General features: G+C 29.7%; 1 protein-coding gene across 2 annotated transcripts; it reads right to left on the bottom strand.

Moving 5' to 3' along the window:
- Positions 1 to 19792: 19792 nt before the first annotated feature.
- LOC129960650 (kyphoscoliosis peptidase-like) lies at positions 19793 to 116374 on the bottom strand. 2 transcript variants are annotated; one of them, XM_056074198.1, is made up of 13 exons: positions 116238 to 116374; positions 80997 to 81152; positions 71760 to 71930; positions 59671 to 59817; positions 56694 to 56981; positions 48005 to 48268; positions 46781 to 46896; positions 42826 to 42930; positions 41444 to 41601; positions 26942 to 27062; positions 25328 to 25451; positions 23535 to 23714; positions 19793 to 20575 (listed from the first exon to the last, which is right to left on the bottom strand). In XM_056074198.1, exons 1-13 carry the CDS (start codon positions 116241 to 116243, stop codon positions 20000 to 20002), a joined length of 2412 nt encoding a protein of 803 aa, XP_055930173.1. In that variant the 5' UTR covers positions 116244 to 116374; the 3' UTR covers positions 19793 to 19999. The 2 variants fall into 2 exon arrangements, with proteins under 2 accessions (XP_055930173.1, XP_055930174.1); XM_056074199.1 differs by having other exon boundaries at positions 56694 to 56957.
- Positions 116375 to 122145: the final 5771 nt, after the last annotated feature.

Below are 122145 nucleotides of genomic sequence, written 5' to 3'. Positions count from 1 at the left end.
CGATGTTCAGTTCCTGACAGACAGTCTCGAATGAACAAGAATGTAGAATGTAGGGAATGATTACAATTTTGATTCTAGAATTTCTTAAACATCATACTAAAGATCGCATGGCCTATTTATCATATCATATTAGGAGGAGACTACTAATATCCTGGCTAAAGAGAAGTTCTCTTTTCCTTCAATTCCCAATGAACCAGGAATACCAGGATTATTGGAAATCACCTCTTGTGCATAACTGGTATTCTTGAACGTACTCTTTCCATCAAGGATGCTAAAAATATGCAGCACACCATTTATAGATTTTTCAGTTTGTCTTATTTGACGAAGAACGGTTATTATGTCCTACAGGGTATCCCGAAGTGTCATTTGCAAATATTTTACAGACAAAACAAACCAAGTGAAATAAAAGTATTTAAAAATTAATTCTGAATCCATTTCAATTCATGCCTCAAATGCGAATGATTATTTACTTTATGAAACAGTTATTTGTGATTAGAAAGAAAGTCGCATAAAATCCTGCAAATAATGAATTAAAATACTTCGCTATTCAGTGTATTTAATTCCCTGTATAAAACTCTCAAATGAAATTAAGATTTGTATACAGGATGTTTCTAAAATCCTGGAAGAATCGTAAAGAGTAGGTCAGGCAATCAGAAACCATTTATTTTTTCAGGACGTAATGCCAGTGAATTAAGTATAAAAAATATTATATCAGATAATATGTGAAGCACAGATTTAATGAAATACAGATTTATAATAGTGAAAAAATTATGTTGTATTAACTGACAAAGAGATTCCTTTCGAAGTGACCCCCTCCTTACGTTTTTAAAACCCATGTTCAATTATTTCAAAAAGGTCTTTCTTCTGTATGAATGATCAAGTTTAAAGTTGCATATGTCTTTTCGGGATGTCCTTTATGTACTCGAGATGCAATACTGAGAAAGTCAATCCTGACTTTCTTTTAAATTGTATGGGGCGAGTAAAGGACGACATTTATCAAATCTATGACTTTATTGAGAGTTGTAAACTAAGCGGAGGCAATCACACACATAAGCGTTTATAAATAATCTCAAGTCTAATTTCAAGTATCTACTCAATTTTAAGTTAAGAAAATGGAAAAGGTTAATAAAATAGAATGGATGAATGAACTGAAATTATATAAAAATGAATTAAAAGTATTTTTTCAAAGCACACTTTTGTGTGAGAACTTAACTACGCATTATTTTTATTTCAATTTTTTAATCTTGAGATTTCTTGTTTATAAAATTTACTTCAAATGTGGATACTGTTGGGAATGAAAATGTAGTTTAATTAATTATTTTTTGGTAGATCAAATCTAAAATAATTAAAATATGTATTGCCATTGAAAACATATAAATGTAAAAAATGTAAATGCTCTATTACATTAGGAAGTAAATGGAATATTGATTACAAAATTGTATTTTTTCAAACTTAGAAAATTCAAAATTCTTTATAAACATAAAAGAAGGCTAGTTACATAAATACTCACTATACTTGAATTTAGTAAAAGATTTTTGTTATTGAAATTAATAAATGACCAAAATGAATAAGCAAAGTTGCATTGGAGTCAATACCTGCTCATATGTTCACAAGAAAAATGTATGAATAAAGTTTTTTGAAAAGTTCTCTTCGCATTTGGCCATAGGAGAAAGAAAGAGACGTCACAGTAGAACATGACAACGTAAATTTAGCCGCTGGATGATATGCTAGTAACGTTTCTCATAAAAATCAGCTCCATTAATTAAATTTGGAAAAATATTGTGTGGTAAGTTGTGTATAACTTGGTCTACCAATTAAAATAATATATCCTGCGTAATAAGAAGTAATGAAATTATAGTAAACAATGTTACAAAAAAGCGAAGTTTCAAAAATACTTCTCTACAGGTGATATAATTTTTTATTCCAGCGCCATTTTCTCTATCCATTCTTAATTCAGTTAGCTTGTCCACATAAAAATCTATCAAATATGCTTGCAGTTGGATTCATAAAAAACAAACAAACAAAGGGAGTGCAGATACCTGATTCAGGAGTTTGCAGTTCCTCAGGGCTACTTTATAGAATTACATTGTATCAAAATGAATAGAAATAATGTTTTAAGTCACTGATTTTAAAACATAAAATATGGATCAATATCTCCTTATTTTACCCTTTTCATTGTATCATAAACAAATTATTTCTTTTCTTGCATTTAATTAATTTTTTTATGATACATGTTCAAATTTCGATTTTCTTTAAATATATCGAAAGATTTTTTTGAAATTTGAATTATTTCTAGAATTATATAAGGAATACTTTCCTTTCCCTCACTTTATTGTTGTGTTCCAATAATTTATTTTTTATTTTTGTGATTTTTAAAAATTTTTTTTCTCGAAAACATAATTTTAAACATTGACAAAAGTAAAACAAATATTAAAATTGAATCACAAAGTGTAATGAAATAGCAATTTTGAATTTGAATATAAAAAAGTTGAATCCCACCAAACTTTTTCATGATATTCCTTGAATTTTATTTTCTGCAGAACTGTTGAAAAATCTTTTAATTTTCTCAAGATGTATTAAATACCTAATAAGAAATGAAATTGAATTTATTACCATAGCGAAACAAAGCTGCCTTGGCGATTAGTTTTTCAGGAATATAAAAGCAGACACTATTTATCAGAATTACATTTGATTCCAAAGTGAACGAATATCCTATAGGTCATCATTATAGTAAACAATATTCTCAATTTTGTCAGAAAGAAATATTTCCTTGATGCCTGTGCCGTGAAAAAAAATTGAGATTTATTTAAGAAAAAAATTGAGATTTTAAAGAATCTCGACAATACCAAATTTTATTATTAATTCGATCTGAAACCTTACATTTTCAAAAAAAAAAAAAAAAAAAAAAAAATCGGATGTATTGTAATTTTGCAAAGACTTTCCATGTAACCAGAATGCAAAAATTCGTAGGATATATTCAAAAACATTTCCACTACTTTTTAATTACAAATCTGGGCTTTGATGCGTTAAATATTTTTTTTAAAATTTGGAAATTTATTAATGAGCATATTAATGGACATTAGTCTGAAAATTATAACTGAACAGATAAATTTTTCATTTGAAGTTTGTTTTGTACTCATAATAAAAATTTAGAGCAAAATATCAAATTTGCATAATTTGATGGCATAAATGTATAAATATATTTACTGGTAGATTATATTGAGAAATTAAAGTAAACCTTTTATTTGATAGAAATTTCTCCGTGAAACATTAAATCTATATATTTCATTGTTAATTAAAGATTTAATAATCGAATTTAATCCAACATGCGTCAGTTAGTTCACAACTTCTGATTTGATTATTACAACACAAGGATTTCTTAGCATTGTGTATATAATAAACAGCAAGATAAATAAAATAAGAGAAATCTGCTGATATAATAAGCTAGAATATTCTAGACTTTTCTTGTATAATTAAGAAAGTAAAGAAAATCCAGTGTGAATTTTGTATCTCTTCCTTTGAACAGACTGCGTACAAAATGTAATTCACATATACAAATTGGTCGCCAAGACTAAATTACGCTTAGTTCGGTTAACGTCCCTTCGAGGTCAATATTAATGCTTTTTAAGAGCGAAACACGCAAATTTGAACTCCGAAGCTGGCGTCAGCTCCCAAAACAAATAGAGGACGCTTGCCCCTTGACACGGCTGGCAGAGCCGCATGTTTAGTGAATCGTTAACAGAATCCGATTTCGAACATGGGGCTCTTAGGCTATCACCCGAGATCTTACCACTAGATCCCTGTGATTCTGTCCACAGACTGCTTTTTTATTGAAATAAATTGCTGACACGAACCAACAAATAATCAAATAGTATGCGGATTCAGTTCAAAATTTGACATAGATAAAAATTTAGCTGTGAAGAAACATACCGAATTCATTGTATTTCTGAGTTATTGTGCCCACATGTCATAGATTTCAGGTTAGAGCTGTTTTGATCGCATATATCCTCTGAATGGAGGATTTTTAATACTTTTCGTAAAAAATATTTGCAAGATTGTATTCGTACCTTAAAAACTTTGATTAAAAAAATCAAAATGTTTTTATTTATAACAGACATACAATTTAAAAGTATAAAAATTAATCCTTAATGAAAAATTATCTAAAAAGATAAGTGCTTTGTATTAAAAATAGAATTCTCCATAAAAAATATAATTCGTTAACATAAAATTTTAAATAAACTTCAATAATGACTTATACATGTGTTGTATAGCTCTTTAAAAATATTTTTCTTGTAAATAACAGTATTTAGCAAAATTTGCTTTGGGAATGCTATATTTCAAATTATGTTTTGCAATACAATTCGTTTGCACAAAGAGCATTACCACAAGATTCGGGTAAGTTCTAATTTCTTTTCTCGGTCTTTTTACAGTCAAGTTTAATATTGTACTACATACCTAAAAATAAAAGTTTTATAGATAATATTTGAAAGAACCGTGATTTTATACCATATATAGCTTTATATCTAATTTAAACAGAACAGGAGTACGAGAATCTTTCGGGGTTAGGTTCGCTTTACCGAAAACAGCAACCTTCGTGACACTTGGGCTTAGACTTTGAAGTACCAATAGAAGGGCGCAGAGACAAAATTTCAATTGACAAATTTTGTCCAAAATTTCAAAAGAATCTAAAATTTTCGTTTTAAATCGACAAGTTTTATCCCTCTTGCTTGCAATGTTGGTCAGTTAGAGTGCTTATTGGCACATCTACAGATCGATAGACAAACATAATTTTACAAATTATGTTTTTCGTACTCAGGAAGATCTAATAAATGTAGATTCTTCGAAAATCCTGGGTCAAAATTTTTTAAGGATTTGCTTTGATTTAATCATAGCACAAGGGGTATCTAACTTGCTTTTTGTAATATTTATTATTATAATAATATATTTCTTTTCATATAAATCTTTTTGCCAACATTTATTCTTAAAAAAAAATTACAAATTTCTATTTTTACTAGAGGTTTAATGATGCTCTTCTGTGCAGCAAGTTTTAAAAATAAATATGTAATTTATACTTTAGATTTTTATTCTTAATTAGTAATTTAAACAAAATTAAGTTGCAACTGTGAATCATGAAAAAGAAGATAACTGATTGTAATGCTTTCTCTTTGATATTTCCTTGTATAATAGAACAAAATTATGATGTATGAACTATCGAATCGAATTGGAAATCATGAGACTCTAAGAAACATATATGCTGCTTTTAAGAAAGTACATCGCCAATAAATAAATAAAATGTATTTTTACTTTCTCGTATACGAAGTATATAGGAAGAATCGTCAAAACATTCGAATTCGAGATTTTGACATATTTCCATGTTTCAGATTTTCTTGAGTTCGAAAAGCACATATTTGTCATTTTTTTTCTGTCTGTCTGGAAACACGATAACTCTAAAACGTATTGAGTTAGACAGATGAAAGATTTCTATATAATTTTTGAACGAAATTCCTTCATAAGGTGTTTTTCTGGCTGTTCGATCGCAAGTGAACTCATTAACTTCAAAATGCAAAGTGTTAGGTAAATAGAATTTGATACACAGGTTTCGCATTTAAAATATAGATTTTTATCAAATTTTGAATCCAAATCTGTCAAAGGGTCGATTGTCTGTTCATCTGTGCTTTAGCATTCATGTAAACAATAACTCTTAAATGGAATGACTTAAAACTAGTGAAATTCTACTTGCGATTTTGTGACTACAACTGTTCTGCGTTAAATTTTAGTTTCTTTCAGTTGGCAAAAACGCGTTTAAAATACATATTCACACCATCGATCCAGTAAAAATGCCAAATTCAAGCTAAATATCTATATTTCGTAACTATTGTTTCTAATCCCATGCAAAGCATTTACGATTTTATCTAAAGTCCATAGTTTTGTCCGGGGGGGGGATCAAGTAGAGAGTATGTGAGAAAGTTTAAGAGATCCCACTACCGTTGGCTATCCCATATTTTCACGACTTTGAAGGAAACTTACAATAATGAACGTATAACAATTTCCTCTCAGAAATCTCATAAAGTGACTATTTTCATCCTTTTCCGACTGTATGAGAATGGAAAGAATCTAATTATACTAATCCTGACACAAAGAAGACAAATTCTGCAAACGCAGGAAATGACATAAAAGGTCGACCGACCTAAATATTTCTTGAGAATAAGAGATATACAAAGAGAAAGCATTGCATTTATTAAAAAGCTTTGTCTGGAGGTCTATGACTCTCTTAGTCCAAAATAAATAAATCAGTTCTGGAACTATGTCTGCCTTTCTATAAACATGGCAGCTAAATATTGTAGCACGTTATTTGCATGAAGGCCATGTAAAATGTTAATTTAAAAGCGCAAGGTGTTTGATGATTGAAGTTTGGCATTTGATTTTATTACCAAATTCGAAAATCTGTGTCAAATATCACGGTAGGGCTAACTATGTCTCGACCTGTTCTTTCATATGTATATGAATTCAAAATGCGCAGGCTAAATAAATGTAATTCGGTATGCTCTCTTGGGCTGAAAATGGTAGATCTGCTTTAAATTTTGAACCTAATTAATTAGCTGGAAGAAATACGAAATATGTAGTCGAATTTATTCTATGCACTACGTAACTTAAAACAAAATGAATCATATAATATAAATATACAAGAAACTCCTGTGAAAAAAACTACAGCTGGCTATTATGATTAAGTCTATAGCATTATCATTATTCAAAGATATTCTTCATTCTGAAATAATATTAGCAAAATAATTTATATCTGAAAAATGCGTTTGCTCTGAATAGATTTTGAGAAATATTATGAGTCATGCAAATATTTCTAACTTTGAGAAGGGGAAAAAAATTTAGAAATTTTGACTCGATCCGACCACCATCATCTTTGACTATATTTTCCGGCAGTTATTTTTGACGGAAAAATAATTTCTTCTTATTCAATACAATGAATTTCAGAAGCATGAAGGGTCTATTACTAAGCTACAATGCGAGATTTTAATTTAGAATAGTCTGCTTAATTAGATTGCTTTTATGACAAATGAACAAAAAATGCTTTTAAAGTCAATGTTTTATTGATCCGGAATTAGTTTAAATGAGATAACTGTTAACTCTCTTCTGAATAGATTTGGGGTTTTAAGAGCAAAAATTGCGATATAATGGGTGTTTCAAAGAGGTAGAGACATGCTTCTACATTTTCCATTCTACTACTATGGAAGATAAGTAGGCACCATAAATTTGAAAAAGGCTCTAAGAGTATAGGAAATCCATTTATGTTAAATGAATTGCCCTGCTATTAAGTGTAAAGTGTTATCATTTTGAAATTTTATACGATCCACCTAGAAAAATTTCCTTTAACTACTATTCCTTCATTATAAAAAACTGCACACCTGTAAAATTGATTGAGCTATGCCTAATTGGAAGAGCGTGGTCCAAATATTTAATTAGAAATCTCAATAACTAGAAACAGAGCAAAAATATACCAGGAAAGTTTTATGAGTTCTGTCCAAGCTCACAGTGCATTTTTGGACTTTCGCTTTGAAGCATGCCATTTTTTGATTGAAAGAAAGAAAAGAAGCAAAAAACGTGATTCATTTATTGGCTTATTATTTATCACCTTGATTTATTTATTTTGCCTACTTTTTATTTTTATTTCCTTCGAGTAGAGGGCGCCCCAACAGCTGTACGAAGGTTGCGTACTTTTCGGCATCGGGTCAACAATGTAGCGATTTGGCGACAGCGAGGACCGAACTTGCAATGTTTGGTTTTTTTCTTCATTGTGCGTATAGAAGTTCGAGGCTTTACTGAGATGAGTCATTTGAAGGTTGATGCTTCTCATTATAGAAAAGCTGAGAACCAGTCACTTGACATTCTTTCGCATTCATTCCAGCCCAGTGGGGGTTTTATTTGCATACTCTAATGCATTTGTTTCCTCTGTAGTAAGGTCATAATATAATTTCAAAGAGCTGTCTTTGAATGGATGAAACTCCTTCGCCTGCCCATCTGAGAACACCCGCCAAAATTTTTTATAGACAACACTAGACGCCGTTGATGCTGAATCTGAAACAAAAAATATGCTAATGTAATTTGTATGCAATATCTTGAAACAATATTTTTAAAAATTAACATTTCTACGAATAAAAGTCAATCTTTAAGGAATTAAAACTTTAATTAACTTTAAAGTGGTTGAAATTATAAAATGAAATGAATTAAAATTACAAATGACCAGTATTAGCAGTTCTTTTTCTGCTGCAAAGTTTCTAGAGTCTAATGAAATTGATTTTACATTTATTACTAGCTGCAAGTAGATATACTACAACAAGTGGTCCTTTGGAGCGTCATTTCATATCTTGATACTTGTGAGGTGTAGAGTACATTTGTATAGAAAATTTAACAATGATATCGCTTACCTGAATTCTAGGCTTTCTGGAGGTATTAACCTTGTACAAGGGTTATGTTCCAGGGTTCAGATGCAAATAAAAAAGAAAAATGTAAGAAGATTACTAATTACAAGAGTCATAGGATGCTACTACAACATTTTTTTTTGTTCCTAACAGCAAGTAGTGCAATTATCATTACGGAAGTTACACTAATAAGAGTAACCATGGAGTGTGTTTTAATCGACGGTCAATTTAAAATAAATTGAAACCCTATATAACGTCTAACCTTGACCTTCCTTGTACTTACTTTTTTTCGAGTTTCTTCTAAAGGGATACAGTATGAAGCAAATAAAAGTTGGTATATTTTAATTTCTAGATAAAAATTATCATCCAGAATCTAATTTCAGCCTTTAACATCGAAAGCGTTGAAGAAAACAATTACTTACGAAAAAATATCTCTCAAGTTTGATAGATTAATGCTACTTATGCTTGTAATTAGAGTGTAAAAAGTAAATAGTATATATAGCTGTCGTTTAATGTGATCACTTCAGGACAACAGACTTTTAATAACATTAAACAATTGATAATAATAACCGAATTGCATAAAATTAATTGTATTGTTATGAAATCAAGGGAAAAGAGTGAAAACACCCTGGGCTATCTATAATGCATTTAAAAAATGACAATTAAAAACTTTATTGATCGTTTTTTGTTGACAATTATTCCTTAGCAGTTTCCTTATTTATATTATTCGTGCTGCATTGTTTTTTAAAATTTGCTGAATGACTTTGCACCCTGCATTTCAAAATCTCAAAATATGGGCAAATTTTTGCATATGTTGGAGGGTTTTCTTCAACATTTACGTTCCTGTTAAAATCATCAATATTTATTACTTGATTTTGCTCACAAAAAGTTAACAATTTTCCCAAAATTTTCCAAAAAAGAGGCTGTAAAGTTTCCATTTGTGCCAAGGTGTTGTATTGATTCATTTTATGCAAATTTTCATGCCTGTTAAAAATTTAAATTCTGTCTTTAAGACTTAAACCACTATTCTTTTTTAAATACATTTTGTTCAATTCGCAATAAATCACAAGTAACAACATTTTATGTTTCTTCAAATTTCAACTGAAATAACTAACAGTTTAACTATTCTTTTAAATTAATCCAGGCCACTATAACTCAGGCAAAAAAAAAAAAAAAAATATAAACCTCTCTCTAATCTGGAAACTTACTCCTAGATGTTTCCTTACAATTGGAGCATGAAATTTAGTGAATGTTAATTGTTAACACTGTTTGAAAAGAAAAAAATCAGTCAGAAAATAATGTATCTTATTGATGCAGCCATCAAAAGGTAAACAGATTCTCCTTGGAGCAAGATGCATATATTACATCAAAAATTTGATTCACAGCTTTCTTCTATATCTTCATTGATTTTCCAAATGAAGGGAGCCTCTACTTTTATGTTGAATTTAACACCTTCTTGTTTCATACAGTCCATAAGTATTTTAAGAACTTTGTCTCTGGACAAAAAATATGGTAGTGCATTTTTTTATTTGCTCTTCAGGGTAGATGAGTTCATTTTCAGATGTTTTTGATCTTAAATGTTTAGTTATTATTAAGTTATTTCGTCACTGGTTTCTTAGCTGTACAATATGGCGATCTTAAAAAGTCAGTTGAATTTCCATAGAAAATGGAAGGAACTGAGAAATTCATCCATTGGCTACTGCCTCTGAGACAGCAGTATCCTCTTTAGATGATGAACCTTAATCAATGCAAAATGTTTTTTTCAGATTTGTTTTCAGGTCTTATTCCATCAAAGAAGTCATATACTGAAGATGATTTTTCTCAATAGAGATGGGAAAGCATTTTTTTTTCACTTCTGACTTCGCACTAGTTGGGACCTGGTCGGTCATTACAGCTGGAGATATAAAGTTTTCGCCGAGAAAAGGATTTATTGCATACTTTAATTTGAAACTTCCCTCCTTTGTGTATGAAGGAAAGTTCCCATCGTCCAATACAACATCTTTACAGCCTAACAGGACAATATATTCCTCGGTTAGTAATTTTCCGATTTCTTCAAATAGCCTTTCTAGATCGCCCATTTTTCTAGTTGAGTTCAAATCATTTTCTTTTATACATACAATAGAACCCCTCTTTAGATTTTTTGACAGCTGGGAATATTTATTCCTTTTTAATAAAGTTTATTTATAACATCTTTTCAAGTAGTTGGAGCCATCTGTTTGGAAACTGCACATTAGTATATTTACTCACTCACCCATCTTACACACTCACACAAGCACAAGCTCAGGCAAGACCCTTTTTACTGTTCTTCTGCTTTTCATGATTTGTAATCATTGCAAAAGATTCGATGACCATATCTTGCACATCTGTTGGGGACACCATTGTGAGACCTGTCAATTTGTCCAATGACCGCCCATTGATCACGCATCGGTTTCAAAGGATATCCATAGTTTTCAAATTCGAAAGACTTCATGCTGCTTTTATTGCTTCTCCACTGTCCTTTTCTTTTCTCATTTTAGTGATTGGGAATGACAGCCGCTTTTTCTTTTGAATAAAGTTTATTGACATTCAAAGCTGGGATATTTTTCCAATTGACATCTCTACAACTTTTTTTAGAATAGGCAAAGAACTGAAACTATTCATAGTTATCAGATCTGAAAAAAGGATATTTAGCAGAATCTTCTAGAAGAGCCCAGAAATTTTTTTTGAGTTGCTAGTTGTGCATTTCCCTTCCCCTTTTAATCAATAAAAATTATAGACTTCATTTAATTTTGAGAAATATATCATACTGAGCCCGAATAAAAGGTTGAAACCTGAAAAACATTAGAAGCAATGTTTTTCAAATCGTTAAAATTGTTTTATTCTGTATTTATCAATTAGAATAAAAGAATGTTGTAAACACAAAATTCTTTTTTTAAATGTCATAAAAACTATTTCATCATGAATTTTATTGAAAAAAATTATTGTATTTTACTGAAAAAAAGAATCCTTTCGCATAAAATTAAAATGACCGAACACTGCTTTCTTTTAAAACTAACATTTAAAATTATATCAACTTATTACAAATTCAATTCAGCTAGTGTATTTAAAACGTTTAATGTTTCCAAATAGCATCTTCAAAGAATTTTCACAAAGGAATAGTTTCGGAATTTTTTTTAAAAATTGCTTTCAATGCATACTTTTAGGAATGAGAAAAGAAGAAAAGAAAGGAAACACGATGTACTGACAAAACAATTTGTTTCTTGTTGGTATAGGATCAGTAGATACACACATTTCTTTTTCATTTTCAATAAGATTTAACATATTTAAATTTGAGATAAATGTATGATTTACGTAATTGATGAAATGGTTTGGAGAGATTTCAGACTTATTTTAACTAGAGGCTCATTGAGAGAATCGGAATGATTGGCATACTGTGACCATCCTCCGGGACCTATTAAATGACGGACTAAGAAATGAAGTTTCTTGGAGTAACTGCGAATAGTCGAATTAAAACATAGTCACATATGCCGCTCTACAATATAATCTCCTTTACATTTCTTCCAGCCTCTCATTAACTAAAAGTGAATCCTAAATTCGAGCTTTCACTATATAGTTGGAAAAAATTTAAAGTTGCAATGTAAATCTTACACGATATAAATAGTAAAGAATGTCATTTTGTTTGAAAATCCGTTTCATGCTCGTTTCAGTTGTCTTTGATTTAGTTATATGTTCAGAAAAAGTTAGTGTCATTGAAAAAAAGAGCATGGTTGCGTAGATACAGTCGAAACAATTACGAATAAAGGTTTTAATAATTTGCTTAAAGCATGAAACTATCAGAAGATTTTTTTTATGTCCTTATAGTTTTTTTAAAAAAACGTCATATTTCAAATGATATGAAAGATTTAAAATTGTTTAAAGTTCTTTCAGTTTATCGGAATTCTTTTAATTTCTTTTCTAATTCTTTAAAAATGGGTTTGAAATGCATTTAAGTTATGCCTGGGATTGTGAAAGGCAGGTGTTCTTTTACACGATTTATTAAATTTGATTTGTTTCATTTTTGTAAGGATGGGATTTGGTAGTCAAGTTTTATTTCAGTTCTTAATGTATTAGAATATTTAAATGTTGCATAGGTGAGTGTTTCCGATTTAATATCAATTTAAATATTTATTAATCTATTAGTTTCAATTAATTTTTTCTATAATCGTGGTGCTATCTTATAATGTATTTCACCAAAAATGATTTTAAGAAATATCAAATAAGTTAAAGACTAACAAGTAAAAAAATAATAAAAAATAAGAAGTATACGTAAAAGTAGAAAACATTCCTAAAAGAAATTTAGCCTAAAGAAATATAAAAAAGAGAAAAAGAAAAATATATTATGAATAATAAATATTATGAATAAGATAGAAATTCAAGTCTGCTTAGAGTTAGAGTTGCTCTACCAGAGCATAACGCTTTTACTGTTTTGTATGCGTATGCATACATTTGATGAAAAAGTCATTTCCCAATTTTTAGCACGCTACTGAAAAAGATGGTCCTCGAATATAATAAAAATTACAAAATATATAAAATAATGAAGATACATATTAACAAATTATTATGAATAAATTAAATAATAAGAATACATAATTATAAATTATTAAGAATAAATTAAATGAATAAATAGAAAAATCAGTAATTCTTCACTAGAGGAGGGTGGTTCAACATAAAACTTGTCATACATTTGGAAAGCCGAGAGTTAACATTCTACATGAATTGCAGAGTTGCATTTGTTTAGCGACAAGACTCAAATGTGAAAATTGAAGGAATTTCTGTGGAACAACTCATATATATAAAAACAATTCACTTGAAAAATTATGTAATATAAATGCATATAAATCATTTTTAATAAATAAATAAAAAAAAAAAAACCTTATGAATCGTGGTCTGATGTTCCACTCAAAATTACGACTATGCGTTTTGAGAACCTTTGCTACCTCATGAACTTATACTTTTACATTTCCTTGGTTTAGGGGAGGGGATACAATGGTCAGCATAACGTTCTGTTCTTGGACCTTTAAATTTTAAATTTTTTCGTATCAAGGAAAGCAAAATACATAAATAATTTTTTATAGTAATTTCTGCACATTTGCACCATAAAAATGTTTTAATATTTAAAAGCAAAAAGAAAACACACACTTTTATACTGAGGCAATGTTTTTATTCAGTTTCATTCTACAAAAGATAAACTGTACATTCTTTAATTATTTAAACAAACCTTATCCATAGCTGAAAATCTGTACTTCCTATGCATTTTTTTTTATAAAACACAGTTATGTACACAATAAAGCCACAAGAGCTCGAGGTATCAAGTTGAAACCGACTAACTTAAGAGCTTTCCTTAAAGAAAAGAGAAAAAGACATCAAAAGTGGCACTTTTTATAAACTATAAAAGAAATGACACATTTTATTGAAATTCATTTCTTTTGTATAAAAAAATAGACAATCAACTTATAGACGGCAAAGAAAGAATAACTTAAAAGCTCTTGAGGAGAATATGTTAACTAACATTATGTGCATTTTTAAGTGCATACATCAAAAAGTTTTTGCTGGAATCCTACACGGTATGATTAATAAGATTCATTCAAGATTTTGCTACAAAATTATAGCGGATTGAAATTTTGAGAGTTATTCATATTTAACATAATCTAACCCTAAAAAAATCGTAAACTGAAGATTTAAAGGGGAAAGAAAAGAAATTTTCTGCTTGGAAAATAGAGTACATATTTTAAAATTTCTTCAAAAATGATTTTGTGACATATTTTTTAGTAAACGTCTACTAAACTCTTTATACGGAAATTATATGACTGTATGAATTTATACAATTATTCTTGTAACTTTAGAATGCCATGTCTTTATTTTGTAATTTATAAAGGGGGAAAAAGTGAGTTTACCAGTTATGAAAATCTATGCATATAATTATTTTTACAAAATATTTCTTTCGATATTCTCTATATTTGTAGACAGGAGTAAGAATACAGTATTAACATTTCATTTATAATAGGAGATATTTAGCTATTTTATATCATTTTTATTATAATGTAAATGTCTATTTACAATTTAATATATGCATAAGGAATATAAATTACTTTTAGTTACCAAAATGAATGTTTGAAACTAAGAAAAATAGTCCATTTTTAAAAAGGCACATTATAAAGTAACTATAAATTAAAACTATGAAGGCGATGTGATTGTCAGTATCATGAAGAATTTTCTAAATTTGAAAATCTTAATCTGGACGGTTATTAAATACTCTTATTTTTCCCTAATAAGATTGTCTACTTATTTAATATGGAAATAATAAAATGTTTTGCATCACACGCAGCAATTTTTTTGATATTTTGCTTGTATACTAATTTGAAATGAATGGAAATATGGAAATGAATGGAAATATTGGCTACTATCAACAGTTTTTGTAAATGCGAACCGAATTTGCAAACTAATAAAATAAAGCCAGGTGTTCCCTTTTGTATAACGTTCTGGGCTTAGTTTTTAATCACTATTAAGGAAATAATATTCTACAGATTTAGAAAAAAGTTTTAGAATAGGGAACATTGTCATACTTTCGAATTCTAGAATGTAAGTTTGATATAAGACAACTTTCATACGAATTAAATTTCTAAACTTCTGAATTTCGAATGACTTAACATGCATTTGCTCATATGTTTGCAACTGAGAGCAAAAGCTTTTACTTATAAATTGCATTTAAAAGGACACACATACTGAAGATGACGTAACGAGAAAGTGGAAAACAAATCAGATAGAATATTCTGATTCTTCTATCTTTTAATGAAACTCGGTGCGAGGAAAATAAGCACCCTTATCCCGCCAGAATAACGTTTATTTTCGCATTAAAATTTTGATAGATCTTCCAAATTTTTTTTTCGAATTTACAAAGTTTAATATGCTGATATTGATAGGAGGTTATATTTAAATGGAAAAAACTGTTTGGAAAAACAACTTATTTTAATTAGAAAATTATTACCGAAGGCGTCTGCTCTAAAACAATTGCTGAAGAAGAAAATGATTTAGTTTTATTGCAGATAAATACAAAAAATAGCTTTATTCCCTATACTTCAGCTAATTTTAATTTTGAAAAACGGTTGTCTGATATTTATGTGATTATATCAATAAGATTGCTTAGTGATAATTTTCCTGATGACAGTTAATGCATTGAGAGGACTAGGTTTATTCGATCTAGGCAATTTGAGCTTGTTTAAAAAAATTTCTATTGAGAAGTTTGAATAAGATAGCAAGCACGCATTTAAAATTTTATTCGTTTGGATGATAAAATTTTCCGAAATTATTTTTATTTTACAATTTTTTAATTATTAATTTGTTGACTATTTGCAGTTGTAAATTTTCTAAGTGTGATGCAAAAGTTTCTTCGATTATTATATACTATTTCTTTAAAGTTTCAAGTGTATAGATTTGGATATAAAAGGCATTATCACAGAAACTACTTAAATGGTTATTGACAAATAAATTGAATGGCATAATATGCATGCCGTTTATTCATCTAACTAATACTGCATCATAGAGTCGATACAAATCTTTCCAAAATCTAATGACGCATACTAGACTATTCATTTTATATACAGAGGTTTCATGCTTTTCTTGTTTGAATAATTCTTGCAATATAAACCAACTGCCTCAAGTCTTTTGTGCTGTAGCTGTTTTATAACAGCGGCAATACATTTACGATTTTAATGTCAAAGAACTATGATTAGCAAAATGATATTAGGATAAGATGTTACTAGGATAGATATTTACGCTCTTTAGTTTCAATACAATAAATATGCACAGTAAATGTTCAGATACATCTAGAGTTTTGCTTCACAATTCTCAAAGGGTAACTTAACATGTAATGATAAATAGTGTTTGTTGATGAAATACTAGAAATTTGATAAAATAACAGTACTTGAAGAAATATTCATATCAAATCTCAACGGTGAAAGGCGAAAGAAATATACTTTGATCTAAAATAAATTAAAGGGAGCAATGATAAAGATTCAATGAGATGTATAATAAAAGAAATCGATACAGTTTTCCCAAGTAGGATATTATGGTTTCTATGTAAAGATGTCATTCGGAGTTTGTAAAGGGCTGACTTTTAAATTTTACTTCTTTAATGAGAAAAAGCGAATTTTCTATTAAAACTAAAAGCAAGCGAGCAATTAAACATGAAACAATTCGAAGTTATTTATGTATTTTCCTACTTAATAAAACAATAAAAAATATAAATTATAATATCGAATAATTTTTTTCTGGGTAAATGAATCAGCAAAACTAAATTCGAGTTAAGAAAAAAAAAATGGAATTTTCCAAATACACAGAAAGAATTTTGTTTCTGTTTACAATAAATTGCATGTCTCAGAATTTAGAAACCTCCAATATATAAGATGAATAGTCTATACTAAATTGTGACAATAAGGCTATGGTAGTATACAAGGCTACGCAATTCTCAGAGTTTTAATTATAAATTTATATTATATCTCATTATTCTTTAACTTAATAAAACTTTGGATAATTAGTAAGTAGCTTGGTATGTCGTTTTCTGTATGATTGTTATGAGTATCTTTATTCATTTGATTTTGAAAAGATTCTGGTTATTACACTGAAAATGAAGTTTTAATATCAAATTGAACTAATAAAAATTGTGCAAAAATATAAAATTTTGTATAAAACATCTTTTTTACAGTCAAAATAAATTGTCATAAATGATATCATAAGTATAAGTATATATATCATGTACAAACGCTATTCTTTTAAAAAAGAAAAAAGAGGAACACAGGTAAAATTGGATATTTCATTATTTGAAACTGTAAATATTTTACATTATCTTTAATTTTTTTATTAGTGAATTGTGTCTTTGTTATATCAGTTAGAACGCTCATACTACTAATCAAAGGTTTAAGATTTTAAAGTAATATTGTAGAAGTTGGCTAATTCGAGGTCACAGAACTACAACAAAATATGATTTATCCAAAAATTTGAATTAAGAAAAACTGGATCTAATTATGAGTATGTCATTTTTTTATTCTAAAAATGACAGTAAAATTTTATTTTTACTTTTTTTTATTTAACAGTTGTTATAAATAATATACAATTAATAAAAAAATCAATAGGAAATTTTAATAAATAAAGCGATTAAAAATACAATTTTTAAAATTAAAAGTAATAATTTAATTAATTAAGAAAGAAATTTTGATACGTAAACAATCTAACTCATTTTATATAAGGTGCAATAATATAAACTGTGCAATAAAACTTCAAGATAACACACATTTCCCAATTCAAATGTTCGAAGTTTACTTTCTCTTAAAGTACGAAATCTATAATTGCATTTTGATTGAACCTATCATGTAGCAGTGAGAGCAGGATATATTTGATTAAACAAATCAATTTGGAAATTTAATTGTTTAAGAATTTTAATTTTGTCCTTTAATCTCTTTTTTTTCATTTCTTTATAATAACCAAAATATATTTGAACTGTACGGGATATTTTAACTTTAGGTCAATATGTAAATCAAGGCAAAATGAAAGAATTCAAATTACAACCGAATTATTTTATTTTAAAATGATTGAACTAGCCAAGTTCTACTGAATATATTTTAAATTGTTCATTTAGAAAGGAAAATCGGAAATGAAAGTAGATTGCTACTTTGCAGGTTCAGATAGAGGAAAAATTAGTGATAGAACTAACTGTAAAACAAAGGTTTGTATGAAAAAATTGAGAAATAACTGAAATCAATATAAAAATTGTGCTATTTTTACATAGGAATATTTCACATGGAATTACAAACGAATATTTCAAACGAAAATCTTGTTACAATCAAATACTCTGAAAACAGAAAAAAAAATAAAGTGTTATTTTCCAAAGTAATTGAAGAAAGGAATTAAAATTATTAAAAATGTTATAAAGTAAGAAATAGGTGCATATTTTCGTGTTTCAATTTTGACATGATTGAAAAGAACAACGAAGAAGTTATATATATATATATATATATATATATATATATATATATATATATATATATATATATATATATATATATACACATACATACAACATCTGTTTTCCTCTATGAATGCTGAATATCAACCATTTTTAATAATAGTGATGATTAATTTTAATTCGATGATTAATCGAGGCTTTAACGATGATTTTTTTCATCAAAAGAAAAAACAGAGATGTTTTATAAGGGAGAGGGAAAGAAGGTCTTTTCTGCATAAAAATTAAAAAACTTTAAAAACTACTCAAGTTATATTAAATTAATTTCAAAAGAAATAAGAGCAGATACGTAGAGTTTTTTTAGAACTTCAGTAAATTGAGAAGATTCCTTAATGTTAGCCTCATAATACTTGATGTTTTTAATTGAAAGCTGCCTATGAATAAAGTAATTAGACTTTTTCAAAGTCTCTTCGGAATTTAATATTTGTGATCAGTACTTTGTAATATTAAACAATAAGAGAAAAGCTCATTTTTATTTCACAAACTGATGACTAACTCAGTATTAAAGTGGTACCATGAATATCAATGTCGCTTAATGAAATCTATGTCTGTTATTAATCAAAAATAAGAAGGAAAAAAAACTCTCTGACACAGCATTCATTAATATTGATTGTGAGAGTACTTGTTGCGTGTTTTCGGAATTTCGTTTCTTTTCATTACGGATTAAATACATACAGTGAGGTTCATTTTGTTTGAAATGAGAGATTACATCGACAGTATTCACGTGATATTACACTAAAATCAGCCAGGAGATCTGTCACGGAACTGAGACGCAAGATATGGCACGGAAATATGTCACGAAAGAATGCACTGAGTAGATATTTTGATATAAGGCAGAAGAAAAAGTAGCTCCAATAAAGTTTTTGAAAACAAACCAAATCAACCAGCTACAAGCCTTTTAACAATAAATCAGCAACTGGAATAAATATTCTGTTATATATGTATATAAGAAACTTTTCAGCCGTATTATAAGATAAAGCACATATAAAAGGCTTTTTGTGGTTTCGATAGATTTTTCTTTAAAGAACATTTTTGGAAACAGATGCGTTACACGAACTCCTCGTCATATCCTACATTGTTTTATAGTTTCATCCAAGAATTCTTTTTCATTAGGTGGCTTTATTTTCTTTATTCAGTTCCACAAAACTATTAATTTATACATTCGAACTTTTATTTAACAATGTCACGAAACAAGTTTTGTATTTGGACAAATATATTTTTAAATTGTCATTTGTATTCTTTGAAACTCATATAAAACCTCAAAAATTTATGATTTTTCTTATTTAAATAGAAGTTCAATGAAATTTTTGCAAATTTTCATGCTGTTTAAAATGTAAAATAAGACGAGGAGTTTGATCCTATCTAGTTAAACGATGTAAAACGATCTTTGAGTAAAAACTATAAATTTTTTAGAAATTATTAGTCCCTTCAAGGATTTACAGAAAGAGGGAATGATGATACTGCTAATGATTTGTTGATGAAATGAAATATGTAATAAAAATATAAATATTCGCCATTCGTGTCTACATTCTTTTCATCTGAGGAAAGCAATCTTGATCTTCTTCTTTTCTTTCTTGGGGGGGTCCGGTTTCTGTTCTTCTTTTTCGGGAACCTTGACTTGCGGGGGAGGAAAGTCTTCATCGTACAGTTGTCTTGTGAATTTACAGTCTATGAGGTATGAAGCTAAGAGGGGCAAGCGCCATTTACCCTTTTGTTTGGGTTTGGGCATGCCAAACAGAAGGAACTTGTACATACCAACGCGTTGAGGTGTGAAGGTGAAATTAACTCGGTTTTCTTTGTCCTCCCGGCGTACAGTATCTTTAGGATCCATTTCGATCCCTTCAACGTCCAGGAGTTGGTAAGTAATGAGCATAACATCTTTCACTTCCAGAATGAGTTTGCGCTTGCCACCCCAAGTGACTATCATGGGTCCACTTTGGTTTATCATTTTCATTTTGTAATCATAGAAACACTGGGTGGGACCCCAGGGCACTTCGTTGTGTGGATAAGGCTGAATGTACTTCTTGGCTACCAAGCAGTCGAGTAGAAATATTACTACATTGTGCAAATTGGTTTCTTCTTTCATCTCGTGCTCCGGCTTTGCATACACCTGCAATGGAAGCAAATAGCGTTTTAGAATAGTGCAACAATAACATTGATCACTTGTTTGCTGAACAAAGGTAAGTACTAATTCTTGATGTCCTGACATATTGTATCTTTGTTCATTGTTGCAATGCTCTCAATATGTGTTTCTAAAACGTGAAGTTTTCACCAAATCCTCTAGACAGAATTTTTTTTCAAGATTATAATATTCCCCCCTTTTGAAATTCGTAAATGAGAAATTAAATAGGTGTAAATCGATAAGGTGAGCTATAATGACCGCTTTAAGACTTCGCACATTATGAATGAACTCGTACTAATTAATATAATAATAGGGTGTTCAACGTATTACATTTAGATAGATGAAAATAAGATCTTATTTCGATTGTATAATTAAGAATGTCTAAATTTTGAAATGTACATATGCTTATTTTAATACTGAAATTATATACAGTTGGTCAAAAAAGCATCCAAACACTGCTCATCATTTCAAAATTAATGACTGCACAATAAAACTGTAAATCTCTCTGGCTATAGAAATATCTTCTTTATAAATGTACAGAATATTTCTTCACGGGACGTCTCTATATTTAGATTTACTCAAACTTAATTTTTTTCAAGTATCAACATCCAATATTGCATATGTTTCTAAAATCCAGATTAAAATAGTTCAAATGCATATAATAGTTTGTAATTTTGAGGTTAATATTTATAATGATCAATTATCTTTAATTAATGAAAAAACACATAAATAAAATGCCGTACTGAGTACAAAATATATATAGCGGTAAATAAATATTCAATGAATTATTGAATAAGGTACAAAAACCACTCCTTGTGGGTACTTAATACTGGTAGCCAGACTTTCACAAAATACCTTTGTTTTAATATATATATATATATATATATATATATATATATATATACATTTTTCTTTCAACAATCATATTAAAGTATGAAATGAAAACTAGAATAAAGGAAAGTATTAATAGAGTGACCTATTTGGTATATTTGCATATTTGGAAACAGCCCCTAAATCTTTCTTCTCAGATATTTCCGGTTATTTTGATCCGATTTGTCTAAAATTTTATATCTCGGAATGCCTCCTTAAGCAGAATCAATTAAAAGATGAAAAATTAGGGTTACTAGATTACTATTGGAGAATTTGAAGATAATGCAAAAATGAATATTTAGCTAGTCTAGTATGAGAGTGCCCTTTTCACATTATTAAAGAGAACATTCTGACATATGGAATGACATTTTTACCTTGTATTTGATTTTTACAGACAACGAGCAATAACAAGTGTCCGGATGCTTTTTTGAAGTTCCCTATTATTCAATAAGAATATGAATTTAATAAGTAATTGTTCATATTTATTAATAATCAGAACAAAATAATATCTGACAAATCATAAATTGTTTAAGAATAATACAGTATTTTTTAAAAAATTCTAAACTTTGAAGAGTTTTGGTTGTTTTTATGCCTACCTCAACATTTTATACATAATTATCCACGAAATATGAAGGCTAATGAGCGTTTTCTAGAACATTAGAAATCCAAATACGAAAATAATTTTTCCAGATTTTCTTCTTTAAGTAACAATGCTATTAGGTAGGCATAAAAAATTTGAAGATGGAGCTGATAATGGAATCCAGAAAATAGACTTTAAAACACTTACTTTAATTTTCCAATATTTGTTAAGAGCATCATATAATTAATGTTGGATTTTTCCACATTAATTATCTTTTCTAAATTTTCTTATTTAAATAACAGCGTTGTTAAGTAGACATAAAGGATTTGAAGTTGAAGCACCATTCAGAAAACAGACTTAAATTTTTTTTTTACTATAATTTTCTAATATTTGTTCATTATATAATTAATGCATGTAATTTTAAATTACCTATAAAATAATTCATAGCATTATTAACCTGAAAATACTTCGAAATGAAAGTATAAATTTATCTACAACTTCGCATTTTATTATGAAATAATATTTCAAGGAAAAGAAAGTCACAAATCATTTAAATTATTGTTTTTAGAATTCTAATAATAAAAAGTTATTTATTTTTAAAAATAAATGTTAAATTTATAGAAGAAACTGCACAAAATATGCATTTATTACCTTAATCGAAAAAATAATTTTATTCAGTCGGTTGCATATGAAATAAATGAAGAGTTAAATTTTGAGCAACAACTAAGATTGCAAGATATCATTGAACCTTCCAACTACTTTCTCACAGATTTTCTTTGACCAAGTGTTTTCCATTGAAAAAGAATGAACCATAAAAACACACATAAATTGTTACGCTGCGTTTTGCTTCCTTGTCAAAATGAAATGGTATAATGAAACACAATCTGTTTATAAGTCTAAGCGAAGTCTCTGGTTTCTTTCATCCATTTTCTACTAATCAAATTGTCTAAAGCCCAGGTTCAATAGGAAAAAGTCATGTGTTAAATCATTGGAGAACTGAAAATTAAAACAGAAAAAACAATTTTCTAGTATCAAATTGACTTCATTCAAAACTCATTTCTACTTTATTTATCTAGAATGAGTTAATGACTGAACCATTAGAATGATGAAAAGGAAAACAATGGGAAAAAAATCCCCTTACTCACAAGGAACAAATCTGACTAATATATAAAAATAATAAAACAATTTAAAATATTTTGATCCTTTGCTTCATACCCAATCTCTCACTATACACAAAAATAATAACTTTCGTCCAAATATTTTGGGGTGCGTTATAAGTTTGCGTCGTTAAGAGAAGAATATTCATTCAATAAACATTTTTCTGTTTCACATTTTATCTATCTTTGGCTCTTTTTCTGTGTTAACACCGCTTCTAAACTTACAGTTTTGTAGTTATTTTAAGCAAAAGATTTCTTTGTAGTCATCTTTTCGTAGGTTTATAAGTTATTCATTGGAACATTGCGAATTCAAAATCAAATGAACGTTAAGCAAACTTACTTTGAAATAATAACGACCTTCTACAGGAGGCGTTACTGCAAATGAACCAACTAAACGATCTTCTTTTAGTTGACAGAAGACGTAGTTGTTCAATGAAGCATTTTCAATTTCATCCGCTGCGTAAAGTTTGTATTTCCAGCGCATGGGTTCATGGGCTGCAATCTTCACTTCCTTGTGCACCTAAGAGAAACACAATTCAAAGACACAAACTTTCAATTATAGAATTCAAAAATTCTGGGAAGTTGCGGTTTTGGTACATACGTATTACTTACGAAATGCAATCACTTCATAGGGAAGTAATAAAACTGATTAATGTTCAAGTTGCAAATTTGGAAAGTTAGAAGATTTAAATCAACGAAAAAGTTAGAAAGAAACGAATAATAATAATTAGATTCTAAACGATTATTAAGAGGAAGAAGAGAAAATGATTAAAATTCAACATTTTCTATCAATTCAGAAGATTTTAATAAAATTCTGATCATTTTTTGAATTTTTAAAATTAAAGCGGTTACCTCAAGAAAGCTATTGCTGCATTAGAAAATGAGACAATACTCGTCAATCTTGATGAAAGCGTTTAGTATGATATACTTGAAAGATAATTATTAAAACTACAGATATTAAAACTACAGAAAGATAATTATTAAACCTGATTTCGTATGTAATAGGCTTAATATCATTTTCCTAATTTCTCTGGTAAGTAAATTTTTCTTGATTTCTTTGGTAACTTTTGTTACAGTTTGGCATAATCAAGAAATATATATAGAAATGAATGACATGATGTTGATTTTTTTTATCTGCCAATTTATTTTGCGTAAATAAATATTTCATCTAATGCAAAGCACAGACATTCATTGATTTATGGATTTTAAAATAACCGTTCAATATATGTGTTTGTTAACATTTGTGTAAGAGGTGAGGACTGGTCATATTTTGTTCATTGATAATAACCGTAGACACATTCCTAATTCAAATGAATAGCCACTGAATTTTATTTTTAAGATTAAAGTAAATGGACAAATGATATATTTCGACCTTAAATTTCAAGAGACATAGCAAAATTATTTAAAAACCTATTCATAAAGTTAGAAATGATTTAAAAGTAATTAATAAAAGTATTTATATTTTATCTATTGTACTCGAAGAGCTTTGTACATGCTTGGTAGAAATTAAGATACGCGAAAATTATGTAGTGATAAAAAAAAGTAAGCTACCTTTAGAATAAGCAAATATACAAAGCACAATAAGTTTAATTTGAGTGAGTGTCGATAATTTTATATTAATAATTTCGCATGAATTGACTCCATTACTTTAATTACCATTAACTGCTCATATTAAACCAAATTATTAATTTTTACTAAAGAAAATTAAATATTGAAAAAATATTTAAAATAAGTAATTTCATATAAAATGATAACGAATCAGTTTCCTTAATTAATTAATTAGTAAATTCCATCCAGATTAGATAACCAATATTGTTTATTCATTATTTATTTGAATTGAGATCATATTGCCATTTAAGAACAATGAATGTTATATGATTGAATGTCGATGCAATATTCCCTTATCATGCTGGAAAAGGATAAATCATGTAAAACATTATAAAAAGTAAGCTCCCCTTAAAGCATTTGTATAAGATGGAATGATATCAAGTAATAATGAGTGTGAAAGTAATGATGAATGAGAATGGAAGGAAGTAATGGAGAATGGGAATGGTAATGTAATGATATAATGATGACTTTAAAGAAACCAAGTTGCTTCTTTTAAGTATAATAATAAACTGCTTCAAAATATACCTTGAACACAACGGGATTTTGTGGTCTGGATCTGATTTTCATATTGTAATCGAAGAAGTATGGAGTTACTTTTGGCAAAGCGTTAAATTCCTCCAAACTCACTGTCACATCTAGCAACTGCCATCTGAAAAAAAGTAAAGAAAGAAAAACAATAAAAGATAACTTATATAGATATTTAATTTGAAAAATGGCTTTCGGATGTCAATAATGTATTTTAATTTTCAATGAATGTTTAAAAAATTCCAGTTGTTTCTTTTCTTTAATCTACTAATTTTGGCTTAATTTTTCAAGAATTTTATGATTTTTGTTTTGATTTCCAAATTTTTTTATACTACCAAATATTTTTCTGTATTTTAGTACAGCAATAAATAGGACGCTTTTAAAACATTTCAATTTTTTATTATTTTCTATTTTTTTGTTATAATATTTTTTACAATTCATTTTTTAATTATTATCTGTTCTTGTCATAAATGAAATTTCAAATTCATTTACAGATTCCACAAATTCATTTCAGACGGATTCGAAATAAAATAAATTTAAGTGAAGAGTTGATAAATAAATAGCTAAAATATTGCACACTAACTATAAAACGCAACAAAATAGATTAATGAACTTTGGTAAATAGCATAGTACCTCGAAGCAAAGCATAAAAGCCTCAATTTGTATTAACTATATAAGAAAATCATGGTACATTCTCACTAGTTTTATTTTTTTCAAGTTCCAATGAATGTTCATACATTGCGCAGTCATGAATTTCATATTTTAAAATGCCGACAAATAGTATTCAAATATTATACATTCATGCATTTTGCAAAATATGAAACCAATAAAAACATATATGCATTGAAGATGAAAGAAAAAAATATAAGGTACACGGTTCAACGAAAATTGTAAATTCAAATGGTATCAAATTTGAGATCTAGATTATTAAAAAATAATGTCTATGTATAGTGAAATAGAAGTCGAATAAATTCGATAACGGATAACTATACTTTAGTACACAAGCAAACAGGAAGCAAAGGTAACGAAAACACATACAAGGTTATAGAAAGAACATCACGAGTGGAAGTTCATAGCACAAACAGAGAGAAAATTGCAAGCAGAAGACAGCAATAGCACTCAGAGTGCAGAGTTAAAGAGCTTGCACTGCGATCAACATGCCAGAGAGAGAATAAATTGAGTCGTTTCAGTCAATCACACTTATATATGCTTTCTAACGTCATGGAATTTTCCAGAAGAATCTCTAGCTCTTGGTTTCTAATACAGATAGGGTTAAAAATAGCTTGCAATTTTCAGAACCTTCATTTTTCAAAATCACCAAATAATTGACAAGTTTGCCGCTAAGGTGTGGAAGAGGGGAACTGATCAGATATTCATTAAAAATATCTGGAAATATATTTTCTTTACTATGAATCTAACTATGCAGGGAAACAGTGTTAAAGATTCATAACATTATGTTTGAGGTTATAAATGAAACTTTCGTAAGGCAAGTAGATTAGAAAAAAATAGTTGCCTGATAAAAAAGGGGGGGGGGGGGGAAATGCGCCAGAGCTTTAAGTTTTATTGCATAGAATTTTTCCAAAACATGAATGATCATTCATGGACAAAAATTACCTGCTATAGTTATTTTCCATCTCATCGTAAGGATAATGAGTCCAGATCATTGTATCTGGATCCGTGAGAAAGAAATGTTCGTTTAGTTTCTGTTGGAACTTTCCAGTGTGGTCTGTGAAACCTGCAAATACAAAATGAATACAATGAAAATGTAGGAAATTTATAATGTAATGATCAGCGTTTTAGTTGAAAATTATAGGTTGAATTATGTAAGACGATCGGGAATAAACTCAGAAAAAGAAGGAAAAAAATGATTATTGTTATATTTTATAATTACATGTAATAGCAAGTAGCTTAGGCATTTTCCCATTTTTTAAATAGTTTCAACGAACATTTCGAATAACTTTTTAGTAATGCAGTGAATTCGCAGAGGTACTACTAATACTTAAATCGTTTGAGAAACTATATTTTTTATTAGTAGTTTTTACTTGAATTGCTTTATATTTGTAAAGATGGAATTTTTAAATCGGTATTTCAGTCTTTTCCGGTTTATTAAAGTTTTGAAATTTTGAAAAACTGTGACTTTCCATGACATTATAATATTTAAATGCTTTCAAAGCATTATTATCAGTAAATGAATTCATTTTACGTTAATAGGAAAAGACCCAGAGGGTGGTGAATTTAAGGAGAAATTGGTTTTAAGATTCCATAATATTCATCATAATGAATTATGAAACAAACATATTAAAGACTAAAAAGTAGGAAGAAACAATGATAGAATAAGCTTTTAAGACAAGCTTTTATTAATGAATTAAAATGTAGAATTTTTAAAAAATAAAAAATATGGACGTAAAAAAATTATAAGAGCGTATAAGTGCTTAATACAATCCCAAACTGAAACTTATCTACGATGAATATAAAATGTTAGAAATTTCTTCATCATTCGTTATTATAGTTATCACATATATATAATAATTATTATTAAAACTTCTTTTTATTTAGAGTATTTCTGTCAATGCCTGAGTCTTTTATTATTTTGCTTCGACCTCCATATTTTTTATGAAAATATTAAGCTAAGAGTATAAATCTTTTAATGTTTTTAAATAGATACTATATACTGGTAATGACTGGGTATTTTTTCACTTAGCATAATCACGTTCTTGAAGAGATAGGATATTTTCACTAACCATATATTACCTGATTAAGAACAGTTCTGAAGGTATCCTACGGCAGATAATTTGAAAGAGCACATTTGTTTTGGAAATATTTGGTCGAGCGTTTGGTGAATAGAACGCAGAGTAGAGGTAAGATGCCGATAGAGATGCACTGAGAGTGAGGAAGCCGAAATATGAAGTCAATTTCGGGGTTAAAGTTAATTTTTCCTTTCTAATTCTGAGAATCTGAGGAGCTTCGATATATTAGCTCTGATTAATAAAAAGTTTAGAAAGAGCGGCTTAGAGAGCGGTACTTTTGCTTTAATTTTATTTTTTGTCTTAATTGGATTTGCAGATATATTTTTAAATATATAGCGGAATTTGACAAATTTCTTAGGTGACGAGAACACAGTAAAATTAGAGTATTCTAAAAATTCGAATAGTAAAAACTGGTTTTAAAAATACAGAAAATAAAAAAAACTAGTAGTAACATGCAAAGCAATTGAACGCGATTATTTTCAAACTGAAGACAACAGCTAAGATTTATTTTTAAAATTTAACTATGTTAGTAAATAATGCATAACAAATTAACAGGAAGTAATTTTAATATATAAAATAATACAAATTATAATGACAAATAGTTTGAAATAATCTTAAAAAATAAAATTTCGACAAATAAATTCAATTTTCAATAAATAAGTAAGCTTAAAAGAAGTAACAGCATACCCCTCTCTGTACAACAAATGTACAGTTAAACGTTAAAAAAAGAAATAAAGCTCGTATTTAATGGGCTCTATATCTAAAGTTTTTTCCTTTAAAAGTTAAATGTTTTGGCAGCTTTTTTGAATGAACAGTTCAGCAATAAATCAGAAGCTTTAAAAATTATTCATTTAAGATAACAGAAAATACAATAACAAAAACAATCCGGATTTTTTTTTTTTCAAATTTTTGGTTTCGCCTGAGGATTAATCAAAATTTAAGTAACAGAAATATTTCAAATATTAAAAAACTTATCTTATTTTACAGTTTTTGATTTTGAGTTCGTATTTATCAAGATAAATTCTAATTATCAAAGCTATTTTGTGTTATTATAATAGGGAATTCAAAAGAAAAAAATTCTAGTCACCGATGAATTTAAATTAATAACATTAAAAATAAATCTAAATTACAATCATTATTTTTTGAACGTTATTATTATTATGTTGCGATATGAAATTTATGGGAGAAAAATGCTAATTAGCTCTGACAAATCCATATTAAAAACATCTGGATTAAGCAGGTTTCATATTAATAATAAATGACACAAATATTTGTTTAAATTATTTTTTTATCTTCTTTTTCTTTTTATTATTCATTTCATAGAGCATCTATGATGTAAAATCGACACTGAAATCTTTTCTTACAATAATTATCTTCTTAAAATATATAAATCAGACATTAATTATGTATGTGAAGGTTACTTCTTTGCTACTCGTTTAAATAAAGAAATATGCTTATTCAAGTGTCGCGTGATTATTAAGTAAGGAATTAAACAGATACTTAGTAGCCTCTGGAGTCCAATAATTCTTTCAGGAAAGACTATTTTCTGTTATTACAGAAAAATACTTCCTGCCACAGATTTTTCGTTAGGTATAAAAGCACGTGGAATCGTATGGGAACACGCAATAAAGTTTGGTACTCATTGTAGCTCCCAAGGGGAATCCTAGAAATTATTCTCGGTGCAATTAGTAATATCCGAGACATAAAAATCTATTTATACTAGAAACGAAGAAGTTAAAAATACCTTTTACTGATGTTCTAGAAAGAAAAGGACGTTTTTATTTAAATTATTTTCTACTTTGTTATGTTTTTAATTTATAAATAATTATTCTAAATTTTATGAAATATTTAAATCATTTTTTCTACTATTCATCACCAGATGGCGCCACATACTCTAAATAAAAAAATTAATTTAATTAATTACGTAAATAATAATTAAGTTTTGAAAATGTTAAATTATTGGGAAAGCATAGAATTAGAAATTTTTTTTTTGAACTGCCACACCAGAAAATGAATGAAAAATCGGTAATAAAAAAATTCTAATTTTAGAAGCTGAAACAAGTAATAACAGTGAGATGAAAAGAATAATAGTGAGGCAAAAAAAATACCTCATTATTATCATCAAATTTTTGGAAACCGCGACGGCAGATTGAAGGTAAAAAAAAACTTGATAAACACGAATCAGGTACCTAAAAATTTTGATGAATGATTTATTAAGCGATTAAAAGGAAAAAACAATAAAGAATAAGGCACTTCAAAATAATCGCTCGTTTCTATACAGTAAATTATATCAAACTCGGAGCAACGCCAAAAATCGATCATTTGTAAACGAATGAATAATGAAAGATACCATTTTCAACGAAGGAATACAAATAAAGCTAGATTTCTTTTCATCACAAAACCATAGCTGAATGCATAAGTTGCAATGAAACTGTCTTCTAGTTCTGTAGTTGTGAGAGTGATGCTTTGTACTGTATAAAACAATGAGTAGAATAATTCCTTGAGAATGTTCATTGGGTCATCTTCTGTTCACGAGCTCATCTATCAGGGCAAATATGTTTTTTTTTCAAAGTATAAGTGACATTTCTGTTGCTCACATTCTATAGTATCATCAGAAGTAGTAATGGATCATCAGAAGAGTATTGGAACTGTTTTAGAAATTGAACTTCATTCTTGTCACTTACTAAGGGCTAAAAATTAGGTCCAGTCTTTTCAACCAATGTTTAGCCTACGTCAAAAACGGTGCTAATTCAACAAATTACAAATTGTACTTCAGATTGTCTGAATCTCATTCTTTCACAAGGCATTAGTTTGCTTAAGAATCGAATATTAAGTTAAAAAATTATTTCTATGCGATGAACTTATTTTTTGATAAATTTCACAGAAACGGCAGACGTTTTCTTGTTTTGTTTTAATCACATAAAATGCTTTAAAAAAGAAAGTGCAGTTTCATATGCTATCATATGCCTGTACTTATATTTTCTCTATATCAGTTTTATTAAAGCATTGATTATTTATTTGAGCATTCATAAATAAATCAATTAAATGAATTTGCCTTCATTCTTCCAAACTAGAAAGGATATTTATGCCTTTAAAAACAGGACTTCCGGAGATGAAAGTGTAAATAAATATTTTGTGCTTAGTTTTATATTGGAGTAAATTATTAAATGTTGGAAAAATTTTGAAAGTCTTTAACAAATACAATTCTATCTTTATACCTCTATAGTATCTACTTCTTATTTGTACGGTGCTAATGTATCTGTACATTTCAATTTCTTGCCGTTGATTGTATACAATTCTATTAAAATGTAATTTAAACATTACAAAATACATATTTTTGTTGTATACATATCGTCGTTTGTTTGTATACATATTCTTACACACATAAAAAACCATTTTCCTTTTAAATGTATAAATTCTATATTTATACGAAGGATGGTTGGACTGATTGCCATTAAACTGATGTTTACGTGTCAGAATTAAATACTGTTTTCAAACAAATAAATAAAAAAAATGTTTTTTAAAAATATTCTTTTATTTGAGCATTAAAAATCATAATTTTTTAAATCAAAAATTTGATAGTCAAGGTTGAAATTGCAAATGTGTGAGGTGCTGATATAAATATTCCAAATAAATTGGAATTTCAATCATCTTCACAATATATTTAATTTTTGGCAAATGTTTCATTTTTTTGACAGTTATAACGATTTAATTTCTTTATCGTAATGTTTTCCTACCTAATTTTGATGAAAAATTAATTTTACAACTTAGTATTTAACTCGTGCATTTTAACTTGTTCTTCGGCTTGTTAAATATCTGCGGCCCTGGTCTACTTAATCCAGTACTTAAATATCGTATAGGAAACATCATTAGCATTAATCGTATGCAAGATGCCATGAAATTCAGAACTGTTTAACTTCTAATGGGGCATAATTGTCGGATGTCATAGAAATGTTAGATCCTTGAGGGACATATCTAGAGAGTTAAAAATTCCTAAATTGACAGTGGCTTTTGTGATTAAGAAGTGGAAGGTAAGTGGCGATTGTCGGAATGTGCTTCGACCCGGCAGACACACGGAACTGAGGGATACAGACCGACGAGTGCTGTCCAAAGAAATTCGAAAAAACTTGTGACCAACATACTCCAGGAGTTCCAACAAGCACCCAGGACTGTTATTTCGACAAATACTATCCGCAAATAAGCCCATTTGCTTGGTTTTCATGGTCGCGCTTCCGCCCATAAGCCTTTGATTACAAAATCCAACCATGCTGCTCGGTTGAAGTGGTGCAAGGCATGTCTCAATTGAACCATTAGTGGAAACAGGTACTCTGGAGTGATGAATCAAGATTCAATCTCTACCAATAGGCGGCAAAGTCTGAATTTACGTATGCATGGAAAATGCCTTTTGCCAGAGAGAATGGAGAATTTTTTTGGAGAATGCCTATGTAGCGTCTTCTCTGTGTCCTTTTCTTCTTATTATTAATTTCTTGAAGTAAACAGTGGAATTACGAGACGACGGAAGAAATGCCAGAAGACATTGTTATCATCCAATACAATGCAACCTCATGGGAAAGCAACGAATCAGTTGAAAGAGCTTCAAGCGCTGCACGACACAGAAAATCTGAAACTTGCAAGAAAAATAATCGTGTCATCTAATTTTTGTTCATTTTCAAAGAGTTAAAAGTTTGTTACAAAAAAAAAAGGATTAACATAAAATATCCACTTCAACTACAGTAAAATTTGGTGGAAGTGGAATTATGGTCTGAGAATGTTTCTCCTGGATGGATTGGGACCTTTGATCCAATTCATGATAAGACCAACGCCGACTCCTTATCCACTATTTTAGATAAAAATATGTTTTCTGCGCTGTGGCAGTTTTACGGGTTGCATCATTGTTATCTCCAGGATGACAACGCCACTTGTCATGTTGCGAGGCCCACCATGGATTCGTCTGATGACAATGGAGTGAACCGACTGGACTGGCCTACTCAGAGTCCAGACTTGATTCCTGTAGGAAACCTTTGGAATCGCCGAATTAAGGAGTGCAGCAACCGTCCAAAATCTGTGAAAGGACATACATGTCTTCTCCAAGGGGAGTGGAAGAAAGCCACAGTCCATTATCCAAACACTTGTGGATTGATTGATTGGATTTTAATGGCGCAAAAGCCAGACATGGCTATGCTGCGCCAAGCGTAAAACACGTGTGGAAAGCATGCCCGGTAGCGTTAAGTCTGTTACTGGCTCAGTTGGAAGTTCTACCAATTGCTGAATATGAATAAATTGTGTTTATCTCTTTTATCACAGGTGCACAATTACTTATTGGTAGATAGTGTATAATCATGAATTATTATAAATATTACGGAATCTTAAAACGAATTTTTCTCAAATTAGCTACCAGATGGCGTAATTCATATAGATTCAAATTTTCATAGAAACTATTTGGTTATTTGATGAAAATATTCCACGAATATTTAAGCATTGTACTATCATGAGGAAAAGAACAAGCAGTACAATGTTTCATAACTCTAGCAATTAAAAGACTAGTTGAATAGTGATTAAAAAATTCAATTTTCCAAACATGAAATAAATGAAAAGCAAAGCTCATGAAATAAAGACTACTGTGACAAAATACAGAAAAAAAATATTTCACCTAAAAAATTAATTCTGCATTCCGAATTTCAAATATAAACTTTCCTTCCTTTCAGAAGATGCACGTTTTTTAAAACGCTCTTTGTAATTGACCAATGTAAAATTTCATGATTATTACATGCAGTAATTTAGCCACGTTAAATAATTATCTATAAATTACGTAAAATACAAAAAAAAAAGCTTTTAGAAAAAAAAGTAAATATTTATTTTAAAGCTATGATCAATCAATAAAATGATTAATCAACAATGGCGCAAAGGCTGCGAAGTTGTGTTGTCAGTATTATCCTTAATGACAAGCTCCATCTTACTTTTATAGGAATTGTGCACGTAACATATATTTTTTGTCAAATATCTTCAGTTAGAGGAAAATTGGACATGGGGGCGCTGACTTAGGTATTGTCCTCATCATTTTGCCCCGGTTTAAAATTTCCGGGCTCTTCTCAGTATACTGGTACTCAGTGTAACTGGGTATTTGGAGTATTGAATAAGTAAGACGATATATCATTATTTAACAATTTATCGGTTAAATTATTTGAATATAGATCAAATATCGGAAGAGAGTTTCCTATTTTGATCAAATCTTCATTTCTAGATCATTTTTGATAGCTGAAGCTCATAAATATTTTCTATTACTTAAAGCTATTTCTTTTTGAATGTTTTCATTTAAATTATGAAGAGCTTAGACTTTTTCTGTTTTTATTCTTGCTTTTCTAATCTTATACCATTTCATTTTCTTTACAAGATACCTGAACTTTCCGATTTATTTGTATAAATGTCACACGTTTTAAAAACTTGAATAAGGGTTTATGAATCGAGAAGGAAAACATAACTTGATACCTTCCCGTACTAACTTTGCTCTTTCGAAAATTCTCTAATATAGGAAACATTCTATGGAATTCAGTGAATTGCAACAAATCTGATGGAATTACAGAAGACTTTTGCTAATACATATTTGACTAGACTACAGTAAAATAAATTTTTGATTTTAAAATTAAAACCAGTTTTAGATAATCAAAACTAAATCTAAAAATGTTACTTAATGAAAGGCAGTAAAGATTTATTTTTAGCCCCTAATGATTTTGATAAGGATTTCGTAGCTTATATGTAACTTTAATGAATATTCCAAAATAATAATTATGTAACGTTTAGGAGCTTTAATATAATTTCACTCAAGAAAATAATTATAATAAATATTTAATATTGTTACAAAATATTTTTTCTACTACAAATACCGCCACTCAATTGTAATAAGGCAGCTCATTTAATCGCTAGTTCAGCAGTTTGCTTGCTGTCTCATCCTCTAATTTTCTGTTACTTGTCGGCGACTCCGACTCCTCTCACACACAACTTCTGACGATACACACAACTTCTCCAACTTCAGAGTGCCTGTCTTTTATAATTTCGGGAGGCGGGGCTAGAATCTTCCAGACCAATCAAGGCGTACCTGGCTGTATCTCGGGCCTTAGTGGATGGATCGTGAAAGTTCTCGAACTTTCCAGCATTATCCATTTAGTCGCCAAATTTGCCAAATTCGTCGCCAAGTCGCCAAGCTTAGCATTCACAGAACAGATCTTACAACGGTCTTTCTTACGATAACATTAGTCTTGCCGGGTAGCAAAATTACAGATTTGTAACAATATATAGCGCTTTGAATAAAAGAATCGTACAATAAAACAAAATAAAAAGGCAGCTCATATTTATCTTCTTCAGAGGCTTTTAAAAGGGGGGGGGGATGTCTTTTTTATGGGATACATAGTAAAAAAGGAAAACTTTTGAGTGAATGAAAGATCTTGAGACTTCTTCATCGACTAGTATTGAGAACTCAAGCTGGGATGCAATTAACTAATGGAAACAACTAAAAAATAATTATTATTTGAAACTAAGAGCTTTTGACTTCGAGTTTTCCAAAATATGTTCAAACTGCAGAGGGAATTTTAACATAATTTTAATAGAAAATTCAAAGGGTCTAGAAAGAAAAGTGAATTATTATGGAATTTGAATTTACGAAGTAATTCGAAACAACTTCTATTTCCAAAGCAGGGGGAGTGGTTTCCACGAAATTTTCTAGCTTATTCTACAATAATTGAACTGGTATATTATTAATTCTATGTCATTAATAAACAGTAATTACGGAAGAATCTTTTAAAGTGCCATCTTTGGCGATTGTTTTGATGACTATGTAATCCCTGGGATGTGGTTAAAAGAACAGAGCGAATAAACAGAAACAGAACGTCGAAAGCTTCCAAACAGAAAGTCGAATGCGTATTTTGGACGCCTTTTCCCTGCCTGATTAAAATCAAAATTTGACCCAGAACTATAATTGCAGTCATAAGATCACATCCCAAATGGAATATATTTAAATCATTTCGTTTTTGAGTCATCACGTTCACATGCTTTTGAAAGTGCAAATCGATAGACAGCCAACCCCTTGAATGAATTTGGTTCAAAATTTTTATATATCTAGACTTTAGGTGTAGATTTGAGCTCTAAAACTTATCCATTTGCCTTTTTTCTTTTTCTAGTTATCGTGTTTTTAGCTGTCCTTCTTTTAGGGCATCCGAACAGACAGACTTCTTCTAGATAGGTTTAGTTCAAAATTTGGAAGAAATCTACAAATATGACTATTTACCACATTTCGACAGTCTCGCTCAAAGCGCTTTTGAGTTGTGTTCACAAACAGACAGACAGAATTCTAAAAATGTATTTTTCTAACTCAGGGAATTCTGAAAAGTGGAAACTCGTCTAAATCTCGAGTAAGAATTTTTTTGGCAATACTTTCTCTTTATTTGCTTTGTATTTAATAAAGTAAAAATGCTTGAGATTGAAAAGTTATTTTTGTAGATACCTTCCAAAACTAGTTTTCAAAAAGATCAGTTCTCTATCGTCACTCTTTTGAGCCCTCTTTGATTTCATGCAAACTTATTCATTACCGAACTAATTGAGATTCAAACCAACCGCTGTCGAAGTATTTTTCGATTAGGCAATGGGAACAGTTAAATATATCCAAAAGCATCGAGACGTAACTAATATGAAATGTAAAAAAAAGGGCGCTCTTGGAGAAGAAAAAAAAAGTATTCCTGATTCAGGCGAATAATTTAATTATACTAAAAGGTTAAAAATTAAAAATGCAAAAAAAAAAAAAAAAAAAAAACGTGCTAAAAACTACTAGAACGAATTTATTCCTTCGACATTTTTGTAGAGTATGGTATGATGCGTGGTTATCTTCCACATAAAGGAAAGATAATTGAGATTAAAGTTTGGACATATTCACTTTGATTAATTGTGTCCAAATTTTGACACTCAGGCACAGTTTCGATGCCAAAAAGCATACCAAATTTCATTGATCACTCTTTTTCGTTTTCTGAGTATTGAGTTTATTTCCTCTGGACAGATCTGAATGATTGATTTGATTCAAAATTTGACACAAGTCTACAATTCCATTGACAGTTATTTATTAAGTTTTATTTATCTAACAATGCGTTATTATTTTCTCGTATACGAAGTAATTTATTAAACTCGAGATTTTAATGAATCTCCACATTTCAAACCTCACCGATTTCGAAAAACATATTTTTGGACCTATGTCTGTTTCTCTATGTATAATATAGCTAAAAAGGTATTTTAGCTAGACGAGTAAAATTTAGCATATGAATGACAACCCAATTTGTTGACACCTAATAAATTTTGGACAAAATCCTATCTCAGACCAAGTTTGAGTACATGTGAACTCGATCATTTCACAATGCAAGGAGCTAGGAAAATAAAACTTGTTACACAGTTTTAATAGCTGAAATTTAGAATCTTAATAAATTTTGAACCAAGCCTGTCAAAGGGTGAATCGCCCGTCTATCTGCCATTTCACGTGCTTGTAAATGGAATAATTCATAAACGCAGTGACTTAAATCAATGAAATTCAATATGTTATATTGTGAATATAATTCCTTGACAAATCTTGGTTTCAATCGGTCAGCAAGAAGTGGTCCAAAATACAAATTCGCCGGATAGTTTCAGTAAAAATGCTAGATTTACACCCAAAACCTATATTTAGCAACTATTGTTAGACAAGATATTCGCAGCCTTACCCAAGGTCAACAATTTTCGCCGGGGGAGGGGAGTAGCACCTTAATTCGAGAGTATAGAAGGAAGTTTCCATGAGACCTCTGGTTGAGGTTTGATGTTGATCTACTTTAGGACGGATATGCAATCAGATCCCTTGTCGTCAAAATCTGGGCAAAATCGGATAGAAATCAACAATTTTGAGGTAAAGATTATCAACCAAATTTTGTCTCTTTATTATTTTTTTTTTGAGTTCCTGTGTTTACTGATAGTCAGACACAGTTTCAAAGACGTTTGATAATACCTGTAGATTATCAGTCATTGAAGATTCCTTAAAATCTTTAGTTCGATCATTTTAAAGATTACAATATTTTCTTATTGAATACTTTATGTACCAGAACGAGTCATTAAAATCAAGAAATGTAACTACTGGTTCACAATTTAGACATTATGATGGGAATATATAGTAAAAACAAATGAATTCATTTCACATACGTAAAAGTAATAAAGATTTAATTTACTTTATTTTTCTGCGTTCTTGTGAATCATAGAAGCGCAAATAATTATCAAAAATTTATAAATAAATTTTTAAGTTCATTTAACAAGTAAAATTTTAACTTATTTGTTACCGTTTTAAACGATAAAACTCATAATAATTAAGCCAGAAATGTTTTCACAAATTAAAAATATTTTTCTCTAATTAATTTTTATCAAAAACGCTATTATCATTTAAAAATGAAAGGGTTTCCTTTGTGATATATTCTTGGGAGTTTCAACTTTGAAAATGTTTCATTTTGAAATTGCATAATATTTAATTCTTTACTGAAAGTTTGGATAAAAGATAGGAACACATTTTCTCATTCTTTTAACAAAGTACGTGAAAAAAAACTTATATTTCTTTGCAATTTGGTTTCTACATGATTTTGTTTAATTTTAGCTATTTAATGATTGTATAAATTCTGCATCCAAATGCTACATTCTCCTTATGTATTAAATGATTTTTGAAATTTTGCATAGCTGTGTACTTCACTGAAAAATGCAATATTTCAATAAATTCATAATTAATCTTCCGTAATTTCAGATAAATTATTTATAAAATTTCAAGAAATTCACGGTAACTTGTCATGAAATATATTAAAGTCTAAAAAGTAGAAAATAATAAAAATAAAAATATTTTTATGTTGTTTTACTAAAAATTGGAAAACAATGATTTATTATAAATATTTAGGTAGGGAAACAAAATCGCGAAAGCTTGAGTTGCTGAAAGTAATACTATAAAGAAATCAAATCTCAATGAATGTCACAAAATAAATTCCCAAACATTCATAAAAATAAAATGTACTATCAATGTGACAAATATTCCCATTTACTTCGAATATTTCTATCTGCTGTTTGCACTTTTACAATTTTATATTTGTGGTTGAATATTTTGTACTTTTTAGTGCACTTATGAAAGCATATTAATTTTTTTTTACTTTGTTATTTGTAAGTTTTATTATCTATCATTTCTTTAGTCCATGCATCTAGCTTCGAGTTACAAAATTTCATTTATCTTGATTATAATTTTGGAAATTACTTTTCTTGGAGACAACTGGTTTTAATTTAATTCAGAATAAATAATCTATGGATCGTTAAAAAAACCGTTAGTTCCTAAAACCCAGCATCCAAACAAATATCCATTTGACATTTATTACCGAAACACAAGCAGAGATTAATATTTCTGAATTAATTATCCATTAATATTCCTTGTAGATTTTTTTTGTGGGTGGGGAATGAAAACTGGGAAGAGAAACACGATGAACAGAGTAATTGGGACACAGGAGCGGGAATTCTTCAACTGCAATTGATCGGTTTGGGAAACGTTTTTGTTCTCTTAGTCGCCGTCCATGAACTGAAAAAGTGTTTCAATAAAAGTTTGGTGAAATCGGTAGTTATTGATTTCGAAGGAGAGAGTGGGGAGGTGGTAAATGGTTAAACATTGATTTCGTAGTGGTCATGACGACCGTAACAACATCGAGACATTTATTCAAGCGATCTCATGCTGATTCAAAGACATCTCCTCTGGCACCGCATAGTTGTGAAAACACAAATCTGTTGGCAGGGGTTCCAGATAATGGATCCCATGACACTCCCATCCGTTGAGTTTTCAAACTGAAACTTAAGTGACGTTCCACTATGTAAGTTAGGGAATTTTCCACTTCCTAATGAATGGTAAAATCACTTAGAGAAATAATCGAAGAAGAGTAATGATTGTTTTTGAAAACAGATTTTTATAAATATACTAAAAAAAAACTTTTATATTATTAACTACCTTTTAGACTTTCATTTCATTACTGTGAATATTATCGAATCTCATCATTAATTTTTTTCAAATTTATCACCAGATGACGCCACTAGAACGGAATTAAAATTTAATTAAGTAAATTGTTAGTTATAATTAAGTAGTTAATAGTTAAGTAATAGTTAGGTTCTGAAAGCATTTTAGTTTAGGTTCTGAAAGAAAGAGTTTTGCATTCGAGAACACACAAGAGTGTGAAATCTCAAAAAATGTAGCACATCATAAAGGCAGTGAAATATTGAAACTATATTCCATTTCCACGAACACAATCAAATAAAGTTAAATAAAAATGTGTAAAATATAGAATCTGAAGACATAATAAAACATGAAGATTAAAAGAGAGTCTCTTTCAATGTTTCGGAGCAAAAAAATTAATTAAGAGTTAAAAATTATTTGCAACGGAGCAATTAGCATTAGCTTTACCGTGACATTTACAAATGCATTAATTGTTTAAAAATGATTAAATTTGATGCAAGATAAAAATAATTCTCCTGAGCAGAAATCAAAGCTTGAGGAGAGCTATTTTGAAAACAACAATAAGAATTTGAACCTGAGCCAGATGACAATGATGACACCTGGGCTAACGCATATTTCTCGAAAATTGTACATCACTCCAGTTGAAGAATATATGACCCCCTTGATATTTAACTTAAATCAGGGTCTCACTTTCATCTGTTTTTCTATTGAAACAAGTATCGAACTCGTAACCATTTTGTATCGATATCGTGACTGCTCAATTTAGCAATGTTTTAAGACATATGACTCCTTATATCTACTACCTTGTCGTCGATATTATTTTTTTTACGAATAAACTGAGGTAATGTAATTTGTTGTTAAGATCTCAGATTTAGAAAGTTCAAACTTAAAAACTTATTTCCATCCAAGAGTTGGTGTGCGTGAGCCTGTGCCTATTAAATTAAATTAAATTGTCTTATAATCTTTTTTGGTGTGGCGTGGAAGTTTCTTGATTAATATTCCTTAACTAGTTCATACTTTAACCCATTAGGCCACTGCTGAGCTTATATAAGATGTTGTAGATTGGAATGTTTTGTAAAAACATAGGAATATTTAATGAAATCTCTTAAAATGAAATATAAGTATTGAACACCGATTTAAAAATATGGATACTCCTTTTTTAATATAAATACGTTAATATGCCTTCCATAAAATAAACTCTTCTCACAAAAGGCAGTACCAGATACGCGGGAATGTTTTACTTATTCTCTCAAATTATATCCCTGATCGATCTACAACCGGATCTTCCACCTTTAGACTTCCTGTGCACTCAAAAGACGGGCGTGCATTAGAATTACAGAAACAAGTTACCTGTTCCCCATGTCGTGTCGATAAAACGCCATGCTCCATAAATGAAAACAGCATTCCATGCATGCGTCACATCTTCTCCAGGCACAAACTGGTGTCCAGGACGATAATCATATCCCTTAGCAAAACCATTTAGAGTTTTAACACGGATGCCAGATAACCTAAGATGAAATATCTGTTTTGTTATTCCAACAATTACCAATTCCTATGCACGGATAAGAGTTGGCAAAAACTATTCAGAATTTTAACAGGGATATTATTACAGAAGTATTATTGCTGAAGAAAAAGAATGCATCCACTTTAGTAGAGAAATCAGGTTGATTTCCTATGTGTATATAAGAATTAGAGAAATCGTTCACAATTTTAACACAAATGCTAGCTAATCTAAGAAATCCTATCTATTAGGGTATATTAGATTTGTTATTCAAAATCAAATATACTTCCTATGGGTCATTATATTTATGAAACTATCGATAACGTATACTACGGAATATTAAAGATGTTGTATTGGCAACTTTTCTTTCAATGTAATTCTGTGGCTGAAGGATCAAGGTGTTATTGCGGAATTTTTTTGAAAGCCGAGATGAATAGAAATCTACACTATCATTTTAAAAATGAATAGCTAGAAGTATTATTAGTAGTAAGTATTCAGCTATTAGTTGCCGAATAACTTTTTATTTTTGAGCTAGCATTGGTTGAATCACTATAAATTATTAAAAAAACACACGAGAAATTGAATTTAAAAATCATTTTTGATTTTAAACGTTTAAAACTTTAATCAAAATGTTTGAAGTAAATATTGAAAATATTTAATTAAAATTTGTTTCTTTAAAACTTTTTTAGTTCAATACGAAAGAACACTTAGTAAATAATGTTAATATTTTATAATTTAACTATATAAAATTCATTTAAAGAAAGAAAAAATGTAAATGCTGCAAATGTAAATCAAATCATTCACAATGAAAAGAAATGATTTTTAAAACATTTTGAATTAAGAATTTAGGGAAGTCTTTTTATATTTACAGTAAATTATCATGATTTAAAACTATAAAGGGGGTCGTTATAAACAAGAAATTAATTACAAATTTAAGAGCTTTGTTGAGTCACATAAGAAAACGTAGAAAGCCTATTATAAAACTTAAATTTTTCTTTAAAAATTGGTTAAACAGTAACTGAAAACGTAAAATTATAGAGCTATTTATTTCATTTTATGTACATAGTTTTTTCCTTACAAATCTGTATGCACTACAAATGTATGCTATGTATACTGTGATCCGAAACGATTTTGTAAAAATCTTAATTCATACTAAAAATTCCCTTGATATTGCGGAAAAATAACGAAAAAACTCACACCATCAATTTTGTGAAGAATTTTATTTAATTACCTGCACATTTCAGAAAACAGTTTGCAGTAATCCTTGCAAACACCTTCACGTCTTTGGAAAACTTCTTCCGCTGAAAGCTTTATATCCATATACCTCCAGTCATATCTGAAATTAGGATCATATGTTCCAGTTTGTAAAAAAAATATTTTGTAAAAGTAGGATCTTAAAGAAATTAAAACTGGATTTACATATATAAATAGCATAAACTTCTCGTGTAAACCATTGCCAAGATTAGATGGCGCAGTTCGGTTCAAATCCCCAAATCCAGAATGTTTATTATTCGACGATTTCAACACTGAATAATAAAGACAACTGAGTCCCTAGGAGTTTCAAATGCATTTCAATTTGCAATTTTCAGATTTTATGCGAAACCTAAAGAAATCACTTTCGGATTTGCAAATATAAGTAAAATAACTTTCTCATATTCATGTTTAAGGTATATTAAAGCCAAACATATAGGACTTATTTAAATTGAACCCCAAAAAATCTATGAATCTTTTTTCTCCTAAAATAATAAACGCAATGCAATTCATGGCTAATTCAGCAGGTCTGTTCTATTAAATCGTTTTCAACTGGATGGTTTTAATGTGAAACCACCTTTAAATTTGTCCTTTTCATGTGGCCCAGTGATTTGTACTTAAAACTGCCAATGCTTCTTGTATACCACTTCTATATGGCGTGGATATTTGAAATGTATTGCCATTTTAACTGTTTCTTCGAGATATGGCTATTTTGTGTGTGGCAAAAAGTTTTTCCAAAAAAAAATTCGGAAGTTTCAATGCTTTTGTTATAAAACAATCCAAATGTTATCAATTTTTAAAATGTTTGGCACTTAAGCGTCTTGTAACAGTAATGCGATTTGTTACTCAGATAAATTACTAGAATTCTAAACTCATTTTATCTGCTGGCTCCCAAACGGTTAATTATCTCCAATTTCTTGAACATTTAATGAAGCTTTTAGTAATGACAGGGATATTTAAGGGCGGAGGATACCTAATTCTAATTATATGTAATTGAAATGACTAATTTTAGTTATGTGATTGGTATGCAAATACTCAGAATTGCTTCATTTCATCCTTATTGAAAATACAATTTCAAGGATAAGTGTCAATAATTTTAGGATATTATTTTAACAGTAAATTAATCAAACTTTTCAACACGTATTTCAAAAACTGCACAGTTTTAGTTCATGAAACTCCCACGAAGATGATTGAAATAAATCTCCTACATTCCATTTTTTAGTACTCAGTAATCTACAGAGTGATTAGCAAAAAATGTAAAAGGCTTTAATAATGTCTAGTGCTTCAACAAGCCAGGTAATTTTCATTATAGTGTGTCGGTTTGTATTGAGAAATAAAGGCGCTACTGACAATTTGCTCTTTCTGAGCCGTTCTATTGCCTTTAAAGGCTTATTCTTTTCTGGTAAAAGTTGAAATTCGGGAATTTCAAATTCATTTAGAAAATAATTATTTGGAGAATTTTTGTGCTATTTGGAATGAAAAATAGCTTTTATTTGGATGTTATTCTCTGGTCGATGTATTGGCCAGAGTAGATCCAAGGTGTCTCCATTGATCTCACTTTGGTCGTAACCAGTTAATATTTCCTTTAATGGAGTATCTAAAATGTTCAATCAATGACATTTTCTTTGAATATGAAAAGCAACTTTTCATCAGAATTTCGTCTGTTGTTAGAGCAGAAGCATTCTAAATGCCTGGTGTGTTCAAGAGAGTTCGCTGTTACTACAGTGAGAGATGCCATAGAACGACCGTTGTTCATTTGAGCCATTACTGAAATGATTGATTATTACATGCGTTTTTATAACTTCTTAGTTATTCTTAATTTTTACTACATCTGAACGGGCCGGGATAGCCTGGTTGGTAGAGCTTTGGATTCACATCCCTTGAGTTATGATTTCGAGCACCGTCAGCCGAAGACTCCCCTTGCATGTGGTGGCTGATGCACGCATAAATCTGTCGTGGTCACAAAGTCCTCCGAATCAAGACAATACCACTGGGGGTACTGGCTCATAGGTGATCGTTCTCTGACTCAAATCTAAATTACGATCTGTGGATGAGTGAATGAAATGAACGTAGAAAGTCAGCCCGTAAAAAGAGCTGTGACGCGTGAATAGCTAAGACGTACTCTTGGCCCTAGTTGGCCCTACTGAAATAAGAAACGCTCTCTCGGCTTAAAATCGCTGAGTTAGTCATGCTATGACTAACTTGTCTTGGCAAGAGCCTTGACAAGAGCCAAGGGCTTGTCTATGACAAGAGCCTTTAGAAACAACAACTACATTTTATCAGTTTGACCATTAACTGTTCATTAGTACACCCACGTTAAATTTTCATGATTAAATTGTTTGATTTGGTATGTACCATGTTACTACAAGTATGATCCATCTTTTCTTAATCACCCTATATCAATATTTCATCGTTTGTGGTTATAGTTATTCATAAAATATAGAGAACATATTTTCTTCATTTATACAATAACGTTTGCTAACATTTCTGTCAATTTCATTAACATACTCATGAATCAGTTATTTTCAATTATTTGATGATGAAAGAAAGCGAAAAGTTTTCTTCTTTTTATTTCTATTTAAATTTACATAATCTATAGCAATCCAGTGCTAATATTTAAGGAAGCCATATCGTAAATCTTTTGATAAAAGTTTTAGCTCTCTCATCTCATAGAAGGAGTATTAATTTCAGGCTAACAACAAATTAATGAAAATTTTCTACAAAACATTTCAAATAGGAAAAATTTTGGCATATTTCACGAACTATACTGATATTTGCATTGTTTCTAAGGGAAACACAATGCAGTCAACTTAATTATATTTACAATCCTGTACAGTCTTTTAAATAATGTCTCCGTAAATCAATAACAAACACAGAACAACTAATCTCTCCATTGCTGTATTAACAATATGTTCAGTACGGACTTTCTTGATGATTTATGAAGATTTATGTTTCGAAGTTCAAGTTAAATAGCTATAAATGTGATAAATTGTAGCTACGTAGATAATTGTTTTCTGTATAATGATCATAGAATGTCGCAGATAATTAATGATGTCTGATAATTTTCGTATTCTAATTAATTTAAATCAATTTATATAATTAATGTAGAAACCAACATATTTCAATAGTGAAACCAGTAAAACCCTTATGAATTATAAAACTTATTTTCAAAATTTTGTTTTCTTTAGCAATGAGTACTCGAATGATAAAATCACCAGTAAAATATTGCACTGAATGAAAACAAAATAAATTAATATTTTAATATTATTTCTCAGTAAAAAAATAAGGAATTCTGTCCTTAAGTTACAGCAGATGTAATGTTCTTGATATAATTTTCTCCCAATTATCCGTAGAATTGGGTGGTGAGAGAATCGTGGATAATCCGTAAAATGGACAAAAAAATCAACCCGAAATTGCTTTCGAAAATTTTTTATTTATAGTAAAGGACCTTTAGAATACAATTATGAATTAATAAAAGTAGATTTCTGTCTTGACTCATTTTTTTTACTTCCATTTTACATTACATTACAAGAATCGGTCATTTGCTTTTGTTTTGTTTGCGATAAAATTACTTTCTTTCATTTGTGATCGAAGTTTAATAATATTTTGGAGTTAAAACATCAATTATCCGTCTGCGAATAATTGACAACTTACTGTACTAAAGAAGACTACGGAATCTATTTAAAATTAATAAGAATGTTTAAGGGCATGGCGTGAAAGCGTTCCGAAATTCATGTATAAACAATTCTTTTCTTCAGTTACACTAAATAGCAATCTATAAAACTCTGGGAAATATATAAGTGATCAACATAACGTGAAATGTCGCCAACATCACATTCATTATTAGCTAACTTGAGCTCGGGAAAACATAGAAAAACAAAAGAAAACCTTGGAGCAAGTAGAGAGAATTGGTGTGTTATAAAAAAATTACTTACACAATGTTATCCGCAATCCATCTGAAGAAAGCTCGGATTTTATGTATATCATTTTCGCATTCAGCAGTCAGGTACTTTACAAGACTTCGTATATTAACCAATGCAGCTTCTGGAACCTGAAATTAGAACGCCATATTTGTACGAAGACTGTTCAAAATATTATTCATCAACTTTTCAGCAAATAATAGAAATTATTAGGCGTGTAACTGTGATTTCGTCCTTTTTGAAGTTAGAAAAAATACTTGTATGTTATAAAAATTAAAGATCGAATGATTCAAAATATTTCCTCTCTGAACAACGACATTTTTCTATCATTTGGACAACAATAGACTTCCGTGAAGAATTTAATTTGGTTGTTTAGATGTAATCCAGTTACCAAGCCAATTTTTGATATTTGAGAGAGAATTGAGCTTCTGTACAGAAATGATACTCTGAACGGAGCGAACCAACTTGTAAACTGGAGGAGCAAAATCTGGTGTATAAGGCGGGAGAAGCAACACATCCCAACTAAGTGGTTTTGGTCTGGTTGGCAAGCACTGTCATCTTGGAAAACAATCTTGTCATGTGTTTCCATCATATTGTCCTTCAGTACTTTGTTTAAAGTGATCAGCTGTTTCTTGCGTCTTTCATCATTAATTATATAATTAGGTTGAAACATTTTTTAATAAACTACGTTCTTTTGATCTCACAAAATGCACAGCAAACCCTTACGGCCATGAATCATGATTTTTAAGTCACTACAAACATTATTTGCAAGTGGCATTCGATAGAACCTTTTCACTACAAATGTTCAACAGTAATCGATGCATTTCTGCATTAGTTTTCTTTACGATGAAACTATATAATAAAAATTTCCGCAATTGTAGTTTGTTAAGTTAAAAAAAAAAACGCTTCGTTATGTTTTCTTAGCAGAAAAATATCTTTTTAAATATTAATCAGAGGTTACACACTGATTTTTAAAGTTTGATATCAAACATAATTTCCCCGTTTTATTTTCTGGCAAATAGTACTATTAATGCCATCTATTGAGCTATCTGTTGAAATGGGTGGAAGCATATTTAGACACCTAATAATTCTTAAAGTAGAAGTAGGAATTAAGATTTAGATAAGTAATGTTGTATTTTCAATGTCACTGATAATATAAAGAAAAAATATTTGTGCCTAAAGACTAAGATAAAACATTAAAAATTATTTTGTGTTAAAGACTGAAGAAAGTTTTCTTACATCCAAAGCTCGTTTGTCGGTCTCTTTGAAGATTGACATGCAGGGGATCATCTCCTTTTTCTTACAAGGGGGAGGCCTGGCAGCGAATTCTGGTGCTTCATCTGTGATAGGGTCATTATCTGTTTGGATACCTGCATCGCATTTCACGACTAAAGGCTCGTTATATCCAAGGAAGCGACCGTCAATTTCAGAATCACTGCGCATAGAATCTTCCACATCTTCCAGAAGCCGAGCTATGCTTTCGTGAATGGCTGATTTAGATACCTGAAATATAACAAAGTCCCAAAATACCTTGTTTAAGTTTCGCAAAAACTCTAATACACGAAGAATTCTGACACTGATTTTTTAAGGCTTTTCTACTAAAAAAATGAAATTGCATTTCTTCTGTGCCGAAATTTATGTCATATATTTTTTTATTTATAATGCATAATCTTTGTTTTAAAACATTTACTTAACTGCAACCATTAAATAAACATGGATGGTGGACGGATAGTTCATGTTAAATTGACTAAAATGAAGTTTTAAGAAAATATTTGCCACAAACTTATTCCACTTTGTTCGATGGTAGTTAGAAGATCGAAACATTCTTTTTTCGGTAAATTAATTTTAATAATCACAATGACTTTTAAAGACGCTCAAACTCACCATTCGTTTTCGTGGCAGAACTTTGTTTATTTTGCTAACATTTTACTATTCAATAGCATTGCATTAATACTATTCGTCTCTTTTTATTTTTGTTTCATAGATACAACATATAAATATTGAAGATAACAGACACTATCTCTCAAAATGAACGAAAGGCAATCAATAAGCACACAATGCCGAACAACGTTAATATCATATTTTCATGAAATTATATAGCATTCAAAATATCGAACCACGTCGTGAAGATATAGTAAAATATTTTATGCTAATAGAGGACGCTGAGAAAATGAAGTAAAGTAGTTTAAGTAGTAGTTATAAGTAGACTGAAATGCAGTAAGAAAATTCATGAATAATTCTATATTTGAGTTGGAGAACATCCCATTTGGTTGACGAAATAAGGAGATATGAAGACATTAGAATTGCCTTTTGAAAGTAAAAGAAAAAGAGCATGGATCAGGCAATACAGCCAGAAGAAGAAAAAAAAATGTTAACATTAATCAAGGGATCTTCACTAATTCATGCTCAAATACTAACCAATTGAAATGTTCTATCATCAGTTTTTTTTATATGTCCATAGCATTCAAATTCCTGATATGAATCAATTATGCGTATTGTTCTTTTATTTAGTGGGGGAAAGCCGCTGAAAATTTAATACAGGTTGAAAATCTTTTATAGATATAAACTATTTTTCATAGATTTAGTATAAGTCAAGATCATATAACAAGTTTCATTTATTTTTTCTATTTCGTTTCTGATATATCGTGTTCAAAGACAGACGAATCGACATATAGATAGGCAACACTTTGACGGATTTGGTTTCAAGTTCTATAAACATCTATAATTATGGTGATGAAACTGTATATCGAATTCCAATCTGAGTGCTTGTTACATTTTTGAGTTATCGTATTCACATTCATGCGAACAAACATATCTATTTAAATTTGATAGATTTTGAAAAAAATCCGACAGAAAACTATCAGTTGTAATGGTTACATCTAAAATTTTAATCCTTCAAGCTCTTTGTGTTTTTGAGTTAAAGTGTTCATTGTCACACTGATATCGTTTGCTTAGAATATTCAATAAGCATCACCCACGTTTACAATTTTGTTTCGTTGCCCATATTTGTTTCAAAGATTAAATTCTGCATTTTATTTTATCAATAAATGTGTTTTTTTAGAAATCCTTTTATTTTTTTCACTTGTAACCTTTGTAGACGAACTTCTTCGCTGGGGATATTGGTTCTATTTAATTTCAATCACGTCTTTTAGATAGAACTTCATGCCCATGATTCCGTCATCCACTGTTTTTAAGTATCAAATTATCAGACATTAAATCTATTAAGATCTATTAAATTAATTATCAGATATTATTTTAATTAATATCTGTTTATATATGTTTTGTTCATTTTGTACATGGAAATTCTTATTCGAGAAGCAAATGCCCGATGCAGTTATGACGCTATTAAAACGTAATTGTCTGGTTCATCTAACTTTCGTGGTAGAGTTGCTTCAACTTTTTATTCGTCATGTAAATTGCATAAATATTAAACAAAACCCTAACCCTTCTTCCTTAGCTTTAAACAGTGGAAAAATCACGTGATTAAATATTTGATGAAACAATGAAAACGGTTTGAACTGAAATGAAAGAATTTAGCTTGATTTTGAAAATTAATTTAAAAAATATTTTTTAAAAATGTGACAAAAATTTAGAAAAAAAAATTGTAAAATTGGTTTTATTAAAAAGAGGATTTTTTAAAAATTACATAACGACTTAAAAATCATTTTATGCGCTCATTGTCTTGAAAGTTATCGCGAAAAAATGCTAAAATATCTTTTAACTTTTAGTTAAATCAAATTATAAACATTATCCCAAGGTGCATATTGCTTTCCTCTAAGATATATCTGTTTCGAAATCTGGAAGCTAAACCTCTGCCCAAAAGAGCTCCAACACACACACACACACACACACACACACACACACACACACACACACACACACACACACACACACACACACACACACACACACACACACACACACACACACACACACACACACACACACACACACACACACACACACACACACACACACACACACACACACACACACACACACACACACACACACACACACACACACACACACACACACACACACACACACACACACAATCTCCTACAAAATGAACCCTTAATATTTCAATAATACATAGAATATTTGCTCATATGATACAGCAATAAAGCGTCTTTTAACTTAATGTCTATCCCCATCCTTAAATAAAATATCATAATAAAAACACACATTTGATCATTTGACACAAATTCAATTAATATTACAAAATATAAATACCTCGCAAAGCATGTCCTCCGCTTCTCGAAGGTTAAGCGAGCCGCGAATGGTGAGAGGTTTTTGGCACAACTTGATGTATTAGAAAGGGAGGGATTGAACTCATCGATGTAAAGGGTGAACTGGCCAAACGAAACGAAGATTAGTTATTTTACTCCAGAAATGGATCATTCATTTTAGGATTTCGATTTGACCCTTGCTTATTTCTCCCTACAATCAAGTGAGTTTTCACTTGATTCGCTCATTCAAAATTCTGGTCACAGCTAACACATACAGTAACTAATGAAGTATCATTTACCGGAACGTGCGTTTTCCTGTTTTTTTCTTAATTATAAATCTCTAGATTCTTTTGGACTTCCAATTTAGAAAAATTTAATTACAAGTGCTGCATTCATTTTTAAAAGAATTCTTGTATACAAAATACAGAAAAATAAATGATTGTGATATTAGAAGTTTATATCGAGGTGATCAAATGATATGTTTTATGCATCCCTGAGCCAGAACATTTTTTGAATTATATCTGTCTGTGAACACAACAACTCAAATGCAATGAGCTAGTTTATTTCCACATTTTAGATCTCCTTGGATTTGAAAAAAAAGATATCTTAAATTATGTTTACTTGTCTACAAACACCAAAAAACAAATAAAAAAAACATTCCCGCAAAGTGAAATTGTTAAGCGAATAAAAGTTTGTATGTATTATGTGATACCCAAATTGTAGATTTCAAATATTTTGATGAAATCCATCTATTGGAAGTTTGTCTGTCTGACCGTCAGTGTGTATTTCATAACCCCCAAACGCAAGAAGCTAAGTAAATGAAATTTACCATAAGATTTTATCACCTGACTTGCAAATCAGTGTCAAATGGGAGACCCAATGAATCTAGAAGTTATTTTCCTATGGGTCGATTTTTTGTGTAGATGAAAGAATAGCTTAGAAAAACAACAAGCTAGGAAAAGGAAATTTAATATGTAATCCTATATTTCCACTATTCTTAATACTTCAAACAAAAATTCCAGCGCACAACACTTGTGATTTATGTGACGAATAGAAAAAAAAATGTTATGAGGGACATATTTGATTCATGTGGTAGTCAACATGTTAAATATTATGATTCTGAGTTTGATCTTTTTAGTTTGACTTACTTTCCATGACTTTGCATTTTACTTATCATTCTTTCTTATTCAACTTCCAAAATAGCTCTTGTTAGGGCAAAAGAGAAGGTAAATATAACAAAACTAAACTATTCTTGCTTTTTATTTATGCATGTACTCTTGTCAAATACTATATAAAGCGAAAATGGAAACATCATTTCCGAACTGTTTCTCTATACCACCACTAAAGAAGCTCCTCGATATTTGTATTAGATTGTCTGTTTCCAATCCATCGGTACACTTTGCTTCATCTCTAAGAAAATAGCTTTCTTTAAGAACTCATCTCCGTTACCATTAAGAGATATTTTCCTAGAATTGTAACATTATAAAAGCCTTAAAAGGACATTGTTAAAACGATTATATGGTCCTGCTACCGTTGTTTCTTGAGGAAAAAGAGAACTCACAAATTTTCATTTTGTATTGCATCCTAACGTACATCTTTTTGATTTTTTTACTCTTTTTCTTATCTCCTTTGACAGTAAAAGGCATTTTTGTGTCGCATTCAGGTTGAAAAAATTATTTAAGTATCGTTTGCAGACAAGAAAATTGGTAATGGGAAGGTTTAATTGTTAAATGTGAAACTCAATTTTAAGGAAATCACGTTCAGAATGCAATTTTATCAAGGATAGCGTTAGTAACAATTGTTTTAAATATATAGTTACATTAATATTAAAAAGTAAGCTTACTTTTTTTAATTATTTTATGCTTTTTGAAATTTAACTTATAATTCATTAATATAAATGTTATGGAATCTTAATTTAATTATTTTCAAATTTACTACCAAACGGTGCCACTCATGTAAAATAAAAATTTAACTAAATTAATCAATCAACTGAAAATGTTGTTTTCTAAAAATTAAAACAGAGAACTCTTATCAATTAAATACAAATGCACAAAGTTTTAAAATCCGAGCAAATGAGGAAGTGAATGAATGATTACTAAATTCTTAACATATTTTATGAAACCAGTCAAAAATAAAAGTATGTAATTAGAATATGTAGGTAATAGATTAGAAGTTTCCTCAAACTGCAATTTGTATTAATTACTACTTATTTTATAAGAATGTAGAAGAAATATATATGTAAATAGAAAATTAAATATTGGTATCTATGAAATCATCACCAAATATTTGTGTTCTTGTTAACAGCCGTTATTACTTTCATTCATTAACATTGCACAGATAATTCTCTATAGTGATTCCCTACACGTTTTGGTTTGTGATAGAAAAATAACCGAAATAAATCTTAGAACTTCGAAAAGATATATCAGTTTTTTGCCCGACGAACCAGAGTGTAAATGATTTCAGAGTAAAAAAATCCGTCTAGACATCTCTCCAAGCAACCGAGAGAAAACTAGAAAAAAAAACAAAAAAACATTGACCTTTTTTAACTTAAAAGCTGAATTTTGCATTTGGAGAAAGAACTATTTTTTTTTATTTCGTTTGATTTAAAAGCTTTGTTTCTTGAACTATGTGGAGCATATATATTTAAGGGGGGGGAGAGGGGAAAGTGAAAAAGAATTGTGGAATAAAGAAATATATGGAGCACAATTTTTCATAACACATTTTTGAAGGTCGCCATGGCTTGATGATAAAGTACAGGTTTCGGAACTTCAGGATTTCTCCCTTAATCCACAATTTATGCAAAAGTCTTTATACTTTGTAGATTAAGTCGTGTCAGCACGAGTCTTTGTCTATCTGCCTGTAGTTTCTTCAGAACTGGATATAAAGCATTCAGAAGTACTTCAATAGGTATTAATTTGGCGCAGAAGTTCGCAAACTATGGTGCCAGCTGAGATGTCATCTTCGTCGTATGAATAAAATCCAAAATAATACAAAATCTGCCCTTAGTTTATGCGGGACTGGAAGTGTTCAAATGTATTCCCGTAGATATTGATGCGGCGCAGAAGCTCGAAAAGGAAGGTGCCAGCTGAGATGTTTTCTTCGTCACATGACTAAAATTCAAAATGATGCTGTGTGTTGCAAAACAGACTTCACGTTGCTTCAAAGTGAAACTCGTGTAACTAAACTACCGTAAAACTTGTTATTATTAAAATACTTTTTAAGATAAAATATTTTAAAATATTTTTATAAAGTTTTCAAAATAATTACATCAATTAAATTTTATTTTTATTCAAAGGTCACAAAGGCTTTATTTAGACAAAAAGAATTGAGCCCTCCTCTCTTATTTTGCGTCTTAACTTTGAAACCCGATTCTACTGAATTACCGCCGTGCTAGCTGGCCATTTGCTAATTAATCTTATGTCGAGGGTCATATGTTCACCCGTTAGTGTGGTGTGGAAGTTTGTAGAGTGGAGGAGGAAGAAAGCTTAAATTTATTTTGATATAATAAATTTAAGGTATGAAAATTTGACTAAAAACTAAGTATTAGATTTTAATGTAATTTAGAGTTTTAAGTAAATAAACAGAAACATTTTTTGTGTTTAATGAAATATTTGAAATTAAATAAAATCTTAATAATATTTACTTATCAGTGGAATTTAAAGAAAATAAATATATTACCATGAGTTATTTTTTTTTAGAAATGAGCAAGGAAAAAAAAAGAAAAGAAACGAAGTCGGCTTGTTAAGATTATATGAAATTTGTGCGCGTGCACATGAATACATACATGCACGCGCGCCCTATCCTTTATAAACGTATTCCTTTCCCTCCAGAGTTATTAATTATCGTGATAAGTAAATTTTAAGCAGATGCAATTATGCAATGGGAAGGAACGTAATAGATTTTGAATTCATTACTGTCATTTTGAGAATGACAGAGGCAGCTTGAAATTCTGCCAAGTTGACAGCTTTTGATACTTTGAGAGAGTTACAAATACACTCAATTTGATCGAAATCGTAACTTAAATATCTTGGTTTAAATAAAATGATTCTAAAATTACTTTTCGTTCATGTTGATAACATAAAAAGTTATATTTTCAGAAAATTTCACTTTCTTTTGAGTAGAAAGTTTCTTTACGTTTTATTTGAGATACTTATTTTCGTAGCTACTTATTTTTTACCCAACAAAATTGTGTCATGTCTATGTTAATTAAATGAACGTAAATTTATGTTGTGGCAGGCTGAAATGAACGATATGTTCATGAGTATAGTTTCAAAAACTAGACTTAGGCTAATGTAAAGATTAACTTTAAAACAATCTACACACTGGGGAAAGTATTCATTATAATTAAATGTTTTGTCTGGTTATTGAATATTGTAATGCAGTTTATGTAATTCAAGAAGATGATTTGGTTAAACAAATGATTTGAATTTTCATTTTATTAAAGAATATATGTTTTCAGTCCAACAGAGAAATTGGATCGATGTTTCTGAGTTTTCATGAAAGATTTGTTTGGTATAAAAGAATAATTCGAAAGAATTAAGAATATTTAAGTAATTTTAATAGCCACCAAAGGTAAAACTGGGTGATTTAGAATTCACGAGAGAAATTTTAATGAGCACTACGACAAACATTATTTTTAGAGGAATATGTGACTCAAGTGACATATTTAGGCACAAATCTAAAATAATAGACATGATATGAAACATAGTTTACTTAAAATAACGTAGAAAATAGCTTCTTTACAGAATTTTTTGCAATCTTTTCTTACTCGCATTTATTAATAGCAATACATGCTTCAGAATGCTTACATTGGAGTGTATAGGCAGTTTCTATTGAGGAACTTGTCGCTTGATTATTTATTCTGGTTACAAGTTTTAGAGAAATATATAGCATCTTTCAAACTATCAATAATCACTCCCGCGAGGCTACTAAAAATGAATTGGTGGACATAACTGTGAACTGTCAAGGGAAGCATAAATTGTTTACTTACAGCATCATTGAAAAGTGCTCCTTTAAAGTTTCTTTTGCAATTTATACCTAAAATCGCATCTACCAATGGCAATACATGATTTAATCTTTCACAATTATGACCTAAAATCGCATCTAACAATAGCAATACATGGTTTAATGTGTTGTTTGAGTGTTTAGAAGTTTTCTACCGAGGTCGTTTGAATATTTGTTGTGGCTGTTTGAGAGGAATGCGTAGTATATCTGAAGTTGTGCAGTAGTCACTCTATCAAAAATAATAAGGATGAGTTGATGGAACAAACCTTGAACAATTATTGTAAAAAATGCTGAGGATAACAACTTTTTAATAATACTACATTTCTAGGGTTAGTACTTAGAAGAATTACATGAGTTCATATATTTCTATATAACGCATGTTTGCTATTGCGTACTTTACAGTCGAAAGTGACCTCTTGAAAGTTGTCCTATGAATTTAGAAATACTTTGTGTTTGCCCTCAGACAGCCTGTTTTGAACAGAAGTGTGCATATATTCTGAATTTAATTTTTGTATTCTTTACAGGCTTCACTGAGGTTCTTTGGAAATATATATATAAAATAACCCTTGTGACCTTCTTGCTCTTTCTGTAAGTTGAAAAATAAAAATGACTTGCCCTCTTTTGCTATAGTTTCTAATATCAGTCATTATTTAGAACTTCCACATTTAATCTGAAAATTTTCAAAATCTTACCTGAGATGACTTGAATCCAGTATTCCCAAGTTCTTTGTGGATATGAGCAATAGGAGAAATGCTGTCCATTTGGGAAAATACGTTTGGCTCAATTCCGGCTGCATTTGCTGCCAAAGCTCTCGTAACAGGATCGGTCTGGGATTCGAAGTCGGCCATCTTCGACAAACGTTTATTGGCCACGATGCCTAGCTTCTTTCCAGATTTCGACGTATAATCCAGCCTCCACCCTGCGCTCTCGAACTCCATCAGTGAAATGCGGTATGTCTGTAAAAAGAGAACAGCAGATGTCTTTTTTCTGATGAGTACAGGAAAGAAAAAGCACAGAAATTTTATGAAAGTATTACACATATTATTAATTTTTAGATTATAGCTATAAACATTTTTACTCGGGTTGCAACTTGACTCTTTGATTGAGTAAAATGATTCATCACTATAGATACTGATGAATCATAGATATAGATCAGCAAGACAAGTATTTTTGCTGCACTATGAAGGCTTGATCCAACATTTAAGTAGATCAGTTGATGACAAAAGAGTCTGTGTTTGTTGCTGCCGCAGTTACGGAGCAGGAGTGTTTCAATTTTTTTATAAAATAGTTAGACTTAAAAATAATTATTTTTCTGATTAAACGTGGAAAAACCAGGCATGTAGATATGCACCCACACAAACGAATGGGTTGCTACGACATTTCGTGTCTTTTTTTTTCACTTGGATGAAAAAGATCGATAACCCCTAGATCATCTTCCAACGATAATGTTCGACAATTGACACAGGACGCTCATAGGTCAAAGTCCCACAACACGGCACTACAAACTAGCGTCTAACGCTGGTAGCTATTCGCTGCATGATGTAGGACAAGTTTAAGCAGGTTCTCTTTTTCTGTGGATTACGATAATGATAATGTTACCTAGTTGCGATTCCATCGCCAATCATAGGGCGAAACTACTTGTTGGCATTCTGAGTAAGAGATGTTCGTGATTGGATCTACTTTCCGTTCTCATAGTTTTCCGCATTGCAATTTGCAGTAGTCTCGCTATTTATATATTTCGTTTGTCCTGGCAGATGTGAACAAGAAACTTTGGTATAATGTTTAATTCTTACTTCTCTATTGTGTATATTAAAGATGTGAGGACAATTTAATAAGGAGTAAGAAGAATACTTGGCGGGACTCTCTTCTCCGTTAAGGATTATACCGTAGCCAGTGTAAGCCAATAGGGTTCGAGTTCTCATCACCGTACAAGCACAATGATGGTCAGTCAGTTCTCCTTGGATGCCGAAACAGGGTGGGGGAAGACTGGTTATAACTGTTTCAATGTTATAATTCACGAAATAGATGGTACAAGTTCAATACCTTCGGGTCATCAGAAATTCAAGCACACAGTTAAGCAAAAGTCATATATTGTTTTGGTCATAACTGAAACAGTCCCTGGTATAAATGGCGTACTACAAAACTATTAGAAATTCCCCTCCTTATTTCAGAAACTCTACTAGAGATTTGAATAATTTTGTGAAGGGATTCATTCTTCTGCACTTTCATATCACTCATAAGAGATGCCTAGATGAATTGCTAACAAGACAAGTAATCTAGTCATCAATTACTCTAATTAATCTGATAGTTAATTAATCTAGCCATCATTAATCGAGTCCTCAATCATAAATTGCGATTTGTAATCAGAAGGGACATTTTTTTTTTTTGTAAAATAATGCAAATAATTTTTCATTTTCTAAATTAGAATTTAATTTTAGGAAGTATTTATGATAATAGAAATTACAAATACAATACACTCAGGAAAATTAGTAGACTCTCAATAAACAGGTAGAATCAGAAAAAAGGGCTGGTGTATTATCAAAACTGTTGAATGAGTGCAAATTCATTAAAACACATTTAAATAGAAAAACCTATTTCTTAGCCAAAAATACGCACAGATAATCATTTAAATAAATATATAAAATATAATTAAAGATCTGAGTATAAATATACTATTTCCGTAATACTAAGGTCAGTAACATTCGTATGTAGTAACTAGTTTTCAATTTAATGCTCAAATCGCCATTCTGAAAATGCCGTGAAATCAGAAGGATGCAGTCTCGAATTACTGAGATTACTGTAACTTTATTGGATTACTACTGCATTTTTTAACTAGATAGCTCTAAAAGTATTAAAATGTTCTGGTGCCACATGGGTGGTAATGAGAATTAAAAAAAAATATCGTATAGGTTATCGTATCGTTGCCCACTAATAATAAATAATGCTAACGCATATCCATTACCGACAGACAATACTTCCTTGGAATGTTAATCATTGAAATTGTTACACATTTATTCAGAGATAACAAGACAATTTTGCTAAGGCTGGAATTTGTTCGTCAAATTTTCTAAATACCGAAAGTTAAAATTACAACACGAGACGAGCTTCCAATCTTCTATTTTCCTTAAACTATTGCTCGTAATGTACGATATAACTATAACGATCGCACAAAATAAATATTCATTTAATCAAGCGGGAATGGAAAATAAACTTTCAGACAACTTCAAAAAGTATTAATATAATTTTTTTAGCTGTAGTTCAGTATATCACAAAAAGTTGAAAGCATTCCGTCAGTCACGCGCACTCTAATTAAGTGAGAGTGCGAAATGAAGTATCGAAAGTGCTCCTTGGATAAGTTAATGGCAAGAAATCCTCTGATTATATCAAAGCCCAAAAGTAATGATGGATAATTTTTAATATTATATTTTTAACATAAAAACACAATATTTTAAATTATATTATATTTTTAATTAATATTTAACATATAACAAAATATTTTTAACATAAAAACACCTTTTTAAAATTACTTTTAAAAGATAAAATCCACGATTTCCATGGAAGTTCAAAGAAATAAGGAAGCATTTAAAACATGCCATATACATCATGTATGCTTAGAGTTTTCAATGAAATAGGTAAATTTTTATACTTATAAAATAAGCAGATGCTTACCTGTGTACAATGGTCACTCAAAGGCTTTACTGCTTGGACACCAATATCTATCGTAATGATGTTAAATTCATGTGTATCCACTAACTGTCGCTTGTGGAAGTATTTGACACTTCCAGTCTTTTCATTATCTGTTTGCATGAGTACACTCTGAAAAAAAAAAGTAGATAAAAGTGTTTTAAGTAATAGTTTTATAGCAAGAATAAAATATGAAATATTAGGGGAACATGGCTGATTCAAAGCTTGCGTGGCCACACATAAAACAGATAGATTTTATGTAAGAATAAAAATTTAGAAAAACAAGTTTTAAAAATCAGTATTTACAATGAGAGATAGGACAATTTTAAAGGCCAGAATAACACTCAAAATTATTTTAACTTTAAACAGCTTTAATAATTAATATGATATCAACAACTGAATATTAAATAATTTTTATTAAATATTAATTATAGTAAAAATATTTAAAATTATATATAATTTCAATAAATATGTGATTTTAATACTGAAACAGTATGCAGAATAAACAGCACAAAGCACATGTTAATGATTAAAAAGTTTTAAAGTAATAAAATTTATTTTATTGCTTTTTTCATTGAATATATTATACAGCAGTAAATTCCTCGAGCGAATTAATGGCAGATTACTTAGAATTCATAGCACGAACACATTTAACTTGCTAAAACAACTCAGAAATAATATTAGGATTTTATTCTTATTAGTTGGAATATTTTTATTAGAATTTTACTTTTTATTGAATGTATTATAGAATAGTAAAGTTCTCCTGAGAACTAATTCTTTAATCAAGTACTTGTTGTGCAAAGGTTCTGAAGAAAATTATCAGATCATTTCTTGAATAATAAAAGTTTTAAAAATTATATTTGAAACAATATTGTAGATAACAGCCAAATAATTTCCACAATCAATCAGAAATTGTTTTGGTGCATGTATAAGTTAAAAGTACTTTTCTTTGTTTAAAAAAATGTAGTTCATCAAAATGAACTACATTTAGAAATGACGTAAGCATTCTTTTTTCGGAAAAAAAATTCTTTTGCGGGTGCAATGAAAGTTCGAAATAAAAATGTGTCACTATTTGAATGTGTCACAGGTATTTTCAGTAAACTTTTTGATTTTCTTAAGCTGTAAAGTTGCAGTAATATTCATTGACAACCTTTCGAATTTTGAGTAAGATACGAACAAAATAAATTGAAATAGCTTTTATGCATTAAGGTATAAGATAAAATAATTTTTCCTGACTTTTTTAGAAATAGGTATTTTATATTTACACATTATTCTGAATATTTAAAATGACTGAAACAGCCATTTTTGAATCATATCTGGAAATAAATTGATTATTCCTTAAATATTTACTAAATTCTGTTCAATAAATAATGCACGAGGCGCTCAATACAAAAAATATTATTCATACATGATTTTTTTGTGTAAATTTCTATTAATATTTGCTTATAAAATATAGAAGAGTTTTCACATGTAGCAAAACAGTGTGATGTGTAGAGAATGTTTAGAAAATTAGATAATACTATAAAACTCTTTAAAAAATATGTTAAATAGTCACCAATGAATAAAGTTTTTTATTAAATGGAACTTTCTGACAGAACGACATTTGTATGTTAGGCCATATTAGCAAAGATAATTCCTATTTAGCGCAATTTTCTCAAATAACTTTTTTTATTTATACATTTCTTTGCAAATTTTCAAGATGTTTTCCTTTTTTTTCCCATTCTTTCGTGACTTTTCACCTGTCGAAGTTTCTATAAAATCTACTAAATCGACTGCCGTACCATCATACACTTTTGCTCTATTTCATAAGGTCTAAATATATCTACTTTTCAGCATGTTATTGAAGACATTATGATTATTTGGCCTTTGGTTCAGGATATATGGCAAAATGTTATGAAAAGTAGTGAAGACAATACAATGAGTGAGGAATTTGATAATGAAAAGATTATTAAAAACCCTAACAAGAAGAAATGCTGATGTAATGTGAAACAATACGAAGTTTACCGGGGTTTAAAGAAAGTCTTATAGATTATGTATTGCGATCTTTAAAAAAGTGTGACATTTTCCATGAAAAGTATGTTCTTAATACTAAACATTTACAAAGCAGGCATATGACTTTTCTCGGGTTAGGGTATGAATCAAAGACAATAAAGTGGATATGTAGCTTTCAATTGTTTTTCATATTTCTTTATTTTTATTTATATATCCCAATTTAAATAACCTTCTTCATAACGCATTTTTTATGTGAAACGTTGAAGCTTCATTAAACAAAAAAGCGAATGCTAATTTAAAATCCATAATATCAATCAAAATGCTTATATTGAGCAAAAAGAAAAAATCTTTTGAAAACGTTCTTTTTTGACTATTAGTGGTAATCCGCTAACTTAAGCTTAAAACAAATTAAAACAGAATTTTGGTTAATTCTTTATATTTTCAACCTCCAATATGCACTTTATCTGAAATATTGTTTTCATGCAACGATTTTCGATTTACCTGTATTTCATTATTGGAAAAAATTAATATGCTACACAAAATAAATATTTTGAAAGAATTTTTAAGCATTCATTATCATTAGAGAGAGGCACGGTTGACCAAAAACAAAAGGTTGTTATTATTCATGGTAAGAGTCTCAAAAATAAGTATTGATTATTTAAAAGCAATCGAAAACTTTCTGTTTTTGTGTTTGTTTGTATATGCATAATCTAATTCTGGGTGGTGAGGCATCTTTAAATTTTTTATGGCAGCAGAATGATATTTAGGAATGCAAACACGAAATTAGCTTCTAGGTATTTAACGTATAGAGATTCCGAAATATAACTTTTAGATACGAGGGTGGGATGAAAAGTTTCCGGTCTATCCAAAAGGTGTCGCTCCCGGCATAACTTGACTAAATCACTTCAAAGTACCATCTTTATTTAATACTTCTTGCGTATTTTAAAAGTTTCGTGTTTAATACTGTGTTGTATTTTTCATACTGTGTTGTTTTAAAATAGTCTTCTTTTGATTTTAGCCGAGTATGGTGAAAACAAAAGTGTGAGCTGTGATAAAATATTTTTAAAAATTTTTTTTATCCCCAACGGATATTAAAACTTAGCTAGATACTACACTGGGAAATCAGCTCCTTCATTTAAAATTCCTAAAACATGGGTTGCAGACTTTAAACATGGTCGTACGGGCACTCTTTCTTTCGCCACAGATTATCCCCGAACTTGGAATCTCTAGGATTCCCTGTCGGAAGTACGGGCACTCTGGTTGCGAAGCGTTCTGGAAGACCAAAATCAACCACTGCAGATGAAATCGTTAGAGAAGTTCACAAAAATATTATGAATGATGGCCGAATGAAATTGATATAGATTGTTGAGTCTGTTGATATATCCAAGAAACGAATATATATTTTAATCGATACTGTATAGTTCAAACTCAAATGAGTTTTTTCCTTACTGTGGATGAGACATAATCCATCACTATACTCCAGAGACCAAGCAGCAATCAAAACAGTGGATAGCAAAGGATGAATCAGCACCAAAAAAAAAGCAAAAAGTGCACTATCTGCTGCAAAGGTTATGGTGGCAAATTTTTGGGGACTTCAAGGGAATTCTATTTTTGGATTATCTAGAAAAAGGCAGAACCATCAATGCTGAATAATATGCCAATCTTTCGGATAAATTGCATTCTAAAATCAAAGAAAAAAAGACCATGTTTGGCAAAGAAGAAAGTCCTGTCTAACCAGGATAGTGCTGCCGTACACAAAGTTGTCATTGTGATGACAAAACTTCATGAACTGAAGTTTGAAATTCTTCCTCATGCACCCTATTCTCCTGATATTACCTCCTCCCCAACTCGAAAAAATTTCTGGCTGGAAAGAAATTCTGTTCCGATATCGAAGTCATCTCAGCGACGAATGCTTACTTTGAGGCCTTAGAAGAAAGCTCTTACAGAGAGGGGATCCAAGCATTGGCGCACAACTGGAGAAAATGTATGTCTTTGGAAGAAGACTTTGTTGAAAAATAAAGTAATCATTAAACAGATTTTTTTTTAATTTTCCTTCTTAGGCCGGAAACTCTTCTACCCAAATCAAGAATATCTTATATATCAATCTATCACAATAAAGACATACAAATATTTGAAGCAATATTGTGAAAAGAGTAGACAAATAATTAGAAAAATAAAATGCTTTTGCCAAGGTAAGCAACTTTATGTGACCAAATCAATCGAATTTCCGACAAAATCAACCAAAACGAATTCTGGGCCCTCTCTTTTCTGTGCCCCTTTCAGGAGGTGTGTAGTTGTCTAATAAAATTATAAAAATTATACCTGATAAAATTATTTTTTCAGAATTTTTATTTAGATATTTTATCTGAATACATTATTCTGTATATTTAACATTACTAAAATTACAATTTTTGTTTCACGTTTTGGAATTGATTTTTTTTTAATTTGATAAAATGATCGCGATAAAATCACAATGCAATTAAAACAAAATAAATTTATATAAATGCTTAATTTATAAATTAATTATCAATATTTGTTTATAAAATTCATTAGAAACGTTTCAGCTTTGTCTCAATAAAAAATGTGACGCATTTGGAATGTTTTAAACCATAAATAAAATTATGAATTTTCATTTTAAGAAAATTCGTTAAGCGCAGTAGAGTCCCCATTCAATGAACTTCCATTTAACGAAATTTTTTGCCATCCTTTATTTTGAAAGACATTTACCTTCTATTTGTTCTTCATATTATGAAAAATAATATCTGTTTAACGCAGTTTCTCAGTTTAGTTTTTCAGAAATTTTTATACATTTCCGGAGTTTATTTTTAATACATGCTATAACGTTTATTAATGCACTGTTTTGCAACATCTCATTTTCCGAATTTTCCACAAAATCTACAGAATCAAGTCCCTCACCTTCTTTCTTCCTTGACTCCTTTTAGGATATGTTATGCTGTCTTATTATCTCCATGTTGATGAAGACATTGAGATTATGTATTCTATGGTGCATGTCATATTGCGAAGTGTTACGAAAAGTAATGAAGAGAATATATGAGTGACAAAGATGATACTGTAGTAAATATTAACAATCCTTCGAAAAAAGAAATGCTAATAGTATTTGAAATTATAAGGTAACTGTAGTGTATGCGTTGTGTTCTTTGCAAAAGTGTGAAAATTTCATTGAAAATTATGTTCTAAATATTAAACCTCCAAAATGCAGAATCACGGACATTTTCAATTAAGATAGGAATTCAAGTCAATCAATTGAAAAAGTAAATTTCAGTAGATTTTTCTTGTTTTAATTACTTAATTTATGCATCCCTATTTAATGATTCTTTTTTATAATGAAGAACGATGAAATAGAGATGGAACTGTATACTTAAAATGCCTCATGGAATGCTATAGTAGTAATCAAAAATGTTTATGTTCAGCAAACTAATAAAAATATCGAAAACGTTCTTCTTCAAGACTATTAAAGACATTCTGTTAATTTAAGATTATAATAAACAAACTCCTCATCACAAAATATTGGTCAATTTTCTTATTTTCACCCATGCCATCATTAAAAAAAGTATTTCAAATAACGTTTTTTATGTGGCAATTTTCTCCCCATAAGTGTTTCATTACTCGAAAAAATGGATGTGTTATAAAAAACTACATATTTTGAAGTTTTTACGAAACTAACACTATCATTAGAGAGAGGCACATTCGATCAAAAACCACAAGATGTTATTATTCATGACACGAAACTCCTAAAAGGTAAACCATTAAATATTTAAAAGCTATCGAACATTTTCTGTTTTGAGGTTTGTTTGCATGTGTACAATCTAATTCTGAGTACGAAGCATCTTTAAACTTTCGATGCCGATGTAATGGTATTTAGATTGGTGAGCATAAATGACTAGCTCTTCTGTCAAGTACTTGTTGTGTAAATGCTCTGAAGAATCATTTAGACTATTTTTTATAACTAAAAACAATTTGCAATCTATATTTGAAGCAATATTGTAAACCATACTGACAAATAAGAATAAAAAGAAAAGAAGACAATAAAATCACTTTTATTTGTGCACTAAAATGTAGAAATTTTTTTTTAAATCAAGAATATGAACTTCAAAACAAAAGTGGAAAAATGCACGGTGCTTCTAAGATTCTCCAATAGAACATAAAATTTAACGCATATTCATAGGATATTTTTTTTATTTTTCCTGCATATTTAGGGATTCCCTTTTCAGGTTCCTTATTACTTCAATTTCCCTATAAAATATTTTCAGCACCTCGTGCAAATTCTTTTCAACGTTTTTTTTTTTTTTATTAAAATAAATTAGTTTTAACATTTTAATGCACTTGGTTAATCACGTTTTAAAAGTTTTACAAATTAAAAAAAACATTATATTTTACAGTCTTTAAAGTGTTTAATGATTCGTTATTAAAAATATTAATGAATTTTGTAATAAAATTTTCTGATATTCTCAAAAAGATGTCTTCTGCCTTTTTGAATCAAAACTAAATAAAATTAGATGATACATTTATAATCTATGTATTTAAAATAATTGGTAAAATCAAAAAGGTAGTTCCCCGGCCCACAATCATTCCTTCTAATTTATCATTTTCATTTCACATAAAAACTAATGACCTGTAGGTACGCCATTAATGGTTGCATCTATCCCTGCTTTCCATTTTTGAGAGAAATATCAAAAACATTACTTCGCTGTATATTATCTGTTGGGAAAACTTTGACAGAGTTCCCTAACCCCAATCACTGTATCAATTTTTCCAATTTTTATTTCATACGAAAGCTCATGATTCTGAAATCTACACTGCTGGGCGTTAAAATTACAACATCGCGAAGGGAAGCAAACTACAAAAAAAGGATATTTTTTGTACGTAAAAAGAATGGCATGAAGATAAAATGATAAAATGATCAAAGTAGTTTGGGGATTTACAGGGAAACAGCTACACCCCTGGCAGCTAAAACGACCTTTACCTGGTTAGGCATGCAGTGGATCTGGGCTTTGATGACAGAAACGGGCAAATCATTCTATGCTGCTTCAAGTTTACGCCACACTTCATCAACCGTATTAGCTGGAGAGGAGTGGCGGTCGAGTCTCTCAGCAAAACATGACCATGCATTTTCAATGGGTGACAGATCTGGAGACCGTGCAGGCCAGGGAAACAATCGAATATGATGTGTGTCGGGGAAGGTGCACGACGTACAACAAGTGGTCTTGCATTATCTTTTTGGAAGATGGCGTTTCGCAGGCCTCGAAGATAAGGCACAACCACTGGACTTAAGATGTCAGAAATGTACCGATCTGCATTCAAATTACTTTCGATCCGAACTAGACATGTGAGTGCCATGTTCCCAATGGATGCCAAACCCATCAGACCATGTGCAGAACCCCACCCCTATGTCGATATCTAATGCAAGCAGATGACGTGCTATCTCCACGGCGCTTACAGACATGTACAGGCCATCAGAATACTGCACGCAGCACCGCTACTCGTCTGAAAAGACGACAATGTGCTACTCCTGTATCTACCTTTATCGTTCTGCATACCAGAGTCACCGTCTCTTTCTATGCTGCATTGTCAAGGGAAACCGAAGTAACGGTCGTCTTGATGGCAGTCCATGCTGCTGCAAACATCGTCGCACCGTACGAGCGGATACTGGGCGTGTTGCAGACATGCCCATTTCCTGACAAATGGTTCGTGGTTTGGTTGTACGATTTTGAAGGGTCAACCTCCCAATATGTCTGTCCTCTCGGAAGTCAGTCATGGAATGTCATTGAGATCCTGCATGACTCTCAGTAATCTATTGATTCCATATTCTTATGACAGTGTTTGGATTTTGAACAGTGCGATGGGCTATATTCTGGAACGATAATCCGCACTCGCGATAGGCAACGATCCTGTCTCTATCGCATTCCAACACTTGATGTAAGCATTTCTTCTTATTATTCGGGGCATAACACGATATTCTGAGCAAATTTCAATTTTTATAAAATGCTTTACGAATGAGAAATCCACTACACAGTTTTTTTATGCAGTGCTTCAGATGTCGTTCCATCATTCTGAATAGTCTAAAAGCGCTGAAATATTAATCATTTGCATATCCCAATCTCTTCTTCCTTTCATGTGATTTTGACGTTCGTCAGATCAATCTTTCTTGATGTTTCAATTTTAATGGCTAGCATTTTATCGTCAATAATTGACTGCTCTCATCGCCCACCAGTTTTGAGATATATTAGGAAAGAAACTCTTGAAAGAAATCTCAACCTCGACGACTGAACCGATTTCTAAAATTTAATTCGCCAATTTGAAAACATTGCCAAACACACAGAGCGCTCTTGCTTATTATGTAAGTATAATTTAAAATAGTATTTTCATTTGTTGTGATGTAATTCTAGAAAGCTACTTAATTTATACATTAATATATGAATATTCATATTAATACTATTATTACCGAAGGCGATCAGTTCATATTAAAATATTGTTTTGTCATCAAGAACGTATAACTGTAACCAGAATTCCATTTTAGCAAACAGTGTGTGAAAAAGAGGTAACGAAATTCCATCTTTATTAACATATAACAAATCAAATTCAGTAAAATTTCATGAAAGTATACATCTTTTATGATTACAGTTATACCTTGATATGTTATTTACCACATGATGTAGCTCTTTGAAGGCAGACAGTGATAATTATATAATTTCTCATGAATTTATAATCTAAAATTCTTCAGTATTAAGGGAGAGGCATTTTTTTTTAGTATGATGAACAAATGATACTTATCGGAGCGCATAATTTTGATCATCTTTTGGTCCAGCATACATTTGAAAATTGCACATCGGCAAAGTAAACCGCCACACCCAACCAAACTGGAGGAAACTCTTCTGAATGTTGAAACAATGATTACGGCTGATGATAAGTGCTTTTGTTATCAACCAGTCTACCTTCCCAGGGGACAAGCAAGCTGGGTTGTTAGAGATTTGATTAACAATGCATTAAAGCATCCGAATGACAGCTACTTACAATCCTTTTTGGGTTAATATGTCAGCTTAGAGCATTAGAACGGAGACCTATATTCAGAGAAACGTTATATGGCTGGATGTTAGATATTTAATATTTTTTTAAAGATGAGGTCAGTCTGAATATTCTTAATAATGAATTAGCAGATAGCTGTTAGAACAACAATGATGACAGAAAGATTTTCAGAAAACTACTTTTTTTTGTTCCAAATATACGCATATTAATTTTTTTTTTAATTCCAGAAAAATTATCCTTTATAATAGAGTTTAGTTTAGTTATGCGCATATATAACTGACACGGGCGTAGAGTTTAATTTTTATCAGAATTTTATTTTCACAATCGACTGCCGAAGATATATATTTTTAATTTCAAATGTGTTTCAAATGAAGTAAACATTCTCGTTATAATATTTTTGAAAGTAGGAAATCAGTTTTATAAAAATTAAAAAATCTAGTATTTTATAGGGTCCCATTTTCCTTATACTTATGTTAGTCAAAGTTTACACGTATATTAAGAAATATAACACAAAAAATATAACTTTTGTAAGACAAAAATTGACACAGATATTTCACCTTAAAATTTGAGCTGACTCAACGCATAATTGCGGAAGTGTTATTGCGTTACTGTTCTAAATTTTATAATCCTAATTTGTGGGTGCTTTATAGCTCCATTGGTTGTCTCTGTATTCCACGGTCATTTATCTTCATTAACATATCTTATGCGCATCTTCATAAACATTTTTTTCATTTTTTTAGGTGTAGATTAACTACTTAATTTGAAGTTTTCAATATTCATAATGCAATCTAACGTCAAAATTCTCAATAACTGAATCAATTCAATTTAAAAATGAAATATTTCTGACAATTTTTATCCTGCAGAAATTAGGATACGCATAAACTTTTATTAAATTTTACAAAAGCAACAAAAGACAGTATGCTAAGCTGGATTTCATAATTTTTATAAAATTGATTTTTTACTTAGAAAAATACTACAAAATTAATGTTTATCTCATTTGAAAGTTATTTCTTAGTTGGAAGTACATGCCTATGACCAACGATTGGGAAAATATATATCAGGAAAAGATAATTTATTGCACCCAGTATCTAACTCACACATTAATTAAATTAAATATTGTTGCGGAAAATTCAGAATCCGTTCTATGAGTGTACGGAGAAAATAATCTTATAGGCTTACTATCGGATGAAGTGGTTTTATTTTACATGAAAGCATGAATTCACAGTAGCAAAGCACAGACGAAAAGTACAAAAGATAACACTTTCTCTAAACAGCAGCAGAGAAGCAACAAATGAGTAATAAATTACACTAACAGCACAAAGCGCTCAATAACTCACTTGAGTTCAATTAATCTGACTGAATTGAAATCAAGTCTCGCTCTTTTTATAGTTTTCGATTCAGGCCAAAGAAGCTTCTAGAAAGATGTCAGAACTTCGTTTTTAATAAATATATCGCCAAATTCCAACAGTTTCAGGAACTTCCATTTTTATCAACAGAGTTACCAAATTTATCACCAAGCCTAGGGCCACTGATCAGATATCCATTCAAAATCCTTTTAAAATATCTGTAAAATTCTCTTCCTTATCATGAAAATCACTGCGCTAGGTAGCAATATCACAAATTCGTAAAAATATATTAATTTTATGTTTTCTTAGGAGCAACACGAGAGATGGGACGGATCTCGCAATTTTGGAACCATTATCAGATGACAGAACGATCCGACACTTCTTCCAGTTAAAGAACTGCGCTTCACCAGTGTGAGAACGTTAGGCTCTAATGGCTATTACATGCACCAGGCCCGCTTACACGGTGGCTCTTTGGTCTTGAGGTGTGATCACCTTGAATTTAGAAACATACTACTTCGAAGTCCAGGGCATCGCGGTCAGTCATAAAGAAGTCAATTTATGTGATGTTATGATGCAATTTCTAGTATCTAGTATCTAACCGATGTTGTGTCATCTCTCATTTTTCAGGAAAAGCAATGGATTCCAAAAACTAAATTGTATGATGCGCATTCTACGCACATCAGGTGAGCACGAATGTACTCCATTTAGAATACACAGAAGCTTTTAAAGTAATAAATGAAGCAATCCAGCGCTTTACAGCGTGTTCTAATTAGGTATGAATTAAATTATTATTGTAGAATAATAATTGAATTCGTATTTTGATAATTCGAACTTTTTTTATTCAAATTTGGCGGTAATTCGAAAGTTTTTCTGATCCTGTGAATTTATTATTAAAGTAATTGAAAAATGTCATTTATAAATCAATTTTTTTGGATAATTGCAAAAATTGCTATCATTTCTGAATTGTTTTAGATAATAAATAAAACATTACTCTCTAATCTCGGTGATTGTGAGTGAATAATTTTTTAAGCACTTAATTTAATTGAAAGTTTTTCATTTGTATGATGTATGACGTAAAATTATATAAAAAAATTATCACTTTTTAAATTAAAAAAAAAACTTTGAACGCTTTAAATATGAATCATAGTATATATTTTGGAATCTTATTGAATAAATTCTGTATTCAGAGTACTGCATATTGTTTTTTAAGAACACGGATGTGTTTATTGAAATTATTATTCTCTAAATTAATATGAATTTTCAATTTTCATTATTATTATTAGCATCAAATTAATTACCTATTAACATTATTGATTTTAATAATGAATTATTCAATAAAACTTTTAATTAAATACGAGTTTTTAATCTAAAAATGGCATTTTTAGTTTAAAAGGTGTCGTTGCCTCTTTATGCATTTATTTTTACGCATGCTTTTCTTATTTTGTATTTTTAATTAAGTTTATTTTTTATTGTGGTCTCATCAGTCTCGGATTAAGCAAATTTTGTTGCATCAATATTATAATGTATTTCTTTATATTCATTCTGCATCATATATCAAGGTGTTAAGCATTAAAATTTGTCTTAAAAGAACTTATCAGAATTTATATATGGCTAGAGGCGTGACTTTTGAGCCACGCTTTAGTTTTATTGCTTATTAATGAAAGCGCTGATTTGACTAAAACGACGGCTTACCTTCACATTATCTCCCCCAATTGGATTCGAAGCCAGATTCGTTTGCGTCTCATTATCTGTGATCTCTGGTTCTTCAGCATCGTCTTCTAGTAGGGTCTCTAAGTCCTCTTCAGTGAAATGGACAGCATCCGTTTGGATAGTTTTATCAGCAAGAGACGGAGCTGTACCAACCTAAGATAAGATAATCCATTTCAATCCGATGTAGAATGAACGCTAATTGCTTACATCAAATCATAGAAATAATTTATCGACATGAATAACGAAATTATTATTATTATTTTATGTTTCAGAAATATGAGGGAAAATAATAATGTCAACTACAGATGGTTTCTATAGCTATACGTCCAGGCTTCAAATCTAATGGTGTATAAATAGGATTCTGTCCTTACTTAAATTTAAGCAAAGACATTCGATTGTTATAAAAATTAAAGATCGATTTGTTCATATTACCTCTTAGCAATTACAACATTTGTCCATCTTTCGAGAACAAATGAATTAAACGAAGATAAAAGTTTGGTTTCTTCAATGCAATCCAGTTATCCTATCATATCTACATGGGAACTGAGCCTCTCTCCGGAAAAAGCATATTGCGGGGCGTGAAGCAAAGAACATTTGGCGAATACAGCGGGTGAGGGAACACATTCCAGTGTCTTTCACTGGTCTAGCAGCATGAGAGGGAGCATTGTTGCTTTGGAAAACAACCTTGCCATGTCTTTCGTCATATTCTGGACGTTTCTCTTTCAATGCTTTGCTTAAATTAATAATTGTTACTTGAATTGTTCACCATTGATCATTTCATTAAGTAAGGCTTTAAAATTTATATATTCGATTGCTTTTATGGTTTATCATGCTTTCTAACATGCGTATTCAAATCTACATTTTTATATCGCCGAAACCACTTTGTAAATAGTATTCAATGGGGTATATTCACCAAGAATATCTAGCAGTAACCGATGCATTTCTGTTGCGGTTTTCTTTGCAATGCAGTCATTTAACTTCCCTCAAAGGCTAATTATTTGCACAAAACTCGACATGTTTTCCAAACTAAAAAAATTATATTTTAAAAATATTAATTAAAGATCATACATTAATTTTTGAAGATTGTTGTCAAACCTTTGAAATACAACTTTACCGATTCGTATACTGTCACGTAGTGCTACTAACGCCATCTCTTAAAAATAGGCGGAGTCATATTTATACACCCAATAGTCTTATAGATAAATAAAAATTCTATTACGTTAACAACCGTAAATAGATTAATAAGTTTGAAATTTTTTTATTGCCATAAAAATAAATTATGTCATTATTAAATGCAGATTGACATAAAAAGTGTTAATGTAAAATAATTAAAAAATATAAAAAGCGTTGAAATAAAAGTGTGCTATGCCTCTCCGGCCTAAATATCTGGGGTGAGCTGCATGACTAGATCGCAGTGAATTGTAATTTCGGATTTTGTGGCCGACGTATAATAGCCTCCATTATCAAAGATTATACGCGATGACCTCTCAGCAATACGAACTGTCATTGCCTATGCGTTTTTTAACTACGCATCACCACTATTTATTTGCCCTCCAGGGCCTGCTTTCTTATGTAATAATTTCTCGGGCCCAAATCTGAGGTGTCCCTGGAGAGATGAAAGTAACGCATAAGGAAAAAGAATAAAAAATTTCATTAATATTTTCCAATTTTTAGAGAAATATCTTAAAATTAAAACTGCCAAAGATCCCCAAAGCAAAAAACAATTTTATGTTTTATTTCATAGCAAAAATGGTTTCTAATTATTACAACTTTATTATCCTAACTTTCTTCATCTATTGACTTCTTTACAAACAATGGCTGAATAATAAGTTTCCGATGCCGCTTAAATGAAAAGCGAAAAGACATAAAGTTACAGAGCTGCGATAATTATGTTCCATCCTACTTTATGAGCTGCTGTGATTCCATTAGGATATTGTCTCTGCTTGTTTTGGCACAGTTTATTCCCTCAGAAAGTGTTGCTATTTTTATGCCTATTATTCAATCATGGAGTAAAATTTTAATGTTGAAAATTCTGTAGTGTCACGCATCTTCTCAATAATGTCTGAATTTCGATCAAAACTAGGTAAAACAATTTTTAAAAAAATTCAGTAAGTTATAAATGATGCTTATTTTTATAAATCAGTTAACGAGAGCTCTAAATTTTACTTAATAAATTAGGTTAGAGTAGGAGTTACTAATTCTTTTAAAATTTTATACCCCATAAAATAAGAATCAAAAATTATTTTATATAAGCGTTACCAATTAAAAAACAGTTTATTTTAAATGGGATATCTATAATCAAAGAATAAATTGATTTAAATTTATATTATTCAGTTATATTTGTATATAAAACTCTTGTATTATAATAAAATAAAAATATTACAGTAAATAGTTCGTTCATTCGTTTCATCGAAATCAATTTTGATTAGAATAGGTTAAACTTAGATTTATTTAAGCCTTATCAAAGCAGCACTATGGCTAATTCGAAACGAGCCACCTCCAAAAGAAGAGGACGATACCTGAACCTTACTTTTCTTCAAACTTCTGAGCTACATCAGTAGGAGGACATTTGTCCTCGTTGGATTTAGCATGTATCAGAATCGCATATAAGGCAGTTCTTCGATGGAATCAGGTTTCGAACTTGGAAATCTACCGTTCGGAGTCAAGTAATTATTTCCAAGTTATCGTGGCCAGATCAAATGATTTATGACGAAATCAATACTCATTTATTTTAAGCGTAAGTAGGAATCAAGTTTCTATACTTATTCAATATATCCGTGTCTTAAATTTATTCTTTATAAATACTCTAGCTGAAAATTCAATTTTATGAAAATATAATTCTTTGAAAAGCATTACAGATTTTACCGCTTTACCAGAAATATACTAACATTTATTAGAAGTTCCCTTTTCTGAATTTCTTCATGAGACTTTTTTCACATGAAAAAAAAATTGATTTCATTCTTGAAATGAAATACTTTCTAGAGAGTGATCCTATCATCTGGCAAGTGGGGCCACCGCGAAAGGCGTCAGAAATGGGAAAAATACAAATTCATCTGAATAATAAATATTAAAACAAAATTTTTAATAGGTTCACCATTTTGAAGTAAGAACTTGACTATAAAAATTATTCAACGAAATCACAAACAGCGCATGAGTGAGAACTCAATGAATAAAAATTATGAAATAAAATAGAAGGTTCCATTTATATTTTAATTACATCAATATTAACATATTGATCTCAGCAAACGAAATAACTTTGCAGCTGAAAATGAAATAGGAATCAAATAACCTTTGGATTTTAAAAGAAAGTAGGCATTTTTGCTATACTTATAATCGTCAAAGTACAAAATTAATTCTATGTATTTGAGAAAAAAGATTATTTAGGAAAAGGCCCATAAACAAATCGAAAGACAAGGGTTCATTTTTTTGTCTCATTTAAGTAAGTAAGTTGCCTGCAATTCTTATACGATCAATTAAATATTTCAGTTCTAAGAGCGAAATAAAAATAACAAAATTTAAAAATATATTGTTCATGTTTAGGAAAACGAAAAGACAACTTAAATTACGAAGAAGAAACATTTTAAACTATTATTAAACCTACCACGAAATTCAGCAACTGAAGCTGGATCAGATGGGTACCCATTTATGAATTCAGTCTACCATATTTACTTTGCCTGTTCAATGGAGATACTATACAGAAATTTTTCTGAAGTTTATATGGTGAGAAACACTGTAATAGGTTGTATTTTAACTAGGACTATACTTAAAAATACTGTATAATATAGTTTTTGTTATCTAATCTCACTTGGTTTAGTGTAACTCACCACCGACTTATGTGGAATAAGAATTGTGACATTTTCTGTTAGTCGAAATGATCCTGGAACAACTAGATATTACTTAAGGTAGAAATCTATTTTTCAATTCCTATTATTAGTTCACACTCTCACTATATATATTTATATATCTTGTTTAAATTTTCAGTCGTTAATAAAATACTTTTTATTCATCCACTCAACTCAAATACATTTTTTTAAACTTATAGTGGATGACACTTGATGTTAATACAGTTTTTTCAAATATTAATTCATTAATTATGAAATTTAATTAATTTTTAATACTTTAAATATAGTTTTAGCAGTTTGTAATGAAAAGTGCAGTCAACAGGCAGTAGCTCAATCGGTAAAATGCAAGGGTTTCAGTGTTTTTCACGTGAAGGTGAAAAATGCGAATTCAATTCTTGCGAAAGTCGTGACTTAATTTTTTTTATATTGACTGACTTAAGTGACTTAATTTTTTTTTATATTACTTGTTAATTTATGTTTATGAGATCAAGTTAGCTTTCTGGATAATTTTCAGGAATAATTGGTTCACATTTGTATTGTGCTTAGAGGTTGACCTGGAAAACTTCAGCAACGATAATTCACAGTTTAAGCGCAAATAGTTGTCCATGTTTTTAAATAATGTTGATTAAGATTGCATCCATATAGAATCCACAATCTTCTTCCACTGATTCAAACTCCGCAGCCATGACTTTCCTTCACCCATCAGGTCATTGGTAGGCTGTATTAGTGTTTAAGACTAGTACAGGAATTTATTTTTATTTAAATATAAAGTTGATGAAACAATTTTTTGTTAATTGTACTCATTTAAATAATAAAATAACTAAACAACAAATGGATATTCCATATCTTTTAATGTGCTGTATTTAAAACTATTATTTTGAAACTTATTTTTTAAATTGTCATTTTTAAGGCTCAGATACTAAAAGCGGATCAAAAGACGAAGAGTACTTTTTAACAGCATTGTAATTTTGAGACCCTTTATGAAAAAAACTTCCACCTAAGTTAACAAATAAATTTTCTTTTACATTGTATCTAATATTCAAAGATAGGGAACCTCATCGAATAAAACGCTCATGTCAGCTACAAGAATAAGTACCAAAGGTTTTCATCAAAAGTCCTTTGGGCATCAGAGATCAGTAATATATCAAACAGAAGAGACGATCAATTTGCCTATTAGTTGACAGTTCGAGACACCAAATCAATCACTAGTCTAGACTTTTCTAGATTTAGTTTAGGAAAAGGAAGTCCTTCCCTCGGCGTTTTACTAAGGTAATTTCAAAATAATTTTAAAGCATGATTTACAAAGTTTTGAGGTCCAGCTGTCACGATTTTGATAGTAAATAGCTATGGCAACTAAAAGACAAAAGATATCAGTTGCTTTGCAGTTTCGTCCTAATGATATACAAGATACCATCTCTAATTGTGGCTCAATAGCTACTTTCTAAATTCTCAGATATAGGTGTATACTTGATATCGGAAAAATGTACTAAACGGTATAAAGAATTATATCTTATTTTTTAATCAATAAGTGTATCGTTGAAAAAATACGAGGTATTCATTTTTATGGAGTGCCACTACCACAGGTTGGTTCCAATATTAAACAGGGTGTTCACTCTAATCGTGGTTCAATAGCTAATTTTTAAATCGTTAGAAATAGGCATATGCGTACACTGAAAAACGCTTTATATGATAAAAAGGTACAGCAGGAGCTTAAAATTTTTTATAGAGTGTCTCGGTCACAGTTTGTTTTAATGATGAACAGGTTCAATAGCTAATTTATAAGTCGTTAAAGATAGGTATATACTTACACAGTTGGGAGAAAGATCTAAATAACATAAAGAATTATGTTTTGTGTTTTTTGTCAACAAACTTACCGCTGAAAAGATTACAAGGTATACATTTTAATAGAGTGCTTCGGTCACAGTTTTGTTCTAATGATAAATAGGGTGTCCACTACAATCGTACCTCAAAAGTTAATTTTCAAATCGCTAGAGATAGACATATACTTACATTCGGGAAAACGTTCTAAAAGACGTACATAATTATGCTTTATGTTATTTGAATCAATAAACGTATTGCACAAAAAATTACGCTGTATAAAATTTGAGCAACGCTCCTGCCATATGAATTATTAATAGCAAAATTTCTGGTCATACTAGAATTTTAAACAAAAATAATGTGACATCACTGGGATCAAAACTAAGTAAGTAATGAAACCTAGAATTTAATTATTTTAACCCATTCAAAGACAGCCTCCAACAAAGTGCCATGTACTGACAGTTGAATCTTCCTCAAGCGATCCAGTTTAAAGACACTAAAGTTGATATTTATAGTTTCATAACTCTGGCAGTTTCACTCGAAGGAATGTGCAGCATTTTTTGTTGAAGATGATAGTACATCAATATTTTCTACCTAATATGACAAATAGTATAGGGGAGTGTAAAAAACATATAACTCGCAATTTTTTCAATAGCACATTTGTTGACTCCAGCAATATAAACGATAATTCTTTAAGAAATGCAGAATATTATTCTAGTTATAAATATATATATCTGGTAATTTAAAAATTAGCTATTGGTTCAAGATTTGACCAGAAACTCTTTATTTTCTATGATAGATTAATAAAGTGTGTCTTCTTTTGAGAAAACATTGAATTGAGAAATGAATTCAATCTTTATTGGAAATGAATACGATGAAATTAAGAAAAACAATTTTAAAAGCAGTTTTATTAGCGGACTTAGAGTAGAAATTTTATTTTTTTCTCCATTCTATTTTTTAATTTATGATTCATCCAATAAATAAAAATATTCCTTGAAACGAGTCTTTAAACAAATTACTTTTTTGTCAAATCTACTATAATATGGTGTTACTAATATGGAATCAAAATTTAACTTCATTAATCTATTAATTGATGATTAAGTTTTTAATATATTAAAATAACATATTGACAACGAGAATTCGCAAGTGCGCATCGTTTCAAAGCTAGGAAATGATTTTGAGATTCATTTCAAATATGAAACAAGTCAAGTTAAGTGAAAGTATGCAAAATCTATAGATAGATCTGAATTTTCTCGCTGTGGGAAACTGTTTTTGTTTAATATATAACTTAAATGCTACAATATTTTTTGTAGAAATATTATTTCCTTTTTGTATAAGTGCCTTGAACGTAACCAATTTCTTTTTATGCGGGACATTTCCACAAAGTGCATCGACCTATTCTAAAACACGCACACTTGCATGTGCATACATTGCTTAAAATTAATGATTCCTCAAAAATCCGATTTAAATGCAGAATGTTTGATTATATTAACAAATTGCTAATATTATGAACCTATAAAAATTCTGAAATGAAATAAATTTTTAATGAACCATTCACGTTGAAAGTTAGGAATGCACAGTTTGAAAAAAATGTAAAGAAAGAAATCGCGTATGCTAATAGAAAGAATAAATCAATATTCAATATGCAACAAGAGAAAATGCAATCGTTCTCTGGTGTATAGTTAATTTAAATATTTTTATTCCTCCAAAAGTTGATTGAGACAGTTTTTGGCGTAAACGCCAAATTTTATTATGATACATTACATGCATGTTTAAAAGATAAATATAATTGATGGAAATGAATCAACAAAACTAAGATTCAAATAGCATCAAATGATAACGTTGACAAAATTTAGTCTGATAAGAATGTTTATTAATTATTAATCATATTATTAATTTGAACTCGAGATTTTTTCACATTCTCTCAGAAAAAGATGTGTTTACCTTTCCCATCCCTGCATAAAATTATGGACCTTGAGGAAAAGCATGAAAGCCATGAGTAATCGGATTTTTATGTTTTAGGTTCCATACATGAATTTTGTAGTATAGTGAAGAAAATCAGTAGGTATTTGTATATAATTGACCGTATGACAGTGGAGAAGAATAGTTATAAAAATAGCCTATTAATGTGAGATCATTGAGGATTTTTTTGGCCCTCAATCGTTGGTATGCGCTTAATACCAAGTATTTGGGCATTTTTTCGAATCGATCATAACCAAAATTTTACACAGGCCTCTAATAAAAACAAGATCAAATGCCACGTTTCATCTATTTAAGCTATTGGATTTCTGAGTTATTACGTTCACATGCATGAAAACTTACAGACTGGCAAATGGTCAATCGATTGACGAATTCGATTCAAAATTTGATGCAGATTTACTCTTTAGTTGCTAAATCTGTGTGCCAAATTTTATTCATCTTACACTTTTCGTTTAGTAGTGTTTGCTTTACCTTGGACAACGGAACAAACTTTTTCTAACGATATTTCGTTCAAAATTTGATAAAACTCCTCACATTTAGTATTAAAACTCTATGCCAAATATCATCCACCGAGCTCAACGAGTTGGAGATTTGCCAAAATCTCAAGTTTGAATTTTTTGACGATGACAGCACTTTCTCTTTGTGTATTTTGTACACGATAAAGTGAGAAAAGAGAGAAATGCAATATATTTCAAATGGAAAATAACAAAAAAATATTCTAAATTCTTTCTTGAAGATTTTCTGTGCTTAAAAAGACAAGTTTCTTCTAAGTCATTCATAGTTGAGGAGGAAGAGTTAAAAAATGAAATTCGATAATGTTTAAAAAGGAACAATAAGTTAAAATGTATCGAATACTGAAAACTTATTTTACATGGGAGACACATTCGTCCATCTCAATCAATGCGCGAATGAAATATGGTGCGTACGAACACATATAAACAAATTTTGATCCACTTTTATTGAAGAAGAGGAAATATCAAAAATTTTAAAGTAAAAGATAAAATTATATGTATTTTAAAGAATTTTTTGTGTATCTTTTTGCAATTTTTCTGATGTCTAAATAGATGGCACATGCGTTCCTCTTTTCCTACTTTTTCAAACCTTTCAACACATTTCACAAGCAAAAATTTCAGGCCATGTAGGTAATGAACTAAAATATGTCAGGATAAGCCGTAGATGGACAAACATAAACAATAATTGTTCAGTGCTCTTCTTGCAGTTGATAAATTAGAGTGCCAAATAATGTTTTTTTATTAACATAAAAGGATATTATAGTATTATTCCTGTGTTTATGTATGTGTGGTAATCTACGATTACCACATAAAAATAATTCAGGGTGCACTTAGAAATTTTTGAATATATATATATATATATATATATATATATATATATATATATATATATATATACATGATGAAAGCATGAATATGGCGAAATATTGAATTATTTCGTCTCTTCAAAACTTTTCATATTTTGAAACCGACAACATCTCCCCATGGGTGAAATTTTGGAACACTTTTTTCTAATGCAAGTTTTTCAAATTATAATTTATGGACAAAAGAGAGAAAGAGCTCGTTACCTGAACAGAAGCATCCCTGGTGCTCATAAAACGTAACCTTTCTTTGATTTGCAGCGCCGTTGGCTGCTGCGACGAGCTGTTCCAAGTGATGACCGCCTTGCTGAGCGGGGAGACCAGGCGAGTCGCTCGGCTACCACCGCAACCCATCACGCCCACCTACATCAAACAAAAAACATTACAACACATAATCATCATTTTGTCGAAGAATAACAGCTGATTACTCATACGTACAATAAATATTTTAAAATTATGTTTAATACTTTTTTTTAAAGTTACCATTGTATAATACCAACAAATCAGAATCCTGAAAGAAAATCTCAATAAACGAAAATCCGAAAGATAAAATCTGAGAAAAACAAAATTCTAACAGATGAATTTTCGATAAGCAAAAATCTTGACAGGATCAAACTGTATAAAGAGTATGAAAGATTACTTTAAAAGTATTTTTAATGAAATGTAGTTATTTAATCTCCATTGCAACTTTTCAAGCTGAATTTCAGTAATGAAATGTTTATGTTGAATGTTGAATGAATGTTTAAAACTTAATGATTAGATTTATTAATTATCAGGGTGTAATATTTATTTAAAATGGTTTTCCATTTGGCTAAATATAACACTATAATAATATATAATATAATATATTATATTTTGATGAAGTAATTTGCAAATAATGTCAGTGCATTCGCTCAGATATCGCAGTTGCAACGAATGTTCAATGACGATACCCTCAATGAAGTTTCCCACAAATTTAGGCCAGCCATTCCATTGAGGTTTGAAATCATGCATTATTTTTGACAGCAAATTAGATTCATTCTAGTAAGTATTTCCATAAAGAAATATTTACCAACTCATGCAATTCACACTCATACTCAACATTCAAGCAATTTAAATAGAAAATATGATGTTTGACAGAAATAACATTCACAGTATCACACCTTACAATAATTCACAGTATCTAGATTCCTTCTAGAAATTTCGGAATGGACAATTGTCAAGAGTAAAAAAAACTAACATAATAAATTATATTCCTTTAATATTTCTTTTAAAATAAAGCTCGTTTGTTGGACAACTCAGGAGAATGATTTCCCAGAGAAATATTTTTTTTATCGAGTTATCAGCTCGTAATTCTAACTAATAATTAGATTTTCCCTTCGATAATTAGAACCCATAAAAAATTTGTAAATCAGCAATTATTAAACTTTGATTTCACAAATTTGCTCATTCAAACCAACAGCCATTTTATGCATTTAATTTTTCTGATATTTATCACCGTTTCGATTAAACAATAATAAATTAAAATTAACACTGAATGACCCAACATTAAGTTTTAATCAACATATTAGAATCAGTTCATCTTGAAGCAAATTCACTTTACAACTTCCATTTTGTGATAGCATTTAGGGCATCCACAAGTTTCAAAGTCTTTTTGGAGTAATAATAATGACATTCTAATTAAGAGGCCGTAAGAGTTTCCTGTTCCCGTATGCGTTCCGGATATTATGACCTCTAATCACCAATTTTGAGGTTAAATAACTCTATTTGGCTCCAAATGGCGATCGTTATTTCGTTTTATTACTAGCTGTTTAGTTCAAAACTTCATGCTGTTAGGACTGCTTGCAAAAATAATTGCTTGAATATTTACGTTTAACTTGTTTGTAAAGATAGAATTTTATAATCGATGTTTCTTTCATTTTTTTTTTTTATTCATCAGAAATCTGAATTTTTTTTTAAAGTTCCAATTCCTTGAAGAAAATGCAATATTTTAATACTTTTTTAATTTATTTATCAGCAAATTCATCAAAGTTATTTATGATTTTATTTTAAATGAACGATACCACTTTATAGTAAAGATTGATTGATTTTTAGGTTCTAAGATGCTTGAATTGTGAAATAAATTAAAGAATAAAGGTTAAGAAATAATAAAAAATCCGAGATATTTCTTAAATAATTTTTGATAGTACACTTAATAGTGGGAGATATTTTTTTTCCAACATAATTAGGAAATTAAACCAAATTAATGAATAAATTGAATAAATTTCTTCTTTAAATGTTCATTAAAAATGTAAACTATTATAAATGTGATTGAGATTCTAATTTGCTTTGAGAATTTCCTTTTAACACTCACACTTTTGTGATATTGTTTTGATGCCCATTTTTGATAAAAGTGATTATAAAAATTATTTTCTATTCCAAAGTACACTAATAAAAAGTGTTTTTAATTCCATCATTACATTTTAGTCTCGCGCTCATTTTGTTGAATCCGTAGATAAAATTTGTAACGGTTAACATTTACTCATCGCGTTTTAGTATTGGTTATTCCACTTGAATTTCGAATATGACATAGAAAATGATATAATAAAATACATTTAACATATCATCGTTATCAGTATCAAAAATTAGGCATAGTAAAAAGTACATTATTTTGATATAACAGTTGAAACAGTTAGTGACAATGGACACTAATCACATAAAACAACTTGAAAGCAGATGTAGTTAACCTATTTAAGAGTTTTGCACAGGGCGCCCTGGCATGGGGTAACGCGTCTATCCCTTGAATTGGGCGTCCCAGGTTCGAGTCCCGATTCGGGCTTGGTTGTTCCTCTTCTGTGTTCCATCTGTGAAGTGTGTGAATGTTCTCCCCTGTAAAAAGGGGTTGTGTAAGCGAATGTGACGCATGAAGTAGCCAAGTCGCACTCTTGGCCCTAGTTGGCGCTACTGAGAAAACAAGAGACGCTCACTCGACTTGAATCGCTGACAGATCTGTCAGCGGGCTTGGAAAGTAACAACAGCAATAAAAGTTTTGCATTAATAAAACGTTTTGGCAAATTTGATATGCGGCGTTTTGACAAAACAGAGAAGATATGTAATGATATATGAAGCAGAAGAAATATTTTGAATTCATATTAGTTTTTTTTATCCAGCCATGATTTATAAAATACTTCATAACACATGATCATTGTAATAATTTAAAAACGGATGATATAATCTTCAATATAAATGCCTGCAATCACCTTTTGTACTCATGCCATCTCTACAAAGAAAAGACAGCCAGATTTTCTCTCATTAGCCTTAATGTATACATTGAAAAAATATGCAATTTATAATCTGTGGTTAAAAATAATTTTTAATAGGTGATATGGATCCAAATGTTTTCGTTTTATGTCAAGTGAATTTTAAAAATATATCTTAAATTATCTTAAGCCCCACATATTGTCGTTGATGGGTTTTTTATCCATTTCGAGAACTTCATGTTTTTTAGTGATGACTTTGGAAACTTTTAGGCGAATAAAATAACTTTGATACCGTCAAAAATTCGATATTTTATTTATTCAATTATTATAACTTTAAGGACAAACTGTTTCTTTTTTCACAGCATTACTGAAAATTAATTTTTAATTCCAGTCTCGATAACATTTACTCAAATAACTGCATTTAGTATTTTCAGAATGTGGAATTTCAATATACAGCTAAGTAAATAAATTGATCAAGAGTAAGCATAACTTTTCCTTTAACATTAATAGCAATTAGCAAAGCTAAACTATTTTACAAATTAATTTGCATTTCGATTTTCATTTTCATTTTTTGCATTTGTTATTTTAATAACAAAGTGAAGAAAATCGATTATTTTAAGATGAAAACCTTCGACTGAAAACAATTGAGTGCTTTCGAAATTTGATACATAATCCTAATAATACAAAACACCCGACAATATTGTAACGATATATTCCCGATATTGTATGGAAAATAATATTATATTTTTGAGTTTTACGTCTCAAATACACATGGATAGACAGTCAGTATACTCGTTGATGGATTTGGTACAAAATTTGGTGTCGATACACAATTTCGCTATAATAACTTTCTAACAAATTTAAGGTTGGATTAAAATTATTAATTACAAATTTAATCCATTTTAAAGACTTTTTATTCCCGATTGACGATTATACAATAGTTTAATCGTCTCCTGAACAAAAAGTCTTACAAACTATTCATTAAAATCATGGAGAAACACTAGCTTACGTATCCCCACAAACAATAAACAGACCTTAAAAACAATTTTTTACTATTTTTACTTTTGATTATGTGTTGGGAATTATTGAAATTTATTATTGAAATTAATTATTGAATTTAATTATTGAAAATTCTAATTCAAAATGTTTCAATCAGACGTGCTTCAGTGCATTAGAGATAATTTATTATAAGGAATGAGTAAAAGCATTAGACTTACGTATTATGTTTTGAATCGAAAATCTTGTTCCTTGATATAAACATTTATATGGTAAAATATTGGTCAATAGAATAAATTTAACTATGAAAATTAAGTCTTTAATTGTGTTTAATGCATTTACTTGATTCACAATACATGTGTCTTAAACAAAATATATCGAACGTCACTGAAGGATTGTAAGTAAAATAAACTATGTACTTTGAGCTCATCTCAGCTCAAAGTACATAGTTTATTCGCTAGCTCAAGTCTCAGCGATTTCTTCTTTGTATATTTATTGTAGAGGAACAACAGTAGTCATTGATAAGCATCCATTGTTTCAGTTAAATGTCTTTTCTTTTGGCAAAGTATCATCAATTCGCAAAATGGAGCATTTGGCGAAGTTATCTTGTAACAATTATTCAAGTTAAATGTAAGTCATCATGAGTCTAAATCTCAAAATGAATTTCAAAAAGTTTTAACATCTACTTCGAGCCAAATTCCTTTGAAGTGATGTCTTAGGCGGATTAAAACAGAATGATTAAGCGTCATTTGAAATGCCAAAAGATACTGAATAAAAGTGAAAACATGGAAATGCTCTAATGTTTGCAATTTGTAAGCATTCATCTCATTAGAATTGATCAATGCAATTATACAGTAACTCAAGAAACGGAAAAAAAGACCCATCAGGAGTGTCTTTCTTTGAATTTCTCGTATACTTGCAGCGAGTTTTGTGCTAAAATTTGTAGTATCTATCTATATATATATAATGTAAAAATATGTGGACAGAAATTGTTCTTATTACTTATTGATAAATTACAATAGTTAAAGGTTAACAACTGCCATACAAAAGTTTCATGTTGATTCTCTGAACGTTTTTTCGAGCTACACCAAATGCAACCCTTTGTGTAGGTATTTAATCGAACAGCCAAGTATTTTAATAAATGCTCGGAAAAGGGCTCTTCGTATCAACGAAATTTCTAATCAGTCAGTGGAAAGAAGTTTAGAAGTTAAGATGATAGAAATAGGCGTCAAACAGAAAAATCTAGTGCGAATATAGGCTTAATTGTCGTTAAGCAGGCAATCGCTATTACTTCCTTATGGAATTTGACGAAATATTGAAATATGACATTCAAATTAATTTCATCGTTCCTTCAAATTATTAAATCGCGCTCCTTTACCAGTATCAAAATTAAGATAAAAAATTTCCTTCTTTGGGCATCAACTGTGAAATAATATTCTGTAGTATAATGTTATCGTTAAAGAATAAAATCCATTATTTCATAGAATATGATTATTTATTTTATGAAATAATTAGATATTCTATCAGATATCTGATAAATAGTGATTAGTTTTTCGTGAAAAAATAAAAAATTCTGTGAAATAACTGAATTAAAATTACAAAATTAACATAATATACTGTTTGATTTGTCCCTACAGCAATTAAAAGCAGAGTTTTCTATTAAATTCATATTTTCCATCTTACTGAGTAACAAAGTGAAAGTTCGGCAAATTTCCGTATTAATAATTTAAAAGCCAAAAAAGTCAATATTCCATGTGAACCAGCTAGTCACCAAAGGCGACTAGAGTTAGAAAAATCATTTCATAATCGTGTAGTTTTGCTTTTGCTGATTCAACTTAAGATTTGATTCATAATAACAACAAGGATGTCGAGCCCTCATACCCAATTTCATTCATAAGTTATCACATTGACATGCACACAAATAGATGGATCAATAAAGAATTAAACCTTTGGAAGTATTAGACCCTATTTTGACACACATCTTCAAAATCTGTTGATGAATCTATATGATAATTGTCATCCATCGAACTTGTTTCATCTTTGACTCATCGGACTCAAATGCACATGGATGAGCAAACGGATGTCATCTGAAATTTACATTTTAGGGAAAAGGCTTACATTTTAGAGAAAAGACATCACCCAAAGAGCTATCTCGCTTTCTAGTTGTGTTTTTGAGTTATCATGTTTAGAGACAGAAAAAATTTCATAACTGCTTTTTTTTCGTTCAGATAAAAGTCTAAAAAGGGAGATTACTCATCACGTAAGTGTCGAATATGTTGATTATTACAATATTTACAACATTATATATTTATTATTATTACAATATTTATTCTCTTCGTATTTCACACATAAAAAAAGTAAAATAGAACCACAAATAAAAACATATTCATTTAATTCCCCAAAAAATGTTTCGGTAGATTTTTTTTTAAATTCAAGTATGCCTTTCTTCCGATTACATACTGTTGAGCCTTAAAATGATATGAAAAGAAAAGTTAATATTGACTTTGAGTCTATATGCATTGTGCACAAGTAAGATATAAAAGAGCTAATGCATTATTAATGAAAAAAAAAGCATATTAGAGAGGCGGAACTGGACCCTCTAATAATATTCTTAATATATATGCTAATACTTAGGTAAATTATTAGATGAAGGCATACAAAATGCTTCGAGTTCGTATTCTGACATAGGATCGATGAAACATACCTAAAAGGTCACGACAAGACATGTCCAGTGAATCTTTTTAAGGGCCTGTTGATTATCGAAATGCTTAACACTCATTGATAGGTCAAAATCAATCATCAAACAATATTGTAAATATATTTTCAGTGCTTGTGATTTACTGAAACACTCAATATATATCGACAGCTCACTTTCTAAATCATGATCAGCCTCCTGGATCTTCTTTACGGCCTGACACAGAATGATTGATAGTTTATTGGAAGACTCATTATTGATCTTGCACCCGATTTCACAAACAAGATATGAAAGTAAAATTTCAATTCATGTACAAACCATATATATTACATTTAACATGAACGGACTATTTTTCCCGATGAAATTTACAATGCGATAGAGACAAGAATTTACAGATATTTAAAATTTGATAGTTTTGAAATATATACATGTTTTTCTAAAATTATTAATTTGAAAGTAATCGGGAAATATTTTTTAGATGGTATAATAAATCCAGGGGGAATGCTCGTCCAAAATTTCTCCTATACTCATATAAAATGGCTACGTCTATGTTTAGCTTTGTAAAGTAATGAAAAACGCTGAGTATGTATTTCTTTTTACACTTCTTTCCTTTTATCTATTAAGTTCAAACTTTGGAATACATCTTCAATTTTAATGTCAAAATCGTATACCACATTTAATTTGTGTGATTTGTTGCGTTTTTGGATTATCGCAGTTGAGTAATTAGATTCAAAATGCAGTCAGTAATTTATTATGTTAACTTCAAAACGTGGTAGTAAAATTACAAGTATCAAGATGAAGCCCAATTGAAAATTTTCAATAATTGATGTCATTGAAATTTTTCATTGAATTCAATAATCGAATTTTCCATTCAATTATTTATTTCAGTTTTTGATTCACTTCATTCCCATACCATTTGGACAAACAGACAGACAGTCTTCCAGTAAACGTAACTGACCACCATTTTGCTGTAAAGTTAGCATACTATAATCTTGTTTATCCGTTTATCTTGCTATATTTGTTCAGCAATCGTGTTCACAGACAAATAGAATTTGTCTTTCATTTTATAAATATTTACCCTATTCTAATCTTCTCTAAAAAAAAATTAAATACCGATTACTAATATATCCATAACATCAGATTTTTTAAAAATCTAGTTGAATCTTTCCATGTAAAAATGAGACGAAGAATTCAAAAGATGATAGGTATTGAAAATCACAAACAAAGGAACATTTTATTGATCAATTCAAATTTATCATCTTTGATAGTTAATAATAAAAAAAACGTTTCATTGAAACTACTATTAATCAAATCATTAAAAAATGGAAAGTCATGAAACTAGAAGTAATCCGAGAGATAAATGAGCAATGGAGGCGAAGAGTTTCTTACATCGTTCGATTCAAAGATTAAGGAAGCGTAGACCATTAGCATTGATCGCCCAGACCAGAAACAGACATTCGTTGGGCTCTGATACTTCTTTTCTCACGAGATTAAGTTTCTTTTTAAGCTTTAATGCGATGAAGGAAGATAGAATAGAATTTTGCTTTTCGGATTTTTATGGGTTAATTATATAACAATCAATGGACTCATTATAAGTCGAAAAGTTTTACAACTACAAGTTAAACAACACCTTGTTGTAAACGACCAATCTTTATTCAAACACTTTGCAAAGCTCCTTGATTCCTTCTTTTGTTTTGCATCAAGATTATATACAGTAAACCAATTTTACACGGAGACGTTAAAATATGTCATTGTGTATTTTCTTATAATCCTTTATGATATGATTCAACGTAGATTCATTAACTACGTTGATGCAGATTTATTAGTTTATTCGATGTGACTGGGAATGGTGGCCCACTTGCACAAAGGAAGCAATCACAAACCGATAGATCTGGAAATCTTGGAGGCCACCTAAAGACTAATACATCTATTATCATATCGACGAATTCAGCGTGTCTTAATGTAATGATTGTTACTATTAACACTAGAATGAATTTCTGTTGAATTTGTTCTCTGTCTTGAAAAACTGAAAGGCATGGTAATAAGAAATAAACGCCTGTTTTTCCATTCTTTGATTAAGTTGAAGAATGTCACTAACATTTCTACAATGAAATCATTTCATTTTAATGGAAGGAGTTATGAAATAGTATACTTTTTTTTCTTTTAAAATCTTAATACGAAGCTTCAAATGAGAGAATATGCGACATAATTTTGCTTCACAATCTTAATAAAGAATATTAAAATCAAATATGTATGTTCAATGAAATCAAATATTACTTAGCGACATTATGAACTGCCGTTTATGAATTATGTTATATTTATTCATTACAAAATAAAATTCAAGAAAATGAAAATTGGTTGAATAAACACGTTCTGAAAACTGAATTCAATTCATATCTGAATTCAGTTCAGTAAACATTTCTTTGAAGAAATTTAGATAGTTTTGTATTATTACTTTTTAATGATTTTTACTGCCTCGTGTATAAAATATACAAAAAAGAAATTATAATAATCGTCAGAAAAATTCGACATTAATATTTCTTATGACATGAATTTTCACATATTAGTGATTTACATTACAATTTCAGTGAGTCCATAAATTTTTTTTGAATAAATATTTTCTATTTTTTATAACATTTAGTAATCTATATTGTGTTGTTTTATTTCTTGTTAATGATCTGTACTGCCTCATAAACGAAGCATAGAAAATGAAATCATTGTAATCGTCAAAAAATTTTAAAAATTCGACCTCAACATTTATATGAGTGATATCCGAGATTTAAAAAAAAAACGAATTTTCGATATTATGTTTGTCTCTTAGATCTTCAAACTTAATTTCCAAAACTCAGTCTTCCAAGTCTTTGATGTTTGAGATATCGCATTCATTTACAGATGAATATATAAATGAACAGATGGTCAACTTTTTGACGCATTTGATCTGTAGTTTGAACTAGATTTACAATCCTTTAGATTAAATGAAATGCCGTTTTTCATGCATCTAGCTTATTGCGTGTTTGAATTTCTTTCTTGTTATATGCACGACCAGCTAAATAGATAATATGCATTCCCATAAATGCAAATCTACGATCTCGGTTAAAAACAGAATACCAACTTCACCCGCCAGAACTTCAGCGTATTTCACAATGATTTCAAGAAAGACTACCAAAGAATTGTTTTTCTAGCTTATGAAGATCTAAAACGTGAAGATTGAACGAAATCTCGAGGATAAATATCTTGACGATAATAATACGTTTTATTTGTATAGATGTTAAAAAGTAAAAGCTGCAATAACCTGCATTATTGAAAAGGAAACAGTTTTAAACTTCTACTGAAATTTGAGTTTCGATTATCAAAAGTTTGAAAACCACTAACTGGGAAGAAAAATCAACTTTTTTTTGGAAAAAACCCTCATAAGTCGTTTAAAACAAATCAGAAATAAGGCAATATATATTACTAACTATTATTAAAAAAGTGTATCGAACAATTTTTTTTGGAGGGAAAAAGGAAAGAACACGCTCCTCCGAGCAATTTCGAAAGTTAGCATGTGATTTGTAGATACTGTCCCTTGACGAAAGGAAATATCTAATGGAATACGTGCTGCAAAATAATTCTTTTTTTAATAACTTGGCGATTTCTGGCTCTGATCCAGATAGTGTTGGAGAGAGTTCACCGGAATTTCTCCTGGGAAGTGGAAAGTGGGTTACCTAGTAAATGCATAAAACAGTTGGCGACAAAAGATGAAACGTGGAATTCCCTTAGATATCAAACGAGCGTGTCTCATCAGGTAGGCGACACACAAATTACAAGGTTTTTGAATATAAAATGCAATTATCACCATGGCAGCATAATTTTGCTTTTACGATTAAAATCTTTTCATATTTCAGTTCAGTGGATCTTTGTTTATTCGAATGTTTTTAATTCGAATTTCTCGTCAATACAGACTTTATTCACTGATTTTTAGATTTTGTCACTAAAATAATGTTAAAATAGCTTCTGTAGTTTGAATTGAATTTGTTTAGTTAGAAGTCAACAATAAACACTCTAAATAAAAAAAATGTCTTTATTTCTCATTTGATTTTGTATTTTAAATATGTTCTTTTCATATGTACTCAGATATAGTAAATAAAGAACTTTTTTTAAGTCTCTTAATTCATTAATGACTTTATTCCTGTATTACGCATTCAACCAAGAAATAATTATTTCTTATTCTATAATAAAAAGTAGAGCTCACATCAAAATTTCTATAAAAACAAATTTTGATGTGAATTATTTTATTTACATCTTTTGTATTTAAAATATTGTAACTGTTTGTTTATTCAACTTATCCATTTAACGAAATTCTTATTTCTTAAATTATGAATTTTTTACCCAAATTATTATCACTTAATTTATTAAAGTCATTAGGATCAAAAATAAATTTTTATCGCCAGTTATAAAAAAATATTTTCTTTCGCTACGCATTTTTAAACTTAAGAAATAAACTGACTCTCATTTTTTCAAATGAATCTTTTAATAAATCTTAATTTTTGTCACTATTTCACTTCTGAATTATTCAAGCCTTACTGTAAGGATAGTTTACACTAGCTGCATCTAGAACTGTGTTTGAGTTTATTACCATTTATCATAATTCGCATTGTTTAACAGGTATGTTTATTTTTACCCATTTTCACCATTCCTCTGTCTCTGCTAAAAAATGTGTAGTGATCTTTTATTACTTGTTTTACTTCGAATATGAAGGATAAGATGAAATTTTGTAATAAAAATGAAATAATAATAGAACATCTTTTCTGGTACTGAAGAGCAGAGATTTGTTCTACAGAACGGTGTTTACATTTCAACACTTAGGATGTTTTTTATATTAATTAATTCGTTTTTGTTATCATTAAATTGTTTTTTATGTTCATCGTCTTTTTCTTTAATTCCCTTTTGTTCACCCCCCTCGAGGTTTGCCTGACAGGTTAAAAATAGTCACAGTAAGGACACATTTACTACCTTATAAAGATAATTCATTCTATTATAAAATTGTAAAGTATACCGAATGGGGGGGGGGGGTACTTTGAGTACAAGGATCAGAAATTTAAATATAAATAAGCAAGTTCTCGAATTCTTAAGATGGCGCACTCAGGATTTTGCGATTGATTAACTATAACTAACTATTGATTAATATATATATATATATATATATATATTTTACCTCAGAAGTTTCTGACTTTTGGTATAAAAAATTCTGAAGTGATCACTTTACAGGGAAACCATTAAAAAAATAGTGACTCAGTGAGGTATTATTTTTATGAGCGATCTTAAATAAAATATTAATTGAAACACCATAATAAAAATGCATGCAAATTATATAAATTTAATTCATTGAAGATAAATGAATAAAAAAAATTGATAAAAATAGTTCTTAAACGCACAATGTTATTAATGTATTAAAAAGCAAAATTTTTTATTTCGTTATTTTCTACTTTAATTTTTTAATTCTGAATTATTTTCTTTATTTAAATATATCTGCTTCTACCCTTACTGTAAAAAATAATCAACTGAAAAAACAAAACAAACTTTAGATGGGATTGTATAATTTTATTTGTCTATAATATAATATATTTTAACTTTGTCACAGATGTTATATAGATGTTATATTCAAATATATGTCTACTTTTTGTTAAAATTATTTACTTTTTATTGAAATGACTGCTATTTAAATTATCAAATTTCATTTAACTATAATTATTGTTAAATTATTTTTTAAAAGCCCTTACTATTTATTTATTAACAATCTGTTATTTTTTAGTACTGTTAAATATTAAAAATAAAGTATTAAGGCCATTTTCAGATTAAAAATGGTCGTTTTCCCCTGCTGCAACCAACTTCTAACCTGATTTGCCAAAATTCAAATTTTCGGATAAATTTTTATCAGGGTCCAGCAGTCTCGAATGTGCTCAATACAGTAAAAACAAGGTCCATGTTAAATGTAAAAATTTATACATAATTACATTCATTATGTATAATTAAGGTATACATAATTAAGTGATACCTAATTGGAAGCCCTGCTATCAATTTTGACGTGACAAATTCAGTTGTAGAATGGAACCCCTCACCAATTTGGTCTAAATCAATTTGAGATTAAAACTTCATCGTCGGGCATTTCGTAGAATAGAGAAAAAATAAATGGATAAAATTATTAGCCATCAAACGTTACCAATCTGGGGCATATATCCTATTAACTCAGGAGAAATGTGAATCGTTCCCAGATATCCAGGGTTCATTTTTCTGTACTGTGTTAACACAAATTAGGAATGGATGCTTTCTACTTTTAAGGAAAAAATTGCAAAATTATGTTCTAATATCAAAGACTTATTCTTGTAGATATTACCATAATTTAAATTATTATTATCTAAGAGTTAAAGTAGGACAAAAAGATACAAATAAATTTAGATTTATTAAACGATTTTCAAGCGTTGAATAAAAAAAATTATTTAGAAGTAAATTAAATTATATATTTCATGGTTGATTTGAAAAATACTTAATTGTTCTCAACAAAGAAATAGACCCCCTGAATTAAGTAAAAGAAAAGGATTCATCAGAGGATTACACATTTACAATGTTTTATTTATGTGAAATAATAACATCATTATTCGTTTGCAGCATGATAGATATGATAATGTCAAGCAGGACGCAGTGTTAAGGGGAAAAAAGGCTTTTTACTACTTATATTAAGTGTTCAAAGGACTTTCCGTCTTTAGTGTTATACGCTTTACAGGCTGTTATTCTTGTAAATGGATAATTGTACGTATGTAATTCAATATCTGTACGACTATAATTTGAATTCTATCAAATCTGTGTTATATGGATTATCTAGTGTATTCTTTTCTTTAATAAATCCATTGACAAAGAGCTCCCTATAGGAGTATTATCAGAACTTCTCCATTCTCCTAAAAAGTGATTTGTCTATGTTTGTCTGACCTACCCACAAAGTTTATCCATGATTTTAGAAACATCTTGCATAGCACTCTTAAATTCATTTGAGAATTTAACTACAATGTATTTTAATTCATTTATTACATAATTTTCCGTGATTTTCTTCGAAAACTCGTGAGGAATTTTTCGAATCACAAAGATATCTAAAGATAAAGATGAAAGAAAATATATTTCATGACAAAAATACTTTTTATTTTATACATGAAGTTAAAATGCATTAGAAATTAATCTTTAAATACTGTTTTAAATTTGACTTGTTTTATTTATAAAAATGACAGTTTGCAATCACATTTTCACTCACTTTCTAATGTAATTAAATCCTGAAATTTTTGCATAATTGTTTGTTCTTGATGACAATAACATTAGAATATTTTTATAACTTAATTATAAGCTAGTTAATTAATTTAATTAAATTCTGATTCCATACGTGTGTCGTCATCCGGTAATCAATTTGAGAAAATTCATAAGATTTCGTAATATTTATATTATTGATTTATGCTATATATTGCATATTATGAGGTGGAAAACAATCAGAATAAAACATTTTTTTAATTCTCTAATGAAGTTCTAAACAGTTTTTTTTTATTTTTTTATTCAATTGATTTTTTAAATTTTATGAAAAACTTTGCTTAAAAATTCTGTGAAAACCATAACTGACTTCTTATATATGCAGTATCTTTCACATATGTTAGGTTTTTGAATAAAAAACATCTCGTAAGGAGTGTTAGGGGAAATCTTTCGCCTCAAAAGAGCAGTTTAAGCCAAAAAGCATTCGGCGGGAACTTCTTACATAGAAATTGAATTTCAGAGAAGAGTTGAGCCAAAACTAAACTATTCAAATGTTTTCACGTGAGTGTGTTTAAAATTCAATCCTTGAAGACATCACCTAGCGATGGTTTTGCCTCAGTAAAAAGAGAAGGGAAAAAAAAGGGGATTTTTCAAATAATTTTGAAGAAAGAGAGGAGATGGCTCTACGTAAAAGTTTTTAAATAGTTTTGATTAGTTTGTGAAAAAAAATAAAGCAACTTAGAGAGAGTACGAAAATAGACAAATTCTTGATACTCTTTTTTATTTAAAAAATAAGTTATAATGAAGCATGTTCATTAAATTTACATCGAGTGTCTAAGGAATTTAATCGAGGGTGAGATATTTTTCACAATTATTATTCCAATCTTGATATTTGAACTAATAATGAAAATTAATTTTAAAAAACATCATTTTATTAGTGTTATAAGAAGCAAAAAATATGGACATCAAAATAAAATTATAAAAGCATTTTGGTCTGATAGAAATACTCTAAGTCATATGAAATTCTAATCAAACCTATAATATATTTCGAATTTCAATATATTATAATTTAATATCTTTAATATATTTAAATACGTTTTCCAGCCGTTTTGAGCAATTTACTGTTTCCTCCAGATTTAGTTTAAACTAGTTGCCTTTGGATAGTAAGCTTATTTGCCTAGTTTATAAACTTATTAATATGTCACACTATTAATATGGAATGTATTTAAAAAAAGTTATTTTTTACCTGTTTTATTTATTTATTCAGTAAGATGGGAAAACATGAATTTAAGTGAATCAATTCTACCACAAATTATTGCACGTGTAAATTAAAAAGCGTTATATACTACAAAATAAAACCGGAAAGGACTTGCAATGAATTAATTTAAGAAGGAAGCAACTTTTTAATCTTAATTTTAACGCATAGCATATGATTGAACATTTTGTTGGACGAGTTAGATTCTCGTCATAACATTACAACATTGTTAGAGATTGTGTATCAAATTAAATTTTTAAAAAAATATGAAAAAGAAGAAAGAGATTGCCTGGAAATGAAGCTGATATCATTACAATGTTGAGTTTTAAGATAGTACATTTTTGAGTTTTAAAATAATGCAAACTCATTTTTTGAAAAAATAGTTTTGAAAGAAATGATGGTCAATTTCCATAGATAAGACACAGTGATTATCTTCTTTTGTGGCGGTAAGCATATCCATATCCACGACTCACGCTTGATATTTGGATCATCTATATAATTAGATAACCCCTTTCTTTCGTATGTCTTAAATGAAACAGAGACGGGGTAATCTAATTAGACAAATTTTTCATAACAATTAGGCAACAGCTGTGAACCACTGGAGAGATATACGGAGGTTAATGTATTAAGCCTATTTTCATGTTCGATTAGAATTTCTGTTTGATACCTAGTTGTCATCTTGATTACTTTTTACTTCTTCTTTCCTCTAACTGAGTGGAGATTACAGTGGGTTTATTCCGAGCATTTCTTATATTACAATGCTGCTCCATTAATTAGCTAAGCTAATGACGGAATTAAGCGCATCTGTAAAAACTTTTAATGCGTCCTAAAGGCTTGTAAGGTGTTTGACTTTGCCATTAAACAATAAATAACAAGAACGAGCTCTGTGCCATGCATATTAGCGTTATATAAAAAGAGATAGAATTGTGTAAATAATTTTCCATAAATTACGTTTCCTCCAGCTTAATTCAACTATTTTCCTATCTCTCTTAAAAAGTGTAAATGCAGAAAAATATTGCACTATGAAACCTTAAAATAAATTATTTCTTAAATCCACTCATTTGGAACACATTTTTTTTAAAAAAATTAATCGATTTAACCATCCATTAAGTTTGAAAATATTAAAATTTCATTGAGAATGATCTATTATTTGCGAAAAATTGATTACGAAATTCCATGTCCACAGAAACATCTAAAAAAAGCAAATGAAAATGTTTTGTAAATTTTAAAGAAAAAATTTGAATAATATTGTAAAATAAATTAAATTAAATTTGGAACTAAAATGTTTTGCAATATCGTGTAATATCTATTTTCTGTTTATATAGGCATATTCTCTGAGAAATATTTTGGCTGCGTTTTAACATTGTTGCATAGAGAATCACGAGGATTCACAATCATTGAGGTTGAATATATTAGGAAAAAAAGTAAGTCGTTCTGTATGAGAATGAATGAGAAAAATTATTTCACTACAAAAAAAGCATCGGGACTTCGAAAGCACATGTACAGGAACAAAAAACAGTTGTTGTTTGCAAAAATTATGTTAAATATATATGATTACAGTTACAGTAAAAATGCGATAAACCTATCCAAAACACCAAATTGGTTAAATTAAAAAATAAAAGTTCTAAAAATTAAGGTTTAATCAATGCACTAAAGTGAATATTTTTTTACTAAAAATTTGGAGGTCAAAGCAAAAATCATAAAAGGGCAAGGCACTGTTATAAATTAAATAAATTGGATTTATATCCATATTCTTAATATATTTGAACTTTTAATGTTTGTGATGTCCAGTAAGCTTCGTTATTCAGCGTCCCTTGGTTTTAATTAAAACTAAATGAAATTAAGCAATCAAATGATGATTAAGTCCTGTTGATATAGAAATATTGAAACGTTTTAAGAATATACAAATGTGCAGAATTTCAGAACCCTAACATATCAAGAAATGAATAAAGATTTGATTACAAAATTTCATTTTGTCAGATATGAAATAAATCAAGTTTAATTAAAGCATGTAACAAAGTTCGAAAAAAAAAAGAAAGCTAAAAAAAAAAAAAATCTTATCGAATACTATATTCTTCCTTTTAAATGATACAGTTCAGTCATATTCATAAAATTTTCACAAATTCTTATTCCGAGAATGCGTTTAAAAATACAGGTAAATAAAAATAGCAAATATCCCTGAAAATATCCGAATTCCTAGTCATATGTTAAAATTAGAATGGCGCAGACAGTCATCCATGTGCGAAGTACATATATGGATATCTGAAATGCAATCTATTTTGTTCAGCACTGCTGAAGTGATTCCAAAGAGCTGTCAACAGCCCGTAATTTAATTTTCCTTGAACGCGTTACAATTAAACAAAACAAATAGGACGAAAACGGGTCTTTCTTCATCGAAAATAGAATACTAAATTTTCTTTAATTACAAAAAATAATATTTTGAGAGTTTTATTTAAACAACTACTGCAAGAATGCAAAAATTTGAACTTTGTCCAAGTTAAGAACAATGAAACAAAAATTCAAAGAGGACGCTTTGAATGGAGATGAAGCACCTCCGGTTTTGTAATTTAAGCAAACACACATTGTTATTTCTTTATACTATAACGATGATGAATTTTTAACGAGTTGAATATCTTCATATCCATATGTTGGTGATACATAAAATATAGTATGCATTGACATGATTGCTACTAGTAAGATACAATGAATTTTGACTGATTTGAAACTGCTGGAACAACAGTGAAAATTCTAGTTAACCAAAAATTAGAATTAAAAATTATAGATCTAAATTGTAAAAATGAGTATAGCAAGATTATATTAATACCTTTAACTTAAAAATAAAAGTAAAGAATTAATATTTGTGAATTTCAATGAAACGTTAATAAATAAATTAGTAATGATTACATTTTTAAAGTTTTGCTAATTTATAAATTATATTTAACTAGGAGCTAACAACTCCAGATCACTAATCCCCAAGAATCGTGCTGTGATTTTTTTTGAATCACTACGAGATATCAGCTCGCTTTGTTCGTTCACAATAGTGTTATGCATTTTTTCTAGCAATAGAAAAATTATAAATACATTCATTACTAAAAGTAAATTTTAATTATTTCAAATTGCATGTACTGCTAATATGGTTTTTTTTATCAATTACTAAAAAGTAAATCATGAATTTATAAAATCAATTTCCGGTGGTAGGGATATATATATATATATATATATATATATATATATATATATATATATATATATATATATATATATATATATATATATATATATATATATATATATATATATATATATATATATATATATATATATATATATATATATATATATATATATATATATATATATATATATATATATATATGAATGGAGAAAGCAGAAATATCTAATTCTACGATGCTTAAAAGCTACCATTGAATTTACTTATTTCCCCCCGTTTTGATAAGATATATTTCATCAAAATTGATTAGCAGAATATCAATAGCATTGAAATAATCTCCGAGATGGAGAGTATTAATGAGATTAATTTAGTCATGTCAATCAAAATCGATGAACTACATCTTATCACATAAAGATACCATAATACAAGGTTAGCAAGGAATAATTTACCCATTGCAGAGGGCTCGAAAATGCGTTCTATTGGTCCAAATAAAATAAAATTTGAACTACAGATTATTAAGATGATGCGCTTTACATTTATTAATTAAAATATTTAGTACAAAAATTCATCAATAGATGAAGCTATAACACAAATGGCATTTCTATTCATATATTGAAAATGTGAAACATAATTTGCGTTAGAGCCCATGTCTATTACCATTTTTCTTTGTATAAAAAGAAGGCGGATTCTGCACGAACATTAGTTTCTTCTGCGGCTCTGAAGGAATTTCGTCGTATGAAGCAGATACGAAGAGGTCCGATTTCTACAGGTGCCCTACGAAAGATGATACAGAAATTTGAAAAAAAAAAAAAAAAAAAAAAACTGGGCAACTTGGCATTCTTCTAGGTAGAGGACGAAAAAAAATCCCGTCTTCCAGCGTCAAAAATGTTGCGACCGCGCTCGTTGAAGCCAGCAATCAGTCGCCGCATAATAGTGTGAGTTTGCCAGTTGTTTCCCGTGTTCTGGATATATCGTATTCAACTATACAAAAAATCGTATGGTAGATCTTGCATTTTTTTCCATACAAAATCAAATCTGTGCACCTGTTTCAGGACGGGGACTTAGAGGTTAGTAAAACTTTTGTACTTCAGTTCCTTGTTTGAATGTTGGTTGACTCAACTTGGTCATGGAACATTCTGCAGAGTGATGAGGCCCACTTTTGCCTCAATAGACAAGTTAACACCCACAGCTGTCGAATTTGAGCAGAAAAAAACCTTCACGTTATCCAGGAACAACTCTTGCATCCTGAAAAAGTGATAGTATGGTGTGGTTTTACAGCTACCTTTATCATTGGACCGTATTTCTTTGAAGAAATAATTTCAAATGGAATCCAAACTTGTTCCGTCACAGGACAACAGTATTGTAAGGGATTTTGTAATCATTCCAATTCTTGTACAGCGTGGATGCCTTCAAGACATCATTTTCAAGCAGGATGGAACACCACATTTCCCCATAACATGGCCTCCTCCCTCACCGGACAACACACCTTGCGACTTTTGATTGTGGGGTTATTTGAAGGACAATATCAACCGTCAAAGGCATCATCTCAACCAGATCTGAAGGACAACATTCAGCACACTATTCTTAATATTTCGGCAGACTCACTCCGGTCATCTATAGAAAATATGGTTCTCCGATTAGAGCATATTGTTGAAAATGAAAGAGGACATATTGAGCAATTTTAATTTTACTTTATTTAACAATTATAAACCCTATTAAATGGTTTTATGCGTATTACAATGCCACCTAAAGGTGAATGTTTGTACTAATGTTTTATTTAATAAATGTAAAGCGCATCATCTCAATAATTTATAGTTCAGATTTTATCTCATTTGGATCAATAGAACGCATTTTAGAACGCTCTGAAGTGGGTAACGTATTTCTTGTTAACCCTGCATTTGAAATTATACTGAACAATAATGACGGAGCAGTCTAAGTGGTTAGCTATATTTCAAAGTGCTGAAATTAATTGGCGATGCTCCTGTAGCTCAGGAACTTCGTTTCGCATTACGCCTCTATTTCGTTGATTGCGATTGGGTCTTCTTATTAATGATTCTTAAACACTTTCATTTGCTCTGACTTTTTGTTTTGGATAATTTCGGTTCATATTTCGACTAAATTCATTTTTTTTTGTATTATCCAACTCTACCCAAACAAACAAACAACAAAAACAAAACAGCGTTTCCTCAGATTTTCTCAACTAGGCAAGCATGTAAACAATCTGAACATGCGAGTGGTTTACAAATAGTGATTTAAAAATGCAGCCTGATAAGCGTTTTATATATATAAACGATATATATGGATAAAAAAGTAGAAACAGTATATAGAATTTTAAATACAACCGTCATAGAATAAAACTTCGAAGTAACAACGTGCTGTAGTGCAATGTGCAGTGTTGAATACGACAGCAGTTTAAGTTCAGATCAGTTTAATTTATTTATGTTAATATTTTGTTTTAAAGCAACACTAGAACTGTTTTGGGTGGTTCTCATGGTCAGATGAGAAAGAAGGCACCTGAGCTGGCATCCTTTATCCAAAATTTCACAACCCTTTCAGAGTTTCAGAGAAAGAAAAAAATGTCAACAAACCGAAATACGAAAAATGAACACAGTATGTGTTATAATCGAAAAGAATATTATTAACTATCAAAAAGAAGTGAAAACCATCTATTGTTAACCTTTAATATGCATAATCTCAACTAAAAGTTTTGTTATCAATAAGAAAAACACGGTATTTTATGTCATAGATTGAAATTTTTTTTTATTTGTTCCTTTATTTTAAACTGTTAATTCAATTTACTTCTAATCTATTCAAATTTTAACAGATAAGGAATAAATATTAAATTTTTAAAAAATTTATTACATTGTATAAAAATAAAATCCTAAAGTGAATGAATGGTCCTAAAACTTAATCACTTGCCATCCCTTATAACACATTGATAGGATGTACTTATTTGTAAAAAAAAATATATTAAAAATATCAAAGTTTGGCCTTTTTTAGTTCAGTTTTCGAAACAATCAATATAATTTGGAATTACCGATGTTATTTTAACAACACGTCTATAGAAAATCTACGGAAGTAGAGAAAAAAAATCGAAATAAAAGAATTCCAATTAGCTAAATCCTACTGTGCTAAAATTTTAACTAAATATTATTTTATTTCCTGTTCTTAGTGATTTATCGACTGTTTTCTGTGGCCATGAATAAAGAGAACGAAAATCAGACTTTTTTCATGGTATTCAAAGTGCTAAACAGCGGCTATTTTTACAATGGTTAATGGCAAAAAACACATTGCACTATGACAATCTTTTTGGCACAAACAGTTTACCTTAAGGGTTTTAAGAAGGGTAAAATAGAAACGCTCCAAGACGCAAAATAATGTTACCATCTAAGAATAAGTCTCTACTCTTTAGTGGCAATCGATTGGATAGAGAAGACAAAATTACATTCGTTGCATTATAATGCTTACTTTAAAAACAAAGAATTATCTATGTAGATTTGATTTGTTTACAATAAGTGCAATATACGAATTACAAAATAATATAAGTTTATGGACTCGTATATAATATGTCCTCACTCGTGTATAATATAAAATCAAAAATATGCACGCATCCTTGCTCCAGAGGTAATATGTTGGTCGAAAAATTTTTTCAAAACAAACACAGATCTTCTTTGGATTCTAACTTATTTAATTTGATCTTTAAAATGCACACTGTTTATCATCCTACCTTATAGTTGAACAAAAGTGTGAGATGCTTGACCAAAGAGTTTGCGTTTTAAACCTTCATGCAATCAACAGTGCAATAGCTAATGCAAATGTACAAATATGTAAAATTATACTTCACACAAATAACATAGCAACAATACAAATATCATCTCTGTTGTTTCAAAATGTGGCGCGTTAACAACCACTCATCAACAACATTTGATATATTGATGAAATAGCTAAAGCTACCTATGACATTTGTTTTTTATCTGCTATTTGTGTTCTATCAGTTAACTATCAATTGTTCTACAGATATTTCGAATACCTAAGAGTGTGCAGGATTTAAAGACTTTTCTCGACAACACAAATCTTTGTATAACAGTGTCAATATATCTCACAAAAAGCCAGTCACGATATGCGCCGTTAAATTTTTTTATTAGTTTGATTTTAATTTTTTAAATTAAATGAAATTAATTAATTTATTTTGCCAAGGTCATCAAGAAGAACGTTGACGTTGTATATAAAATTAAAGTTTTGCGATACTCTGACATGTGTTTTTACATCCTGAAACTTTTATTGCCACCCATCATCCCTTTCGTTTGAACGTGAAAATTTAACTTTTCTTCGCTTTCATTTAAATTTGACTAGGGAGCATTTACATTCAGACATCGGGAAGTTTATACACTTTTCAAATAATCCAAAATGTCATTAAGCACTATGAACTGAATTTATTGACTATAAAGAAACTGAATTTTATTTCTCATTCTCCGATCTAAACTCTTTAACTTTTCTGTTCAAATTGGAACAACTGACATCTCACTTTTCTTTTTGGGCTGTTAAAAAGTTTGTTTCGACATATTCTCTTATTGGAGAAATGCTTCAAAAAGTTCTACACACATTTCGAAAATTTCAGATTGGCCATGATGATCCAGCTGAACAAGTGTTTTTTAATGTTGCAGGATGTCCAAAATACCATTGTGTTCGAAAATATTCTGGAATGCTCCTAAGTGTTCTAGAATTTTAACCTTTTTACAGTTTAAAAGTTATAAACTCTTATTTCTTCGAGAAGATAGTCATTTAGGATCACTCGGATCCATAGAGTAAATGTTTGCTAAAACATTTCACGGATTACAAATGGCTTTAACCCGTAACTGGAGCCGAGAGTAAAAATGACTCCGCCTTGTTCATTAGCTCTGATTATCCCGTGGTATTTTGTCCTTGAATAGAATCATTTCCTCAGTACCTTCAAGTTTATTCGTTAAGCAGTATGTTGGCAAAAGTCTAAGTATGAACACATACGTGTAACATCCTTTGGTTGGTATGGTGTGGAAGTTTGGAGAGGAAATGTTATCTCTGATGTTATCTTCGTGATATGATTACGGCTCCAAAGTTATGAGACCCAACTCATAATAGAATTCATGTAAGCTCAACACAGGGTGCCAATGAAACTAAAATACACCAGTTCTTTAGCAGAAAAGGAAGCACACTTTATATAAGGAAGCACGAGAAATATAAATTTGCAGTTTCTTCTTTATATAACTTAAACGTTCCAGTTTTTCAAGCACTTTCTTTCTCCATTAATTTTTTGATTATATTTCCTTTTTAAATCACTTCCCAAAGCGTAAAATGAATGGCAGGAAGCCGTTGTTTCCACCTTACTTTCACTATGAATGGAAAGTGGAAAAATATCACCCCATAAAAGAATACATTATTCTTAAGTGAAAGCGTTTGGATTGATTTACAATGTTTTAGCTCTTAACCTTCCTGTCGCAGGCAGTACCGTAATAATGTTCTGTATTTACTTTGAAAAATGTATACATGATGCTAATTTTATGGACAACGTTATTATCGAATCTCAGTAAGTTTTTAAACTATACACTTTACACAAGCTTTATTTATAGTAGAATTCATTCATAAAATATTTTATAAAACGCTTTAGCGAGGAAAGAGCATTTAGTAAATGCAATTTCTAGGAAACAAGTAACTTTTAAAATATAAATTATTTCTGTGTTTTTATTTATTTTTGCCGGGGTTTTATCAACTTGACGCGACTTTGGAATAAACGTTTGGATCATTCTAACCAATTGTTCATTCATTTCCTGATGTGTTAAAGTTCTAAAATTCTATCATTTGTTGATTTCTGTTGAATATAAAATATTTTAATATTTTCAAAAAAAATTGCAATTTATGCCAATTTTATTAAATTTGAATTCAAAACAAGAGGCAACATGTGGTAGGGAATTTGAGAAAAATGGATTACCAGATTCCATGATAATTACAAAAAGGAATTATCCAATTCAATCTAAATGTAATTTTAAGAATAAAATGTATAAAATACTTTCGTCACGCATTTGGTGCTAGAAGCAAAATTCATAATAGCGTCTAAGACTCAAAATAATCAAGAAATTAAAGGCAAATTATTATAAAAAGTGATTAGCTGACCAGAAATTAAAAGTTTGTTTAGAACATTCATATCGATGACTCATCTTTTACGATTTTTGCCTTTATCTCCACATCTTTGATAAAAAAAGATTATTTTTACATTTTAGTACATAAATAAATTTATTTTATTTTATTTTTATTAAATAGATAAAAGTGCAATTTTCCCATCCACTCATGTTATTTCAGTTCAAACCCTAATTAAGTTTCCAAAACTCTGCAATATATTTTCAGCGTCGCAATAATTCTCTGTCGCTAACAGTAAAATTAAAAGTGACGATAGCAAATGAATTTAGTACAACGAATAAAAAAGGAAAATATCTGTATTCAGGTTATGAAAATCATGTCCATCTGTCAGTGTGTTATTTAAGAAGTTTAACTAATGAATTTTAGGAAGTTTAATTTAATTTATTTATATTTATATTTTGAAACAAGGCCAAGTTTATTTGGGGGTGGATCTTGTAATCTGAGTCTCATGATGGAATAAGGTAAGCAACTATAACTTTAAGATCATTTAAATAATGTTGTGTATTTGATGTGGAAGCCAAATCACAACCGCTGTAGGTAATGATTTTTCTTTGTTCTCCTCAGGCTACCAGCGTCAAAATTTAATAGTTTAAAATAAAAATTTAAGGAATACTGATCAGTATCAGGTACAAGAGATAGGACTGCTCTTCTGAGTAACAAAATTTAGCAGAAATATGTTGGTAACAAGAACTCTGAAAACACAAAATTGCACAACTGCACATAACAAAAACAATCAGCCAATAAAAACGAATAATCTATAAAAAAACAGAAAACAGACAGAATAAATAAAAAATACTTACAAAAAACAAAACAAAACGTGAAAAGTGAAAAAAGAGACCTCAATCAAATCCTCAATTTTTTAATGTATAGAGAGTTGAATTTTCCATAAACTATCACAGTAAACTGCGATTTAATCAGGATTCAGGTTTTACATTTAGTTATTAATTCACTATGAAGTGAAAGTAACAGAAAATGCTGAAGAGTTTATTAAAAGGTTTTATGAGAAAGACAAAAATTGCTTTTAATATATATGTGTGTGTGCGAGTAAAATGAGAGGACAATTTAAAAAAATATTATAAAAGCCAAAAAAAAAAATATGAAAAGATAAAAAGGAGGTGTAAAAGTAAGTAGTCATTTAAACGCACAAATATACAACCAAAATAAATACGGTAATAAAATACAAAACCTTGGCGGCAAAAAATAAGAGTGGAGAAAAAACCATGTATCTTGAACAGGTAAAGTAAGTAATTCAAAAGTTTAAAGTAAAGTGAAAAAAATATTGATTTGCAGCAAGTTCAAATATTCGATTTTGAAGAAAAGTTTTTAGGGAAAAGTTTCGCTTTGAGAAAAGTGAATCGCAGTTCATTTTGCAGTGAAGTTCTATAAATGAAGCAAGGGAACTAAATTACTGCCTTTGATGGATTGACGAAGGGATGAAAATACAAGGAGAGCTCTTTATTCGAGGTTGATTTTAATTTCTCTTCCAAAAAGAGATTAAGAAGGCTGAAAATAAGATATCATCTTTTAGAAGAAGCTGTAAATGTGAAAATAAGCAAACATTTTAGGATTGGATCCAAACACTGATCTCCACTCAATGGGTGGAACAGAAAAAATGCATACATTTTATTGAATTAAATGGGGTCGGGACGGAAAAGACAGGGTTCGTTAAGGAATAGATTAAGCATATCGTGGAACTTCCCTCTTGATATTTTATTAATGGATATACTGCGGAACCAGAAAGGTTTATATTGCTCGCTGAGTAGTGCCAAATGATAAGAAGCTGTGATCAGACATTTCATGGGATAATGGATGGTGTCTATTCCCCCACAAGAACAATATGGGATTTCTACAAGGTTGAATCTATGGAGATATGATGGAAAAGGCCCATGCCCTGTGAAAAATAATATTTTGTTTCGTATCCAATTGAGGGATGGTACAATTACTTTAGGAATGATATAGTAAACGAGCCTTCCAATATCTCCGTCATCCTAAGCCATTCACCAGGTGGCCATCTTTTAACTCATGAGTGTTTTGATGAAGGATTTTGGTAACTCTAGTAGTGTTTCAGGTAAAATAACAATTTCTACAACCTCCTTAGCCATTCTGTATGCTTCTTCATTTCTGGTGAAGCCAAATGGGCTTTGATCCGCGACAATTTGATGTGAAGAAAGAGGTATGGTAACCTGAAGATTTTCCTATTAATACTACTGTGGGTTTTTGGATTGTCTTCTGTCTTAGTTGTCCACTATAATAGTTATTTCTTCTGTTGGGAGGATTAATATGTGCTCCACTAGTTTGTGAAGCGCGAGAATTTTCGCCTGGTGTTTTTTGAAGAGAGCATGGTAGACCTTGTGGGTGATGTTATTCAGAATACAGGCCGTTGCTCCTACTTTATCTCTGATTTCGACCTGCCGGTGTCAATTCGGAGTTTTTTGGTGATATTGCCACCGTCTTCAAGGAATATTTGATTTGAATTTTGATGTTTCAACAGGTGTGTTGACCAACCAGAAGCGTTTTCTTCAATTTCCTTTGGCATAATGGTTATGTCATTTGACAGAATGGGAAATCTAAGTTTACACACTGTAGCATTGTATGCGTCTCTTTGGAGTAATTAGTGCAAAGGTGGAATACCCATTATCACTTGCAGAGCTGTTGAGGAGGTAGTCCCTTAGGCTCCTGAAATAGCAATAAGTAATGGACGCTGCATTATCGAGAATTTTCTTGAAATACATACTATTGGTCTAAACACCAGATGACTGCCCCATACGCCAGTACTCGTTCGATTATGTTTTAATATTTCAGGGATATTATCCAGAGCTTACAAAAAATCTTCAAAACGTTTTAAAAAAGTTACATCACTTTAGTAGATCGCTTTAGCTTGCGTTCTTTTATCCCTTTCACCTTACCAGCGAGTGGTTGAGAGCAATACAACGGAATATTTCTTATCATGTACAATAATTTCCCTTGTAACTCAAGTCATTTTTTTTGTGCAGTGAGGTATAACTAAATGCTGTCTTTTTTGTCTTTAAAGAGAAGAAAGCATGAAAGCAATACAACTGGATATTTTTCACGAGCTGTAATTTTCTATGCTAGTCAATTTTCTATGCTAGTCATTTTTTGTGTGTGGTGACATACAACGTCGATTGTCTGGCTGCTTTTACGATTTTCGCCAGAAAGGTTACTGTGCATAAAATAAAGCTTCACAAAATCATGTACTGACATAGATGAATATCGTTCAACTAATTTTATGACATTCTGCAATCATCTGGTGACTACTTTCAATCTAAATTTCTTGGTTTGTGTATCGTCTTTGTTTTCATTATTTTCCTTCTTCTCTCCATCTTTCTCCTTTCCCAATGAATATTCGATTATTTCATTGCCATGTACAGAGATTCTGATGGCAACAGAATTCTCTATTTCCCCCGAAACCTGCCCCTCGTTTCTAAACGTTGGCTGCCATGTGATTCACCTGTCATTCACGCCTGCTATTTAATTAGATGACTTTTTCTCTACTACAATTAAGAGATATCAAGGAAGGAAAGGTGTCATAAGTTAAGAAGGTGAACGCGTTAATAAACAGCTCCATAATCTTTTATCTCATAACCCTACATTTAAGAATTAAGTTTCTGCTTCAAAATATATGTCTGAAAATATTATTCACTATTTGGATGAAGGAATGAATTTTTGTAGTAGATAATACTCATAACATTTCTCCTCTCTTCAATATAAACTGGAAATCATAGACTTAATATTTGTGTTTCAGAAAAATAATTGTTTTTGAGTGAATAAAAATAAAATAAGAAACTTCTAGAAAATCAGATACCGGTAATGAGGAGCACTGAGATGTTGGAGTATTAAGGCAATTTGAGTCAGCGTTTCCAAAGTGAAAAGAAGGCCATTTTCTTCTTGTTTTTCAATCCTTTGCCCTTTTTTTATTCTTTAACTTTTCAAGAGTTTTTCAACGAATAGATTCTCACTTTTCCTTGGCTTGTGGTATCCATCAGCGTTATACTTTTTCCGATATGCGTTTATCGAGATTCATCTACTGTAAGAGCGAGATTGATGGGTGCAAAAGAGAGAATGTGTGTTAAAATGCCAAGATTTTAGAAGTGTCATTGAAATAGCAAAATTAATTAAAATCCTTTTCATATTTTTAAGTAATCAACAAAATTTAATAACTGTAAAATTATTTTGAAAAATAATGTTTAATATTTTACTTTTCATTGTAATTTTATTCGAAACGCAGTTCAATTTAACTTCGTTAATACGAAAATTTTTAATTGGAATTCATTGGCAGGCCCAGTATTGTCTGTGGCCCCTTGAATTTCCTACTAACATATTACATAAATGTTTTCGATTAGAATTAATTCGGTTAATTCGAAATAAAAATTAAAAACTGCAAAGAATTTTCTCTCCTGATTTTTTTTAGTCAGTAAAATATTTCAGCATTTCCTTGTACCCTTAGTAGTTACATGAGATATAGTTTTATAAAGTCTAATCAAATGAGAACTTAATAACGCACTCAATAAAAGTGAAATAAAAAATTTCGCTTTTCATAAAATATTTGAAAATACAATAGATTATATAGAAATTGTATACTGTTATTATATAGGTATATAAAATGCAATATATAGTATTTGTTTATTAAAATTACATATAGATAATATTATTTGCAAAAATTTGTTATCTATTACTCTTATCACTTTATTCCTTAAAATTATTTACGATTTATTTAATAAATAGTATTATTTATTAAAACTGTCGAATTCTAAAATTAAGTCTTAGTTAGTAAATGAAGTCAATTTTTGGTTCAAGTTTAAGTGTTCAGTTAAATTCATTGGTCATTCAACAAGCGGTGAGTAGTTAGTTCCGTCTGAATTTCACAGTTAAAAGTTCTCCATACTAAATTTAATATAAGTAAGTATGAATAACGTTTCTCCGATAGCTTTTATTGATTACGAATAATTTGATGAACCCCTTTAGGATCTCAACTTTAATTCAAATTTAATTTCGATGATGTAAAATTCGATGATTTCCATTTTACATAATATGAAGCTATATGACGCGAAGGAAATTTTTTTATATTCATCGCAAGAATTGTCTTCACTTTAGAGAAAATTCACTTTTTCTTTTTACTTACTATTAACTATAATATGTTATATATTTTATTCCAGGGTTAACTATGATATCACTCTAGCATTAGAAACATTATTATAACTTTTTGATCCGTAAAGATCTGATATCCCAAGTTTATTTTTGGAATTTTAAAAATAAAAATATTTTAATATTATGAAATATTTAATCACAAGATTTAGCTTTTTCTTATTTGTTCATGACCCCGAGTTATTGATGAATTACCAAGTTGTAGACTTTCCTGAATCAGAAGAAGCGATTTTTAGAGTTATGTTTTTTTATTGGTTTGTGAGCACAAATATTGAAAACGGAACAAGCTCGATGGTTTGCACAATAGCAGAAGAGGACCTGTCCATATAGCTGAGCACATCATCATTCCGGTCACTGAACAGTTTGGTAGGCGAATACGGAAATCTTATTTTAAGCAGAATGTTTGCAGATAAATTAGAAGAAATAAATATTTATGGAAGCTACAAACATATATAACAAAAAAAATGAATGAAAAGATTGTAACAGTTTAAATTTTCTGCTCTTTAACAGAGAAAGAAGAAATATCTGGAATAATAATAAATACATCTATACTATGAATTGAATAATATCACCTGCATTTGGTATCCCAAAATGGTAAATAAAAAGCAATAAAGAATCTATTCTAATTAGAAAAATTAATTTCTTAATAGTTACAAAGAATAAAAACTCTTTTCATAATATATACATAAATGGAACTGAAAGGGGTGAATTTTCAGTGGTGTTTTTCCTTGATCATTGAATGCGAGACACTTGATGTTCGAGGCTGGAAGAGATCTCTATCTTTTCATAAATTTAATATGAAATTTTTTGGAAGGTTGAAGTTGTTGTCCAATCATTTCAGCCCCTTTTGTTTGAGGTCTGGTGCAGATTTCTTCATGTACCATGAGACTGTTATAACGCACTTCGTAGCACAGTGATGTACAGTGCCAATCTCACCTCAGCTGCATTTATCACTGATAGAGAGGGTGAGCCTGTTAAAATAAACAAGGAAAGGGCCATGTTCAGAGAAGAAAGTAATATCCTCTCTTATCCAGTTGGTAGGACAAAGGCTAACTGAGGGCAGAATATTAAAAATTATTCTTAACTGCATTATTGTTACTCCAAGGTCTTTACCATTCCTCAAGCATGTTTTTGAGGAGGAGGTCTTTTAAAAGTAGTTTAAGAAGTTTTGTTATTGTCCATTTTGCCTTGTGTTTCTTGTCAGATGGTTTAATTTTTCATCATTTTTGTTGCATACATAAGCTTCTACCAATGAGACATATAATTTTGGATTTCAAAGGAGGTTGCTAAAATTGTTTCTAATTTTAAATTTAAATTTTGGTCTTAGAATTAGATACCATGATATTTTCTCTATTACCCACATGTATTCTATTTTAAAGGCTCTATTGTTTGAAAATTGAAGTGCATATATAAATGCTTCATGAAGTAGAATAGGTTCAGCTTGAAGAACGGAATTATTTCCATTCAGTTTGGAAGACCACTGGTGGACAAGTTGTCATTGATCAAAAGGTAGAACGTGGCTCCAACTCCACGTTCTGTTTCTCTGTTTGAACTATTTGAAGCTTTTGGGTGGGTTATGCTTAATCCTTCATCTTCCAAAGAGATTTCATTGAGATGGAAGTACTCAGGCGGGTCAGTAGACCGACCAATTACCTTCCTCTCCCGGTCTTCTGGTTGGATATCTGTTATGAAAAGGTAAGAGGGATTCTCGTGCGATGAATAGTATTTGGCCGAGTATGACTTGCAATGTTGCAGCTGGAGTTGGTCGATATTCTTCAGAAATGTATATTAAGAATGGACTCTTAATGAAAGATAGTTTCTTCTTCATTATGTGTGTTGGGTTAAGACATCACGCTGATGATCCATAGGCTAGCATTCTCTCAGACACTGTTTTATATAAACTTTTTCTGTGTTTCTATCGACGCGCTGATTATGATTTCGTTTATTTAATAATATTTTGACATGCATAGCATGAATATAGTATTTATTAAATATAAATAAGTGTTTATCATTGAATTCTGAAGGAGAAAATTCATGATGGTTTTTCAAACGAGTGATAATTAGTGCTCCGGAGCACTAATTAGTGCCGCTATTGTATTCCAAAAGAATGTTAAAATCTGCATTCTTCTGGAATGCGGATTTTTTTTTTTTTCGATATCGAAGGAAAGAAGATCCAAAGTGGGAAAGAAAATTCTGTTATAAAAATCAATGCCAATTACTATTTTATAAATCATTTTTATGATTAATGATAAAAATTTTGAAAAAAAAAAAGGATTTTTTTTGGTATTGATTAAATTAAAATTATTATTTTTAGGCCCGAAGTCTTTTTGAGAGGCACTTTTAAAAAGCATAAATAAAAGACATGAAAACTGTTTAGGCACTGTACACTGTACAGGCATGATAATTCTTGAAAAAAAAAAAAAAAAAAAAGGATATTTTTTCTTCATTTGTAAAACAATTTTCACAAATTAAAAATTAGCGCATACGTAACGACACAGCTTATTCATTATATGAGTAAGAAACTTTAATAAAAACTACTTCATTCGCCTTTAACCCTTGTTTTTCGGATACTTTTAAAACATTTTACTTAGTAGTATGTGTTGAATATTGTTAGCAAAATAAAAAGTGATATCGATTTGTAAATATTGAAATATTATAAGCATAACAAGAATTTGATATCAAGATTCTGATACATTTCCATATTTAAAAATACATTTAATAAAAAAAACTTGTTTGAGAATTACGACTGTTTGTCAGGTCCTCAAAAATACAACTAGCTAGAACGCTGAAATTTGTTATACGATCTTAACTTCAAAACTATAGATTTCTGTCAAAATCTGGACGAAATTCGTCTATAGAAAGTTTGCCTGTCTGACGCTTCTTGTGTATGTGAACACTATAATTCAAGAACACAAAAAGCTAGAACAATGAAATATAGCGTATAGTTTTATCATTAGAATTCTACATCTGTATCAAATTTTGGACATTCTAACTTAGATGTATAAGGATCATCTCAAAATCCAATGACTAAGATAAATGAAATTTTAGATAAATGAAATAGGATATACAAATTGCTTACTCGGTTTACCTTACTGTACAAAAAACACGTCATATTATTTCAGTATACGAGGAAAAGCATAGGAAGAACCCTCCCCCTCGATCTGTAAAAATGGTGCGTATTTTCAATTGTTATTTATGTGCAATGTATGCAAATATTTTTATTATGGATTTACTTTAAATTTAAATACAAAGCCAAAACAACTGCATTCATTAAATTCTATGGAATAAATGACATCTAATGACAAAATGATTCATACTTGCATGAACTTGACGAATTTAAAATTTAAAAGTAAGAATCGTTTTATCTCTGATGTATTACTCAAAACTAACGAAAACAAACATTCTGAATTTTAAATTTCCTCATTTACCTATTTTAAAAGTAATAAAGTATAAAACATTTCATTTCATATCAATCTATATCATTTTTTTATTTAAGTATTTATTAAATGCTTGAATTGCGAAATAAGAAATTAGTTGTAACTGTCAAAAGCAATTCATTCCAACTATCTAAAATTTTAAGAAATTTGTTTTAGAATTTATTCTAATAGACCGAATAGAGGGGGGAAATGTCCTCCGTTCGATAAATCCATTGGAATCTATGTGATCCTAAAATATTCAGTATTTAAATAGTTTATTGACATAATTTTATTTCAATCAATGTAAAATGCGATATCCAATGTAATAAAAGCGTCTATCATTGATGAGAAACTGTATCTTCATAGATTTTGGCGGCAATGAGAGGAATGAAGATTGTAAATTCATATTCAGATAAGGATATCATCAGAATGAATGAAGTCAAATAATTCACCACAAATTCATACTCATTTATAGAAATTAATCAGAATTCCTGAAATCATAAAAGAGATATTTATCTATTTATATGTACAAATGTGTTAAGATATTTTTTGTCACAGAAAACTCACCTATTTTTTTTATGAAAACACGATTAAAAAATTGAAAAACGAATACACAATGGCAGCTTTAGAAATAAGCAATATTGGTCATATTATTCTTGATTTCATTTCAACAGTTGAATAGTATATTCATAGATTTAATAAAAGCAACAGAATAAGTGGGGACTTAACATTCATAGTTTATAAAAACTGAAAAAATGCGTTTGTAAAAGTTGAAAGAGAAATACGAACGCCATTACAGACTTTGATCAAATGATTTCGATCTTATCATATTTGATTTAAAATAAAATAGTTCAGAGAATCATTTTTATAAGACCGTATCTTCATAGATTTATTGAACAAAACAAGAAGAACGGAGACATTGAATTCATACATTGGTTTATAAAAATTTCAAAATACTGCTATAAAAATTGGAATATGAATACATGTAAAAATAATTTATAACTAAGCGATTTTTGTTATATAATTTTTGATTCAAAATAAAGTAGCTAAGTAAATTATTTGTAAGCGATTGCATCTTCATGGATTTATGCTATACAAAAAGAGAAACGGAATTTTTAGCCACATACATTGACTCATAAAAACTGCAAAAACTGAGAAACAAATACAAATATTATAGCAGGTTTTTGAAAGAAAAATTTCGATCATATTCTTCTAGATTTCAATTGAAATTGTTTAGAAAATTGGGTTTTATTTTTCATCTTGTTTTTTTTTTAATTCCTTTACTTGCAACCAAGTGAGATTTAAAATAATTACAAATGTCTTGCGGTAGACGAGTGAAAAGTGCGTCAGAAAAAAGCATGCGCAGTAGAAACGTGAGGCTATGACACATGGTTTTTAAAAATCTTATTTTCCTTTATTTACCGGAAGTTTTTCAATCATAAAATATATTTTTTATTTGTATTTAAGAATTTTTGTTCTTTAAATTTTTAAGTGAATAGAGATTCTGACAAATTACAAAAACAAATCATTGCAGTTTTGTTTTTAATGAATAAAAAAGATAAATTAATTCGTCATACAATCAAAAAACAGTTACTAATCACAGTATTTTGCTTGAAATATTAATTACACTCGCTTTTAATTAATTAAATTCTATTGAAAGAATCAATTTTATGCATGTGAAAATAGGTATTTCAATTTTTTTTGTTAATTATTCTATGCATGTGAAAATAGGTATTTCTAATGTTTTGTTAATTATTCTATTTTCCTGTCTTTATATACACGTTTAATGAATTACCAGCTTAGATCATTTATTTTATTTTAATGAAAAAGCAGTTGTACAAACTAAACTATACGGTATTTCTAAGAAGCATTTCTAATTATTTTTAATTCCCTTGACCACTTCTCTTTGTATAAATGTTTAATAAATTATCGGCTTAAAAAATTTCTTTTATTTTGAATTTTAAAAACTGATCAAGTAAAACTATGATGCATTCCACCAAATTTTCCAATAGCGGAACCACGTTTGTAGGGTCAATTATAACGGCCCGTCCGTTACACCCGGAAGTAAAAGTTGTGTGCAAATTTATCCCACTTACCTTCATAACCTGGATCTACTCCTAAGTAAATAGTCCCAGGCAGTGTCAGATTTAAGTGCCAAGTGATGTTGTATCCCAGCAGCAATGTGTCCCGAGTAGAGAAACGGATGATCTCATTGTGTTTGTCTAGATAAGTCGGCGCGCTGTGTTGGAGAGCACGCGACTCTGCCAACCTCGTATTGACGCGGTCTCACTTCCAGCGAATGAATCGAAACGATAGAGAAAGTCGCCAAATCCTTCGCCAGATGAAAACGCTCCCCAAGATTTATTGGCGGAATAAAAAGAACCGGTTCACTGTTTTTTCACCGCCCATTTTCTTTTCATTGGAGTCAATGGAACGACGAACAAAGGCCTGATTTACTTAAGCATTTAAAAGGAATCCTTTTCATTCTTTGTAAACGACAGAAATTAAAATTAGATAGCGAGAAAAGTAATTGGTGGAAAAGAACCATTGTTATCTTTTAAAATTTCTAAAATAGAGTTTAATAATATGATTATGAATGCAAAGTTTTGTTGTAATAGGGAAAAAAGGTTAAAAAATTATGGTTGAGTATATTTATAGCGTATCTAATAGTAACAATGACAACGGACTCATTTTTCCTTTTTCGAATCCGAAAGACACATGTGTTTGTGTTCATGTCTGTCTGCCTATAAACACGATAGCTCAAAAAGAAAGATCATTGAAATGGATATTCGAATATATTTAAATACATTTAGATTCCTATCAAATTTTGAATGAAACTCACACACACTCATTTTTGTATGTCTGTCTGTCGAATAAAAGTGAACACGATCATTTAAAACGTTAAGAGCTTGACGTGTAAAATATGACGCACAATTTTAAATGAAAAGTGTAGATGAATACCAAAATTTGAAAGAAATTTGTCCACAGATTGACCATCGGTTCGAGAGGAGAGTAGTTAAATATAATGTAATTTTGTGACGAAATTGAAGTTTATATTAAATTTTGTATTCAATTAGCCGGCAAAAAAACGTTCAAAATGCATATTAGGTTTTCTTCATTCTATTAGAAGCATAAAAAGTTTTGCGTGGGATTCTGAAAATAAAACTTGAGCAATCGTGGAGTTTATAGCCCTGATAGCAATTTTCATTGAGAGGGAGAGAAGAATAACTGCTTGATTAAGAAGTGTGTAAGAAAGTTTCGGGGAAAACTCTCCAGCTAATTCAAATTTAAATTAAACTTAAATTGAATTTGTACAAATTCATTTTTGTCCATACAACTGGTACTTGTTTTCTCGTTATTATCATTATATTTCGCAAACATTAGCTTTGTTAGATCCAAATGTAAACATGAAAAGAAAAATGTGTAGCATAACAGACAATATAATTATTGAGTTTGTACGTGAGAAAAAGCCTTAACAAAGAATCAGGGGTAAAACACACTCACTTATATATATATATAATTGTGTGGTAAAAATTAATAAATTAAAAACGAAAGTAAAATGAAATGAAATACATTAATATATTGCAATATAAATTAAAAAGAAGCAAACTTTCGCCCAATTACGAATTAAAAGTGAGCGGTATTTGTTTAGCAAGCACATAATAAATTGAAATAGGGTTGAGGCTTACTCAATCTTTATTCTGAAGTTAATAAAAATTACAAAAATTGCACACATAGACACACGCAAACACAAAATTAATTAACAAAAATTCTTTTAAGAAACTAGTGAAATAAAACGCTATAATAGGCACTAAAATGTTATAGATTTATCCAAACTTAGCGATTTTATTATACAATTACGCATTGAAAATGAAAAGTGTCTTCTTAGCATACATATAATAAATTGTAACATTACAAACGGAGGACTCCAGGATTGAGACACGATTTCCTTTAAGATCTCCTCTATTTATGGACCAACAGAATGATTATTTTAAGACTAAATTTGACGTGGTAGGTCAAACATCAACCAGATGGTGTGGTATGAAAGATAAGAACAATGGGCGCCCTCTCAGGTTGCGGCTTTATTATATGATCGCTGTTCAAAAGAGCTTTTCCCTAATAGTGCAGTAGCATTAAAACTCAAACTGAATTAAACACTCTATCCGCGTGATAATTCACAAAAGGCGCGACATTGATGGATGGAGCTCTGAAATAGAATCTTCACACCAAATTGAATATTTTTGCTTTTTTTAAAAAAATCTATCAATAGGAAATATATTTATCTGTCCGTACGAACACGAGAGTTCAAAAACGCAATTAGTTACATGAATGAATTTCACTAAATGTTCTTGACACCAAAACTGCAGATATTTGTCTTATTTACTGAACGTAATCAGTCTGAAAGAAGCGGTAAAAGATAAATTCTGGTGTGATGTGGAATTTTAGAAAATAAGTGCTAGCTCGGGTGTGGTCCTCTTCACCTGATAGTTGTTGAAATTTACGAGGTTGGCTCTAAAACAGCCCTAAAGTTGCTTAAAACAGGATATTAATACAACAAAATAAATTGCATTAAATTTAGATTAGAGGATATTCTTATTTAGCTTTTCAATACAAAATTGATTATTTAATAATTTTTTTTATCTATTGTAAACAAATGGAACTAGATTTATGTCCTGAAGATGTCATAACATTAGTAAATAATTTTCTTTTCGTCTATTAAAGGTGGAAAATTTACAGAAAAAAAATAAATAAAGAAAAAAAAAGTTTAACCACCATTAGGTTCCGCTTTAATTATATTTATGAATAATATTGAGAAATACAACGAGTGAGAGGATATTTTCAAATCTAATCACTAATTTTCAATTGGATCAAATTAATAAATTTGATGATGATTTAATTATTGATTGTAAGAATGATTTACAACTTAATTTGCTGATTATTGTCTTGCTTACTTTTTTCCCATAAGAGCAAATAATCAGAATAATAATCAGCACAATAAGTTGTAAATCATTTTTGCAACTCCAAAATAAATTAAAATGAAAGAAATTGATTTTGTTCATCAGCTATTTAAAGCTCTAGTTTACATCAATGCTCTCCTGGGTAATCAAAGAAAAAGCCCCACCTCTCTGAAACAGCTTAGAAAAAGGAAAAACTTCTCCTGCGGAATTCTCCCAAGAGACTCATTCCAACCACCTGTAGCTACAGAACGGCTTCCAAGAGGGAAAAACTCTGGAATGACAGTAGAAATATATCAGGTGGAACGACTTAGATTACGAAGGCGAGCCTGAATACCTTATGGAATACGTAAACATTACAAATGCTTTGAAGCGACTTAATAGAGGAACTTTTCATAAGGAAAGAGGGTTTGAGGTCTTCGTGTTTCTAAGAGTTTATCGGCTGGCTGTAAATAATTCTTGGAGTTGGATTAAGAGGTTGATATAAATTTGTTGTTTGATACTTTGAATTTCTGAAATAGCTTTCGGATCTTTTATTTGAAATATCATTACACAATAGATTCTCCGACATTTTACATACAAGCATCTCTCTGATATAAAGATATTTGCAAGATTTAAATTAATACAATCGGTTGCATTTTGTTTGATTTATTTCATTTTGTAAACGCTTCGAATATAAACATTCAGTTGTCATGCCTACTTGAGAAATAATTTGAAGTCATAAAATAATATACAGATTTCATTAATCTATGTGAAATACTTATTAATTCTGATTGATTTGATAAATAGATGTCACGTCTGAAAATTGCATTATTAATATTTGAAAAGTAAATTGAAATTTTGAATCGAAACTAAGAGCTGGATGTATCAAAGCTCAAAAGGCACTTTTGAAATTCTCACTTTAATGCAGCAAAAGAATGCATGACTACTTTAAATTTAACTTAATTTATTAACCTTATCTGGTTAGATAAAAAAAATTAGTTAACTTTTGACCTACCTCCACTTTTAACCACAATCTACCACTTTATTGCAAAATAAAGGCAAGGCTACAAGTTTAGCACATCCCTACTGCTACATCAAAGCTTTCTCATTTAATAAAAGCAATAATTTGGCGTAGCTCTTGGGTACAAAACATAGTACATTTTAAAACTAATGTATCCCCCAATCACAGTCCAGTTTTTCTTATCCAGATGCACACAGGTTTTGTAAATAAAATGGAACCTTACAGTATTCGCAATATCTTATAAAATTGTACAATACTATATTGTACAATGTCGAAAAGTATTGCATATTATCGAACATAATTTTACAGTATCTTATAATGTCGAACATGTAATATATCATAGTATTAAAAAAATCGAATATATTGCATAAACCCTATAGTATAGAATAAAAATGTATAATATCGAACATTTATACAATATCGTACTGCATTGTACAATAGTGAAAATACTGTATGAAATCTATAAAATTGCATCATCCTCATTTCTTTTCAAATCAAGTTCTTGCATGAGGCCACAGTAGCCTGCCTCATGCTGCCTCCCGAACTCATCTCTAATTCGACCATCCAAAAGAATTTCTTTTCTTCATACCTATACGGTGCTAAGAGGCTTTTATCTTCTTCTCTTCATCCGGTGCTCATGTTAGTGCAATTCTTGTATTATCATTTGTCGGCATTCTAAATGTATGCTCAATCCATGTCAGGCGCCGTTTTTCAATTTTAGCGGAAATAGATATGGCAGAAGATTTTTTACATAGATCAATCTTTGAAATTTTATTTGTCCTATATATTTTAAGAATCTTTCTGAAAGAAGTAGTTTGGAACTCATTTCATTTCTGCTTTATAGTTTCGTAAGGTTCCAAGCTTAACTACCGTAAAGAAAGACTGACAATATGGTTACATTAAACATATGCAATTTGAATTGACTGCTTATATTTGTGACTTTCTACAAACTAATATAATACTGTATAATATTGCACAATATTGTACAATAGCGCAAATATTTTTATAATAATTTCTTAGCGTTATGATAATTCAAACAAAATCAGAATTGAAGGAAAAATCCAGCAGTTAATAATGGTTTATTTTAGATTGCTTACACAAAGAAACTAGATCACCATGCGAAAAAATAAAATTCTCTTATCACGCTAACTTACTTGCAAACTTGTGAATATATCTCGAATAGTGAATCTTTCTAAGAGCCGATTTGGGATTCCTTTATAGTAAAACAGATAGCAGGGAAACTAGTAACCTTCTCCAGCGTCAATGACATTTTTTGTTTAAGTTTTTATTTGCAAACAGAGCTTAGCACTAAGAAATCGTTAAAAATGTCAGTGGAGTGCAAATTCCACTCTAATATTTTAATTAATTAATGCAATTCCGTGATCAGTATGTACTGAGGTTCTTGCAATCACTGAAGCGGACCTCAAAACACAAAAGAGGTCTTTGAGTCCTGCATGGTCGAACGTATCGGCCACTGGGGCAAGGTACGATATGACTGTTTACGTTTTTTGATGCGAGAAATGACGACCCAAGAATATCAATTATTTGTAGGGGACTGTGCAAGTAAAAATATTTTTTTCACGAAGTAATCAGAAATAATGCATTGCTATAAATAGTAGGTAGAACTATTCAAAGCTGAATGATAAAAATCTCCGAGAATATGAAGTTCAAAACAGAGCATGCAAACATTTCAAATGGCGCAAAACGGGTAGACCCTTTACTGATATTGAAAATTTCAATAATTGGTTGAAAGTTTGTGGTAAATGAAGAAAAAAGGTTATTTGTGACATTGTTTTACATCGAAATGTGTCTCATTTAAAATGCAAAACTACAGAAAAAGCTGTTATAAGATCTCGCAGAATTTTATGCTTCCACTAACCAAATGTATTCATTTGGATATATATTTTTATTTTGCTCATCTATTTTATAAAAAATAAACATATTTGTTTCTCGAAATGAATGTGTTATTTTAATACCTTTTTATTTAACTTTGCTTGTTTCGTGTTCATGAAAATAACATTTTGTGATCTATTTTTCACTCAGTCC

This window comes from Argiope bruennichi, chromosome X2 (genome assembly GCF_947563725.1).
Source record: "Argiope bruennichi chromosome X2, qqArgBrue1.1, whole genome shotgun sequence".
Lineage (NCBI taxonomy): Eukaryota > Metazoa > Arthropoda > Arachnida > Araneae > Araneidae > Argiope > Argiope bruennichi.
The sequence above is the reverse complement of the archived record's forward strand: the minus strand, read 5'-3'. Positions and strand labels throughout refer to the sequence as shown.

Coding starts and splice junctions, on each gene's coding strand:
- LOC129960650 (XM_056074198.1), bottom strand. Junction 56,982..59,670: donor TGAGTGACCATTGTACACAG/GTAAGCATCTGC, acceptor ATCAGAAAAAAG/ACATCTGCTGTTCTCTTTTT. Junction 42,931..46,780: donor TGGATTGCGGATAACATTGT/GTAAGTAATTTT, acceptor TCCTAATTTCAG/ATATGACTGGAGGTATATGG.